Genomic DNA, 144,179 nt, shown 5'->3' on the forward strand with positions numbered 1-144,179 from the left:
CATTCTCCAAAATCCACGAACTCTTTTCTCATTCATACTCCAGCCCCTGCAAAACTATATCTTTTCAGCACATGTTTTCAAATGCTAACACACTGTTTCCAAAACTGTTAAACACATTCAAAACAGAATGATTGCAAATGTCGTGCATTTCTGCAGTAATCGGATTGATACATATAGAAAATCTCAGCAGAATATTTAATCATTCCACAGCTGATTGCAATTTCAGCTGAAAGCCTAACCAAGTGTATAGTGTTTTTAGTCTCGTTACCAAACAGACAAAAAAGGACGGCTTCGGAATGATTTAGTTTGGAAACATGGATCAAGGAAGACGGGTTGGTGGGGAAAGAAGAGTGGCAGGGAGAGGGAGAATGCGTGGAGGACAAAGGAGAGGAAGACCAAGAGCGGTGGTCTCTGATGAGATAAGGGCCACAATTATTGACCATGTTGTAAACCATGGTCTCTCTTTGAGAGAGGACGGTTTAAGGGTGCAACCAAATCTGGAGCGTTCAACAGTTGCATCAATAGTACAAATTTTCTGTCAAAACAACAGGTGAGATGTGCATGCTTCAATGATAATTGAATTGCATATTACTGTACAATACCATATGTTCACATTTCTACATGTACTGACATTTAGAAATATATTGATTGTTTTGTGTTTTTCAGTAGGATCCAAAGGTTGCCTCCCACAGGAGGGGGAGGCAGAATATTATCAGATGCACAGGAAAATGCTATTGTTGACAACAATGCAATAAAACTGCGGGAAATTTGGGACAGAGTGCTGGCAGACAATATCACTTTTGGGAATGTGAAAACGGTCAGCACAACGACAATGGCCAGAGTCCTAGAGGAACATAAAATAAGGATGAAGCAGTTGTACCCTTTGAGAGAAACGGTGAATGTGTGAAAGAACTCCCGTATCAATATGTCCAGGTAAGATGTCTGTTCAATAATCAAACAGAGTACATACACATAATGTAAATTACTGTAAAACTGTGTATTTATTGTATTTTAGAGTAATGGAGATGGAAGTGCAAACTGCACATACATTCATCTTTGTGGATGAAGCTGGATTCAACCTGGCAAAAACACACCGCAGGGTAAGAAATGTGATTGGACAGAGAGCAACCGTGGATGTCCCAGGCCAGAGAGGAGGTAACATCACAATGTGTGCAGCACTGTCCAACGATGGTTTGCTGTTACACAAACCACTCATTGGCCCCTACAATACAGAGGCTTATTTATTTTCTGCTTGACTTGCATAATCGACTTGTGCCAGCGGAGGAGAGAGGGGCAAGAAACTCCCCTACCTTCGTTGTGTGAGATAATGTGGCATTCCACCACTCTGCTGCAGTCACAGACTGGTTTACTACACATCCCAGGATGTCAGTACTATTCCTGCCTCCATACTCCCCCTTCCTAAACCCCATAGAGGAGTTTTTCTCTGCGTGGAGGTGGAAGGTTTATGACCACCATCCACATGACCAGATGTCCGTACTGGATGCCATGAATGCGGGGTGTGGAGACACTTCTCCTGAAGACTGCCAGGGTGTGGAGACACTTCTCCTGAAGACTGCCAGGGTGTGGAGACACTTCTCCTGAAGACTGCCAGGGTTGGATTAGACATTCAGGATGATACTTTCCAAGATGCATCGCCAGAGAAGACATAAGATGTGATGTTGATGAGAACTTGTGGCCAAATGCAGAAGAGAGGGAGAACTAGAACCCTCATAGTACTGTACAGTATGAGTGATTATACTATACATTTTGATGAGAACTAGAACCCTCACAGTACTGTCCAGTATGAGTGATTATACTATACATGTTGATGAGAACTAGAACCCTCACAGTACTGTACAGTATGAGTGATTATACTATACATGTTGATGAGAACTAGAACCCTCACAGTACTGTAGAGTATGAGTAATTATACTACATGTTGATGAGAACTAGAAGCCTCACAGTACTGTACAGTATGAGTGATTATACTATACATGTTGATGAGAACTAGAACCCTCACAGTACTGTACAGTATGAGTGATTATACTATACATGTTGATGAGAACTAGAACCGTCACAGTACTGTACAGTATGAGTGATTATACTCTACATGTTGATGTTTTTTTCATTTATTATTATTGCAGCCCTGGAATTTCAGGAATTTGTATTTTCTTTAAACTTTTTTTTTTTCACAAGTAAATTACTATATGCAAAGATATAGAAAAAATTATGGGTATTGAAGCAAATTGCTGCATTTCTGATTCATTCACGTAACATATACTTTAGTACAGTCAATAAAGTGAAAAGGTGTTATTCTTATTGTATAATGAAATACTGATTTATGTGAAAAATCATTCAAACTTCAAAGAGAAAAGTTCATCATTCATGTAATGCTCCCTGTTGTTAGTGTTTTGTAGGTCAGTGTGTTATGAGTGACAATGTATGCTTTCTGAGTGAGAATTGTTGCCAGTGTTCTGGTCGAACGATCTTATTTTGAGACATGTATGAAGTGTTTGTGGTTTGAGTGAGTTTTGGTGGTGAGATTAACTGTTTGGCCAAGATGCATGTTGGTAATGCAGACTCTGTAAAGCGTTTTGAAAAAGTGGCTTCCGTATTGACCGATGATTGTTAGCAATTGAAAAAAACTGTAAGATGCTCATCAAATACCATTTACCTGGTGTTTCACTCCTGAGGGTTCACGGATTTCAGGAACTCTTATGCTTCAATACCAAAATACATAATTATACTATTATTATGTTATCTGCGATTATATTTAGCTGAAACACAATTATTGGGAAAACAAGTAAGAGCATTGATGTACAACCTGTTAGTGTACTTGATATACAACATGGACAATTAGACATATTATAGTGTACACTATTATTGAAGTGATCTGATCTTTATGATTAGGAACATATATCACTGAAGCAGGGCCGGTCCTTGCCGGTCTGCTGCCCTAGGCTAGACCAAAAAATACTGCCCCCACAAAACTAGAATAGTCCCAGTAAGCAAAATTACGTATTTTCCCGACGTTGAAGTTAGGTTCAATTTAGGTTCTCAATGAAAGGTGAAAATATATTTTCTGTATGTTTAAAAATACATATTTTCCAGTACGTTGAAAAGGCATCTTGAGAAATACGTATTTTCCGGACGCTGAAATCAGGTTCATTTTCGGTTCTGAATGAAAGTTTAAAATATTTATTTTCCTGATGTTGAAAATATGTATTTTCCAAATGTTGAAATCAGGCTCATTTTAGGTTCTGAATGAAAGTTGAAAATAAGTCATTTATAGTCATCTATGTTTGGGCCAAATCAAGGCTGGTCCAGACCAATATCCGTGGATGTGGAAATTAGGTCCGAAACTGTACCAAAAAAGATGTCCAAAAGCGTCGGTGTCGGTCCGTGCTTACTGAGGTGTAGCCTATAGTGTTGTCTGAAATTACATTTTATGAATGACATCTATGTGGTAGGCTTTTTTTTTTTTAAAGACATCCGGACAGGACCAAATAAAAAAAGTCCAAAATACGTTGTTGGCTAGTGCTTACCGGGGTGTAGCTCACCATGTCGGCCCTTAATGGAATTTGATGAATGCCCATCCATGTGCTAGGCCCAACGTTTGTAAAACAGGCTGTTGCATTGGCTTTATTAGTCCTGATTCCTGTGACTAATCAATTTGGCTATTTAAGCTTTGAATATCAGCTACCCAACTTTAACAGGAGTTATCGCGAGCCTATTTGCAATGTGTTTACACAGCGGGAGATGCACAAATATTTTATTTTTCACTATGATCAGCTTGTCAAAGATTGACAAATACAAACTTGAAACCACTGATCATCACAATGGTGTGAAACTCCTGGACAACAGTTGTGATTGTCCATTCCATATTATCCATTTAACTTTGACCTGACCTGTTTTTAGGATGTGTTGTTTGCAAACTTGACAGCTCATTTATTTGATTGAGCGTCATTTAAGTTAGGCTATTTGATCGGAGAAACCTGCAGCATGATGTAAAAAGTGTTGTCTCATTACATTGTCATCCATTTTATCTCCAGTCTGTAGGCTACAGAAAATGGCACATACTATTTCTACCATATCCTATATCCGCGACATGTTTTATGTTAGATGATCTTATTAACTGAACGTTGGTGGAGCGCAGCAGAGATGCATCTCTCCAACTTCACCCTGGAGAGGCGCGCTGGGAACGGACAAGGTAAATATTTTGCGCCAATGCCTTAGACAAAGTGGGCACTGCTTATCAAAGGCAGGCGTCAGCGCTCACCTAAAAAGCCCATATGCCACTGGTTGAGAGAAATTGTCAAGTATGTGAGGTTTTATGTGTTGTTGTTGGAGGTGTGTCTTGGTCAGTTTAGCTCAGAAAGTGCCTACTCCTGCTTGATGTGCACTGAAGGCATCTCTAAATGGAACATTATTAAATCTCTTGAGTATAAACACCTCACATTGTTGTACAATTTAGCCAGGATGACTTACAATAGTGAGTGCATACATTTTCTTTTTTCAAACTGGTTCCTCGTGGGAATCGAACCTACAACCCTGGCCTTGCAAGCACCAAGCTCTACCGACTGAGCTACACGGGACCGCCACCGCAGCCTGAAGCTGGAGCATAACATCAAACTAACATCAAACTTTATTAGTAGCTCAGACCAGCTTTATGGAGTAAGACGTGGGATAGGAATAGGAGACTATTATAAAATGTCTCAACCCTGCATGTCTGAGCACCACAGGGGCTAGCATAGTCAACAGACCTACCACTTGGTGTTTTCCTATGGTAACACAGATTTAACGCTCTCTAGCTCAGGGACGTCAACTTAGTCAGGTGATGTGTTACACAGTACAGTTCCATTGAGGTTGATGTGTTAAACAGTACAGTCCCATTGAGGTTAATGTGTTACACAGTAACTTCCCATTGAGGTTGATTGTGGGTGAAGAGAGGAACTGCAATGCATTACCCCTGTGGAATGAATGAATGAACAAATTAACGAAAGAACGAATGAATGAATTGTCTCTGGAAGCATGCTTTGTGATTTGAATTTCACCTGGTGATGAATGATGAACGAACATCAAGTAATGTTTATGGAACCACGTGACCTACTATGACCTTTTATGAGCTGTTCTGGATGGAACCACGTGACCTACTATAACCCTTTATGAGCTGTTCTGGATGGAACCACGTGACCTACTATAACCCTTTATGAGCTGTTCTGGATGGAACCACATGACCTACTATAACCCTTTATGAGCTGTTCTGGATGGAACCACGTGACCTACTATGAACCTTTATGAGGTATTCTGGATGGAACCACATGACCTACTATGAACCTTTATGAGTTATTCTGGATGTCTGGGATCTCTTTCTCAGTTTCTCTCTCTCCCTACCCCTCTCCATCTCTTTGCCTCTCTCGCCCTACCTCTGTCAATTCAATTGAATTCAAGGGGCTTTATTGGCATGGGAAACATATGTTAACATTGCCAAAGCAAGTAGATAATATGCAAAAGTGAAATAAACAATAAACATGAACAGTAAACATTACACTCACAGAAGTTCCAAAAGAATAAAGACATTACAAATGTCATATTATGTATATATACAGTGTTGTAACAATGTACAAATGGTTAAAGTACAAAAGGGAAAATAAATAAGCATATATATGGGTAGTCTTTACAATGGTGTTTGTTCTTCACTGGTTGACCTTTTCTTGTGGCAAAAGGTCACAAATCTTGCTGCTGTGATGGCATACTGTGGTATTTCAGCCAGTAGATATTGGAGTTTATCAAAATCGGGTTTGTTTTCGAATTCTTTGTGGATCTGTGTAATCTGAGGGAAATATGTGTCTCTAATATGGTCATACATTGGGCAGGACGTTAGCAAGTGCAGCTCAGTTTCCACCTCATTTTGTGGGCAGTGTGCACATAGCCTGTCTTCTCTTGAGAGCCAGGTCTGCCTACGGCGGCCTTTCTCAATAGCAAGGCTATGCTCACTGAGTCTGTACATAGTTAAAGCTTTCCTTAAGTTTGTGTCAGTCACAGTGGTCAGGTATTCTGCCACTGTGTACTCTGTTTAGGGCAAAATAGCATTCTTGTGTGCTCTATTATTTAGTTAATTCTTTCCAATGTGTCAAGTAATTATCTTTTTGTTTTCTCATGATTTGGTTCGGTGTAATTGTGTTGCTGTCCTGGGGCTCTGTGGGGTATGTTTGTGTTTGTGAACAGAGCCCCAGGACCAGCTTGCTTAGGGGACTCTTCTCCAGGTTAATCTCTCTGTAGGTGATGGCTTTGTTATGGAATGTTTGGGAATCGCTTCCTTTTCAATGTTTGTAGAATTTAACGGCTCTTTTCTGGATTTTGATAATTAGCGGGTATCGGCCTAATTCTGCTCCGCATGCATTATTTGGTGTTCTACGTTGTACATAGAGGATATTTTTGCGGAATTCTGCATGCAGTCTCAATTTGGTGTTTGTCCCATTTTGTGAATTCTTGGTTGGTGTGCGGACCCCAGACCTCACAACCATAAAGGGCAATGGGTTCTATAACTGATTCAAGTATTTTTAGCCAGATCCTAATTGGTATGTCGAATTTTATGTTCCTTTTGATGGCATAGAATGCCGTTCTGAGAGACAAGGCAAGAAGGTGTACAGCTTTGTGGAAGTTACCTGTGGTGCTGATGTTTAGGCCAAGGTATGTATCGTTTTTTTGTGTGCTCTAGGGCAACGGTGTCTAGATGGGATTTGTATTGTCGTCCTGGCAACTGGAACTCTTTTGGAACACCATTATTTTGGCCTGTCTCTATCTCCCTCTCTTCCCCTCTCCCTGTCTCCCTCTCCTCCCCCCTTATCCTCCCCTCCCCAACCCTTCTCCTCCTCTCTCTCCCCCCCTCTCTCTCTTTCTCTCTCTCTCGCTCTCTCTGTCCATACTGTGATTTATCCCCAGGTCATGTCATCAAATGCAGCTATCTATCAGATGTTTTCATCAGACATGGGTTAAGCATTCTGTTCTGAGTCATTAAGGCTATTATTTAAAACAAATAAAAGCCATGCCAAAGCGGCAGTGCCTCTGAAGTTGAATTTACTGGCATGAAATGAACCCTCCTCTCTTATGCCCTCTCCCTGCTTAGGAGCAACGCAACAATGTCTGTTATATTAATTAGGTAAGGCTGATAATGGACTTTGAAGGTGGTTAGTAGAAGTGTAAAGGATATGATTATAATGTCTGTCCACAGACTCCACTTAAAGGATACAGGATATGATTACATTGTTGATGATTGGACAGCAGTTCACTACAGTTTTGATCACAAGAACTTGGATTTTGAATCTAAAAAGGTACATCCTGATTGTTGTTATAGTGCAGATACAGTATGTCTTGCTGACAGAGGGATGAGCAATCAATATATCAATCACATATCTTGTCTAGTTTAGATCCTCATGAACCACCTTTTAAAGCCATCAGAGCAGTTTCCCCCCTAGCTCTCTCAGTGACCCTCTACCACTGTCCTATTCTGTCTTCATGGATCAGTCTCATCAGTCAGTGTTTGAGGACAGACAGCTCTGAGTCAGTTACACCATTACCATCCCCTGACCTTGGTTGCTGCTGGAGGTTGTTTCTCTAGACTATCTAAGCAAGATATTGGACGAGTCAGTGATCTTTCTGTCCTGCTAGCAAGGCCAAACCCTCCACCAGGGAGGGCTGTAGGGATTCTTGTAGCCTGGTCCCAGATCAGTTTGTATTTTTTTGCCAACTTCTATGGTCATTGTCATGCAATAGCAGTACAAACTTGTGGCAAGACAGCACAGACTTGTGGCAAGACAGCACAAACTGATCTGGAACCAGGCTAGGATTCTTAGGCCCAACAGGCTTTAGTTCTCGAAGTCACCATGGGGTAGATAGATGAAGAGGACATGAACAGGGCTGTGTTGCTAACCCACTAGAGAAAACACTTCTGTTCCCTTCCCTCTTGGGCCTAATGTGAGCAGACAGTAATTGTTGGATCTGACAGGATAAAGCCAATTTGTTTGGCCAATCTCTGGGTGAATGAAGACCATGCTGATCAAGCAGTGAAGGCTGCTGAGGGGAGGACGGCTCATAATAATGGGTGGAACAGAGCAAATGAAATGCCATCAAACACATGGAAACCATGTGTTTGATGTATTCTCTACCATTCCACCTATTCCGCTCCAGTCGTTACCACAAGCCCGTCCTCCCCAATTAATGTGCCACCAACAACTCTTGTTTGATCAGACCCATATGCAGACTTGACAACAAATGTCCCCATAGCAACTGGGGGCAGACCCCAGTGTTGTCTCTGGGCAATTGGGCATCATTGGCAAAAGTGAGCATTAAGTAATACAGTCGTGACAAACTCACCAAAATTATCCTATTTACACTTTGGAGTAAATGTATGTTTCTGATGTTTAAAACCAGAGCAGTTGGTTCTAAGAGGCTGTTGACCTTTAAAGGGTGACTGAACTTCCTGATTTGGCCTTGTTTTTTATTTGGTTAATTAAGAAATGCTAGCGGCATGACTGAATTCAAATTTGAGACTGACTTTCCCATATGAAAAAATACAGTAACACTTGATTTGAATAGTCTGTCTAGCATCTACAGATGGACTATCTACAGACTGTCAGTAACATTTCAACTAACTATATGCTAACCCTAACCTTTGTCATAACCCTAAACTTAACCCTTACCCTAACCCTTATGCTAAATCTAACGCTAAGCGTAACATTAGCAAGCAGTTGCTTATCAACAGATAGTCATACTATCTGTAGAGCATCTTCAGATGGAAAATCTGGACTATCCAAATAAAGTGTGACCAAAAATACTACAGTTTACTATAGAATAATACAGTACTGGGGGCCTCCCGAGTGGCACAGCAGTCTAAGGCACTGCATCGCAGTGTTATAGGTGTCACTACAGACCCGGGTTCGATCTCGGGCTGTATTACAACCGGCAGTGATAGGGAGTCCCATAGGGCGGCGCACAATTGGCCCAGCGTTTGGCCGGGGGGGCATTACTTGGCTCATCGCACTCTAGCGACTCCTTGTGGCGGGCCGGGCGCCTGTAGGCTGACCTCAGTTGTCAGTTGAACAATGTTTCCTCCGACACATTGGTGCGGCTGGCTTCAGTGTTAAGCGGGTAGATGTTAATAATTGCGGTTTGGCGGGTCATGTTTCGGAGGACGCATGACTCGAACTTCACCTCCCGAGCCCGTTGGGGAGTTGCAGCGATGAGACAATATCAAAATTGTGGAGAAAAAAATATATAGTGCACAAAATAACTTACTGTATAATTCTGTAGGAACTGTAGTATACTGTATAGTACCATACTACACACTGTAGTAACCCTTGATCATATGTAATACTTACTTTATAATGTTGTAGTATACTGTGGAATATCAAATCAAATCAAGTTTATTTTATATAGCCCTTCGTACATCAGCTAATATCTCGAAGTGCTGTACAGAAACCCAGCCTAAAACCCCAAACAGCAAGCAATGCAGGTGTAGAAGCACGGTGGCTAGGAAAAACTCCCTAGAAAGGCCAAAACCTAGGAAGAAACCTAGAGAGGAACCAGGCTATGAGGGGTGGCCAGTCCTCTTCTGGCTGTGCCGGGTGGAGATTATAACAGAACTATGCCAAGATGTTCAAAATATTCATAAGTGACAAGCATGGTCAAATAATAATCATGAATAATTTTCAGTTGGCTTTTCATAGCCGATCATTAAGAGTTGAAAATAGCAGGTCTGGGACAGGTGGCGGTTCCATAACCGCAGGCAGAACAGCTGAAACTGGAATAGCAGCAAGGCCAGGCGGACTGGGGACAGCAAGGAGTCATCATGCCCGGTAGTCCTGACGTATGGTCCTAGGGCTCAGGTCCTCCGAGAGAGAGAAAGAAAGAGAGAATTAGAGAAAGCCAAGATTTTCAAAATGTTCATAAATGACAAGCATGGTCAAATAATAATCAGGAATAAATATCAGTTGGCTTTTCATAGCCGATCATTAAGAGTTGAAAACAGCAGGTCTGGGACAGGTAGGGGTTCCATAACCGCAGGCAGAACAGCTGAAACTGGAATAGCAGCAAGGCCAGGCGGACTGGGGACAGCAAGGAGTCATCATGCCCGGTTTGCCGTGACGTATGGTCCTAGGGCTCAGGTTCTCCGAGAGAGAGAAAGAAAGAGAGAACGAGAGAATTAGAGAGAGCATACTTAAATTCACACAGGACACTGGATAAGATAGGAGAAGTACTCCAGGTATAACCAACTGACCCTAGCCCCCCGACACATAAACTACTGCAGCATAAATACTGGAGGCTGAGACAGGAGGGGTCAGGAGACACTGTGGCCCCATCAGAAGAAACCCCCGGACAGGGCCAAACAGGAAGGATATAACCCCACCCACTTTGCCAAAGCACAGCCCCCACACCACTAGAGGGATATCTTCAACCACCAACTACAGTAACCAACTACAACTATAGTAAATACTACAGTATTATCCACAAAAAAACACTGTAGTAAATACAACAGTAATGTCCGCAAAAACACTACGCTTTTTTAACTATAGTAAATAATACAGTATTTAATTTGCATATACCCTGCCCATTCCCCTCCCCATATCGCAATCTGTGCCACCCATAAGTGAGAAACCTACAGTACAAGTATAGACCATATATTGTGTTCCCTACAGGTTATAGTTTTGGGATTTGAGTGGTATTTTGGGTGGAAGGGATGAGGTTTGTATTGAATTCTTTATTTTGTTAGAAATTCAGGGTTAGTTAAGAGAATATAGTAGTATAGGTAGGCTGTGACTAGCCTCACACTCCAGTACAGTACGTGGCGGTGTATGCACCTTTCAGTTGGTTACAAATCTGCCAATAAAAACTTGAAGAAGATACAGGATATAGAAGAGAGCAGAAGCTCTAAAACTATCCATTCAGACCCCAGTCCTACCTACCTACAGGTTATGGAAAATTTGCGCTATTAGTATTTCTCCAGTAGGTTTACTCAAGAAGAAAGCCTATGTCAAAGATAATAAAACAAAAACCCTATAGTAAATACTGCAGTATTTTAGTATTTACTGCAGTAATATCCGCAAAAACACTACAGTAAATAATACAGTATATTACAATCCGCAAAAACACGACATTAATAGTATATACTACAGTTTTCTATTACTCCAGTTTTATATTATAGTTAACTGTCAATACTATAGTATAATACAGTAAATACTACCATAAAGTCCACAAAAATACTACACTGGGTTATGACCAGAATGATCCTATTTACACTTTGTAGTCGATTTTGAATTAGAAGTTGGTTTTTAGGGGCAGTTGTTCTTTAATCTGTGCCTACAACACCGGCCCCTTATGTTGAAAATATAGGCTAGACATATCTTAATCAACTTGTCATAGTTCAAACCAGTCATTTCAAAACATTCTCTATCACATATTTACCAAGGGACAATTCATTCAGTGGATAATAACTCAGAGAGTATAGGTAGACTGTTAACAGTGTATTGGTATGTCGTTCAGGTACACCTCACTCCCTGTGGTATACTCACACGCAATTCAATTTATTCAAAAAGGTTGCCAAAGTTGGGAAATTGTCAGATCTCAAGCAAAGCTTTATCAGATGCAAATCACTAAACAGCTCCAGTATGACTAGCTCTAAATATGCCTCTCTTTATTGGCCTTCTACTGTACATACACACACACACACACACACACACACACACACACACACACAGTAGCAACATGCAGCACAGGGTGACACATAAACGAGGAACCATTTTTCACAGAGGTCACAGTCAGCGCCTTCTTTTCGTGCGTTCAGTTCAAATGTAAATTAAATGCTTCCCTTTCATACAGTGAACAGCAGAGCAGCATCACCTCTCCCTCCATTTGATCTCCAAGCCCTGAGGAATAGTCTGATAAAACCAACCGTCATATTCTGTATTACACCATTTATTTTACTTCGCAGGGCTCACCTCCAGTGGACTTGTAGTCTAATGACACACACACACACAAGAATTTACACAGACGCATGCTTGCATGTGCACACGCACACAGGCAGACACACACACACACACATTTGTTTTACTATTCTTGTGGGGACCAAAACATTTATTCCTATTCAAAATACTATTTTCCCTATGCCCTAACTCATAACCCCTAATTATAACCCTAACCCTAATTGTAACCCTAACCCTTGCCCTTATGCATATAAATATCCTTTTGCCAGTGGGGACCGGTGAAATATCCCCGCTTGTCCGAATTTTCCTTGATTTACTATCCTTGTGAGGACTTCTGTGTAACCACAAGGATAGTAAAACGAAACAACACACACACACACACACATTGGTGTGTATCCAATATGTATCCCTATTCCCTAATAGTGCACTACTTTTGACCTGCGCCCTACTCAAAAGTAGTGCACTATATAGAGTTGAAGTCGGAAGTTTTCATACACTCAGTCATTAAAAAACTAATTTTTCAACCACTCCACACATTTCTTGTTAACAAACTATAGTTTTGGCAAGTCGGTTAGGACATCTACTTTGTGCATGACACAAGTAATTTTTCCAGCGAATTGTTTACAGACAGATTATTTCACTTATAATTCACTGTATCACAGTTCCAGTGGGTCAGAAGTTAACATACACTAAATTGACTGTGCCTTTAAAAAGCTTGGAAAATTCCAGAAAATGATGTCATGGCTTTAGAAGCTTCCGATAGTCTAATTGAGATAATTTGAGTCAATTGGGGGTGTACCTGGTGATGTACTTCAAGGCCTACCTTCAAACTCAGTGCCTCTTTGCGTGACATCATGTGAAAATCAAAAGAAATCAGCCAAGACCTCAGAAAACCTTTTTGTAGAACTCCACAGTCTGGTTCATCCTTGGGAACAATTTCCAGATGCCTGAAGGTACCACGTTCATCTGTACAAACAATAGTACTTAAGTATAAACACCATGGGATCACGCAGCCATCATACCGCTCAGGAAGGAGATGCATTCTGTCTCCTAGAGATGAACGTACTTTGGTACGAAAAGTGCAAATCAATCCCAGAACAACAGCAAAGGACCTTGTGAAGATGCTGGAGGAAACAGGTACAAAAGTATCTATATCCACAGTAAAACGAGTCCTATATCGACATAACCTGAAAGGCCGCTCAACAAGGAAGAAGCCACTGCTCCAAAACCCGCCATAAAAAAGCCAGACTACGGTTTGCAACTGCACATAGGGACAAAGATCATACTTTTTGGAGAAATGTCCTCTGGTTTGATGAAACAAAAATAGAACTGTTTGGCCATAATGACCATCGTTATGTTTGGAGGAAAAATAGAGGGATGCTTGCAAGCCGAAGAACACCATCCCAACCGTGAAGCACGGGGGTGGCAGCATCATGTCGTGGGGGTGCTTTGCTGCAAGAGGGACTGGTGCACTTCACAAAATAGATGGCTTCATGAGGCAGGAAAATTATGTGGATATATTGAAGCAACATCTCAAGACATCAGTCAGGTAGTTAAAGCTTGGTCGCAAATGGGTCTTGCAAATGGACAATGACTCCAAGCATACTTCCAAAGTTGTGGCAAAATGGCTTAAGGACAACAAAGTCAAGGTATTGGAGTGGCCATCACAAAGCCCTGACCTCAATCCCATAGAAAATTTGTGGGCAGAACTGAAAAAGCGTGTCTGAGCAAGGAGGCCTACAAACCTGACTCGGGAACACCAGCTCTGTCAGGAGGAATGGGCCAAAATTCACCCAACGTATTGTGGGAAGCTTGTGGAAGGCTACCCGGAATGTTTGACCCAAGTTAAACAATTTAAAGGCAATGCTACCAAATACGAATTGAGTGTATGTAAACTTCTGACTCACTGGGAATGTGATGAAAGATATTAAAGCTGAAATAAATCATTCTCTCTACTATTATTCTGACATTTCACATTCTTAAAATAAAGTGGTGATCCTAACTGCCCTAAGACAGGGAATTTTTACTAGGAATAAATGTCAGGAATTGTGAAAAACTGAGTTTAAATGTATTTGGCTGAGGTGTATGTAAACTTCCGACTTCATTGCCATCTGGGACAAAGGCAGCAGCGGTACAGCCGTGGAATAAACATGTTGGATCATTAAAGCCGTTATATCCTGCCCTCTTATACTGGTAATATAACATCTAATCCACATATAAAGAGAGAGAATAATGTATGTGGGGCTCAGACCAGTGGCAGCTAAAACTTACTAGCCATATTTAATGGATGTGGGAGAGAGATTAAAACAGTCCAGAAGAGGCGTTTATTCATACCTACATAGTGCTAAGATCATATAGGCCGCTATTATTTTCTATTCTACTGTAACAGGTGTTGGTTTGATCTATCCTTTTTTAATGTCACATAAAAGCAACACTATCCTGTTGCGTCTAAATTTCATGAAATGTGAAATGTATTACCAAATGACAGGATCAAAATCAGATGTTTTAATTGAGGAAGAAGGATGGAATGAGGCAAAACTTTAAGCACAGTAATTGATGAAATAACCATTGGACCAGAGCACAGTGCCTTCTTTTAGGTTTGTCGCTGGGCTAATTCTGATCAGGCTGATTTGTCCTATCATGTCTCCTGCTCTACCATGGGATGGGAAATATAAAGATAAGTAGAGATTAAAAAAAACACAGTTTTACCTTTGCTCTATGAATGTTAAAATGTGAGAGAGAGAGAGAGAGAGAGAGAGAGAAGAGAGAGAGAGAGACAAAGAGAGAAAGGATGGACAGATAGAGAGGCAGAGTCAGAGACAGAGACCCACACAGTGCCTAAACATTGTATGATTTCTAGATAGGTTTTCTGATGCCCCCATCCACACTCAGCTACAGTAAATCAATTGGCTGGAACGGTGCTATTCATTACTTCCATGACCTTTCAGCTTCTGACTCCTCAACCAGAGACCAAGGAGGAATTGTCCTGCTGCTGCTCACAAGTGTGTGTGTGTGTGTGTGTGTGTGTGTGTGTGTGTGTGTGTGTGTGTGACCGTGTGTGACCCTGTGTGTCTGTGTGACCCTGTGTGTCCGTGTGTGTAGCTATGTGTGGGGGTAACCTGATCCACATACGATCATGAGCCAGAGGTTTATTTTGGTATTCACCCTCACGTGCACTGCCTGGCTCACTCAAGCCTACCGGTTCTTAGCTACTAATATTCGCTTCAGGAAATTATATCTCCTTTATATTAATAAAGTAAAGCTAAAGAGACACTGTATTTGCTTGATAGACAGTAGTACACTATAGATGAGTCTCTTATGGTTGATACGAGTATGCAATCCATTGTCTGGTGGTCTCTTTAATACACAGAACATCCATTTTTCCTTTTCTCCACTGTGCATCAATGGTAAATATTGACAGAAGTAGATTATTAAATACATTGTGATGAAGCCATCAGATTCAGTCTTAAAGCACACAGTGCGTTGTCTGAATAAGATAAAATGCTAAATATGATTAGTCTTGATTTATGGCACAGAGATAATGTCCGTGTGTTTCACTATGACCAGTAGATGACAGTGTTGTATCTTTAAATGGCGCATGTCATGGTTGCAGCTCAATTACAAAAAGAAAATTATAGATTGGCTAATTAATAGTGAAGTCTATTACTATGCATTACATTTTGCCACTGGAAAAAACATTCCCTTCACATCCATCATACCAATCTTTGTGTTGAGACATAAATAGTATAAAATAGAGAAGGATATATTCTCTAGGCATCTCCTCTTTTGGGTTATACTATAAAAATCTGTCTTGCTTATAATGAATCATCAAGAGATGCTTATGGTTTAAAATGTTTCTTGATCATCATGGCACATTTATTGTGTTCTAATAAATGTTTTTCATGGCTTAATATTGACAATAAAACATGTCAACACTGCTCCCTCTATGTATTATCTGTGGAATGCTCAGCCACTGAATGTGGAGGACAGCTTGGTTCGCCCTAAACTGCAATATATGTTTCATATCCCTTGACATTAACACTATTGACACTAACTGCCTTGTGGAAAAAGTCAAGGGAGAGAATAACAATAACACCAATGTAACACAGGTTCCTTCACAATGATCTGTTTACGGAGCAAAGTGCCAGGGAGGAGAGAAAGGCAGCCTTGGAGGCATTGCTCTTTCACTCCAGCCAGAGAAAATGCCAAAGACGTCCATGAGCTAACAGACACAGCATTCCTTCCCAAAAGAGCTATATTATGGAGGCCATTCACTGCTCCAGAGTTGCAGAGTGTAAAACAAAATATTTTATATCAAGTCAAGTTATATTTGTCACATGCGTCGTAAACAACAGGCATAGACTAACAGTGAAATGGTTACTTATGGATAATTTTCAACAATGCAGAGTTAAAGATAAAAAATGTAATAGAAAAATAGAAATAGTGACATGAGGAATAAATACACAGTGAATAACGAATAACAATATCAAGTAAAAATAACAAGGCTATATACAGGGAGTACCAGTACCGAGTCAATGTGCAGGAGTACGAAGTAATTGAGGGAGCTATGTACATATGCACAGTAGGTAGGGATAAAGTGACTAGGCAACAGGATAGATGATAGGCAGGAACAGCAGCGTACGGTGTGTGTGTGTGTTGTCAGTATGCATGCATGTGTGTGAATGTAGTGTGTGTGTGTGTGTATATATGTATGTATGTATGTATGTATGTATGTATGTATGTATGTATGTATGTGTGCATGTATGTGTGTGTTGGGGTGTCAGTGTAAGTATGTGGGTAGAGTCCAGTGTGTGTGCATAGTCAGTGCAAGGGTCAATGCAGGTAGTCTGGGTAGCCATTTGATTAGCTATTTAGCAGTCTTGTTTAGCGGTCTTATGGCTTGGGGATAGAAGCTGTTCAGGGTCCTGTTGGTTCCAGATTTGCCGTGCGATAGCAGAGAGAACAGTCTATGACACTCAAACTCATCTCTGAACCTCGAAGTCAGTTCCACAGCGTTTTTCATAGTTCCCATCTAATCAACGACTGATTTATACCTGGGACACCAGGTGGGTGAAATTAATTATCACGTTGAACAGAAAACCAGAAGGCTCCAGACCTCGTAGGGTAAGAGTTGAATATCCCTGGTCTGTGGCTTGGGTGGCTGGAGTCTTTGACAATTTGTTATGTCCTTCTTCTGACACCACCTGGTATAGAGTTCCTGGATGGCAGGGAGCTCGGCCCCAGTGATGTACTTGGCCGTACTCACCACCCTCTGTAGCGCCTTGCGGTCGGGTGCCTTGCAGTTGCCGTACCAAGCGGTAATGCAGCCAGTAAAGATGCCCTCAATGGTTGATCTGTAGACTATTTTGAGGATCTGAGGGCCCATGCCAAATCTTTTCAGTCTACTGAGGGAGAAGAGGTGCTGTGGTGCCTTCTTCACAACTGTGTGGGTGTATGGACCATGTCAATTCCGTAGTGGTGTAGACACTGCGGAACTTGAAGTTCTCGAACCTCCCCAAAACAGCCCCATTGATGTGGATGGGGGTGAACTCAGCCTTCCGTTTCCTGTAGTCCCTGTACTAAATACAGTGTACTAGATGTTAGTTTAACCTATTGTATATAAAACAACAGCAAAATAATAGAATAGACTAGGCTGGAATAGAAAATGCCCTTTACTTTTATAACCCACAGAGCTTTGGTTGATAGCTGAATCCTGGTGTGCCCTTAGGGCATTTGTCTTTGAGTGCCTGGATGGATGAGAGGATACTGAGGTTGTGATGCGTGTCTATTCACATTTTCAAGATAAAGCCATGAAACAAATGTATTTATTTGATGAGAAATCCAGGATCCTCAATTTTAGTATTCCTAGCTGTGTTTGTTTTGGTGAAGCCAGTGACCCAAACAAACTCTAACCCAGTCTGTGTGATGATAAGCCTTTGCCTGGTGGCATTCATTCACATTACAGAGTGCTTAAGGCTAGGGGAGGGAAGCACAGTGACATGTCCTAGCTGCCACTGCCAGGCTGGCTGGGTAATTGAATTAGACCATAGTGTCTGCGTTTCATTGAGGTCACAGCAGGACTTGAGCTGTCTGTCTGGCCACAGGAACCTCAGTAGACCTCGAATGCATCCCAAATGGCTCCCTATATATTACCCTACTTATGGGCCTATAGGGACTACTGCAATTCTTACGGACCTAGGGGCCCTGGTCAAAAGTAGTACACCATATAAGGAATAGAGTGCTGTCTAGGACACAAACGTCAGGTTTGCAAGCAGACTTTGACAGTGAAAGGACAGGAGGATGGCAGCGTATAGTAAGTCATTGATATATCTTGGAACCAGGGCAATGATATGATGGTATGTGGCCCATGCTAGATTTTGTATAAATCTTGTGTGGACACAACTACTGAGTAGATGGGGTCAGATTTTCAAATTCATAGTGGAGGATATTTAAAGATACATCATTTGAGCATGCCCATGGCCATAGTGTAGTCCTAAAATCAAACCCCAGGTTCTAGGCCCATTTTAGCTCTGGTCCACTGTCTAGCTAGGCCCATTTATAATGTTCAAAGCAATAAACATTTGCATTTTGTCAACCTTAAATAAACAATCACTGATACAGAAACTAACATACCTTATGAGCATATTCAACCACACACCCCCCAAACAATTGGCAAGACAGGGTGGTTCTCAAATGTCTGCCAACGGCGCAGCAATGACACCGCAAAGCAATGACACCACCAAAGCTCTCATCCAGGGCCGTAGCCAGAAATGTTAAGAAAGTTGAAGCTCCTTTATGGCATTTCTATAAAATTCAAAAACTCTAAAATGCTATTTGAAAAAAAAGAAGTAAAAACAAGCAAAAATGACCCCAGTCGTTATCACATTGGTTGCAGTAACTTCATTCACCTCAGTCGACCTACCTTTTTGGGCTACCCGACCAAATTCACATAGAAATGTAAGTTATATATCTGTGACTCTCATTGAAAGCAAGTCTAAGAAGCAGTAGATCTGTTCTATGTGCAGTATTTCTATGCTTCCCATTCTGAAGTTTTGTTTTACTTTCTGTTTTGTACACCAGATTCAAACAGCAGAAAACAATATTTTTGCTTATTGAAAATACTGTATATTTCACAGAGGTATAGATGGTAAAATTATTAGCTTCTTTTTGTCACATAAACAGAAATTTGGAGGACTATTATAATTTTAGCAACCAGGAAATGGGGAGCGATTTCTGCATAATGCACTTTTAATGTGTTATCTGTGTCAGGGTGACAAACAAAATCAATGTCGGCCCCCTGTAGGTCAGGTGCCCTGGGCACGTGCCCTGCAGATAGCTGGCTAGACTAACTAGACTAATTTACAAGTTAACATCTAAAAAATGTTAACTCACATGGGCTAATTGAGCGACTGTCAGTGAGTGACATATAACAAGTGACAAAACTGCTAATGCACAACCAAGTTTCGAAATTGCTCCTTGTAATCTACTATTCTAATTCTCAGTTGAGGTCCTGATATTTTTTATTGTGATTTATCAGGGTGTGCTGCAGCTTTAAGTTGCATAAGTGAGAGCTCTTGCTCTGTCCACCATTTTATGGTCAGTATACAGTTTATTATGCCGAGTGATGGTCATGTGTCCTTGCGGGCCACTTTATAGGTTACCAGCATACTAGAACTAGTGTGTAGCAGTGTATAGACTACAGCTGTATTCTGCTATTGTAATTCATGCTCTCTTATACTGTATTAACCTTTAGATCAGGGTTCTTCAACTAGGTTTGGTCTTCAGCCAAAATGTTTCTGTGCTAATATTTAGCGGGACAGAACTTAATTATCATAATAGCACAATTAATAGGCCTGCACTACAAAATAATTTCGATCTGATTACACTCATAAAATCCCCAATGTCTCTATTCAATTATTATTTTTGTCTATTTCTCTATTTCTCTGCTAGCAAGAGAAAATGTAATTCTCAAAAAGTATCAAAAGAAAGTTGAAATCAAAATCAAAATTTTCAGAAACAATTTTTCTCCATTGCAAGACCAATGTGTGTCTTATTTGCAATGAAAATGTTGCTGTTTGCAAAGAATTCATTATTAATCTAAGCATGGTACTTTCAACGTGGCCTTCCCGCCCCAGACACGCAGAAAAATAGAAGCCTTAACCACAAGCTACACAAACAGCATAATCCTCCTTAGTGGCTTGACCCCATGGCCGGATTAATGCAGGGGCTTATCGGGGTGGAAGCCCCTGAACCCAGGCCTGTGGGGGACTCAAGAGGCAACAAAAAAATGAATTACAAAAAAAATGAAAACACATATATACAGTGGGGAGAACAAGTATTTGATACACTGCCGATTTTGCAGGTTTTCCTACTTACAAAGCATGTAGAGGTCTGTCATTTTTATCATAGGTACACTTCAACTGTGAGAGACGGAATCTAAAACAAAAATCCAGAAAATCACATTGTATGATTTTTAAGTAATTAATTTGCATTTTATTGCAGAATTCCGGCTCTCACAGACCTATTAGTTTTTCTTTAAGAAGCCCTCCTGTTCTCCACTCATTACCTGTATTAACTGCACCTGTTTGAACTCGTTACCTGTATAAAAGACACCTGTCCACACACTCAATCAAACAGACTCCAACCTCTCCACAATGGCCAAGACCAGAGAGCTGTGTAAGGACAGGGATAAATCTATTTTAGCGCCTGGCCACGCAGACCTCGCTGACGCCCTCGAGCAGTGTGGGTGCAATGATTGAATAACATGTACATGTATGTGTACATTTATTTTGCAACTCTCGCGCATCAGCATATAAGGCTGTAACGTAACAAAATGCACTGTATAACTGGCCTCATAACTTGCTAACCAGCAAAGAATATCAACAAATGTGCACAGGTGAGGCTCTGATCTGAACTGATCTGAAAATCGCATTCATTTGTGGGTGATTGAAAGTCCACTCCTGAGCTACCCCAGCCAATAGAATTCTACTCCATTGTGCTCTGGGTCTGCCTAAAACAATATTACAGACTCAATCTTGCAAAGTTAGATTTGTTTTGGGTTTTTTGCATTGAAAATAGGCTGATATAATGTACACAAACGTTGATCGATATAGTGCAAACTAATGGGGCGAACTCAGTGAAGTTCAATCTTCTGCATCTGTGCGGCATGGCATTTCTTCTGCGTGGCAGTCCTGGAAGAGGCACGGGCGCAACTTTGAGGGAACATTGCTTGCAAGTTTTTCCTCTATGAATACAATCAAGACTCACGACAGGAACCAGTACAGACGCGGTTGCCGCTTTACATTTCAGCACCACAAAATGGTCCGCTGACTGCTTTATTAGTTAACTGTCAAGTCATCTATTTAACTAGGCAAGTCAGTTAAGAACAAATTCTTATTTACAATGACGGCATACCCCGGCCAAACCCTAACCCGGATGACGCTGGGCCAATTGTGCGCCGCTCTATGGGACTCTCAATCACGGCCAGTTGTAATATAGCCTGGAATTGAACCATGGTCTGTAGTGACGCCTCTAGCACAGATGCAGTGCCTTAGACCGCTGTGCCACTCGGGAGCCAATTAGTTAACTGTCTCTTGCATTCTCTCTCCTCATGAATGAAGTAAAATTTTACTTTTGCATTATTTAGGTAGCATAACTTCCTTCTTGGGACATTGCATTTGGAACTTTTTGCATCGCGGGTCTGAGATTTTAAAAATTATTATTGATATAAATAAAATAAAATACATAATAAATACATAATTAATTTGTGGGGCCAAATAATATTTGGCAGCTTTACATTTCAACACCACAAAATGGTCTGCTGCCTGCTTTATTAGTTAACTGTCTCCTGCATTCGCTCTCCTCATGAATGAAGTCAAAAATGTACTTGTGCATTATTTAGGTAGAGTAACTTCCTTCTTGGGACTTTGCATATCTCGGGTCTGAGATTTTTTTTATTATTATCTTGATATAATGTTTATAAAATTCTTAATTAATTTTGGGGGCTTTGGGGGGCCAATAATTTTGTTGGTGGGCCAGATTCAATATCCAACACAGCAACCTTGCTTAGCTATCAAAACACAGGTTTACACCTGCCCTATTTTACATGGTCCTTCAGAAGAGCCGGATATAGGAACCACCACAATCAAGAGGATGCACCAGCCTGACCCAACTATCATGCAGCCCCAGCGTGATTCTTGCCTCCCAGATAATGTGATAGATTCTGACCTGAGAGGTCCAGGTTATGTTAGGCGCTTCTCACCCCCCACCTTGCCACGCACTGCTAAGTCCAACCAAAGAGAAGAAGAGGACTTCTATGATCAGGCACTCTCCACCTCACCCAGCAGCAGTCCCCGTGAGTGGATTGTCAACTTCAGAGAGATGGAGCAAGAAATTAAGTACCTTGCAGCAAGGTTAGCCACCTGCACGAGTACAGGTTTACGTACCAAAACATAAAATGAAGAATGCAGCCCTCCTGTGCAAGGCAAGAGAACAATCACAAACAATAATAGAACTGACATGAGGCCACCAAGGATGACTATGAAACACTTCACTATGAGGTGCGAGAACTCAAGGCTCCAGATTCTACTCAGCTACAGACACCATGGCCAACCACATCTCAACACACCATTAAGCAACACCAAAGCCAGGAGACGCACGTCAGAGACAGACCAGCTCCTGCGCCTCACACAAGGAGCCAACCTCCAGACAAAGATGAGGATGTGTGTTCATCAGACCCCAACCTTGTGGCTGCGCTCAGAGAGCATATAAGACAGTCAGAGATGGCACAGGCCCCCTCCAGATCAGCAGCAGCTGTGTCACCTGACCGTGGTGAGTCACCAGACTTCTCTGTAGCCCCAAGCAGACGGCACCATCACACCGAAGACAGACATTGGCACCCTTCTCTGCGGGAACCCTGAAACCCCCCTTGCGACGTCAGGACTACTATGACAGATCAGATAGAGGACACTACTCGCCTGACTGCCACCGTTCTGCTTCCCGTCATCACAGTTCCCCATCGTGCACCCAAACCAGAAAAAAAACATACAGGGGGCCCCTTCCTACCATACCAGACTTTGTCCATCCTGGCCCGAGAGAGTTTGCACGTATGAAAATAGCCCCAGAGAACATCTGTCAGCAGATAAGACCGAAAGGTTCAAGTTCCAGATCCTCACCAATCACCTGAGACTGGAAGAGGCCCTGTTGATCGCAGATTCATACAGTAACTCCAGGTACCCATATTCAGACACCATATACTCTCTCACTAAGCAGTTTGGACAACCACATCAGCTGGCCCTGCATCGCTGAGCTTATGGATGGCCCTGAAATTCGCAGTGGAGATGATAAGGCTTTCCGTATGTTGGCACTCAATCTGTTCCCTAGTGTCCAAGTTGGAGCAGCTGGGAAGGAAAGGTGACATGGAGCGGGTCCAACGTTTCCCAGCTGTCAGGAAAGCTCCCACATGACCTAAGGTCCAACTTCAAGAGGTTTGTCCACCAGCTAAAAATTCACATTCACACACTACTCGACTTCGCTGACTCATTGGAATACAAATCAAATCAAATGTATTTATATAGCCCTTCTTACATCAGCTGACATCTCAAAGTGCTGTACAGAAACCCAGCCTAAAACCCCAAACAGCAAGCAATGCAGGTGTAGAAGCACGGTGGCTAGGAAAAACTCCCTAGAGAGGAACCAGGCTATGAGGGGTGGCCAGTCCTCTTCTGGCTGTGCCGGGTGGAGATTATAACAGAACATGGCCAAGATGTTCAAATGTTCATAAATGACCAGCATGGTCAAATAATAATAATCACAATAGTTGTCGAGGGTGCAACAAGTCAGCACCTCAGGAGTAAATGTCAGTTGGCTTTTCATAGCCGATCATTAAGAGTATCTCTACCGCTCCTGCAGTCTCTAGAGAGTTGAAAACAGCAGGTCTGGGACAAGTAGAACATCCGGTGAACAGGTCAGGGTTCCATAGCCGCAGGCAGAACAGTTGAAACTGGAGCAGCAGCAAGGCCAGGTGGACTGGGGACAGCAAGGAGTCATTATAACAGTTAGTCCTGAGGCATGGTCCTAGGGCTCAGGTCCCCCGAGAGAGAGAAAGAAAGAAATAAAGACAGAAAGAGAGAAAGAGAGAATTAGAGAGAGCATACTCAAATTCACACAGGACACCGGATAACACAGGAGAAGTACTCCAGATATAACAGACTGACCCTAGCCCCCCGACACAAACTACTGCAGCATAAATACTGGAGGCTGAGATAGAAGGGGTCGGGAGACACTGTGGCCCCATCCAATGATACCCTCGGACAGGGCCAAACAGGCAGGATATAACCCCACCCACTTTGCCAAAGCACAGCCTCCACACCACTAGAGGGATATCTTCAACCACCAACTTGCCATCATGAGACAAGGCCGAGTATAGCCCACAAAGATCTCCGCCACGGCACAACCCAAGGGGGGGCGCCAACCCAGACATGAAGATCACGTCAGTGACTCAACCCTTGAGTGACGCACCCCTCCTAGGGACGGCATGGAAGAGCACCAGTAAGCCAGTGACTCAGCCCCTGCAATAGGGTTAGAGGCAGAGAATCCCAGTGGAGAGAGGGGAACCGGCCAGGCAGAGACAGCAAGGGCGGTTCGTTGCTCCAGAGCCTTTCCGTTCACCTTCACACTCCTGGGCCAGACTACACTCAATCATAGGACCTACTGAAGAGATGAGTCTTCAGTAAAGACTTAAAGGTTGAGACCGAGTCTGCGTCTCTCACATGGGTAGGCAGACCATTCCATTAAAATGGAGCTATATAGGAGAAAGCCCTCCCTCCAGCTGTTTGCTTAGAAATTCTAGGGACAATTAGCAGGCCTGCGTCTTGTGACCGTAGCGTACGTGTAGGTATGTACGGCAGGACCAAATCGGAAAGATAGGTAGGAGCAAGCCCGTGTAATGCTTTGTAGGTTAGCAGTAAAACCTTGAAATCAGCCCTTGCCTTAACAGGAAGCCAGTGTAGGGAGGCTAGCACTGGAGTAATATGATCAAATTTCTTGGTTCTAGTCAGGATTCTAGCAGCCGTATTTAGCACTAACTGAAGTTTATTTAGTGCTTTATCCGGGTAGCCGGAAAGTAGAGCATTGCAGTAGTCTAACCTAGAAGTAACAAATGCATGGATTAATTTTTCTGCATCATTTTTGGACAGAAAATGTCTGATTTTTGCAATGTTACGTAGATGGAAAAAAGCTGTCCTTGAAACAGTCTTGATATGTTGATTCAGTCTTGATACTCAGGGTCCAGAGTAACGCCGAGGTCCTTCACAGTTTTATTTGAGACGACTGTACAACCATCAAGATTAATTGTCAGATTCAACAGAAGATCTCTTTGTTTCTTGGGACCTAGAACAAGCATCTCTGTTTTGTCCGAGTTTAAAAGTAGAAAGATTGCAGCCATCCACTTCCTTAGGTCTGAAACACAGGCTTCTAGCGAGGGCAATTTTGGGGCTTCACCATGTTTCATTGAAATGTACAGCTGTGTCATCAGCATAGCAGTGAAAGTTAACATTATGTTTTCGAATGACATCCCCAAGAGGTCAAATATATAGTGAAAACAATAGTGGTCCTAAAACGGAACCTTGAGGAACACCGAAATGTACAGTTGATTTGTCAGAGGACAAACCATTCACAGAGACAAACTAATATCTTTCCGACAGATAAGATCTAAACCAGGCCAGAACTTGTCCGTGTAGACCAATTTGGGTTTCCAATCTCTCCAAAAGAATGTGGTGATCGATGGTATCAAAAGCGGCACTAAGGTCTAGGAGCACGAGGACAGATGCAGAGCCTCGGTCTGACGCCATTAAAAGGTCATTTACCACCTTCACAAGTGCAGTCTCAGTGCTATGATGGGGTCTAAAACCAGACTGAAGCATTTCGTATACATTGTTTGTCTTCAGGAAGGCAGCGAGTTGCTGCGCAACAGCTTTTTCTAAAATGTTTGAGAGGAATGGAAGATATGATATAGGCCGATCGTTTTTTTATATTTTCTGGGTCAAGGTTTGGCTTTTTCAAGAGAGGCTTTATTACTGCCACTTTTAGTGAGTTTGGTACACATCCGGTGGATAGAGAGCTGTTTATTATGTTCAACATAGGAGGGCCAAGCACAGGAAGCAGCTCTTTCAGTAGTTTAGTTGGAATAGGGTCAAGTATGCAGCTTGAAGGTTTAGAGGCCATGATTATTTTCATCATTGTGTCAAGAGATATAGTACTAAAACACTTAAGTGTCTCTTGATCCTAGGTCCTGGCAGAGTTGTGCAGACTCAGGACAACTGAGCTTTGGAGGAATTCGCAGATTTAAAGAGGAGTCCGTAATTTGCTTTCTAATGATCATGATCTTTTCCTCAAAGAAGTTCATGAATTTATTACTGCTGAAGTGAAAGCCATCCTCTCTTGGGGACTGCTGCTTTTTAGTTAGCTTTGCGACAGCATCAAAAATAAATTTCGGATTGTTCTTATTTTCCTCAATTAAGTTGGAAAAATAGGATGATCGAGCAGCAGTGAGGGCTCATCGATACTGCACGGTACTGTCTTTCCAAGCTAGTCGGAAGACTTCCAGTTTGGTGTGACGAAATCCTTATCCAGGAAGATGGGTCTGTGTTCACCAGTAGCTGTGGGAAGGATTAGCGCAGAAAACACAAACCCCCTCTCAGAAAAACCACCATTCTCCTCTACACTGACGAAATCGCCAGACTCTGCCTCTCCTGCTCCAGAAACAACCCCCGATCCAGCTGCCGCCAAGACACAGGAACAGTATGTCCCTACTGTGAAAACACCAAGCACTTTCTCAATGATTGTGCTAACTTCAAGCAGCTCACAAAAGAACAGACAATCAGCTGGATAAAGAGCAACCACATTTGCTGCTGTTGGGGCCGAGGCCATCAGTCAACCAAGTGTACACTGAAAGCATCATGCAAGGTCTACAACAGAAAGCACCTCACAGTCCTTCATGATGTGAATGAGAGAGCTAATGAGAGAGTCAGCAACAACACGCCAAATGAGAGCACCTGTCTAGAGAGAGGCTCTTCTACATCAACGCCCAGACTGCAGCAACAAAGTGATGTTAAACGTCAATAAAGTTCTGCTGCGGAATGGCGAGTGGTTTACACCTGCCCTATTTACACTTTTAATAAAAACTTTAATTGAATACAACCACCAGCTATTGCTCATTTGTGTTGCTCATACAGTTGAAGTCAGAAGTATACATACACCTTAGCCAAATACATTTAAACTGAGTTTTTCACAATTCCTGACATTTAATACTAGTAAAAATTCCCCGTCTTAGGTCAGTTAGGATCACCACTTTATTTTAAGAATGTGAAATGTCAGAATAATAGTAGAAAGAATAATTTAATTCAGCTTTTATTTCTTTCATCACATTCCCAGTGAGTCAGAAGTTTACATACACTCAATTAGTATTTGGTAGCATTGCCTTCAAATTGTTTAACTTGGGTCAAACATTCCGGGTAGCCTTCCACAAGCTTCCCACAATACGTTGGGTGAATTTTGGCCCATTCCTCCTGACAGAGCTGGTGTTCCCGAGTCAGGTTTGTAGGCCTCCTTGCTCAGACACGCTTTTTCAGTTCTGCCCACAAATTTTCTATGGGATTGAGGTCAGGGCTTTGTGATGGCCACTCCAATACCTTGACTTTGTTGTCCTTAAGCCATTTTGCCACAACTTTGGAAGTATGCTTGGAGTCATTGTCCATTTGCAAGACCCATTTGCGACCAAGCTTTAACTTCCTGACTGATGTCTTGAGATGTTGCTTCAATATATCCACATAATTTTCCTGCCTCATGATGCCATCTATTTTGTGAAGTGCACCAGTCCCTCCTGCAGCAAAGCACCCCCACGACATGATGCTGCCACCCCCGTGCTTCATGGTTGGGATGGTGTTCTTCGGCTTGCAAGCATCCCTCTTTTTCCTCCAAACATAACGATGGTCATTATGGCCAAACAGTTCTATTTTTGTTTCATCAAACCAGAGGACATTTCTCCAAAAAGTATGATCTTTGTCCCTATGTGCAGTTGCAAACCGTAGTCTGGCTTTTTTATGGCGGGTTTGGAGCAGTGGCTTCTTCCTTGTTGAGCGGCCTTTCAGGTTATGTCGATATAGGACTCGTTTTACTGTGGATATAGATACTTTTGTACCTGTTTCCTCCAGCATCTTCACAAGGGCCTTTGCTGTTGTCCTGGGATAGATTTGCACTTTTTGCACCAAAGTACGTTCATCTCTAGGAGACAGAATGCATCTCCTTCCTGAGCGGTATGATGGCTGCGTGGTCCCATGGTGTTTATACTTAAGTACTATTGTTTGTACCTTCAGGCATCTGGAAATTGCTCCCAAGGATGAACCAGACTTGTGGAGGTCTACAATTTGTTTTCTGAGGTCTTGGCTGATTTCTTTTGATTTTCCCATGATGTCAAGCAAAGAGACATTGAGTTTGAAGGTAGGCCTTGAAATACATCCACAGGTACACCTCCAATTGACTCAAATGATGTCAATTAGCCTATCAGAAGCATCTAAAACCCATTACATAATTTTCTGGAATTTTCCAAGCTGTATAAAAAGGCACAGTCAACTTAGTGTATGTAATCTTCTGACCCACTTGAATTGTGATACAGTGAGTTATAAATTAAATAATCTGTCTGTGAACAATTGTTGGAAAAATTACTTGTGTCATGCACAAAGTAGATGTCCTAACCGACTTGCCAAAACTATAGTTTGTTAATTAACAAGAAATTTGTGGAGTGGATGAAAAACACGTTTTAATGACTCCAACAGTATGTAAACTTCCGACTTCAACTGTACGTAAGCTGAGATTCAATTGGCACATGCACATTCGTGCTGAGTTGAGCAACACAAATTAGGAAAAAGTCAGTGATTGTATTCGATAAACATTTTTCTGAAAAGTATGAATTTCTGCACCCCGTGGAAGGACCGCAGTTAATTAGCTTATCTAGTATATGATAATAAAGTTTTTGTCCTATGCATAAGTAGGCTAACTCCATGAATTCATATTTTTGGGTCAAATTAGTTTACTTCCCAGCTAGCATTGAGGAAGCGGCCCAGAAGCGGCCCTCTTCCGGGGGGGTCGGAACTGATTGAATCAGCCCGGAATCGGGTGTCGGACTCGGCCCTGAATCAAAATGAATGACTGCCCAGAATAGGCCCAAGTACATCCGGCCGTTTCCGTCTACCGGAATTCAGCCGACTCTTCTGGCATCTTACCAGAATCTCTCCAGAAGCGGCCCGGTGCAAATTTAAATAAATGTGTAAAAAATTACCCGATTTAGTAATTTTAAACATTACTATTATATATACAAATTTTACCCATCCACAAAAAACATTTTGTGTTGGAGGAAACACCATACACCTGTCAGCGTGCATGCGCCTGGCCCGCCACAGGAGTCCCTACAGTGCGATGGGACAAGGACATCCTGGGCGCAGCCAGCACGGGTCTTGAACCAGCATCTGTAGCAACACAGTTTGCACTGCAATGCAGTGTCTTAGACCGCTGAGCTATTTGGGAGTCCCCATCCGACAATTTTTTTAATGTTTATCAATTGCCTTGCACAAAGTATCAAAATGCTAAAATACTACACAGGACTCTTAAAGAATTTCATTTAAATGTTAATTTAATTTTTTGATTACAGAAACAATGAGAAAATATGGAAAAATAAAGAATGAAATACAGCAGCCCATGTAATCATCTGCCAGAGAGTAGCCCCAATCTGCCTGAGCCCCAAGTAATACATTTGGGCCAGATAACTCACACTGGAATCAGCCTGAGCTCAATCCCCACATCCTGGCCATAAGTAATAATGCCGAAGGCGGCCCAGACTCAGGCCACTTGACGTCAGTCGAATCTGACTCTCAGCCGAGTGCCTCGACTCTCAGCCGGAATCGGCCCAGATCCACTGTGCTAGCTGGGTTGAAGGCAAAAAAGGGATGTGACTATTGGGTTTCAAAGCCTTTGACTAACCACTGTGCCACAGAGTTATAATAAACAATGTGGAAGAAACTTTTATATGAGCGAACACCAGAAGCTGCTATTTATTGCTGACCAGCAGATGTCACCAATGTGCATTGTGTTAAAAGCTCTGAGTAATGAACCGTTTTTCAACACAATTTGGTGAAAGCAACACAAGTCTGGTTCATCCTTGGGAGCAATTTCCACAATTTGACATTCCCATCACTAGTTCCTACCCTCACAAACATAATGACTCCAACTAAGATCCAGTAATATATAATCTAGCGTCCTTTTACTCTAAGTTAATATCTAGCTAGTATCTTCAGGCATCCTCATTAGTGGTGCTTGGGTTAGCTGTTTGTTCACCCATACCCGCCCGCAATTGCTAATAACCCATCCTCAACCGCCCAACTATATGTGATAAAGTGAAAATCTGAGGCCCGCATCGGACCCAACCCGCCAATTTAGAAAATGCGCTGTAGGCTACAATTGGAGTAGGCAGAACGATTTTTTGACAGGGGTGTAATTTTTTTGGTTGCCTGATTGAGATGTTTCTGACTATAATTTCTTACCTTTTGGTAGGCTATTTGTTAGTCAACTTGTCTATAATTAGATATATGCAGCTTCTCTTCTGTCATTATACGTTGCCCTAGAAGACTAAATAAACCCTTGATCATTAGAATGTCATAAATCGATAGAATGAACGCTTCAATCTAGTTGGCAACGGTCAAGTTTTCTGCTTCTTTCACAGAGCAAAGACGTTTAGGGACCGGGGAGAAAATGCAATAACTAAAAGAAAAAGGGAATACATCAGTTTGAGTGTTGTAAGGAAATAGAAAACTGTGAACATGTCCCAATATGTTTCTGATAAGATTTCAGTTCGGCTTGGATGCATATTTTATGGGGTTGAAATACTATCAGCTTTTATGATGCTGATAAAGATAGCACCTCTACAGATTCACATTCTTTCAAGATGCTAAAAGAAAAATCATATTTCTCCACTTCTGTTCCTGACTAAAAATGTTCCGCTCCAGCCATTACCAAGAGACCGTCATCCCCAATTAAGGTGCCACCAACCTCCTGTGCTACAGTCAGATTTCAGTTTCCATTTAACCCATCTGAACAGTAGGCAGTTCCCTTCTTCTTCTTCTTCGGGATTTGGTTGGAGGATCGCATCCAACTTTTTGGTGCGTACACCGCCACCTACTGTACTGAAGTGTGAGGCCAGTCACGGCCTACATACATTCAATTCTCTTCATTAGTCCTGTTCCTCTAAGAAAATGAATATAGCCCTAGACACCACCACCTACACTCATTAAAAACCCACTACCCCATTCCACTACTTTGACCCTATGGACCATGCCATAGGGTGTTGAGGGGTGTTGATGGGACACCACCCCTCAACACACCCTGTAACTTTTCTGAAGTCAAATCTCGTATACCCAAATACATCTCTGCAGCTGTCAACACAACATATATTTTATGTGATTTACATTCCATTTCTGTGGTACAGTTGAAAACCATTGCTACAGTACGAACATTAAGAAGCAAACCTTACTGAATCATAAACACTTGTTGTCCTGTCCCTCTGTCATGGCACAAATATGACTCACTGGAATCCTCTCAGGATCCCCATACCCCTCTACTTTCTTCACTGCCTCAGCATATGACACCTTCTGCACTACTCTGACTCTAGCCACTTCAGCCTGCCTCTCGCACTGGACACTTCTGATCATCAGCAACATGGGCACCCCTACAGTTAATGCACACAACTTTATCCACCAAAACTACACAGTCCTCTGTCCCATACCCTTCTGCACACTTCCCACATCTTGGAATCTCCTTCCTACACACTGCTGTGACATGGCCATAAACGTTACACCTGAAACAACGCAGCGGATTCGGCACAAACTTTGTCAGGTAAAGACTGACTCAAAACTCAAAAAGGACTGACAGTGAATCCTCTGTTTTACCACGCTCCCCACCGGGTCTGCGACGCACCAAGCGTCACAAACACCAGGAATCTTCAACTTCAATTGCTCCATCGCCACACTTAATGCTACCCCAGAAATCATTCCTTTCAATGGTGCCCTGTTCCTAAGAGGAAAGTAAGAAACAAATCTTGACCCAAGTTGCATGAGAAGGAGCACCCCCCCCCCTCTGATCAGAAGAGAAACAAACAAATGTCACAAGTCCACTACAGGTTACCTTCACTGATTCAACTGAACCCAACTCCTTTCTCACCCAGCTTTTCTCTCATTGAATTAAACTCCCACATTGTCCCTTTTGCCTCTGTGGATGACATTAACTTTTTCTGCCCGTTCCCTAAAGTATTTGCCGATTGGCATGTAGGCTATTTGGTGCGAGTACAGTTAGGCCCTAAAGCCTAAGCACTAATGCCAGATAGCCTAAAATAATGAAGAAAAACATCAATGTAGCCTATAGATATAAATTGCACAAGAATTATACATTGATGGATTTTGTTAAGATATTGTTCTCTCTTTATTCAACCCGCCCGCCCTTCATCCAACAAACTATTTAAAGGGATACTTCTGGATTTCGTATCTACTTCGCCAGAGTAGATACTTATGTCTATGTGTCCAGTGTGAAGGAAGTTAGAGGAAGTTTTGCGAGGCAATTCTAACTAGCATTAGCGTAATGACTTAGTCTATGGGTATCTACTAGCATGGTAGCAGATACCCATAGTCAGTGCCTAACGCTAATTAGCATAGAGCCCCACTGTGGAGGTGTCATAAAACCTAGCTGTCAAACAGGGAAATGGTTCCCATCATAAACATTTTTCCATACAGGATTTTATAAACACCTAAAATAAGGGATGTGTTTCGTTTAGGCTTACCATGGTGTGATGTTTTTAGAACCATGTAAATCTCTCTCGGACAAGGTGACTTTTATCAATATATTTGGATCTATTTACTCTCCGATTCAAAAATTATAATTAGCATCAAAGGAGACATCGTGCAAAACTAGAAATCCCTGCAAGCTACTGCCGTGATCTCAAGCTGACACTTTTGCTAAAAGGTATTGTGTCAATTTAAAACTTGCACAAGACCGTTCTCAGAATTGTCAATTGAAAGAAATTTTGCCAATTTATTGTTACATTTAGCTAAAATTAGAGTTAATCCAGAGATTCTTACCTTTGCCTCGATTTGTCAGTCTGGCCCAGAGCATCATGGCATTTGTAGTTCTTTCTGATAGCCACATTAGCAGCTAATTAGCATTTCATTTTTGGGGGGTAAATACAGGTGAATATATTGATAAAAGTCACCTTCTCCTAGAGAGATTTACACGGTTATCAAAACGACACACCAGGGTATGCCTACATGAAACACGGCCCTTATCTTAAGTGTTTCTAAAATCCCCTATGGGAAAAATGTATGGTGGAAAAACGATTGGAACCATTTCCCTGTTTGACTGCTAAGTTTTATGGGTATTATGACCCTAAACCCCCCTACAGGGTTGAGTAAATCAGCGCCTCACTAATCCTCATATCTGAGATCATCATACATACATCATACTTGTTACATCGTAATATGCGATGTACAGCAACATAGTTCATTTACTTTGCTGTTTGATTTGTTCGCTTGCTAATGACATTAGAACAGTAGGCCTCATTGATTTCGCGTTTACGTGCGTTGTGTTTGGCCCTTACTGCTATCCGTAGCAACACTTGCGGAAGAGGACAGGAGGGAAATGGCTACGAAGACAAACGATTTAGCAGTGGAGTTGAGCTCTACTTCTAAAGAAGAGGTAAGAAGTTTACACTCATATATCCACGAAAGATCATATATGAATACGGAAGTATTAGTTATTCTAAGTTGTGTTTTAGCCAGGCTAGCAAAGTTCTCTATCGCGCTTCTCAAATGCAAGAAGTGGCACACATGGAGGAGAACGCATTTGTAGCTAATCACTAGCCATGTAGCAAGGGGTTAGTTGCCGTTTCGCCTCGACGTAACTAGCTAGTTACTGGGTAGTTAGTTAGATTGCTAGATAGTCCGTTGGTCAGTAAAATGTTAATATTTTATTGTTGGGTAAAAATAAAATCGCTAGCAGCAGCTAATTAACGTTAGTTTCATATCGATGTTAGCTAACTTAGCTAGCTACGCCACATAAAAACATGATAACAGAAACATAGAACAATGGTGTACATTTCAGTCCAAACCTCTTGTTCAACGTGATCAGTGTTGAGTGTCAGTGTGTCGCCCGCTAATAGGGGTTTGTTAGCTAGCTATGTTTGTGTACACATTGATTGACAGAACATGGCATTGTCTAACGTTAGCTATCTGCAGACGGGTGTCTCCCTTATGTACAAATGTTCATAGTTAGATTCCCAGCAGCTTGGCAGTTTGTCATTGAATGTTAGAGGCAAAGTCTAATTTAATGACGCATTTCATTTATGCAGTGGAAAACATCTAGCAGCAAAGCGTAGCCGTGGGTTGTTGCTATTAGTTGCATTTTTCTTTCCTACCCAGCTCCCTATCCATCTCCATCAGGGACTGGTTCAACCCAGTGAGACTCGCCTCAGCAACACACGAGGGATGAGCTCAGACAGGCGTAGGCCTGCCAGCCCTGCTGATAGAGCACATTGCATTTGGATTGAAGCTGAGCTAGAGGCAGCATGGTTGGAAAGTGGCAACCTTTATGAAATGTTTGTGAAGGAAAAATGACCACTTCCTTTGATGTCTGGTGCATATAGCTGGTACATATAGGCTACTTGTTGTTTATGTGCCTCCATCTAATCAACAAACACCTATGACCTCATATCTAACAGCTGCAGGCATAATTTAGCTTCCTTCAGGTTTATTATAACCTGTGTTTATTTCAGTTTCCTTCCAGCAGTGGCAGCCAGAGCTCATTGGCCCAGTGGCCTACAACATGATCTCAGTAATGATATTAATTTGCCTGCTGTTTTGCATTTTAATGTCTCTGCTCAAGGAGGGGTTTGTTGTTCTGTGAGCAGCTTGCATTACCATTTGTTTCCAGGCCCTTTGCTTTCATAAAACAACATCAAGCTTCAGTTCAGATATCCATGTAGTCTAAACCAGCTGTGTCCTCTGTACGTCCTCCAGCATTCCAGGTCTAGTGGCATGGGTCAGCCCCGCAGGAGCCCATCAGAGGAAGGAGAGAGGGAAACCGATGTGGCACAGCAGAGGAGCAGCAGTGAGTGGAAATTACTTTTTCCTCAGATAAACAAAGGTTTTGTTACCTGAAGATAAATTGTAATCTATGTAATAGGCCTAGATAAACATCTAAAAAGCTACCTTTTGTTTTAAATGGTGTGATGAAATCTTATCACTTACAAAATAAACCCTCGACTGGTGGTATAAAATGAACAACTAGGCTATCAACGATCAGTTTCTGTTTAGAAGAACCCCTATATTTTTTGCGCCGGCCTTGTTGAACCTTGGATCATGCTATCTCCCATCTGTTGTTTATCTGATCAAACACTCCAGGTCTCCGTGGTTTCTCAACCTCATCACTGACAGACAGTTATAGCCTAGTTTTAGCCTCTCTTATTGTCCAGATAATGCTTTCAATCATCCCTTCTGTTAGGCTGTTGCAAATCTTTCCTCTGCTCAGAGAGAGGAGAGTGAGGGATGAGAGAGAGGGCAGAGCAGCACAAGCCGCCCTCAACCCAAGGGCATTTGAAAATTGTCAGAGCACCGAATGTGCTGTCAGCTGCTGATAGTCTCTTAACTAGTTCCTCTGTAACACCCAGGGGTTTTGTATTCCAAATGCCACCCTATTCACTATTCAGTGCACTAATTATGACCAGGGCTCATGGGCTCTGGGCAAAAGTAGGGTTAGAGAATAGGGTTAGAGCTGTTGCATTTCCCCCCACAGCAGTCCAGTAGGGAATTGTGCTATTTGTGTTCTTGCACAAAGGGAAAGAGGAACGTTCTTACTCTCTTTTGGTTGCAAATGGCTTCATCAATAAGTTCATCGATGACGTCGTCCCTACAGTGACCATACATACGTACTAGAGGTCGACCGATTAATCGGAATGGCCGATTAATTAGGGCCGATTTCAAGTTTTCGTGACAATCGGTAACCGCTATTTTTGAACACTGATTTGCCGAATTTATAATTATTTTTTACACCTTTATTTAACCAGGCAAGTCATTTAAGAACACATTCTTATTTTCAATGACGGCCTAGGAACGGTGGGTTAACTGCCTTGTTCAGTGGCAGAACGACATATTTTTTACTTTGTCAGCTCGGGGATTCGTTTTTGCAACCTTACTAGTCCAACGCTCTAACCACCTGCCTTACATTGCGCTCCACGAGGAGCTTGCGTGGCAGGCTGACTACCTGTTACGCGAGGGCAGCAAGAAGCCAAGGTAAGTTGCTAGCTAGCATTAAACTTATAAAAAACAATCAATCTTAACATAATCACTAGTTAACTACACATGGTTGATGATATTACTAGTTTATCAAGCGTGTCCTACGTTGCATATAATCGATGCGGTGCCTGTTAATTTCTCATTGAATCACAGCCTACTTCGACAAACGGGTGATGATTTAACAAGCGCATTTGCGAAAAAAGCCCTGTCGTTGCACCAATATACCTAACCATAAACAGCAATGTCTTTCTTTAAAATCAATACACAAGTATATATTTTTAAACCTGCATATTTAGTTAATATTGCCTGCTAACATGAATTTCTTATAACTAGGGAAATTGTGTCACTTCTCTTGCGTTCCGTGCAAGCAGTCAGGGTATATGCAGCAGTTTGGGCCGCCCGGCTCATTGCGGACTGTGTCCAGTCCGTTTATTCCTAACAAAGGCCGTTATTAATTTGCCAGAATTGTACATAATTATGACATACCATTGAAGGTTGTACAATGTAACAGCAATATTTAGACTTAGGGATGCCATCCGTTAGATAAAATACGGAACGGTTCCGTATTTCACTGAAAGAATAAACGTTTTGTTTTCGAAATTATAGTTTCTGGATTCGACCATTTTAATTACCAAAGGCTCGTATTTCTGTGTGTTATTATGTTATAATTAAGTCTATGATTTGATAGAGCAGTCTGACTGAGCGATGGTAGGCACCAGCAGGCTTGTAAGCATTCATTCAAACAGCACTTTCGTGCGTTTGCCAGCAGCTCTGTTTATGACTTCAAGCCTATCAACTCCCAAGATTAGGCTGGTGTAACCGATGTGAAATGGCTAGCTAGTTAGCGGGGTGCGCGCTAATAGCATTTCAAATGTCACTCGCTCTGAGACTTGGAGTAGTTGTTCCCCTTGCTCTGCATGGGTAACGCTGCTTCGTGGGTGGCTGTTGTCGATGTGTTCCTGGTTCGAGCCCAGGTAGGAGCGAGGAGAGGGACGGAAGCTATACTGTTACACTGGCAATACTAAAGTGCCTATAAGAACATCCAATAGTCATAGGTATATGAAATACAAATCGTATAGAGAGAAATAGTCCTATAATTCCTATAATAACTACAACCTAAAACTTCTTACCTGGGAATATTGAAGACTCATGTTAAAAGGAACCACCAGCTTTCATATGTTCTCATGTTCTGAGCAAGGAACTTAAACGTTAGCTTTTTTACATGGCACACACTGCACTTTTACTTTCTTCTCCAACACTGTTTTTTTTGCATTATTTAAACCAAATTGAACATGTTTCATTATTTATTTGAGACTAAACTGATTTTATTTATATATTATATTAAGTTAAAATAAGTGTTCATTCAGTGTTGTTGTAATTGTCATTGTGTAAGAATGTGTATATATAAATAAAATCGTTATCGGCTTTTTTTGGTCCTCCAATAATCGGTATCGGCGTTGAAAAATCATAATCGGTCGACCTCTAGTCCCCACCCCCCATTTTTACGCTGCTGCTACTCTGTTTATTATCCATGAATAGTCACTTTAACTCTACCTACATGTACGTATTACCTCAATTACCTCGACTAACTGGTGCCCCTCACATTGACTCTGGACCGGTACCCCATGTATATAGCCTCGCTACTGTTATTTTATTGTTGCTCTTTAATTATTATTATTTATTTTTTTACTTCAGTTTATTTAAGTAAATACTTTCTTAAGATAAAAAGTGTTAACTGCATTGTTGGTTAAGGGCTTGTAAGTAAGCATTTCACTAAGGTCTACACCTGTTGTATTCGGCTCATGTGACACAACATTTTATTCCTCAGTGTCAACATTGAACAATAGAATTGGTATTATGCAAATCACACAGTGCCAATTCTCAACAATGCATTGCAGAGTCGTCTCTATGTGTGTGTGTAACAGAGCCGAGTGCTGTGGTAGCATCTAGAAATTGATATTGCTGTCGGAGACCTTTTGGCTCACCTTTTAACTCTGATGGCAGTTGCCTGCAAGACACTCCGCACTGCTTTGTGATTCCAGCTATGAGATTAGTAGACCACTATTATTCTCAAGTGATTTTGTAATTGTCTCACTGTATGCATAGACAGTGCTTGAAGTAATTCTCACAATATTCAACTTTCATGTTTCATTGTTTCTTGAAAAGGTTTGCTGTAATAACTGCATGATGTGCTAAGTTAACGTTGTCAGAGTCTACTTAGAAATCAGCCAACGGGCATGAAGGAATGAGGTGAGGACTGGGCAGGAGATGAGTCACTGGTCCAACTAGGGATCTATCTCAGCAGGCCACTACAGTGCACTTCATCAATTATTTAATACAGCCTTCCTGTTCTTAAGCCTTCAGCACAGTCAGTTCTCTTATATAGAGCATTAACTGAATGTCAGTTGAAGTTCACTCTCGCTCCTTTTCATTCTTGTTTGCTTGTCGATTGCTTTTGGTCTGAATGTAGATTGTCTACATATTGTAAGACTCTCAAGACACATTTCCATATCCCACTTTGATTAACAACACATTCAACATGTTCAACAATAGGCAAGCATAATATAATAATACTCTTAGCAAAAATGTTTATTTTACAATCTGTAGAAACTATGAGAATAGAAAGGTTCAGAACTTTGGTGAAACAGCACAGTTGAAAGAAATATATGTAAAATATAAATCAAAACAGAGAGAGATCAGAGGTTGAGGGGAGCTGAAGGGTGGGACTAAAAATAACAAAAAACAAGCTCACTCGTGTTAAAATATACTGTGTCTGTAGATTGTATGTAGGTTTAGACATTTTTTTAAACGGCACACCTGAAAATATATGTAAAATCTTTACTGGATGGTGTTCAGAGATGGATGGGAGGGGTTGAGGGGAGCTGAAGGATGGGATTAAAAACAAACAATAGATAACTAATGTAAATAAGGCATCTGTTTTTATTTTGTATACATTTGCAAACATTTCTGAAAACCTCTTTTCGCTTTGTCATTATGGGGTTGTAGATTGTTGAAGATTTTAAAATATTTTAGAATAAGTTAGAAAATGTGGAAAAAGAGAAGGGGTCTGAATACTTTACGAATGCACTGTATGTCTTAGCTTCATTGTGCTTGCCTATTTCTTTTATTTAACGGGGTGGATCAGCTTTAACATTGCAAATAGATTGTGGCTTCCATCAATGTAATTGCCTGCATCATTTCCAATCCCCCATATATATATTTTCTTTATAAATATATTACTTTAAACATATTTTAAATATATTTTCCATTATCTTCCCCCAACTAACCCTCCCCTAATGGACAACGGCACTTAGGCTTCTACTCACAGCTTATACATACTATATACATTTAATGGACACATATTTTACATAAGTATTCAGACTCTTTGCTATGAGACTCAAAATGTATCTCTGGTGCATCCTGTTTCCATTGATCATACTTGAGATGTTTCTACAACTTGATAGGAGTCCACCTGTGGTAAATTCAATTGAATGGACATGATTTGGAAAGGCACACACCTGTCAATATAAGGTCCCATAGTTGACAATGTATGTCAGACCAAAAATCCAGCCATGGGATGGCCGTCCGGCCAAACTGAGCAATCAGGAGAAGGGCCCAGGGAGGTGACCAAGAACCCGATGGTCACTCTGACAGGGCTCCAGAGTTCCTCTGTGGAGATAGGGGAACCTTCCAGAAGGACAACCATCTCTGCAGCACTCAACCAATCAGGCCTTTATGGTAGAGTGGCCAGACAGAAGCCACTCCTCAGTAAAAGGCACCTAAAGGATTCTCAGAACCATTAGAAACAAGATTCTCTGGTTTGATAAAACCAAGATTGAACTCTTTGGCCTGAATGCCAACTGTCACTTCTGGAGGAAACCTGGCACCATCCCTACAGTGAAGCATGGTGGTGGCAGCATTATGCTGTCGCGATGTTTTTCAGCGGCAGGGACTGGGAGACTAGTCAGGATCGAGGGAAAGATGAACGGAGCAAAGTACAGAGAGATCCTTGATTAAAAACCTGTTCCAGACTGGGGTGAAAGTTCACCTTCCAACAGGACAATGATCCTAAACAACACAGCAGTGGCTTCAGGACAAATCTCAATGTCCTTGAGTGGCCCAGCCAGAGCCCGGACTTGAACCCGATCGAACATCTCTGGAGAGACCTGAAAATAGCTGTGCAGCGATGCTCCCCATCCAACCTGACAGAGCTAGAGAGGATCTGCAGAGAAGAATGGGAGAAAATCCACAAATACAGTTGTGTAAAGATTGTAGAGTCATAACCAAGAAGACTCGAGGCTGTTATCGCTGCCAACGGTGCTTCAGCAAAGTACTGAGTAAAGGGTCTGAATACTTATGTGATATTCCAGGTTTTTATTTGTAATTTGCAACAGTTTCTAAACCTGTTTTGCTTCGTCATTAGGGGCAAATTGTATGTAGATTGATGAAGGGGGAAAAAACAATTTAATACATTTTAGAATAAGGCTGTAATGTAATAAAATGTGTAAAAATGTTAGTGTCTGAGTACTTTCAGAATGCACTGTATGACTTTGTCTCTCATTTTGTACTTAGAGACAACATTCCACCTTGTCCTACAATATCACGTAGGACTGCGTAGTAAAAGCCACTTATTAACCAAACTGTTTTTTCTGCAGTGGAAGCTACAGAGGGGGCAGATAGCCCTGCAGCCAGTCCTGGACCCGAAGGTCCCAGAGCAGCCAGTCCCAGCTCAGAGGCCCCCATAGTTCTCGGCTGTCCTGGAGTGGCCAGTCCAGGAGTAGCCAGCTCCAGAGCCACCAGGGGTAGTAGGGCCCCATCCAGTGCCAGCCAGGAGGAAGATGAGTCCAGCGGCTCTGACGATGGGAGCAGTGATGAGGCAGTAGGCTGCAGGATGAAGAGCAGCGTGGCACAGATCATGGTGAGTGACTGACACAGCCACATTCGTGGCCCGTTTGCCAGACACAGTTTGGAAAGTAATCCTGCACCCCAAAAATACTTTCAGTTAGGGCTGGGCGTTATGGCCAAAATATTGTATCACTGTATAAAAAAACAACTTATGTTTTTGAAAATTAAACTTCTAAATTTGCTTTATGAGTAGTGTCTTACCCTGGTGTGGCAACACATACATTCTAAGTGGTTTCTTTCTCTATTCTGATTGTTATGCTTTCAACCCAAAATTATTTTAATACATTTCTGCATTTCCTGTGCTCATTTGAGATCATTTCCACACTGCCACTTTGTTAACCCATATCGTACAGCCCAATCTAGGCCTTATTTTTTGCCAAATGTTGCAATTGTGATTTGACTTGCGATTTAGAACCAACCACTTAAGTTAACTTTTGGAATCATGGAAATAGAATGATTATTCTAATTCTATAGTTAGAATATAACAGTGGGCACTTTGAATACAGTGTTTAACATGACAACGAATGAAAATGCCAGGCAGGAGTTATTGTGACGGGGTAGGAACCAAAGTGTTAAGTGTGTCCTAGGGGACCGTATAATCCGTATAAAATATGCTCCTTGAGTGACGGGGCAGGTTCTAGGTCTGTGTGGAACGCGAGAGAGATGACTGAAGTATCAAAGTAAACTATAAAAATGGATGTCACACATGGGGTCGGCATATCACATTTAACAAACCAGACATTCAAATACCATTATAGAAGTAAAAGTAAAAACCCAAAGTTAAACCCAAGTAAAAGCCAAAACCGGTCCGTGCGTCACTACCGGTGTATCGTGAAATATGGTATACTGCCCAGCCCTACTGTCAGTGGAGATTCTTTATTGACCATGCTTTTTAGTTGAGGACTAGGTTTCATCTGTGTCCAACTGTCCGAGAAACAAACCCTCCGAACTGATATTCGTACATACTATTAACGTTATGCGATTACAAAAGTTTGCGGCGGTGGTAATGTTGGTCGACATTGACCAGATGGGGGATTTTGACGTTTTGTGTTCCAGCGTGGTCCAGATGACCAGAGAGCGAACAGAGGCAGGAGCCCCACCCCAGATGACAGGTGAGTGACTATCTCTGAGCTATAGGTCATCCCTTACTCTCCAGGGCTTCCCTCCTGATTCCGGGAGTCCTTCAACTGCTATTTATGAAGAATGTTGGGAAAGTCTCTGTAATTTTGCAACCCTACAGCTGTTTCTCATTGTTCCAGGGATGGTGATCGCCGCAGTTCCTGCTCTAGGTCCCGCTCCAGAAGTCAGGAGAGGGACCGGCGCTACGGTGGAGGAGATTATGGCAGGTACGGGGAAAAAACACGGCACAGTCTGCCAGCTTCCACTTGAGGTTTCCTTCTGTGGAGGTATTTCCTTGCCACTTCTGCTTGTTCTTTGGGCCTACGTTACTGTAAAGCACTTAGTGATGAATGTGAAAGGGCTTTCTAAATATGATTGATCTGTATCATGTTTACAGCTAATTTAGGTTAGACCGCATTTAGACTAGTCCTAGCTCCTTTCTTAAAAAGATCACTACAGTATTGATATATTGACCTGCCCTTCCCTCAACCACAGGTCAAGGGAGGATGATCGTAACAGGGACCGATACTACGACCGCCAGTCGAGTCGTGACAGAGCGGCTGAGTTCAGGAGGAGAGGCCGGTCGCCCTCCCCAGCCAAGAAAGACCCTGCTGCAGAGGAACCACCAGTGAAGAAGAAGAAGGAGGAACTGGACCCTATCCTGACCAGGACTGGTGGAGCTTACATCCCCCCGGCCAAACTGCGCATGATGCAGGCCCAGATCACTGACAAGAGCAGGTGAGTTCAGCTGTTGTCTGAAAACATAGAAATAGAATTATTAGAATGGACATTCCCATTTAGATTGCTGTGGTCTGAGGGGCTTTGTCCATTCTATGGATTCTATATCTGCCTGTCATTACAGAACAAATACTCATGGATGGTGAAGTCAAACTCAAGACTACAATCAAAGAATGAAACATTATCATATTTCTAATATAAAAGAATGCTATAAATGAAGTTCTTCTAAGATGCTGTCTAGTAAGTTGATGGCAACACAATAGATAATCATTTTTGGTCTGGCGGGAGCTAGGTGTTGAAGCTAGAGGCTAAAATGAACAGCTGACTCTCTGAGAGCGGCGTGAATATCTATGTTTGTGTCCGAAATGGCACCCTAATCCCTACGTAGTGCTATATAGGGAATCCCTGCATTGTACTATATATGGACTTAGATGCTATTTCGGACATAGACTAACTGTAGCTCAAGGTGTTTTCACAGTCACCTTCCTGTCATTTCTTGGAATAGCATTTTGGTGCCTTGAGTCTGAGTACCCTGAGACGAGGTGTTGCGTCCCAAATAGCACTCAACTCCCTATGTAGTGCACTACTTTTCATCAGAGTGCCTTGGGCCCTGGTCAGAAGTAGTGCACTATATTGGGAATAGGGTGCTATTTGGGACGCAGCGATGCTGGCGAAGATAATGAAGTAGTGATTGGTTCAATGAGATCTTCTGGCGCAGAGCAATGAAGGAGTTAGCCTGGCCTGCTATCCTTCTTTCCTCACAGCCTTCAAGCATATACATACACACAGCACGTGCACAGACGCACGCACAGCACGCCCACAGACGCACATACATACACACAGGTACACTATGAGCCTACTCTAGGGTCCCTGAATAAAGCATCACCATCTATATATATATATATATATATATCACACACAGTTGAAGTCAGAAGTTTACTTACACTTCGGTTGGAGTCATTAAAACTCGTCTTTCAACCACTCCACAAATGTCTTGTTAACAAACTATGGTTTTGGCAAGTCGTTTAGGACATCTACTTTGTGCATGACACAAGTAATTTTTCCAACAATTGTTTACAGTTTATTTCACTTGTAATTCATTGTTTACAGTTTATTTCACTTATAATTCACTATCACAATACCAGTGGGTCAGAAGTTTACATACACTAAGTTGACTGCCTTTAAACAGCTTGGAAAATTCCAGAAAATGATGTCATCTCTTTAGAAGCTTCTGATTGACATGATTTGAGTCAATTGGAGGTCTACCTGTGGATGTATTTCAAGGTCAACCTTCAAACTCAGTTCCTCTTTGCTTGACATCATGGGAAAATCTAAAGAAACCAAGATCTCAGAAAAAACATTGTAGACCTCCACAAGTCTGGTTCATCCTTGGGAGCAATTACAAAACGCTTGAAGGTACCACGTTCATCTGTACAAGCAATAGTACACAAGTATAAACACCATGGGACCACGCAGCCGTCATACCGGTCAGGAAGGAGACGTGTTCTGTCTCCTAGAGATGAACGTACTTTGGTGCGAAAACTGCAAATCAATCCCAGAAAACAGCGAAGGACCTTGTGAAGATGCTGGAGGAAACAGGTACAAAAGTATCTATATCCACAGTAAAACAAGTCCTATATCGACATAACCTGAAAGGCCGCTCAGCAAGGAAGAAGCAACTGCTCCAAAACCGCCATAAAAAAGCCAGACTACGGTTTTCAACTGCACATGGGGACAAAGATCGTACTTTTTGGAGAAATGTCCTCTGGTCTGATGAAACAAGAATAGAACTGTTTGGCCATAATGACCACCATTATGTTTGGAGGTAAAAGGGGGAGGCTCGCTAGCATGAAGAACACCATCCCAAACGTGAAGCACGGGGGTGGCAGCATCATGTTGTGGGGGTGCATTGCTGCAGGAGGGACTGGTGCACGTCACAAAATAGATGGCATTATGAGGAAGAAAATGATGTGCATATATTGAAGCAACTTCTCAAGACATCAGTCAGGAAGTTAAAGCTTGGTTGCAAATGGGTCTTCCAAATGGACAATGACCCCAAGCATACTTCCAAAGTTGTGGCAAATGGCTTAAGGATTATAAAGTCAAGGTATTGGAGTGGCCATGGCAAAGCGCTGACCTCAATCCTATAGAAAAGTTGTGGGCAGAACTGAAAAAGTGTGTGTGAGCATGGAGGCCTACAAACCTGACTCAGTTACACCAACTATGTCAGGAGGAATGGGCCAAAATTCACCCAACTTATTGTGGGAAGCTTGTGGAAGGCTACCCGAAACGTTTGACCCAAGTTAACCAATTTTAATGCAATGCTACCAAATACTAATTGAGTGTATGTAAACTTCTGACCCACTGGGAATGTGATGAAAGAAATCAAAGCTGAAATAAGTCATTCTCGCTACTATTATTCTGACATTTCACATTCTTAAAATGAAGTGGTGATCCTAACTAACCTAAGACAGGGAATTCTTAAAGGATTAAATGTCAGTAATTGTGAAACTGTGTTTAAATGTATTTGGCTAAGGTGTATGTAAACTTCCGACTTCAACTGTATATATTTATTTATCGGTGGAACTGGGAAAAGCAGATATGTCTATTAACCAGGCTGAAATTGTTATGAATTAGATCATTATTTTTGCTGTAATCTTGTGTATGTACTGACAATTTAGGAAGTATTGCTTTGCAAAGGAATTAGAAATATGTTCTGCTTCGTGGAAAGTGTGTTGTAGAAATGCACTGTTAGCATGTACTGTTATTACTTGGTTGCACACATCCTTGCTGCAATCACCATTCTGAAATGAGCTGAGTCGACTCAGCATGCAGCTGTATGGCTGCGTTACAGTATAACCACTTTTTGACTGCTGATGTAAAAATGGCTTCATGAATACATTTGATTGATAAGGATGATTTTTCTCCTGTTTCCAGTCTGGCGTACCAGCGTATGAGCTGGGAGGCTCTGAAGAAGTCCATCAACGGTCTGATCAACAAGGTGAATGTGTCCAACATCGCCATGATCATTCAGGAACTGCTGCAGGAGAACATTGTTAGGGGCAGGTAATGACTCCAGCTTGATTTATCAATCAAATGTATTACTTTTTAGCTTTGAGACATGGATTATTTGGGTAAAGTAATTTTTAAGTGCAGATCACTAATGTGTGTATGTCTGTCTCATATCCATGTCTGTCGTTCCGTGTCTCTGTCTGCGCCGCCTGTGTGTGTCCGTGTCCATTCTCCAGAGGTCTCCTGGCCAGGTCCACCCTGCAGGCCCAGAGTGCTTCGGCCACCTTCACCCACGTCTATGCTGCTGTGGTAGCCATCATCAACTCCAAGTTCCCTCAGATAGGAGAGCTCATCCTCAAGAGACTCATCCTTAACTTCCGCAAGGGCTACCGGAGGAACGACAAGGTGACTAGCTGCCGCCTCGTTTAGTTTTGACATAACGATGTGATGGGAAGACACGGTGACTGCTTCAGCTACTTCAGTCACTCCTGCCTCATTTATACATATAACTTTGATACATATTATGGAGAAGTTCAGAGCTCAGCTGTTTAACTCTTTCTAATACATTTTGTATTCTTGTTTTTCAGGCACAATGTCTCACAGCATCAAAGTTTGTTGCTCACCTCGTCAATCAGAATGTGGCCCATGAGGTCTTGTGTCTGGAGATGTTGACTCTGCTCCTGGAGAGACCTACTGACGACAGCGTGGAGGTGTCCATCAGCTTCCTCAAGGAGTGTGGCCTCAAACTCACGGAGGTTTCCCCTAGGGGCATCAATGGTACATAGCTATACACTGAGGTCTCCCCTAGGGGCATCAATGGTACATAGCTATACACTGAGGTCTCCCCTAGGGGCATTAATGGTACATGGCTATACACTGAGGTCTCCCCTAGGGGCATTAATGGTCCATGGCTATACACTGCGGTCTCCCCTAGGGGCATTAATGGTACATGGCTATACACTGCGGTCTCCCCTAGGGGCATTAATGGTCCATGGCTATACACTGAGGTCTCCCCTAGGGGCATTAATGGTCCATGGCTATACACTGAGGTCTCCCCTAGGGGCATTAATGGTCCATGGCTATACACTGAGGTCTCCCCTAGGGGCATTAATGGTCCATGGCTATACAGAACACGTCTGCTCTTACAGTTTGAACAGGCTTGAGAGAAGGAAGCATTAGTTCCATCACAGCTACAGAATCCTTTTAGCACTCCATCACAGTTCATTCAGAGAAATCAAGGGATTTCTTTATTTATTTCTCTGGTGTTCTTACATCCCATTTCGCTTATCTAATTCAAACACTGTCTCTTCTGTTTTCAGCCATTTTCGAGCGGCTGCGCAACATCCTTCACGAGTCAGAGATTGACAAGCGGGTGCAGTACATGATCGAAGTGATGTTTGCCATCAGGAAGGATGGGTTTAAGGACCACCCTATCGTCCCAGAGGGGCTGGACCTGGTGGAGGAAGAAGATCAGTTCACACACATGCTGCCCCTAGAGGACGACTACAACCAAGAAGATATACTCAGTAAGATGCTACAGATTATGTTTATTAGGTACACCCATCTAGTACCGGGTCGGACCCCCTTTGCCACCAGAACAGCCTAAATTCTTTCAGAGCATAGATTCTACAAGGTGTGGCGTTCAAACGTTGCTTAATTGATATCAAGGGACCTATTGTGTGCCAGTAAAACCTTCCACACACCATCGCCACCAGCCTATACCATTGACACCAGGCATGATGGGGCCATGGACTCATGCTGCTTACTCCAAATCCTTACTCTGCCATCAGCATGATGCAACAGGAACCGGGATTTGTCTGACTAGGCAATGTTTATCTACTTCTCAATTATCCAGTGTTGGTGATAGCGTGCCAACTGGAGCCTCTTCTTGTTTTTAGCCGATAGGAGTAGAACCCGGTGTGGTCGTCTGCTACAATAGCCTATCTGTGACAAGGACTGACGAGTTGTGCGTTCCAAGATGCCATTCTGCACACATTTGTTGTACTGCGCCGTTATTTGCCTGTTTGTGGCCCGCCTGTTACCTTGCATTATTCTTGCCATTCTCCTTCGACATCTCTCATCAACAAGTTGTTTTTGGCCACAGGACTGCTGCTGGCTGGATGTTTTTTTGTTTCTCACCATTCTCGGTAAACCTTAGACACTGTTGTGCGTGAAAAGCCCAGGAGGCCGGACGTTTCTGAGATACTAGAACCGGTGTGCCTGGCACCGACGATCATACCATGTCGCTTAGGTCACTTGTTTTTAATCGAGCAGTAACTGAATGCCTGTCTGCCTGCTTTATATAGCAGGCCACGTGAGAGAGAACCATTTTTATGAACGGGGGGTGGTGTAAACTGGCCACTGAGTGGCCCTGTGTATAGAATATATATTTATTTTTTATTTATTTAACCTTCATTTAACTAGGCAAGTCAGTTAAGAATGACGGCCTATACAGGCCAAACCCGGATGACGCTGGGCCAATTGTGGGCTGCCCTATGGGACTCGCAATCACGGCCAGTTGTGATAGAGCCTGGATTCGAACCAGGGTGTCTGTAGTGACACCTCTAGCACTGAGATGCATTGCCTTAGGCTGCTGCGCCACTCCGGAGCCTCTACTAGGGAGTCCCTAGTAGGTTCAGTTCACACCCATACTGCCCCTAGAGGATGACTACAACCATGAAGATATCCTGAGTAAGGTAGTCCCAGGCTTTCACATACTGTAGGCCTAACCAGCCAAGACTTTATAAAAAAAACTAAGTGTCCTCACCTAGGGCTGTGGCGGTCACAAAATGTCTTCAGCCGGTGATTGTCAAGCAAATAACTGTCGTCCTCACGTTAATTAATATAAACACATTTAGAATCTGCTGGCTTCCACACACAGCCTACAAGACAAAAAGTCACCTTCACAATAAATCCATTATTTATTTTACACAGGTCTAAAGAAGCATGATATGAGGAAAATGTAGTCTATTCCAGAAGAACAGAATAGCATACTATGAGTTGTCCTGATGTGGCTATGCCAAATGGCTGTGGGCTACACTAGTTCATTTAGCAGACAAGATTAGCTTAGAATTCCGTGGAATTATTTTATAGTCTGAAGAATACAATTGAACAAAGCTGAATAAAATATAAATATTTTGTCAATGATTTGAGGGAGTGCGCACACGTGACTATTCTGTGTTGAGCGGTTAACAAAGAAATAGGTACTCCTATATGCTTCATTTAGAGTTATTAATGTAACTTTAGTTGTGCTACCAATGTTGGGCTATACGTTTAGATGTTTAATACATTGTAATGCTGCATGATGAGACTAATGATGATTTGAAATACGTTGCTTGAAAGGCATGAGCTCTGCTTTGTTTTTTGGGCAGGCTGTGCACACTCCAGTAGTCTCTCATTCACAATTTGACAAGCACTTGATAATGCCTTGAATTTCACGGTGGCTTCCCTTTTGTGGCTGTAATTCACCCTAAAAAAATCCATGCCTTTTGTGGCCCAGAGTGCTGCATTGTGCCCTTCTCCCTGAGTGTGCTGTGCAATCCAAAGCATCTCTCACTCACATGGCTCTCCGTCACGTGATCTGGTCTTTCTCACAGGCTACAAACTTGAAACTCATGCGCTGCTTGTGTATGCCAGTTAGGCTTTACACCCCTTGTAAAGCTGATTAATGTGCTTCATTTTATGAAGTTATTTGGACACTTTAGTTGTGATACAAACCTTAATAAAACATATAGGCCAGGCTATTCAAAAAAAGTGTTGCGATTGTCCAAAAAAGGCATTGTTTCTTACCTTATGCTGGGCATCATTCACAAGTGATAATATATAATTCACAAGTGATAGGCTAATATTGTCACCCATCAGACTATTCTTGATTTAATCTTGTCTTTATATATACCAAATCATATGTCTGATATTTAATTTAGAATGGACCATTATCATACACCTGTCTCAAAATACGGGCAGCGGGAAAAAATAAATGTCATCTATGCACTTAAATACCAAATGGAGGAAACTTTTCCCCATGGTTTATTTTCACGTAGGCTTTACTCCTGTTGGAAATATAAGCAATGTACTTAATATTAGGAAAGTTGAGAAATAAATATAGTAGGCCTAGCCTATAGAAAGCTGATGGAATCCTCTTTTTATTAGCGGCTGTCACTCTGTTTTCTCCCACAATTGCATAACCTATAGAATGTTGCGCTACATGAGCTCATGGGTTCTCATGAAGTGTTTGATTAGATTTTCTAATACATTTGCATTGATGTCAGAGTGATTAGAGGAACAATAGAGTGCTGAGTACCAGGCAGTTAGCAAGTTTGGAAGGCTACTAATGACCAGCAGCCGCATCAGAGCTTGGAGAAGCCAAATTATCGTGACTAAACGTGTGTGATATGGCGCCGCCAGCGATGGTCGCCTCGCTTTCCTTTCTTAGGAAACTATGCAGTATTTTGTTTTTTTAAATGTATTATTTCATACAATGTTACCACAGGAAATCTTAAGTCTTATTACATATAGCCGGAAAGAACTATTGGATATAAGAGCAACGTCAACTTACCAACATTACGACCAGGTATACGACTTTCCCGAAGCGAATCCTCTGTTTGGACCACCACCCAGGACAATGGATCGGATCCCAATACGTGACCCAAAACAACAGCGCCGCAGATGGAGCGGTCTTCTGGTCAGGCTTCGAAGACGGGCTCACCGCTCCCGAGTATACTACTCGCCAATGTCCGGTCTCTTGACAACAAGGTAGACGAAATTCGAGCAAGGGTTGCCTTCCAGAGACATCAGAGATTGTAACATTCTCTGTTTCACGGAAACATGGCTCACTCGGGATGCGTTATCAGAGTCGGTACAGCCACCCGGGTTCTTCACGCATCGTGCCGACAGAAACAAATCTCTCTGGTAAGAAGGGCGGGGGTGTATGCTGTATGATTAACGAGTCGTGGTCGGATCATAACATACAGGAACTCAAGTCCTTTTGTTCACCTGATCTAGAATTTCTTACAGTCAAATGCCGACCGCATTATCTACCAATAGAATTCTCTTCGATTATAATCACAGCCGTGTATACCCCCCCAAGCAGACACCTCGACGGCCCTGAAAGAACTTAATTGGACTCTGTGTAAACTGGAAACCACATATCCTGAGGCTGCATTTATTGTAGCTGGGGATTTTAACAAAGCTAATCTGAAAACAAGGCTCCCTAAATTTTATCAGCATATTGAATGCGCGTCCCGGGCTGGCAAAATTCTGGATCATTGCTACTCTAACTTCCGCGACGCATACAAAGCCTTCCCTCGCCCTTTCAACAAATCTGACCACAACTCCATTTTGTTGCTCCCAGCCTATAGACAGAAACTGAAAAAGGAATTCCCCGTGCTCAGGTCTGTTCAACGCTGGTCCGACCAATCTGATTCCACGCTTCAAGATTGCTTCGATCACGTGGACTGGTATATGTTCCGGATAGTCTCAGACAACAACATTGATGTATACGCTGATTCGGTGTGCAAGTTTATTAGCAAGTGCATCGGTGATGTTGTACCCACGGTAACTATTAAAATCTTCCCCAACCAGAAACCGTGGATTGATGGCAGCATTCACGCAAAACTCAAAGCGCAAACCAATGCTTTTAATCATGGCAAGGCGACCGGAAACATGACCAAATACAAACAGTGTAGCTATTCCCTCCAAGGCAATCAAACAAGCTAAGCGTCAGTATAGAGACAAAGTAGAGTCACAGTTCAACGGCTCAGACACGAGACGTATGTGGCAGGGTCTACAGTCAATCACGGACTACAAAAAGAAAACCAGCCCCGTCGCGGACACTTGCGTCTTGCTCCCAGACAAACTAAACACCTTTGCTCACTTTGAGGACAATACAGTGCCACTGACACGGCCCGCTATCAAAACCTGTGGGCTCTCCTTCACCGCAGCCAACGTGAGTAAAACATTTAAACGTGTTAACCCTCGCAAGGCTCCCTAGCCGTGTACTCAGAGCATGCGCAGACCAGCTGGCTGGTGTGTTTACGGACATAATCAATCCCTATCACAGTCTGCTGTTCCCACATGCTTCAAGAGGGCCATCATTGTTCCTGTTCCCAAGATAGCTTAGCTAACTGATCTAAACGACTAGCACTCACTTCTGTCATCATGAAGTGCTTTGAGAGACTAGTCAAGGATCATATCACCTATACCTTACCTGACACCCTAGACCCACTTACCGCCCCAATTGGTCCACAGACGATGCAATCACACTGCACACTGCCCTAACCCATCTGGACAAGAGGAATACCTATGTAAGAATGCTGTTCATCAACTACAGCTCAGCATTTAACACCATAGTACCCCCAAACTCGTCATTAAGCTCGAGACCCTGGGTCTCAACACCGCCCTGTGCAACTGGGTTCTGGACTTTCTGACGGGCTGCCCCCAGGTGGTGAGGGTAGGAAACAACATCTCCACCCCGCTGATCCTCAACACTGGTGCCCCACAAGGGTGCGTTCTCAGCCCTCTCACGTTCCCTGTTCACCCATGACTGCGTGGCCATGCACGCCTCCAACTCAATCATCAAGTTTGCAGACGACACTACAGTGGTAGGCTTGATTACCAACAACGACAAGGAGGTGAGGGCCCTCGAAGTGTGGTGTCAGGAAAATAACCTCACACTCAACGTCAACAAAACAAAAGAGATGATCGTGGACTTCAGGAAACAGCAGAGGGAGCACCCCCCTATCCACATCGACGAGAAGGTGTAAAGTTTTAAGTTCCTCGGCATACACATCACGGACAAACTGAAATGGTCCACCCACACAGACAGCGTGGTGAAGAAGGCGCAACAGCGCCTCTTCAACCTCAGGAGGCTGAAGAAATTTGGCTTGTCACCAAAAAAACTCAACTTTTCAGATGCACAACCGAGAGCATCCTGTCGGGCTGTATCACCGCCTGGTATGGCAACTGCTCTGCCCACAACCGTAAGGCTCTCCAGAGGGTAGTGAGGCCTGCACAAAGCATCACCGGGGGCAAACTACCTGCTCTCCAGGACACATACATCACCCGATATCACAGGATGGCCAAAAAGATCAAGAACAACAACCATCCGAGCCACTGCCTGTTCGCCCCGCTACCATCCAGAAGGCGAGGTCAGTACAGGTGCATCAAAGCTGGGACCGAGAGACTGAAAAACAGCTTCTATCTCAAGGCCATCAGACTGTTAAACAGCCATCACTAATATTGAATGGCTGCTGCCAACATACTGACTCAAATCTCTAGCCACTTTAATAATAAAAAATTGGATGTAATAAATGTGTCACTTTAAACAATGCCACTTTATATAATGTTTACATACCCTACATTACTCATCTCATATGTATATACTGTACTGTATACCCTCTACTGCATATTGCCTATGCCGTTCGGCCATCGCTCATCCATATATTTATATGTACGTATTCTTATTCATTCCTTTACACTTGTGTGTATAAGGTAGTTGTTGTGAAATTGTTAGATTACTTGTTAGATATTCCTGCACGGTTGGAACTAGAAGCACAAGCATTTTGCTACACTTGCATTAACATCTGCTAACCATGTGTATGTGACCAATACAATTTGTTGTGGAATTTGACTGATTCGTGACTGCCGGTGTGGAAGTAATATGGTCACCACAACAGTCCTATACTCACCCTACTTAATTGCGCTGTTCTGAAATAACTGACAATGTGAAAGCCAGCCAATGGTTAGCTTCCACCATGTGGTTTTCAACTATCAAGTCTATTCGAATCTGTGTAAATGAAGGGGAGGAGACAAGGTGAGAACATGTTTTTAAGAAAATCCGATTGAGCCGTATCTGTGATGGCTTAGTTTTCAGCATGTTCATTGCCAGGGGAGAGAGCGAATACCCTGTCCCATTATTCAGTCAATTCACCTGCTGTCCTTTAGGTCCCTAAGGATTCTGAGCTAATTATACTGGTATAGCTGGGGGTTTCCTCTATCAGTCTCTCTAGATGTCCCAGTGTGGAATGATGTTCCCTGGTAGGAGAGAAATCACAGCGTTCGCCTCTGCTCTCTCTCACTCCCTCGCTCTCTCTCTCTCGTAAAAGAGGGTTATATTTTCAGACTGACATTAAGATTCCGCTTCTATTTATTTATGTTTGTTCAATTCAACAGATGATGAACATATTTTCTGTAGCTTCAGCACATACACACTTGTCCTAATTGGAAAATCTATACAAGCGTCCTTCAGGGTGCAAGAGAAGAAAAGAAAGCCATTATCACTTTAAGCCCTGATATGAAATGCATCCTAATACACAATGAGTGTTTTTATGGGTAATTACTTCTCATTGTGGCTCATTTGCAATGATTTTAATTGCTCTGGAATGGAGTAATTGCAAACAAATGGTTGCTATTAAAAACAATAATGTTCTGTATCTTGCAGATGTCTTTAAGATGGATACAGACTTCTTGGAGAACGAGGAGAAGTACAAAGCAATTAAAAAGGGTGAGTTGCTAGATGGATGGATCACAATGCCAATTATTGCCTTAAAGCAAAGCAAAACATTTGACTTTGAACTGAATATGGTTTAATGTGTAATAGGTTATCGTTGTCTGGCAGCTACCTAGCTAATGTTGCAGCTACTACAGTGTATAAAGTCTGTATGATCAACTGAATTCCACCATACTGTGCCATAATTTCAGATAGTTATTGTGGAAGATGGTGTTCTCCATGACATACCTGGTTAAATAAATACAAATTTTGGAGAAAGTAATGTGTTTTAGTGTACAGTATGTCATATGACCATCTCTTTTCTCAGAGATCCTGGATGAGGGCAGCAGCGACTCTGGAGAGGATGCCAATGGAAGTGATGATGAAGATGATGATAATGATGGAGAAAAGGAGGGGGAAGAGGGTGGAGATGGTATGCATGCAACATCTTTTTGATTTGAGATATCACAAAGATTAACACAGAAGGACACTGACATTCAACAATTACAAAGAGTATGGTTCAAAACCCTAAACATGTGACAAGAGGAAGGATACTGTTATGTTAACAGTGCTCAGTTCAGTGACGTGTTCTGTACTGCGGTAACTTGGGGACAGTGGTGGTTATAGTGGTGGCCTTGGCTGTCCTTGATGGTCCCAGAGGTAATCTGCCCCAGAAATCTCATCATCCCCAGTGGCTCAGTACTGCAAAGGAAATGCACTGCATACCAAGACCATTAGGTAGGAAGGAGACCTCTGAATCTCTGTGTGCATCCCAAATGGTGCCCTATTCCCTATATAATGCACTATAATGGGTTCTGGTCAAAAGTAGTCCTTTATATAGGGAATTGGGTCCCATTTGTGGATGCACATGGTCATGTCTCAGTGTCTCCATACTATCCCATGGCAAGCAAGAGATCAGTCACTGCTTTTACGTTTCACTGACTGCTCTCTCCTAGATGGTCTGTCAGAACACTTCGGCACTCTATTTATTAAACTTTGTATCAACTTGAATGACCTTAGTTTTATTATTATAATACATGCCACTTGGACACTTTTATCCACAGCGGCTTCAGTAAGTGCATTCATCTTTAGTATCTTGCGGGAATCAAACACACGACTTTGGCATTGGCAACGCCATGCTTGAGAAATGGAAATAAATCCCAAAAGAATGAGTGAGACAAACAGATTGACCTCTGTGTGGAGACCGATAGCATGACAATACCTGACAGTGTAACAATCAATACAGCCCTCCTTCATCCTTATAACTATGTACTGTTTTCCTTTAATAGAAGCAGAGAAAGTCACCATCTTTGACCAGACGGAAGTCAACCTAGTCGCATTTCGCCGTACCATCTATCTCGCCATCCAGTCAAGGTGGGTAGTTGTGCTGTGCGTGTGTGTGTTAGGGGCTGCACGATATGTGCCAAAAATCTATTTGTTTACAAAGACTGCAATTATCAATATTTATTGTAATTTAGATCAAAACACTTTGATCCCCGGGACAACCCATACGGAAAATATGTATGAACGCATGACTGTAAGTCACTTTGAATAAAAGCATCTGCTAAATGGCATATATGCCTTAAAGTATTCATACCCCTTGACTTATTCCACATTTTGTTGTTTCAGCCTGAATTCAAAATGGATTACATTTATTTTTTTACTCTCACCCTAGCACATTTACTGAAAATAGAATTATTTTGTTTACTTAAGTATTCACACCCCTTTGCTATGACACTCTAAATTGAGCACAGGTGCATCCAATTTCTTTTGATCATCCTTGATGTCACTAGAACTTGGAGCCCACCAGTGGCCAATTCAACACACCTGTCTCTGTAAGGTCCCACAGCTGACGGTGCATGTCAGAGCAGACACTATACCACGAAGTCCAAGGAACTGTCCATAGATCTCCTAGAATTGTGATGAGGAATACAGTACCAGTCAAAAGTTTGGACACTTACTCATTCCACGGTTTTTCTTTATTTTTACTGTTTTCTAAGTTGTAGAATAATAGTGAAGACATCAAAACTATGAAATAACACATATGGAATCATGTAGTAACCAAAAAAGTGTTAAACAAATCAAAATACATTTTAGATTCTTCAAAGTAGCCACCCTTTGCCTTGACGACAGCTTTGCACACTTGGCATTCTCTCAACCAGCTTCATGAGGTCCCCTGGAATGCATTTCAATTAACAGGTATGCCGTGTTAAAAGTTAATTTGTGGAATTTATTTATTTTAATGTGTTTGAGCCAATCACTTGTGTTGTGACAAGGTAGGGGTGGTATACAGAAGATGGCCCTATTTGGTAAAAGACCAAATCCATATTATGGCAAGAACAGTTCAAATAAGCAAAGAGAAAGGACAGTCCATCATTACTTTAAGACATGAAGGTCAGTCAATCTGGAACATTTTTGCAGCGTGCCTACCTGGTTAAATAAAGGTTACATATATATATTTTATTTTTTTCAAGAACTTTGAACGTTTCTTCAAGTGCAGTCGCAAAACCTATCAAACGCTATGATGAAACTGGCTCTCATGAGGATCGCCACAGGAACGGAATACTCAGAGTTCTCTGCTGCAGAGGATAAGTTCATTAGTTACCAGCCTCAGAAATTGCAGCCCAAATAAATGCTTCAGTGTTTCAAGTAACAGAGGAGACTGCGTGAATCAGGCCTTCATGGTCAAATTGCTGCAAAGAAACCACTACTAAAGGACACCAATAAGAAGACTTGCTTGGGCCAAGAAACACGAGCAATGGACATTAGACTGGTATGATGAGTCCAAATTTGCGATGTCTGTGGTCCAAGGAGTTGGACCGCAGAGTGAAGGAAAAGCAGCCAACAAATGCTCAGCATATGTGGGAACTCCTTCAAGAATGTTGGAAAAAACATTCCAAGTGAAGGTGGTTGAGAATGCCAAGAGTGTGCAAAGCTGTCTTCAAGGCAAAAGGTGGCTACGTTGAAGAATCTCAAATTTAAAATATATTTTGATTTGTTTAACACTTTCTTGGTTACTACATGATTCCATATGTTTTTTCGTAATTTTGATGTCTTCATTATTATTCTACAATGTAGAAAATAGTAAAAATAAAGAAAAACCCTTGAATGAGTAGGTGTGTCCAAACTTTTTACTGGTACTATATATCTGGGGAAGGGTATAAAACATTCTTGAGTGTTAAAAGTTGGGAAATAGAAGAATTATGGATTTTCCCAGCCTAGACCTAACAAACTGGGGAACTGGGCAAGAAGGCCCTTGGTCAGGGAGGTGATCAATAAACCTATGACCACTCTGACATAACTACATAGTTCTTTGGCTGAGATGGGAGAACCTGCCAGAAGGACAATACTCTACCATAAAGCTCAGATTGGTGAAGTGCTGTAGAGTGGCCAGACGGAAGCCACTCCTGAGATAAGGCACATGACAGCACACCTGGAGTTTGCAAAAAGGCACGTGATAGAGTCTGAGAGTGTAAGACAAAAGATTCTGGAGTCTGAGACAAAAATGTAACTCTGGCCTGAATGCAAAGCGTTATGTCTGGAGAACCAGGCACAGTTCATCACCCGTCTAACACCATCCCTACCATGAAGCATGGTGGTGGCAGCTTCAGAGTGCAAATGACCTTAGACTGGGGCGAAGGTTTACGTTCTAACAGGACAATGCATACAGCCTAAGCAAAGCTGGAATGGCTTCAGAACAAGAATGTAAAGTACTTGAGTGGCCCAGCCAAAGCGCAGACTTGAATCCCATTGAAAATCCATGGAATGACTTGAGGATTGCTGGTCACTGCAGCTCCCCATCTCACTTAACAGAGCTTGAGAAAATCTGCAGGGAAGAATGGGAGAAAATCCCCAAATCCAGATGTGCAAAACTGATGCAGACTTACCCAAGATGACTCCTAGCTGTTATGGCTGGAGTTTGGCATGACAACAAATAAAAAAGACCAAATAGTAGAAGTTGTCACAGGGTAGAAACCAAAGCTGTAATCGTCGCCAAAGGTGCTTCTACATAGTATTGACTCGGGTGTGAATACTTGTGAATTAGATTTCTGTATTTCATTTTCAATATATTTGTTATTATTTCTAAAAACATATTTTTAATTTGTCATTATGGGGTATTGTGTGTAGATGGGTGAGAGAAAAAACAGATTGAATTCCGGCTGTAACAACAAAATGTGGAATAAGCTGAGGGGTATGAATACTTATTGAAGGCAGTTTGTGTGTGATGTGTACCATTGGAATCATAGAAATAGAATGAGTAGGCTATTCTAATTATATGGCTGGTGTTCGGCATGACAACTAATAAAAAAGACCATATAGAAGGAGTTGTGACAGGGTAGAATCCAAAGTGTTGGTCAGTGTTTCCCAGGAGACCCGAAATACATTTTGAATAGAGATGTTATATTCAGACAAGATTTTAGAATACGCTTCACATGTTCTTCTCTGACCCAGAACATGTCGTTGCACAAACAACATGTGTCCTCAGTCACTGGCAGCAGCCTGTATTAGAGAAATGAACATAAGAAGCTAACACGTTTTTGGGGAGGCACGTGGTGTGGAGCTTTAACTAACTAGCTGTTTGCAGAGATAAAGATACAAAAACAAATAGTCTAATACAGAAAACATGTGGATTGACACGAAGAAGCAAACAGAAGCATGCCGACTCAAGCTGAGTGAGTGACTCTAACAGCCAGCTGTGCCTGCTTGAGTGACAAGGGGTGGGACTTGGGTTGTGTCGGAAGCAAGCAGCTGCATGAAAGCGAGGGTGACTGGATAGAGACGACAAACATATTGCGATTTGCATATTGCACATGTCAACGTCGCAGTTTCTATTAAAATTAAATGACTTGTGCAGCCCACTTACTGCAGCCCATCCTCTGTTTCTTATCAAGTATCAGGATCTGGTTAGCATGGTGTGTGTTTCCAATAACCTCAGTCTCGTGTGTGTGTGTGTGTGTTAAAAAGATTCGACGTGCTGTAATGTTTCCCAGCTGTCACTGAGCCCTCCCAAGCCAGGTGAAGTGGTGAAATGATCACGTTTTGAAATTCAAATGAACCCTCAATTTGCCTCTCTCGCTCCAAGTTTCAGCATCATTCTGCTAGCTTGGCTGACTTGCCGTTTTTACACTACTTACATTGCATACCCCATACAAATTATTCTGCACATAACTTACTGCCTACTTTGGCCAAAAAACCCTTTTTGATGCATTTTAATTTTGGTAAATGCTGATTTTCAACCTTTCCCACTCTTTCACAGGTTTTATAGGGTGAATGCAGAGTGCATCCGCAAGTTAGCTATAATTTGTGCAATGATTCACTGATATGACTCAATAACTCTTATTGAAATCCATCTTATTTTTTGTGTGTGTCCGTGTGTGGTTTTTTCTGTTAAGAAAAGTAAACTAGATCTGCCAAACCCAACAGAATGGGAAAGGGTCCAGATCCAGGGATGTTTTTAGCAGAAATGGGGCAGTAGACTTTTCTTCTGTGCCAAACCTAGATGGCTGAAAATCACTGCATGTCCACGGCAGATAGACAAGTCTCGAAGAATGCAGTTTATTTAAAGCTGTATTTGCAGAATGTTGTTTTTCTCTTAATTGAATGAACATTTTTGTTTTGCACGCATTCATAATTAATTGGCATAAAACGTTTTATAGGTTTAAGTTCTTAGTGGCACAGACTTCTGCAGAGCAGAAATTAATAGCATTGTGTTAAGGGATGTTGGGGTAAATTTGAAGAAGAACAGACTTGTCTATGTCCAGAGAGACGGCGTTTTAAACCATGTTTTAGTGACTAGCTAAAACATTGCTGTTAGGGAGACTGCCGCAGGAGGTGATGAAGTAGGCTATTCATTCATACGCAGCAGCCCTGCTGAAGTCTAAGATCAGAATGCACCATGCTCTAGTTTCATCTTCTTGGGAAGTTTTCTCTCTCTTTGCGCTGGGTCTTTTTCATTAAAGCACACCATAACAATACATTTGTCCAGGTAATCCAATCAGTTTCTTCCATTTTCTGCCCAATGAGTAAACCCTGGCCATAGAGGTCAAAGAGAATGGCAACCATTGTTTGCTATTTTTCTTAGATTTTGCTTCTCTAAATCTGAGCTGGTCTTTTTCCAGCTGATATAGGGTGTAGGAAGGAGAGAACAGAGCAGACTTACTCTCAAGACGATGTAGGTGGAAGGATGACACTGCAGAGCAATCCACTTACTATCAGACACACCGCATTGTTTGGAAGAGCAGAGTGCATAGCCATCAACTGTCTCAGACATACTACCGCAGGGCCAGTCAGTGACCAGTCATATGTTGATGATGCTGAAAGCTCCTCTCCTCTTAAGCACTTTCAGATAAGAGGTTATACGTGTGTGCAGTCTATTTTAACCTGGTTTCTGAATGAACGTCTTCGGGCCACTAATAGACAGGCTGAGTATTTGTATGTGCGGTGTAGGCCTCCCACATATTTGTATTACATGTGTTTGCATACTGCAATGCACGTTTTTATAGCATGGGGACATAGACATTTGGCATATTTGTGGCCTTCCAGTAAAGGTAAGTAGTTTGTCATAGCCTAGTTTGTCACATTTTCAATAATTCTTCCATAATTTCTGTGATATAATCAAATCAGTTTCCGTTGACCGGCCTGCTTGTCTGTCTCAGTGTGATAAATAGCCACACTTTTCTCAATCTGAAAGAGGTAGTTCTGTGGTCCTTGTTCTCTCTTAGCCTTTTCACATTGTGCCGACCTGAATCGAACTGGGCTGGCTTGGCTATTTTTGGCTCACATTGGCCCAGTTCAACTCCACTTGGCCTATCTGGGTTTGGCTCTGTAGTGTGAGAAGGTTATCTGTTCCAGCTGGTAGACAGGCAGTAGCATCAACGTGGAGAGAGGACTGAACTTTAGGAACCCTGATAAGTGATTACATAGGAAATTAGATGAGTCCTTGCTCTCTACCGTTTTACCTCTACGGATGCATGAATATAGCCGGTTTGATGCATAACCTGCGGAGTTCCACGCAGATCAGTGTCTCTTTCAAAAGGAGCTTATACAAATTGTCCTTTATGAATGTGATGTCACATGTATTGAAGAAGGCTATATAACCGTCACTGGGATTATCCAACCTCTGTGTTTTAACAGCGTCCCATCAGAATTCCCCTGTCTAGTCATGGTAAATGAAATGGTCAGGACAGTTTTCTAGAGTGTTGTGTGGTTTTGGAACGCGTGGATCGGCACGTTGGCTCAGCAGTGTGTTTGTCTGGGTTTGTCAGCAGTTAGAGAAGAGATGCAGAATGATGGTGGAAATGTATGAATGAAATGAGAGGTCCATGGTGTTTACTACAGTTTTACACCATGTCTGCAGAATGCAGTCTTGCCTGCTTCTTAAATGCAGTTGGGTTGGATGGAATTTTCCAAAGTGATCAAACAACAAAATAAGACATTATCTTCCCCATGTTTGTTAATGGATATATAAAGTCTAAATGCGTACTGAATGTACTTCTAAAATAAACATGAGGGCAGAAAGTTTATTTTTTCTGTGTGATATGATTTTTTTAGGCCAGAGTTACATTTTTGTCTCATTAGACTGTCCTAGTCCATATGGCATGATAAAGCTGTTTGGAATATGATAATGCAAACTTATGCACTTATTGGCTAATTATTATTGTCTTATTAAGTCATGAATAGGAAATTCAAGTTTCTCTTCTTTCAACAGTTTGGACTTTGAGGAGTGTGCCCACAAATTGATCAAGATGGACTTTCCTGACAGCCAAACGGTAGGTTACAGTACTTCTCCTCCCAGTACCCTTCCACCAGTATACTTTTCCCCTAGCTGCCAGACTGCCATATCAAGGCCATCTAATCTAAAGAGCTTCCAGAGCTGTTTATCCAAACTTTTAGCTTCATCTAAATAGTTTCTGGTCTGCTGGGTTGTTGGATTCTTCAGTCACTCGGGAAGCATTTGTCATCTTAATTTCCTTGTTTTGCGTCTTCGCCAGGCCAAAGAAAGCCCTCATTTAGGAACTGGTTGTTCCCCACTATGATTTAGCCGATCAAGTAGTTTGTTTCCCCGAAGTGTCCCATTTTTAACTGTCATAGTTGTGGACATTGTAATAACAAGCTTCAATATCTTGTAGTCTTTACAGTAGAACCCCAGTAGAGAGGAGAGGTTTAGAGACATCCTACACACCGTTAATGCACCTACACGTTTTATGTAATGCAACTCAGTGATTTACTGCCTGTGATTTATGTTACCTTAAAATAGCTGTGCGATAGGTCATGTTTTCTCGTGGCCAGCCTACAGTACACATGTTTGTGGGTGGAAATAATATTATGTGATCACTCTCATGTACCTGTACTATATTTGGTCTTTTATGCAATTGTAAGTTGGCTACTTCCATAAGAAATAAGTGTTGAAAATAAAGCTGTGATGTGTAAGAAAATATACCCAGGTGTCTTTGATACATCTGTCTTTTCCCTGCTTTATAAAGGAATCACTGAGGTGTATATCATGGGTACACTGTGCTATATAGCCACAGGGCCAGCAGTTGTATAACATATCAAATGGCTGCTTTTGTGAGCTTACTGCTAGGTCACTTTTAACATCCAAATAATTAATCAGTTTGTGCCCATCTAGTTATTTTGTGTAGGAATAGAGTTGTGCATGACCAAGTTTACAGCTGTATTCATATAGTACTATAGCTATACTGTTTTTCTTAAGCTTGTATTTTTCTTTTTTTGCTCATGAATTAATGAAATACTAGACTACTTGGTTCATGTTTTTGTAACGTGGTATTTTAATGAGCATGTTCTCTGAACCGATGACTGTTTTGATCAACGCTTCTACATCAACATGATCTTTTATAATAGAGTCTAGAACATATGCTGCTGTGTTCCAAAACATCATTGTGAGATGAAGACAATCAGGATTCTGCCACAGTTCTATTTTCTCATGGCTGTCATCCAGACCTTGATTGTAATTGTTTACTGGTCACTTGGTCCAGCTCAGACTGTTGAGCATCAATCATCACCTGGGTAATAGAGATTTAGGCTTGACTACGATAACTTTTGGAAGTAGGGCCTAGTTTACTCTGCCACTTCCTGCCCCACTCCTCCTCCTTATAAACTCAGAAAAAAAATAAACGTCCTCTCGCTGTCAACTGCGTTTATTTTCAGCAAACTTAACGTGTAAATATTTGTGTGAACATAACAAGATTCAACAACAGACATAAACTGAACAAGTTCCACAGACATGTGACTAACAGAAATTGAATAATGTGTCACTGAACAAAGGGAGGGTGGGTCAAAATCAAAAGTAACAGTCAGTATCTGGTGTGGCCAGCAGCTGCATTAAGTACTGCAGTGCATCACTTCCTCATGGACTGCACCAGATTGGCCAGTTCTTGCTGTGAGATGTTACCCCACTCTTCCACCAAGTCACCTGCAAGTTCCCGGACATTTCTGGATGGAATGGTCCTAGCCCTCACCCTCCAATCCAACAGGTCCCAGACGTGCTCAATGGGATTTAGATCCGGGCTCTTTGCTGGCCATGGCAGAACACTGACATTCCTGTCTTGCAGGAAATCACGCACAGAACGAGCAGTATGGCTGGTGGCATTGTCATGTCAGGATTAGCCTGCAGGAAGGGTACCACATGAGGGAGAAGGATGTCTTCCCTGTAACGCACAGCATTGAGATTGCCTGCAATGACAACAAGCTCAGTCCGATGATGCTGTGACACACCGCTCCAGACCATGACGGACCCTCCACCTCCAAATCGATCCCACTCCAGAGTACAGGCCTCGGTTTAACGCTCATTCCTTCAACGAAAAATGCGAATCCGACCATCACCCCTGGTGTGACAAAACCGCGACTCGTCAGTGAAGAGCACTTTTTGCCAGTCCTGTCTGGTCCAGCGACGGTGGGTTTGTGCCCATAAGCGACGTTGTTGCTGGTGATCTCTGGTGAGGACCTGCCTTACAACTGGCCTACAAGCCCTCAGTCCAGCCTCTCTCAGTCTATTGTGGACAGTCTGAGCACTGATGAAGGGATTGTGCGTTCCTGGTGTAACTCGGGCAGTTGTTGTTGCCATCCTGTACCTGTCCCGCAGGTGTGATGATCGACTGTACCGATCCTGTGCTAGGTTTACAAGTGGTCTGCCACTGCGAGGACGATCAGCTGTTCGTCCTGTCTCCCTGTAGCGCTGTCCTAGGCGTATCACAGTATGGACATTGCAATTTATTGCCCTGGCCACATCTGCGTCCTAATGCCTCCTTGCAGCATGCCTAAGGCACGTTCACGCACATGAGCAGGGACCCTGAGCATCTTTTTTTTTGTATTTTTTTTGAGTCAGTAGAAAGGCTTCTTTAGTGTCCTAAGTTTTCATAACTGACTTGAAATGCCTACCGTTTGTAAGCTGTTAGTGTCTTAACGACCGTTCCACAGGTGCATGTTCATTCATTGTTTATGGTTCGTTGAACAAGCATGGAAGACAATGTTTAAACCCTTTACAATGATGATCTGTGAAGTTATTTGGATTTTTACAAATTGTCTTTGAAAGCCAGGGTTCTAAAAAAGGGACGTTTCTTTTTAGTTTACATTTGTCTTGCTCAGTCTTTTTAGGTGTTTCTTTCTCCCCTTCTCTCTCACTCTTGCCTACTATCCTTTCCCCTATCTCTGTTACCATAGCAGTCACAGATAATTAGAGATAGAAGAAGATGGAGAAAGGTCTTTGTATTAAATGCGTAGACGAAGGTCTTTAAGTGAGGTGTGACTCTAGTGACTGAGTGCTGATGGGCTGTTCACACGGTGCTGTCATTTAGGGACAAGACACTTAAACCCGATTTAAACAGGTTGACTTACAAATTCGGCAGATCCTGTCTGACTGAAATGCAAGGTCATTAGACTGGGGGGGAAAACAGGAATTGTGGTTGCTCTATATCCTCTCTTGATGATGTAATTACATTTACATTTTAGTAGGGCTGACCCCATTTCGTCGATAGGCTGTTGGTTGCCCAAGATTTATTTTGTCATGGTGCTCAAGACACCTGTCTCAGTGGACTAATACATTGTGGATGGCACTTTCTATCACCCTAAGACAGGGCTCTCTAACCCTGTTCATGGAGAACTACTGTCCTGGAGGTTTTTGCTCCAACCCCACACCTGATTCTAATAATTACCTGGTTGATAAGCTGAATCATGTTAGTTACAACTGGAGTTGGAGTGAACCTACAGGAGGGTAGCTCTCTAGGAACCAGGTTGGAGAGCCCTACCCTAAGACATGTGATACTGCAATTGTATATGGTTATATTATGTAAAAATAATGAAGCAACACTAATAAATCTAATACTATTTTATAACACATGCTTTCTCCTGCATTGGATACGTTCACTGTTTCAGAACCGCGGACGATCTTCAGTGCGCAGTAGAATTGGCAACTTTCCCTATGTTGCTATGTGCATAATAGCAAAGTTAACCAGCATATTGGGATTGAGGACAATGCGGCAGAGTCAGCAGCAGCAGAGACGGGGAAACAGCCCTTGCCTTAGTCTAATTGTCTAAGAAAGTTGAGGAGAGAGGAAACCCCAACTTAATTAGGTCTATAATTAATAGCTTAACTGTTAAATGTGCCTGGCTTTATAAATCATCCATATATATATCTACAGAAATAAGACATATTTCTTCTGTTCTCTTTTTGAGTGTGTGTTTTAATAGCTTACTGATTCGATGAGCACCAAGCCTCGTGCAACGGCAAAATGTTGGATAAAGCAATTTCACAGATTCGTCTGTTTTTTATCTTTGCTATTCTATAATAAAGGCTTTACAATTGTTTTCGCTAGAACAGACTGGTTTTACTTATAATGTACCAGACTCTGGTACACTTATTTATTTATGATATTGTAATCGAAGAGCAACTGTTTGGCACACAATACCCACGCAACGCTTGCTCCTATACCCTCCTTTATCTTGATCTCTACTAGTTTCCACAAATAAGTGACTTCCCCTTTCCCTCCTGAACAACCAGTAAACATTCGCCAGTTTCATGTTTCTTTTTCACGTCCTCCGCATCCATTTTGCTGTCACTTATTACTGTGTTCTGAATTTATGACCAATTTATTTGTGATTTATGATAGGCTATAGGTCAGGCCCTATTGGTCACATGCATGAGATGCGTACATGTTTCACATAAAGAGAGCAAGGGTTGAGGGAAGGTTTTCCCAAACAAATTGAGGATTTCAGTGACAGAACTTGTCAGTCAGAAACAAGTAAGAAACTAAATCGTTGAAATGTTGCAGCTTCAGCACGGACAGCGCAATAAACACTTGCTGTTGTGCCTTTTTGCTGCAGTAGGGAGGAGACAACGTGCGCCAGTCACACATTCACTCGTAATTTTTTAAGTCTGACCATCGGGGCTCTTTTTTGAGTCATTTGTTTCTTAATTATTTAATTAAACAGTGTGCTTAAAAGCATCAGACAAGCTCAGTGCATATGTTGTTGAAGTTATTCAAACACATAGGGTGTGTGTCCAATATATGGAAAAATAAGGTTAAACATTTCAAATTGATTGGTCGAAAAAACAGGATGACTCTCGGTCGACCAAGATTATTATTTATTTGAGTTGGACAGCCCTACATTTTATCCAGAGCGACTTGCAGGACCAAGGGCACATTAGGTAACAAAAAAATATCTGCTAGGCTGCTCGGGGAATCTAACCAGCGACTTTTTGGTTACTGGCCACACGCTCTTAACCGCTAGTCTACCTGCCACCCACGTTGAAGGCCAATTTCTAGGATTCCGGTTAAGCCTACTCCAGGGCTCCTAAGAAAGAACTTTAAATGGTGATTTTCCACTGACCATGCTGTTTAGTCCAGGACTAGGTTTAGGCTAATCTGGATCAGATAAACTGACCCTCAATGACTTTCAGTCCTCTGTGTCAATGTATAGTACAATGTCATAACTGGGATGAGCCTTTAAGCATCGTACCATCACCAGACCTATATTGCTAGATAGGCCTATATGACAGTCGCACAGCTTATTAGTCATTCATTTCTATGAGGTGTGAACTGTGAAGCAAACTTAATAAAGGAGATGAGCTGTGTATGGATGACTATCAGTTCTATCACCTCTTTCTGTCTACTAGTCTGGCACCATGTAGCTGACTTCACGGCAGGCCTAATTATTGCCCTTATTATTATCAGCAGTGAGAGAGCGAACACGTAATTTTAAGGGGAGTGAATGAAGAATGAATGAATTAATCTGTGTCAGTCAGTCGTTTCTACAGCTAGGTCTCTCGTTGTTCACAGCACCCCTGCCTGCCTCTCGATGCTTCACCATGAAGGTTTAGTCTGCTAGAAAAACTAAGATTGATAAAGTGGGACCGACAATCTCAATCAGAATCTGTGCTCTTAAATATTTTAAATGTTTATATGGAGATTTACACGTTTTACATGCATTTTACTTGCTCATACCGGAATGACATGCTTCCATAAAAGTACGCTTGCTGTGAAATATATTGCAAAAATGTAAATTTCAGTTAGGATTTTTTTCGCCTTGTGGAACACACAAAAAAAGCACACCAATGTTGTCAGTTTAGTCTTTCAGCTGATCTGTCTCCGATTGTCTAGGGTTGGTATAGAAATTATATGCTGTTGTATTTAAGAGTTTGTAGGATTTGTTTCATCTTCAGCCTCCTAAGATGCTGCAGCATGGAGTGAGACCCTTTTGGCCTTTATCAACAGTGCCTTCGGAAAGTATTCAGGCCCCTTGACCTTTCCCACATTTTTAGGTCACAGACTTATTCTAAAATATATTAAATTGTATTTTTTTCCTCTTCAATCTACACACAATACCCCATAATGACAAAGGGAAAAAAACTTTTATTTTTATTTGGCTAATTTATTACAATAAAAACACGGAAATATGACATTTTACATAAGTATTCAGACCCTTTACTCAGTACTTTGTTGAATCTCCTTTGGCAGCGACTACAGGCTCTTAGGTATGACGCTACAAGCTTGGCACACCTGTATTTGGGGAGTTTCTCCCATTCTTCTCTGCAGATCCTCTCAAGCTCTGTCAGGTTGGATGGGGAGCGTCGCTGCACAGCTATTTTATGGTCTCTCCAGAGATGTTTGATCGGGTTCAAGTCTGGGCTCTGGCCGCTCGAGGACATTGAGACTTGTCCCAAAGCCACTCCTGCATTGTCTTAGCTGTGTGCTTAGGGTCATTGACATGTTGGAAGGTGAACCTTCACCCCAGTCTGATATCCTGAGCACTCTGGAGCAGGTTTTCATCAAGGATCTCTGTACTTTGCTCCATTCATCTTTCCCTCGTTACTGACTAGTCTCCCAGTCCCTGCCGCTGAAAAACATCCCCAACGTGTGATGCTGCCACCACCATGCTTCACCGTAGGGATGGTGCCAGGTTTCCTCCAGACGTGACGCTTGGCATTCAGGCCAAAGAGTTCAATCTTGGTTTCATCAGACCAGAGAATCTTGTTTCTCATGGTCTGAGAGTCTTTAGGTGCCATTTGGCAAACTCCAAGCCAACTGTCATGTGCATTTCACTGAGGAGTGGCTTCCGTCTGTCCACTGTACCGTAAAGGCTTGATTGGTGGAGTGCTGTAGAGATGGTTGTTTTTCTGGAAGGTTCTCCAATCTCCACAGAGGAGCTTAGCCAGCTCTAGGAAGAGTTTTGGTGGTTCTAAACTTCCTCCATTTTAGAATAATGGAGGCTGCTGTGTTCTTGGGGACCTTGAATGCTGCAGAAATTTGTTGGTACCCTTACCCAGATCTGTGCCTCGACACAACCCTGTCTGAGCTCTACGGACAATTCCTTCGACCTCATGGCTTGTTTTTTTCTCTGACATGCACTATCAACTGTGGGACCTTATATAGACAGGTGTGTGCCTTTCCAAATCATGTCCAATCAGTTGAATTTACCACAGGTGGACTCCAAGTTGTAGAAACATCTCAAGGAGGCTGAATACTTTCTTTGCAGCCCAGAGAAATACCATAGTAAGCTGCAGGGATGATCAGAGCTGCATTGGTTTTTGGTAAGAAATTGCTCAGTAAATGAACCCAAAGCATGACTGCTGTCTTTCCATGTCCACAAACTGCTTTCATGGTAATGAACCAAATATGTTATTTAAAGTGAACTATCTCTTTAATGCTGCTGGGAAGCATGCGCACATAGAACCATATAGAAATAGTTCTCTATGTCTCTGCATATATAATCCTCACACTTCCTATAGAGCCTACCTTAGCGAGTAATACCCACCCAGCTGCAAGGACTCAGGGAGTGTCAGTGATGGGGGTTTCTGCCCTCACAATCAGGTGGACAAGGACACACACACATTCTATAATTCACATATTCTAGGCTATGGGTACACATGCATTTAGAGAATTCCTTGGACCGACAGCCAAGTGGATAGGATAAGAACAGAGACCTTGAGCTTATGGACTGCTCAATATCTTAGCTGTGATTGTATAGACACATTAGAAAAGCTAATGACTGAAGCAGTGATTGTCAACCAATTCACAAGCACAGCAGAGTATAGCCCGTTTCTCTTCTCACGGCTCACTGGACACACACAGAAACGCTGCCTGTCTGCCTCTGTTTTTAAAGGAGAACAGATACGGTTGAAGTTTAAACACTTAGGTTGGAGTCATTAAAACATTTTTCAACCACTCCACACATTTCTTGTTAACAACATTTTTGGCAAGTTGGTTAGGACATCTACTTTGTGCAATACACAAGTAATTTTTCCAACAATTGTTTAGACAGATTATTTAACTTGTAATTCACTATCACAATTCCAGTGGGTCAGAAGTTTACATACGCGAAGTTGACTGTGCCTTTAAACAGCTTGGACAATTCCAGAAAATTATGTCATGGCTTTAGTAGCTTCTGATAGGCTAATTGACATCATTTGAGTCAATTGGAGGTGTACTTGTGGATGTATTTCAAGGCCTACCTTCAAACTCAGTGCCTCTTTGCTTGACATCAAGGGGAAATCAAAAGAAATCAGGCAAGACCTCAGAATAAAAATTGTAGTCCTCCACAATTCTAGTTCATCCTGGGAGCAATTTCCAAACGTCTGAAGGTACCACGTTCATCTGTACAAGCAATAGTACTTAAGTATAAACAGCATGGGACCACGCAGCCGTAATACCGCTCAGGAAGGAGACGCGTTCTGTCTCCTAGAGATTAACGTACTTTGGTGCAAAAAGTGCAAATCAATCCCAGAACAACAGCAAAGAACCTTGTGAAGATGCTGGAGGAAACGGTTACAAAAGTATCTATATCCACAGTTGGAGTCCTATATTTACATAATGTGAAAGGCCGTTCAACAAGCAAGAAGCCACTGCTCCAAAACCGCCATAAAAAAGCCAGACTACGGGTTGCAACTGCACATTGGGACAAAGATTGTACTTTTGGGGGAAATGTCCTCTGGTCTGATGAAACAAAAATAGAACTGTTTGGCCATAATGACCATCATTGTGTTTGGAGGAAAAGGGGGGAGGCTTGCAAGCCACAGAACACCATCCCAACTGTGAAGCACGGGGGTGGCAGCATCATGGTGTGGGGGTGCTTTGCTGCAGGAGGGACTGGTGTACTTCACAAAATAGATGGCATCATGAAGAGGAATATTATGGAGATATATTGAAGCAACATCTCAAGACATCAGTCAGGAAGTTAAAGCTTGGTTGCAAATGGGTCTTCCAAATGGACAATGACCCCAAGCATACTTCCAAAGTTGTAGCAAAATGGATTAAGGACAACAAAGTCAAGGTATTGGAGTGGCCATCACAAAGCCCTGACCTCAATCCCATAGCAAATTTGTGGTCAGCACTGAAAAGGCGTGTAAGCAAGGAGGCTTTCAAACCTGTCTCCGTTACACCAGCTCTGTCAGGAGGAATGGGCCAAAATTCACCCAACTTATTGTAGGAAGCTTGTGGAAGGCTACCCAAAATGTTTGATGGCAATGCTACCAAATACTAATTGAGTGTATGTAAACTTCTGACCCACTGGGAATGTGATGAAAGAAATCAAAGCTGAAATGAATGATTTTCTCTCCTATTATTCTGACATTTCACATTCTTAAAATAGAATGGTGATCCGAACTGGCCTAAGACAGAATTTTTACTAGGATTAAATGTCAGGAATTGTGAAAATATTAGTTAATTTATTTGGCTAAGGTGTATGTAAACTTCTGTCTTCAACTGTAGATTAGAAAGGGTTATTGGGTTAAAAACATGAAGGGAAATCCTTATTTTCAGTCAGCTGCCTGTCTCTGTCTCAAATCTATCCTCTTGGACTTAACCTGAACTGGAATTTACCTCTACCACTAGTTTTAAAAGTGCTGGTAGAGTTGTATTGCTGCGGTGTTCAATGATGTCTAGCAGATGACTTTCCACGAGCATAACTTATTTAATCTAGACTAATAAACTGCATGCTTTCCCGAGTCATACTGGGAGTACCATACAATATCAATGTGTGACTCAAGTTTTCCACTGCCATTTCTCTCGCATTAATTTTACAGACACAAAACGATCCCACCTTGTCTAGTGTATTCTGTTTTGTTGACATTTGGAAAGTTTACCATCAAATTAGCTGTTTCCATCAGGCTTGTTGACATGTACACTGCATGGCCAAAGGTATGTGGACCCCTGCTCGTTGAACATCTCATTCCAAAATCATGGGCATTAATATGGATTTGGTTCCCCCCTTTTGCTGCTATAACAGCCTCCACTCTTCTGGGATGTTGGAACATTGCTGCGGGGACATCAAATCAAACTTTATTTGTCACATGCGCTGAATACAAGTGTAGACCTTACTGTGAAATACTTACTTACAAGCCCTTTACCAACAGTGCAGTTGAAGAGTTTTAAGCAAATATTTACCAAATGAACTAAAGCAAAAAGTAACACAATAACGCTGAGTTGCATTTTACAGCTGAGCTGTATAGTCCAATTCAGCCATGAGCATTAGTGAGGTCGGGCACTGATGTTAGGCCTGTCTCGCAGTCGGCGTTCCAATTCATCCCAAAAGTATGCGATGGGGTTGAGGTCAGGGCTCTGTAGGTCAATCAAGTTCTTCCACACCAATCTCTACAAACCATTTCTTTATGGACCTTGCTTTGTCAGGGATGTGAACTAGTCACCTTTTGGTGAAATCGCCATTTTGAATCCAAAATAGGTGACCTACGTGATTCGTGTATATCCGATTAGAAAAGTGGTGGGCATTGGATCACTACTGGCTGTAAGCGAACAAGTGATTTGCGTTTCGAGCAACACTGTATCCAACGCTCAGACAATCGTTCACATAACAGAATGCAGCGCAGCACACGACTGAAGAAATAGACAACCAACTTACTAGTTACAGCATCAGTAGCATTGTGCACTTGATCGATGTCTGCTATACTAGCCACTATAATAGAGAGAAAATAGATGGCCTGTTTGTTTCATTATATTTCTACTTTAAGACGTTTTTTCCCCTAAGTGCAATATTTAGATGTGTGTGATCACAAGCATTCTATTATATAGGCTGTCAAGGCTTAACTGCACCAATAGTTTATATTGTTTTTTCTCAAGACTTGAGTGTCACTTTCAGTAAAGTCTAGGCAACAAATAACATTGGTTTGCTTTCTTAATTTTTTTTAGGTGTGAGTTAGGTTCACATTAACCACTTGATCATGTAGATCATATTCTTTGTTGTTTAATTAGTTAACCTGCATTTCCCCCTAGCAGGGAAAGTGTCACCTTTTTGGGCCCTCAGCAGTTTGCAACCCTGTTTGTGTATTGTAATGCTGAAACAGGCATGATCCTTACACAAATTTGTTTCCACAAAGTTGGAAGCACAGAATTATCTAGAACGTCATTGTATGCTGCAGCGTTAAGGTTTCCCTTCACTTGAACTAAGGGGCCTAGCCCGAACCATGAAAAACAGCCCCAGACCATTTTTCCGCCTCCACCAAATTTTACAGTTGGCACTATTCATTCGGGCAGGTAGCGTTCTCCTGGCGTCTGCCAAACCCAGATTAGTCCGTCGGACTGCCAGATGGTAAAGCGGGATTTATCACTCCATAGAACGCGTTTCCACTGGCTGTGAGCTTTACACCACTCCAGCCGACATTTGGGTTTGTGCGTGGTGATTTTAGGCTTGTGTACAGCTGCTAAGCCATGGAAACACATTCCGTGAAGCCCCCCGACTAACAGTTATTGTGCTGACATTGCTTCAAGAGGCAGTTTGGAACTCTGTAGTGAGTGTTCCAACCGAGGACAGACCATTTTTGCGTGCTACGCATTTCAGCACTCGGCGGTCCCGTTATGTGTGCTTGTGTGGCCTACCACTTCGCACCACGTTGCTCCTTCCACTTCACAGTAACAGCGCTTACAGTTGACCAGGACAGCAATCTCTAGCATCCCCTCTCTGTGTCCATGTGCCTGAGATTAAAGCCATTTTTTTTATTCAACATGATTCTGGACTGCTGTGCCCAAAAGAGGACCTATGAGAAGTAACAGCAAAGGGGGGACAAACTACATTTAAATGCCCCTGATTTTGGAATTAAATGTTCGATGACCAGGTGTCCACATACTTTTCATCATGTAGTGTATCATATTAAAACTGCAAACATTTCTCTCCACGCTATGGCAAAATGTATAGAATTGCAGGAAATGAACTAATGTCCTGCAACAAAAGTTTGCTTAGGGACCCCAAAAGGTTAGGACCTGGGTATGGTTGTGGGTATGCAGACCCACAAACCACTGCATCCCCTCATGATGCGTTACGATTTCATGTGGCCCCCACCCCATCAGTTGCCCATCCCTAAACAAGGGAATAGGGTGCCATTTGGGAGGTACCCTCAATGTCCTCCGGGTGGGAAGCAGCTGAGATGAGATGGGGGACAGACAACAGTCTCATTGCATTCCCATCGTGTTGCCAGGCATGGACAGCGTGTGAATCAGGCCCGCTGTGTGAACATCACACTTTCAATCTCAGTATCACACAACAAAATAAGTCTCCTGATGCTGCTGCAAGGGCTTCCTCTGTGGCAGAGAGAGACAGTCGCCAGACAGAATGGCTTCTCAGTAACAACCTATACATACAGCGCCTAGCCTCATACCCATCATTATTATAATAACTGTGCTGAGAGAGACATTGAAGGAGGTGTTGTGTTATCTGAATGTGTTCATATTTTAGTCAAGCAAATACATTTTCCCATCTCCATATCGGAGTTCTATTATTAGCCCAAGATATTTACCTTCTCCTATCTCTCCTCACTACCAGTGTAATTTTGTCATGGCCTGTCCAGGACGTTAGTGTGAAGATTGATCATACCGCAGCCCATGGTCGCCCAAGGCTGGCTTCCTCATCGAAAATATAATGTTATGAAATCAATAACCTGCTTGGCTGGGATAATTGTTGGAGAATGAGAGAGGAAAGACAATGGCGCTGTCCAAAATGGCACCCTATTCCTACAGCGCACTACATTTGACCAAGCCCAAATGGCATTATGTAGAGAATAGGGTCCTATTTCAGAAGCAGCCTCTGGCTGGCTGCAGGAGGATGTAACAGATGGGTCTCCACTCCAGGCCAGTACAAGGTATTTTCTATCCCCCATAGGTGCAGCCCTGCCTGGCTCGGCCAGCATCCCCTCTCTATGTCCATGTGCCAGAGATTAAAGCTATTTTTGTGTGTCTTCTCTCAACAGAAAGAGCTGTGCAACATGATTCTGGACTGCTGTGCCCAACAGAGGACCTACGAGAAGTTCTTTGGTCTTCTAGCAGGGGTAAGTAGACCAAATAATATATTTTTACATGTATTATTATATGTAATATATTTTTACATGTTTTATTATATGAAATATAACAAAATATAACCACAATATATATTTAATAGTAGCGGTAGGTAGGCTAGCGGTTAAGAGCGTTGGGCCAGTAACCGAAAGGTCGCTGGTTCGAATCCCCAAGCCGATTAGGTGAAATTAAACATCTGTCACGGCATTTAATCCTAATTGCTCGTGTAAATCACTCTGAATTAGAGCGTCTGCTAAATTACTAAAATGTAATACTTTTTTATGCCTGAGACATTCTTTTATTTAGTTGAAGTCTGTTTAAGTTGCATGGGGAAAATAGGAATTTCATCACCCTTGAAATTACATTTGTTGGTAAGCTTTAGGGTACAGTAGTACAGTTCACTAATGTGGCCTTTAACATTCTCCTTCAAGGGCACTAAGTTTAAAAACAACTTTATTCTATGATCAACAAACATTTTTAACCGTGACTGTTATTTTCTCAGAGGTTTTGTCTGCTGAAGAAGGACTACATGGAGAGTTTTGAGGCCATCTTCATGGAGCAGTATGAAACCATCCATCGCCTAGAGACCAATAAACTGAGGAACGTTGCTAGAATGTTCGCCCATCTCTTGTACACAGACTCAGTCCCGTGGAGTGTACGTATTGTAGCTCTCTACGGCGCCCTATTCCCTATATGGTGCATTTATGTACCAGTCAAAAGTTTGGACACACCAACTCATTCCAGGGTTTTTCTTTATTTTGACTATTTTCTACATTGTAGAATCATACTGACGACGTCAAGACTATGAAATGACACATGGAATCATGTAGTAACCAAAAAAGTGTTAAACAAATCCAAATATATTTTAGATTCTTCAAAGTAGCCACCCTTTGCCTTGATGACAGCTTTGCACACTCTTGGCATTTTCTCAACCAGCTTCATGAGGTAGTCACCTGGAATGCATTTCAATTATCAGATGTGATTGTTGAAAGTTAATGTGTAATTTATGTGCTTCTTAATGTATTTGAGCCAATCAGTTGTGTTGTAACACGGTATGGGTGTTATACAGAAGATATCCCTATTTGGTAAAAGACCAAGTCCATATTATAGCAAGAACAGCTCAAATAAGCAAAGAGAAACGACAGTCCATTAAGACATAAGGTCAGTCGCATCAACCATCTAGTGCTATGATGAAACTGGCTCTCATGAGGACCACCACAGGAAAGGAAGACCCAGAGTTAACTCTGCTGCAGAGGATAAGTTCGTTAGAGTTTCCAGCCTCAGAAATTGCAGCCCAAATAAATGCTTCAGAGTTCAAGTAACAGACACATCTCATCATCTACTGTTCAGAGGAGACTGCGTTAATCACTCCTTCATGGTCGAATTGCTGCAAAGAAAATATTACTAAAGGACACCAATGAGAATAGGAGACACATTTGCGATTTTTGGTTCCAACCGCTGTGTCTTTGTGAGACGCAGAGTAAGTGAACAGATGATCTCCGCATGTGTGGTTCCCACTGTGAAGCGTAGAGGAGGTGTGATGGTGTGGGGGTACTTTGCTGGTGACACTGTCAGTGATTTATTTAGAGTTCAAGGCACACTGAACCAGCATGGCTACCACAGCATTCTGCAGCGATACGCCATCCCATCTGGTTTGCGCTTAGTGGGACTATCAATTGTTTTTCAACAGGACAATGACCCAAAGCACACCTCCAGGCTGTGTAAGGGCTATTTGACCAAGAAGGAGAGTGATGGAGTGCTGCATCAGATGACCTGGCCTCCACAATCACCCGACCTCAACCCAATTGAGATGATTTGGGATGAGTTGGACTGCAGGGAAAGCAGCATATGTGGCAAGTCCTTCAAGACTGTTAGAAAAGCATTCCTCATGAAGCTGGTTGAGAGAATGCCAAGAGTGCTAAGCTGTCAAGGCAAAGGGTGGCTACTTTTAATATTTTTAAATATATTTGGATTTGTTTAACACTTTTTTGGGTTACTACATGATTCCGTATGTTTTATTTCCTAATTTTGATGTCTTCACTATTATTCTACATAGTAGAAAATAGTCAAAATAAATAAGAACCCTTGAATGGGTAGGTTTCCAAACTTTTGACTGGTACTGTATATTTATTTTATGGCACACGAGACACCGCACAATGCAAGTCTCTATCCAATGCGCTCTCCTGCCAATTTGTGCACATTCATTGTTTCATAACTTAATTGTGTGAATTGTTTTCCTTGATTTAGTGTCTATTCCACTATATATCACCACTAGTAGCCTACATTTACCATTAATTCCTGTAATTTCTAATCTGCAATGTTTGTTTGGTTATGGTAATTTCTGTTAATGCATTCAGTATATTATTCCAGTCTTTTACCGTTCTCATGGTCAGAGTAGACATGTTGTTTGCAGAGCGCACAACCTATGCTACACTTGTGAGAAAGCGCTACTGTTAATGTTGAGTAAGGACGGGCACCTGATTACGCATAAAAGTAGGCTACCTGGCCTGCATGCAAATGTAGGCATATAAATGTGCTCATTTGGGGATCTGATAGTATTTCTGATTGTCTTAATGCACTACCACTAATGAGCTGTGGAGTCTGTTTTTTAAACATCCATTGAGAATGACAATAGTTACTCAATGTATTTTGAAGGTCTTTCCAGCTCTCTGCCTTTCGATAATCACTCAGCGTGAAAGGGGAAAATGTCATGCTCTGATCCAGTGGAAACTTTTTGTTGTTGTAAATAGGTCTACCTGATGACCTCTTATCCCTTATGGAAAATAGCCTATAGCTGTGTCTGTCCCGAGCTCACTGGCAAGGCTGGACCCAAGTTGATAGTTGATACAATGTTTCAAGTTCGTTGCAGACAGGCCATGTGTAGCCAGTGGGATTTATAGGATGTTTTTATCAGAATATTTTTGTTCTACCTGCAGGCTGCAATATTTATATTTGTTGGCTTTATGTAGGATATTTTTTTTACATAGTTGGCAATAGATGCTACTTTTTAGGTTTATCATTTTCTTTTAGATTTGGATACATTTTAATTAACCACATGACAATGATTTTGAGATACGAAGACGTTATTATAAATGTAATTGTTAGATGAAAATGTGCATATGAAAACCATAACTGGCACGTTGATTGGTAGAAATGTTCAGATAAATTGTTATGCCACATGACAAAGGTTGCCGACTCCTCGTGTAGCCTGTTACCGGCAACTTCAGGAGAGTAGTGGCAGAATCTGCGAAAGCCAGCAGGAGCGGGGGGGAGGATGGTCGGGTTAAGGGTTTTCTCTTCTGGTTATCTTGATCTCTGACTCTTGAGTCATTTCTGTCTTATTTCATCAAACCGAATCAGACAAGCATATAGTTGAATTTAGTAAAATACAAGGGTGTGTCTATATGGAATAATACATGTTTAAACATTTCAACCAATCGATAGGTCGAAAGAACAGACGACTTTCGGTTAGCCAAGATTTTTTTGGGTTGGTGATTTGATTTTAAACAGCTACTAATCTAGTTACACCGTCTGGGTTTTTCTCTCTCAGGTGCTGGAATGTATTAAAGTCAGTGAGGACACCACCACCTCATCCAGTCGTATCTTCGTCAAGATCTTGTTTCAGGAGCTCTGTGCCTATATGGGACTTCCCAGGCTCAATGAACGACTCAAGGATATGTAAGTCAATCTAGTCTTTTCCTCTTCCACTGTAAACTAATATATCACCTGAGGATGTTGATATTTGTAGACTGGCTCTGTTTTTCTTTATTGCCCCTGAAAGGAAAAATAAAGTTGAATTAATTTAACTGAATGGCAAATTAGTGATTTTTTATTTTTTCCTGCATCTGGTCTTTTCTGTATCTTCCAGGACGCTGCAGCCCTTCTTTGAGGGTCTTTTTCCTCGTGACAACCCCAGGAACACCAGATTCGCCATTAATTTCTTCACCTCCATCGGCCTGGGTGGACTTACGTAAGTGCCTCCATCCTAATAATATGATAGTACGTGCCACCTAGCAGATGCTTTCACCCAAAGCGACAGCTCAATGTGTGCATAGATTTGATGCATGTTTGTGATCTACAGGAGGATGCTGAGGGGAGGACGGCTCATAATAATGGCCGGAACGGAGTGAATAGAATTGCATCAAACTAATGGAAACCATGTGTTAGATGTATTTGATACCGTTCGACTCATTCCGCTCCGGCCATTACTAGGGCACTATAAAATCTGATACGGAGAACGCAGACTGAATCACGACAATAAAAACGGAATTCAAACAATATCCCAAAATGTATTGAACTTAATTAGTAGGGCATCAAATAAATGTATTTAAAAAATAAACTGATTTTTATAGGGTAGTCCTCCCCAATTAAGGTGCCACCAACCTCCTGTGGCATCTATAACAGGCTGGTGTATTGCGTCACCAGCCTCCTGTGATCTCTTGCCAGTGTCATAATTTCCACTCGCTCCTTCTCTCTTTCATTCACTCTCTCTCCTGCTCTATCTCTCCTCTTCATTACCACAGGGATGAGCTCCGTGAGCATCTAAAGAACGCCCCCAAGATTATCATGACCCAGAACCAGGAAGTGGAGTCGTCTGACACCGACTCGTCCTCTGACTCGTCGTCCTCAGACAGTGACAGCAGCGACAGTGACAGCTCTGACTCCTCCAGTGACTCCTCCTCCTCCTCCAGCAGCAGCTCAGGTACAGTAATTTTACCAGCCTTACAGTAGCCTGGTCCCAGAGCTGTTTCTTATACTGTATCGACTTTGGTCATTGTCAGCACAAACAGCAGTTTAAACAGATCTGGGACCAGGCTACCCTAACTAGGCTTTTTATTGAAACACTTAGGTAGTTGCAATCAATTTACAACCCAGCCCTCTTCTAACAGCAATATCTGAATTATTTCTGAGGAATTCAAAGTGCTTGTCCTTTAATTCGTCCTTTAATAGTTTAGTATTTATTAACTGTCTGCCCTCCACATTCACCTCTACCTAATTATAATGCCTGTGTTGTGTCGGGGAGGTCCTGGTCCCTAATGTGAGGGTGGCACAGCCTGTTGCCCGTGTGTGTGTGTGTGTGCGCGCCTGGGTCATGGGTCATCGCTTGCCTCACCTTGAAGAATGTTACTGTGTTGTACTCAGCCCCTCTCACTCGGCATGCTAATTTAATTTTCTAATTTAACTATTTTAATTGACCAGCTCTATTAAAATGAAACTTGGATGTTTGAAGGACTTCACTGTTTCCCTGGAAAATGCTTCATTTCACATAATATAAAAATTCCATTTAGCAAAGGTTTTTATCCAAAGACTGGTTTAGGCAACCTCTTGTTTGATTGTGGGACATTAAGATGGCTTTTCGTGTCAGTCCCTTGCTGATGACATGCAACCACAGCCAACCGAGGACCAGTCTGTATTCACTTATTCAATTAAAGAAAAATGTCTGTCAGAGCAGAACTTGAAATGTCCTATTTGAGAAGAGAGCAGCAATTGTCCTGGAGATAGATGTTCTCTACACAATCCCTGCTTTCACATCAAATCAATAGTTCTGAAATGACATCCTTGCACTAAAATGTCCAATAGCACTGAAATGTCTGTCCAACAGCACAAAACATTTCCTTGATAGCTTCTGTTGGTTCTCAATTGTCCTGAACATGATATCAAGCCTGTTTGCGATACTGGAGGTGTTTCCTGCTGTGATGTTGATGTGGCTATTTACCATTCATCCTGTGTTTGTATGCAAATATCTATGAAAACCATGCACGCAAAGACAGTCAGTCAGTCCCTGCAGTGGCCACACACACTCACACAAATACACCCTCCCTGCAGTCAGTGCTCTGGCAGTCTGGTGACTGTTTGACTGGTGTGGTGTTGGGTGTCCCTGGCCGGCTCTCTGTAGGGTAGAGTGACATGTTAACATGGCAGAGTAGGGCACTCCAGGCACCTGCTAAAAGCACAGTCTGTCATCGCCACACATTATCTGCACACACAGGTTGTGTCTGAAATGGCACCCTATTTCCTATTTAGTGCACTGTTTTTTAACAGGGCCTACAGGGCCTAGAAGTGCACTATATATGGAATATGGTGCCATTTGGGGGACAACCTGTGTGTGCAGATGTTGGGCGATGACGGACTGTCATTGGGGGATTTTTCTTGTCTTTCGATATTTATTTTTTACAGCATATATAATGTCTCGCTCTATGGGATTGCAATGTGGTGTGCTGTTTGCATGCTTCTGGATTTATTTAGGTTCTTTGCTTATGTTTAACATATTTCGGTTCAAAGTCTGGAATTATCTCGTGTTTCTAAGACGTACTTACTGTTTTACAGATTCTGATTCAAGGCGTAAGAAGAGCAAGGGCCAGAGCAAAAATAAGAAGAGTGACAAAGACAAGAAGAAAGACAAGATGACCAAGTCCAAGGCTTCTTCCAAAAATACCTCCTCAAATCAGAAGTCACCTCTGGAGGAACGGCCCAATAAGAGTCTGAGAAACGACAACCGTCGCCGTGATGACAGCAGTAGCGATAAGGAGGCGGCGAAGCGCGGTGGGAGGAGACCAGAGCCAGAGGACCACCACAAATCCTCTCGCCACCGGGGTCGAGAAGAAGACGCGCCGCAACCCTCGTACGAGAGACCCCACCGTGACCGTGGGGGGCACCAAGATGAGGAGCAGCCTCGTGGCAGGCCTGACAGAGGCAGAGACTACGAGGACAGCGACAGACAGCCAGAGTCCCGCAGGCACAACCGGGACGATGGGGGGAAATATGATGGGAAACGCCAAGCCCCCCAGGTTGACCAGACTGACCATGACAGAGTCAGACACCGCAGCCCTGAGAAAGAGAAGGAACCAGCCAGGTACAGAAACAGAGAGAGGTCAAAGTCACGAGAGAAGAGCAGCCACAAGGAGAAAGAGAAGGAACCAGCCAGGTACAGAAACAGAGAGAGGTCAAAGTCACGAGAGAAGAGCAGCCACAAGGAGAAAGACATGGATTCTTCCAGGAACGGGGTGGAGCAGCAAGCAGAGCGGGCGGACAAGGAGAACAGGGAGAACCGCCATCACTCTGACAGATACAGAGAACCCAAGAGAAACGAGGAACGGAGCAGGGATAGCTCCCCACGTAGACGGAGATAGCCGGACGGACTTTACTCAAAAAGGAAATGTAGTAGTCTTACATTCCAATGTCCATGCTAGCATACTACTTCAAGTACATGTCCAGTACTTCATTCTAAGTAGTGTGCTAGTGTGAATGTTGAAACAGAGCCTACGTTGTAGTCATGCTGTTCATAAGCCAGTTGTAAATTGGACTCATCCATCTCATCCTCTGCCATAGTCTGTACCTCTCAATGTATACATTTTATGCATAGCCTTTAAAATGTATGTTTTATATCGCGCAATGAAATGTCTTTCTTAGAAATGGTTCAGCGGTTGTATTGGAACAATAACAGTACAGAGCTCTGCTTGCAGAAGTAGTGTATATATGAAGGTTTCTTTCTGTGGGTTCTATCAATGTAAGACTGGTAATGTCAAGAAAATGTGTGAAGTTTGTATTTAGTGCAACCTATTTTTGGGGGGCGGTTTAAAAAGAATGAGACAACATATTAAAAACCTTGCAACTGTTCAATTCTACTTGATTTATTACTAAATATTATACAGTATACTGAACATGTTTGCACTATATTGACACAGGTTAGAGGGGAAATACACCAGAGCAATGCAGTGTCCTTATAATTTAGCATATGCTTTTATCCAAAGCAACTTAGTCATGCGTGCATACATTTTACATATGACTGGCCCCAGCTGGAATCCAATCCATGACCCTTGGAGTTTCAAGCTCCATGCTCTACCGACTGAGCCACACATTGTCCACTTAAAAGCATCGCGTGCCGTCTAACCTGAACACCTGTGATTAAAGAACATCAGCCAGTTCATAAAATGTTTGAATCGCTGCCATTTTTTGACACCCAGCAGGTGATTGTTAACACACAGATCAATCCAAGGATCCGTTCTTGTCAAATCTGACATTCATGTTGAACATACTTGCAAGAATGAATTCAAGACCCTGTCATTATCACCCACAGTATACAATATGCATGAATACATGCCTCTTACACAATTGACATACGTCTTCACGCTGATCTCCAGATAGACCCTACCTTATTTGACCTTCAGCATTCTCCCTAAGGGTGTACTGTATGTATCAAAACACCACAGGGTTCCACGAGAACTGGGTCATCTTTTATTTGTGTTTTGGCCAGTAGAATGGAAGATTGCTTCCGTTGGGATGGAATACGGAACTCTGTGAAATCACTGGAATGAACTGATGTCTGTCAGTAGAATCCTGCCTAGTGGAGAAGGGGATAGGGGGCAGATTCAAGCTTTGCTTTAAGATGTAACTGAAAAGTAGAAGCACAATAGAAAGGATAAAATCAGCATAGACTACATATTCTGTTAAATAGGACTAGCACTGTTAATATTTTGACTCATTTGGTTGGATCTGTGCTAGGAAGGAAGACCATGATGCCAGTATTTTGGTTTTGTTATGCTGTTACATTCTTTAACTACCAGTGTCCCTCAATTTAGTTTTTCCTGCGCTATGTATTCCTTTTCAAATATTGGATTCCAAGAGAAGAATAGGGTTCATTTCAACTGTCTTATGATTAATACAAACGGTTAAGAATTCATGGGGAACAATAGACACGTTTCCCATACTGCAGATTATAGTGCCTGGTAGAGTCTCAGTGGGTTGTCTTGTAGGAATATGTGACTCTCAGTTAATCTTTCCTTGAATCCTTGCATGATCATCCTCAGAATGCATTGCATAAGAAGGTCTGATAGGAGGGACCTTAGAACTCCAATAAGGTTGAAAAAGAAGCAAGGAGATAGGATGCGAGGAATGATAGAAAACTAATTGAGATAGAACCATGCTTTTCCGTTATCAGTTACACTGGGTTAAGACTGCTCAACTCCCGAGACACAGAACAGTCTCTTTGGGGGGAATTCCGACCGGAGTTAAACGCCGGTAAATGGAATTGAACGTAATTCCCGTTTGGGATGGTGTGTCTACAGATACACTGTATTCTGGTTTTGACTTAATTTCTTCATAATTCCACCACCTTTACGCTTGATGAAACGAATAAGGTCGAGCAACATCGGTTCCAAGTGGAACAACATTTACTTTATTTTTTTTAATAGTAATCTGGTTGGAACCGAAATTATTTTCCAATCATTTTGTTCTGAACTGAACCATTATTTTTGTTCCGTTCCATTGTTCTGACCAGCAAAATAATCATTCTGAACCGGTTCAAACACCCAACAAGTATTGGTTAATATCGTTTTTTTCTGTACCTTTTTAAATCTCTGAAATCGAAATTGTTTTTACATTTAGCTCGACATTAAATTACTTCACCAATCAGTGCGGCTAGAGCAGCGTGCTATGGAGAGCGTGCTATGGAGAGGGTAAACTATTTCATCTGTATAGGAAAGTCTTAGCATTAACAGCATGGTTTAATCATAATGAAAGACAATCACACGCACTGTGCTGCCAGTAGAGGTACATGGGTAAAATCACTGGGGAAGCCAATCACGCTTGTAACGTAGGCTATGGTAACCTATGCTTTCAGAGGGTAGGGGCAGATAAGCCTACACACTATGGTTGAATATTTTCCTGGTATTTTACAAATGTTCCATCCCAAGAAAAAATTGCTTTTTAGCTATTTCCCGCCAAAACCAGAAGTGTAATTCAAAAGCATATTAAGCATATAAATAGGCCTATGTCTAAATTTGATTGGAAATTTGATCAAAAATCAAGCCTGATGCTAACGGAGCCTGATGAGATATACATGAAATACATTTTATAAGCCCTCCATTAAATACATTTTATGAACACAAGCCCAAAAAAGCCTAAATGAGTGTGCTGTTATCCAATACATTTGTGCATTTGGTAAGTATTAAGACCCCTTGATTCTTTCCAGAACTTCGTTACGTTACAGCCTTATTCTAAAAATGATTATTTTTATTTAAATCCCTCGTCAAATTACACACAATACCCCATAATAACAAAGCAACAAAAAGGTTTTAAGAAATTTTTGGCAAGTCGGTTAGGACATCTACTTTGTGCATGACACAAGTAATTTTTCCAAAAATTGTTTACAGACAGATTGTTTCACTTATAATTCACTGTATCACAATTCCAGTGGGTCAGAAGTTTACATACACTAATTTGACTGTCCCTTTAAACAGCGTGGAAAATTCCAGAAAATGATGTCATGGCTTTAGAAGCTTCTGATAGGCTAATTGACATCATTTGAGTCAATTGGAGGTGTACCTGTGGATGTATTTCAAGGCATACCTTCAAACTCAATGCCTCTTTGCTTGACATCATGGGAAAATCAAAAGAAATCAGCGAATACCTCAGAATTTTTTTTTTAGACCTCCACAATTCTAGTTCATCCTTGGGAGCAATTTCCAAACGCCTGTGCATCTGTACAAACAATAGTACGCATGTATAAACAGCATGGGACCACGCAGCCGTCATACCGCTCAGGAAGGAGACGCGTTCTGTCTCCTAGAGAGGAACGTACTTTGGTGTGAAAAGTGCAAATCAATCCCAGAACAACAGCAAAGGACCTTGTGAAGATGCTGGAGGAAACAAGTACAAAAGTATCTATATCCACAGTAAAACAAGTCCTATATCGACATAACCTGAAAGGCCGCTCAGCAAGGAAGAAGCCACTGCTATTAAACCGCCATAAAAAGCCAGACAACGGTTTGCAACTGCACATGGGGACAAAGATCGTACTTTTTGGAAAAATGTCCTCTGGTCTAATGAAACAAAAATAGAACTGTTTGGCCATAATGACCATCGTTATGTTTGGAGGAAATAGGGGGAGGCTTGCTAGCCCGAAGAACACCATCCCAACCGTTAAGCACGGGGGTGGCAGCATCATGTTGTGGGGGTGCTTTGTTGCAGGAGGGACTGGTGCACGTCACAAAATAGATGGGATCGTGAGGCAGGAAAATGATGTGCATAAGACTGCTGAACAACTAATCAAATGGCCACCCAGACTATTTACACTGCTGCTGCTCGCTGTTTATTATCTATGCATAGTCACTTTACAAATTACCTCTACTAACCTGTATCCCCACACATTGACTCGGTACCGGTACCCCCTGTATATAGTTATTGTTATGTAAATGTATTGTGTTACTTTTTGATTGATTTGAAATTTTTACTTTAGTTTAACTTTTCTTAACTCTATTTCTTGAACTGCATTGTTGGTTAAGGGCTTGTAAGTAAGCATTTCACGGTAAGATCTACACCTGTTGTATTCGGCGGATGTGACAAATAAAATTTGATTTGATATAAATAATTTGTTATAATTTACCAGTTTCTCACAGTTGTTTATCCTGGGAAAAGGGAGTGGTTTTGGTCGGTAAATCTCTGTAAATCTCGGTAACCGGGTTCCTGCCATTCAACCCTACTACACACACCCACACCCACTGGAAAAGATTTCCAGCTGGCAGGCAGACTCTGCAATAAGTTTCTGAGTGACAGAGTGAGGGCTTTGCATAGGCAATTTTTGTGGGAGTGGAAATAAAATGCTTGGAATGTTCCAGAACAGTATAGATCACTTTCATTTCTGGTTCGGATTCTTTTCCTCAAATAATTTAGTTGTTTTCTGGTTTTCTGTTCTGTTCCCTGAAACGGTTCCATCCCTTGATAGAAATATCACTATTCTCCATGCACTCTCATTTACTAGTTGATAAGAGGCTGAACTATTAATAAGGGATTGTAAATATAAATTACAATTGTTTAAGATCTATTTTACGTTATGATCGCTAGTGACAAATGTGAAACCAGTAATATGGCAGCAAACTAAAGCATATCAACATATCACGTTTATGAAATGCTGGCCTTATAACCTGCAGGGATGAAATTTGGAGACCCAAGCTATAGGCTTCTGTAGCCATGTGCAAATGACAGTTGAGTGCCAAACCTACCGAGTTGATTTATGATTTCTACAATGTTTTAATAATATGCCTAGACTTCTCACTGTGTTCTTCACAATTTGTATAGTGTTAAATATTAGTACTATCGGTAGCCACCGTCAATTAAACCCACATACATTTATAACTGTCACTTTAGTGTTAGTTTCCTTACATTTTACATCATTCCATGACATTGTTAGTTTACCTTGTTTTTCTCTCTCACGTTCGTGTGATTGTTCCTGAGGATTGCTAGCAATAGTGGATCATATTACGAGAATTACAAGTTGAAAAATAATTTGGGACATTTGAATCATTATGTAATGCAGACCATAGGTAGCAGTTTAAATCTGGAGCCTGGCGCACAGTTATCAATGACTGGACCATTGTCATCACAGTTCTGTGATTAGTGAGGTTTATTAGGTTAGATTTATAGGACTGCTGTTAACCACTATTGAACACTTTCTCACATTCCAATATTTCATGGATTGAGCAATTGAATATGGCAAGTTTCAGGATGAATCAAACCAATTTATTTTTGATTCACCGATATATTTTTGGGGTAAAGCCTATCCAAACCTGTTTTTTTATTATTCATAAATACTTTCCTAACCCTAAATAATATATAAGATCAGAATATTTTTTAATCTACCAATTGGTGCTGAAAAGGAGACAAATATGCATGTAAACTCAGTAAAAAAAAGACACATCCCTTTTTCAGGACTCTGTCTTTCAAAGATAATTCGTAAAAATTCAAACAACTTCACAGATCTTCATTGTAAAGGGTTTAAACACTGTTTCCCATGCTTGTTCAATGAACCATAAACAATTAATGAACATGCACATGTGGAACGGTCGTTAAGACACTAACAGTTTACAGACGATAGGCAATTCAGGTCACAGTTATGAAAACTTAGGACACTAAAGAGGCCTTTCTACTGACTGAAAAACACCAAAAGAAAGATGCCCAGGCTCTCTGCTCATCTGCGTGAATGTGCCTTAGGCATGCTGCAAGGAGGCATGAGGACTGCAGATGTGGCCAGGGCAATACATTGCAATGTCTGTACTGTGAGACGCCTAAGACCGCGCTACAGGGAGACAGGACGGACAGCTAATCATCCTCGCAGTGGCAGACCACTTGTAACAACACCTGCACAGGATCGGTACATACGAACTTCACACCTGCGGGACAGGTACAGGATGGCAACAACAACTGCCCGAGTTACACCAGGAATGCACAATCCCTTCATCAGTGCTCAGACTGTCCGCAATAGGCTGAGAGAGGCTGGACTGAGGGCTTGTAGGCTTGTTGTAAGGCAGGCCCTCACCAGACATCACCAGCAACAAACCCACCGTCGCTGGACCAGACAGGACTGGCAAAAAGTGCTCTTCACAGACGAGTTGCGGTTTTGTCTCACCAGGGGTGATGGTTGGATTCGCATTTATTACGGTGCCACGTTGAAAGTCACTGAGCTATTGAGTACGGCCATTCTGCTGCCAGTGTTTATATATGGAGATTGCTGTGTGCTCGATTTTATACACCTGTCAGCAACGGGTGTGGCTGAAAAAGCCGAATCCACTAATTTAAAAGGTGTCCACATACGTTTATATATATAGTGTAAATAGTGCTACTTCCAAAGAATTTCAGTCCCTCATACCCCCTTTGTTGTGTCCAAATGGCATCTTATTCCCTATATATGGCCCATAGGGCTCTGCTCAAAAGTAGTGCACTACATAGGAAATACTGTGCCATTTAGGACACATCCCTTGACTCGTGGGACTGTTCCCTTCTCTATGGAGCTCCACAGGCCACCCTTCCACTACAGCCAGAACTAGGCAGCAAGGTAGTAGCTAGCCAGGTAGAAGGCTGCCAGGTAGCCTATACACTAATACTGATACTATACCTCAAGCACGCCATCAGTGTGATGATTTCCCCTGGGCCATACACAGGATGAGTTTACAATACATTCCCTGCCTCTACTATGCTGAAGAAGTGTCTCACTGAAGAATGCCTCTACAGTAGGCTAGGTACAACTAGGGATGTGTGGATGGATGTAGACTAATTGACTATTTTACTGGAGCAGTGTGCAATTTCATGTACATTTACTGGTGTCCCACTGAAGAATGTTTCTCTCTGTACCGTAGGTAGGGAAGGGATGCATTTGAAGGATGGATGCATGTAACTATAGTACCGGTCCGGAACAATTACTAAGTGTGCAAGTTTTATTCTAGATTAGGATTTTTTTTTTTACCCAAAATATGCTGAATAGGTGGTGTTCTATTAAAGAATTTAAATGTTATATTATAGATAGCCTACTACTAGAGATGCATTTGTGGATGTACAGTACCAGTCAAAAGTTTGGACACACCTACTCATTCAAGTGTTTTTCTTTATTTTTACTATTTTCTACATTATAGAATAATAGTGAAGACATCAAAACTATGCAATAACACATATGGAATCATGTAGTAACCAAAAAAGTGTTAAACAAATGAAAATATATTTTAAGTTTGAGATTCTTCAAAGTAGCCACCCTTTGTCTTGATGACAGCTTTGCACACTCTTGGCATTCTCTCAACCAGCTTCGCGAGGAATGCTTTTCTAACTGTCTTGAAGGAGTTCCCACATATGCTGAGCAATTGTTGGCTGCTTTTCCTTCACTCTGCGGTACAACTCATCCCAAACCATCTCAATTGGGTTGAGGTTGAGTGATTGTGGATGCCAGGTCATCTGATGAAGCACTCAATCACTCTCCTTGGTCAAATAGCCCTTACACAGCCTTGAGGTGTGTTTTGGGTCATTGTCCTGTTGAAAAACAATTGATAGTCCCACTAAGTGCAAACCAGATGGGATTGCGTGTCGCTGCGGAATGCTGTGGTAGCCATGCTGGTTAAGTGTGCCTTGAACTCTAAATATATCACTGACAGAGTTACCAGTCTCCTCTGAACAGTTGATGTTGAAATGTGTCTGTTACTTGAACTCTGTGAAGCATTTATTTGGGCTGCAATTTCTGAGGCTGGTAACTCTAATGAACGTATCCTCTGCAGCAGAGGTAACTCTGGGACTTCCTTTCCTGTGGCGGTCCTCATGAGAGCCAGTTAATCATATCACTTGACGGTTTTTGTGACTGCACTTGAAGAAACGTTCAAAGTTCTTGAAATGTTCCCCATTAACTGACCTTCATGTCTTAAAGTAATGATGGACTGTTGTTTATCTTTGCTTATTTGAGCTGTTTTTGCCATAATATGGACTTGGAAAGAAATTCCAAAAATAAACTTTTAACAAGGCACACCTGTTAATTGAAATACATTCCAGGTGACTTCCTCATTAAGCTGGTTGAGAGAATGCCAAGAGTGTGTAGAGCTTTCATCAAGGCAAAGGGTGGCTACCTTGAAGAATCTCAAATGTAGAATATATTTAGATTTGTTTAACACTTTCTTGGTTACTACATGATTCCATTATGTGTTATTTCATAGTTTTGATGTCTTAACTATTATTCTACTATGTAGAAAATTGTAAAAATAGAGACAAATCCTGGAATGAGTAGGTGTGTCCAAACTTTTGACTGGTACTGTATGTATTCTAACTATTTTACTAGAACTGTTACTAAGTGTGTGGATTTTCAAGTGGCTTTACTCATGAATACATTTTAATCCAGAGAAGGAGAGGGTGTCGAACCACCTAACTAACTCGACCACAGGAAGTTTATGAGAGGAGAGGTTGTGTACTGAACCCTGCATTTAACTTCTAAAGTAGTAGGTTTACATGATGACCAACACTATAGCATACAATTAAGTCTCATCTCCCAATAGATTGTTAATGTTGATTTTATTATTTTGAATACTTAACTATAGTTTACAACTGTGCGCATTTACGCATGTTTATTATAGTAATGTCAAACTATTTTTATTTTTGAAATAAAGCTGAGACAAATAAAACACTTTTTTTCAGAGCAGGAAGACTCAAGGAAGACAGAGTACTGGTAGCCTAATGTAGGCCATAGTCTACTGCGCGGGCTCAGGTAGTTCTGCTACTGCTGCCTCGGCCCCGGGATGAGCATGCGTGAAGGATTTTTGGTCAAAGCAGAGCAAGCGCATGCAGCTCATCGCAGTCAAACATTCTGAGCTCGAGTCAGTGGAGAAGGCGTTTGGAACTACCGGCAAGAACAAAACGGAGACGGTTTTACTTTCCTGACATCCAAGGGTGTCTACAGGTAATGCAATACACTGCAAGACGTGAGTTATTATCAAATGGATTTGAGCGGATTTCCTCATCATTTCACACCGAACCATTTGCAAGGTAAATAGATGGAGTCAACTGGACGTTCCCACTTTAACGAACTCCTTACATTTTTTCACTGAAATATTATTCATGTGGCATTATTCTTTCATTTTACGCGAAGTTTAGTCTGTTTTTGGAAGTAATTTTCTTAGTTGAAAGTTATTTGAAAGTTGAATTGCAATAAAAGTGTTATTCTGTGTCTTCAAAATTTGAAAGCGAGCTTGACTGCGCTGTGATGCGAGAATGTTATGTCAACTGAGCATCGTCGTGCGTAGTTTGTTCTCCTATTTTGCGGACCAGTAATGCACGTGTTATTAATTTGTCTTGGCTCTTGCACACATGCCACCTGTTAGGAAATAAATCCATAGCTTCGTGTCAAGTAATGTCATATAATTTCCATGGTGGCTAAACAGGGCATGCATTTAATCCAAAAAAGAAAGAAAGAAAATAAATCTCTTCATATAATTATTAGGTTTTAAGTTCGATTTCTGAGTCCGATTCAGTGATCGTTTTTAGGCTGGTCAGTCCACCTTGATTGTAGGCAATGAGTAAGATTGAAGAAATTAATAAATAAATCCAGGGGAAAAGACTGATAGTGGGCTAACGGTTTCGCTTTGTGCAGCCTAGTGATAATGCTGTCAATGGGCTACACGCTTTGTTGTCATGAGATAATCCTTTACAAATCCATTATTCCGACGTAAAGTCTTGTCTTTTGTTGTCTGTTAGGTATATGTGTTTTGTTTAAAATGAAGAGCTGATCTGCCTACAGTGCCCAGAATGCTGCTTGATAATTTTAGAATAAGTGGATGATAAGTCAGTTAAGAACAAATTATTATTTACAATGACGGCCTACAGTGGGTTAAGTGTCTTTTTCAGCGGCAGAACAACAGCTTTTTACCCGGTCAGCTCGGGGATTCGATCCAGCAACTTTTCGGTTACTGGCCCAACACCAGTCGCCCCAATGACTATATTTATCCACTTTTTGGATCTTGTCTGACATTGACAGATTCTTTTTTATACACATTTTACTGCAGGGCAGAGTTAAGTGACAACCATTTTTTCGCATGTTTCTGTCTATTAGTAGACTATACAGCTCTTAAAGCAGAATGCTTATCTTTAATGACATAAGTTTTATGAAGTATCACAATTTTTTATTTTTTTTATTTCACCTTTATTTAACCAGGTAGGCTAGTTGAGAACAAGTTCTCATTTGCAACTGCGACCTGGCCAAGATAAAGCATAGCAGTGTGAACAGACAACACAGAGTTACACATGGAGTAAACAATAAACAAGTCAATAACATGGTAGAAAAAAAGAGAATCTATATACAATGTGTGCAAAAGGCATGAGGTAGGCAATAAATCGAATAATTACAATTTAGCAGATTAACACTAGAGTGATAAATCATCAGATGATCATGTGCAAGAAGAGATATTGGTACTGGTGTGCAAAAGAGCAGAAAAGTAAATAAATAAAAGCAGTATGGGGGGTGAGGTAGGTAAATTGGGTGGGTAGTTTACAGATGGACTATGTACAGCTGCAGCGATCGGTTAGCTGCTCAGATAGCAGATTTTTAAAGTTGTTGAGGGAGATAAAAGTCTCCAACTTCAGAGATTTTTGCAATTCGTTCCAGTCGCAGGCAGCAGAGAACTGGAAGGAAAGGCGTCCAAATGAGGTTTTAGCTTTAGGGATGATCAGTGAGATACACCTGCTGGAGCGCGTGCTGCGGGTGGGTGTAGCCATCGTGACCAGTGAACTGAGATAAGGCGGCACTTTACCTAGCATAGCCTTGTAGATGACCTGGAGCCAGTGGGTCTTCTATTTAGATGTGCTTACTGTATTTGCATATTTAGCCTTTATTTATTATTATTATTATTTTATTTTTTATTTTATTTAACTAGCCAGTCAGTTAAGAACACAGTCAGTTAAGAACACATTCTTACTTACAATGATGGCCTACCAAAAGGCAAAAGGCCTCCTGCGAGGACGGGGCTGGGATTCAAAATCAAAATCAATTAAATAAAAATATAGGACAAAACACACATCATGACAAGAGAGACAACACAATACTACATAAAGAGAGACAACAACATAGCATGGCAGCAACACATGACAACACAGTATAGTAGCAACACAACATGGCAGCAGCACAACATGGTAGCAGCACAAAACAGGGTAATAACATCATTGGCCACAGACAACAGCACAAAGGGCAAGAAGGTAGAGACAACAATACATCACGCAAAGCAGCCACAACTGTCAGTAGGAGTGTCCATGACTGAGTCTTTGAATGAAGAGATTGAGATAAAACTGTCCAGTTTGAGTGTTTGTTGCAGCTCGTTCCAGTCGCTAGCTGCAGCGAACTGAAAAGACGAGCGATCCAGGAATGTACAGGGACTCATGCTGAGACCAAGGTCTCTTTCACAGATGAGCACTGTATACACATCAATACACATCTAACACATCAATTTCCACTGAGTGTACAAAACATTAAGAACCTTGACACAAACCGGTGCGCCTGGCACCTACCATACCCCGTTCAGAGGCACTTCAATCGTTTGTCGTGCCAATTCACTCTCTAAATGGCACACATACACAATCCATGTCTCAAGGCTTACAAATCCTTCTTTAACATGTCTCCTCCCCATCATCTACACTGATTGAAGGGGATTTAACAAGTGACATCAATAAGGGATCATACTGTAGTTTTCACCTGGATTCCCCTGGTTAGTCTGTCGTGGAAAGAGCAGGTATTCTTAATGTTTTGTACACTTAGTGTACACTATACATATCAATATACACATTAACATTCACATAAATTGCCCTAGAGGCACCAATTAATCCATCTTTAGTTTATCTTGAAAAGGGCAAAGCCAACAAATTAGCATCAACATCCTCTTCGATAACACTTGTTGCAGACGCTACACACTTTTAACTAGCCTACAACAAAAGCTAGCTAGCTACTAGCTAGACCTTGGGAAACCTACTGTTCACTATTGCAGTGCCCTGTCTGCCTTTCCATAATTTTTTTTTACAAGTCAAAGTGTGATTAGTTGAGACAACTGTCGCTCCAAAATTCTGCACTAATACAGTTGAGTGAGGTGATTCGATTATCTTGCACCGGGTGAAAAGTGATTGGAATTAGTTTTGGAACAGGTCTGTCTCTGGGCGTGAGCCAGGTTCAAAGTCCACAGTGAAGTTGGCACAAAACAAAAGTGACGTAGTCTAGGCTAGATTAAGCATGTAGAGTAATGAGTAGGATTCTGTGTTTTCACATGCAAAAGTGATTGCTTTTGATAAAGACGATTTATCTGCTTCCCAATGAAAACTAGTTTGACTGAGTGGCGCAGATTACGGTTCGATTTGAGAATGGTGCTCCTCCCTTACCTCTTTTTCCCGTTCACGTCATGGTCCATAGACCGATGCACCATTTTTCAGGTTAATAGAACTCCCTCAATGGCAGATGCCTTCTATCTAGCTTCTGAGGGCTTAGCCAATGGCTGACTTAGCTAGCTAGGTTTATCTACCCAGAGACTACCAAAGAAAAATCCTGATTGGATCTTTTTTCTCTTCACTGTTAACCCTTTCCTTTCCAACACAAGATTGAATCAGAATATCATTGAAAATATTAATATAATTACAATACCATTGAAATATTCTTGAAAAGATTAAATAGAAATTCAAACAACATTTTATATTTAAAACTACAACAATTATTTTATAAATCCTTAGGGCTTCTCTGAAGGCGCAGGAGGCACTCACGGTTCCCCACTGTGTATAGTTGATTTAATAATAAGCTATTTTGATTGTAAAGAAATGGACTTGCTTTATTCAGTCACAAATTATCTTGCCAATCTCATGGACTGACACCCATTGTATCTATAACGCTACGTATGATCCCCAGCCCCATTCCTCAATTCCAAATCAAGTGGTGCCGGGTTGTTGTTAGGCTGAAATGAACTCAGGGTTGATTAATCGCCATCTACTATAAAGTAATAAGCTATTATCACTGCAAACTTTGCTCTTGTGCAAACACTTAGGATAGGCCTATATGGTCCCTGTCCCTGTGACTGCTATTGTGTAGTGAGATGAGATAGCTTTTTAGGTGACTGGCAGACCTGGGTTAAAAATATATTTGAAATCTTTAAAATACGTTTTAGCATTTGCTTTAAGTGAATTATATAGGGAATAGGGTGCCATTTGGGGTGCAGAATGTAATTACTCCCATTCTGTCTGGTATGATTTATAGAGCCTCCATCTCAGTGTGAAGGTGATCTATGGGATGCTTAAGCACTGTGTTTGTCCCAAATGTCACCCTATTCCCTTTATAGTGCACTCATTTTTGACCAGAGCCCTATGGGCACTATATGGAGTAGGGTGCCATTTGGGACAAAGTGACTGTATCTCCTCCTCAGCCCTCCACCTGTCCTGTCCTGTAGCTATGGTTCTAATCATTCTCAGTTTATTGGAAGATAATTGTCTCCCATGTGATGGGGAAACAATGACATTGACACTGTTGACAGTGATATGATGAGCCTTGTCTAGCAGCACAACACTACTGTTTCACACCCAGAGGGAGAACCTGATATCACTGACACTATCTAGCTATGATATGAATAAGTGATGCTGACTGTAACCAACTTCTTTGGCATTTATGGATTATATCAGTCAATGCATTTGGCATATTATAAACAGTACATTACTTGCATTAACTAACTGCAAGATGTTTTCTGGTCAAAGGTTACATAATTATATAAACTGTTTACAAAGTAGAATTAGCTGAATTAATTAATTGTTATATATATGAAATATGCCAATACACACCTCTCTCTCTTTCTCTCTATGTCTCTATCTCTCTCTCTTTCTTTCTGTGAATACAGCAAATATATTCACATTCCACATGTAGGCCTATTTCTACTTTTGGTGGAACTGAGCCCAGGGGCTGCCTCTCCTAAAGTGGGCAGGAATGGGGCAGAAAGTAATACATTTCCTCCACATCTCTACAGCGCAAATGATAACTGACCGCACCGTGCCCAGGAGACTGGGTCTGTGTCCCAAATAGCCACCTATTCCCTTCCTAATATATCCCTATATAATGAATATGGTGCCGTTTGGGATGCAGCCTATGGTGGAGGGATGAAGAGATGGAGGGAAGGTCAGCTAGTTTCAGTAATTAGCAGGATGGAAGGTAGCGGAGAGGAAGGGGAGGAAGACTCTGATTTCTTTCTAAAGGGGTAATGAATCATATTGTGTTGTTCCTGACAGGACTAGGACGTTAGGTTATATATCAGGAGAAGAATAAAGAGAAAGAGAACACTGTCTGTCAGAGAACAACCAATAGAGATTTTATGTGCAAAATCCATGCTGCAAACTTTTTTATACCATTTAGCTGACTTGCAACTTACAGTTCCGTGAGTGCATATATTCTTATATATACTGTATGTGACACAAGCTGGAATTGAACCCACAACTCTGGTGTTGCTAGGACTATGCTATTATTAGCTGAACCACACATGACTATTCATTCTTTTTTTTGTTGCCTTTATTACACTAGGCAAGTCAGTTAAGAACAAATTCTTATTTCCAATGACGGCCTGAGAACAGTTGTTTGTTCAGGAGCAGAACGACAGATTTGTACCTTGTCAGCTCGGGGATTCGATATTGCAACCTTCCGGTTACTAGTCCAACGCTCTAACCACAAGGCTTCCTGCCACCTTCTTGTGTGTTTGTCTTAGTTACTTCTTCCCAGTGATATATACGAGTCGCTAAACCTTTAGTCCAAGTTGAGTCCCAAGTCCCCAGTGCTCGAGTCCAAGTCCAGGTCACCAATGGTCGAGTCACGAGTCAAGTCACGAGTCCATAAGCCAATTTTTAAAATTAATAAATAATAATAATTTAAAAAATACTTAGCGCCGGTAATATGGGTCATAACTTTTGAACAGTTAGGGATAGAAAAAAATCTGTTTTCTCTGTAGAAAAGAGAGAGGCTTGTCAGAACCTGGCTATGGAATGCAATTGGGAAAGTGGGAGGGTTGAGCAAGACAGCCTACTTTTCTATACTCAAGGGGGAGAAAGACAATCAAAGCTAGACTATTGTTTTACTGTTAAACAATACTATTGTTTTTAACTTCGTAAAGCAGCTTGTGTTCCTTAACCAGGCAAACCGGTAGCTAACTACTATGGAAGGCTGGAAGGCTGGCAAAAGTAGAGTCTGCCTGCGTGTTTTTCATTTCCAAACACTCTTATCCTGAGCGACTTACATTAGTAAGTGCATACATTTTCATCCTGTCCCCCATGGGAATTGAACCCACAACCCTGGTGTTGCGAGTGCTATACTCTACCAAGTGAGACACATCACTGCGGCTTCCATTTCACCTCTGATTAAAACAGCTTATTGCAGCCAATATTTCTTTCCTTCAGGTGGACTTTTAATTCCTCCCCTGCATCGGATCTTGTCAGTTTGTCTAGTTGGCCACAGTGCTGTGTGGCTCACTGGCATGACACCCTCTAACTAAGCTCTCTTTATGCATGTGTTATTTCTCTGTTTGTTTGTCTCTTAATCAAAATGCTAATCACATGGCACAGCAGGCACACTGCCACGGGTTGCCAGGAAAAATGCTAATTTGGCCATTTTCTTCTTGTCAGGAGCTAAAGTTCATATTCCAACGTTTGTAATCTAAAATATTAAGATATACACTCATTGGAAAAGGCAATATACTGATGATCAGGGGATGGAACTGCATTTCAGTACTTTATGTATTATGTAATACAATAGTGTATCATCAGTTTATCATGACTCAACACTATTATGGAACGATATGCAATATCTCAAACATGGACATGCCACCAGTAAAAACAGAACAGCAGGTATTGGCACAGGTCAGGGCCGGTATTCACAAAGCGTCTCAGAGTAGGAATGCTGATTTAGGATTAGGTCCCCACTCGTATTCATTATGATTTAAGAGACAACACTGATCCTAGATCAGCACACTATACTCTTAGACTCTTTAGCTGACTACCATGAAAAATGTCTGGGTGGCCATTTGATTAATTGTTCAGCAGTCTTATGGCTTGGGGGTAGAAGCTGTTTTTGGTCCTAGACTTGGCACTCCAATACCGCTTGCCGTGCGGAAGCATAGAGAACAGTCTATGACTTGGGTGACTGGAGTCTTTGACCATTTTTTTGGGCCTTCCCCTGACACTGCCTAGTTAACTACTCATTCAAGGGTTTTTCTTTATTTTTACTATTTTCTACATTGTAGAATAATAGTGAAGACATCAAAACTATGAAATAACACATATGGAATCATGTAGTAACAAAAAACGTGTTAACAAATCAAATATATTTTTGATTTTAGATTCCTCAAAATAGCCACCCTTTGCCTTGATGACAGCTTTGCACACTCTTGGCATTCTCTCAACCAGCTTCACCTGGAATGCTTTTCCAACAGTTCCCAAATATGCTGAGCACTTGTTGGCTGCTTCTCCTTCACTCTGCGGTCCTCATCACTCCTTCACTCTGCAACTCATCCCAAACCATCTCAATTGGGTTGAGGTTGGGTGATTGTGGATGCCAGGTCTGATGCAGCACTCCATCACTTTCCTTCTTGGTCAAATAGCCCTTACATAGCCTGGAGATGGGTTGGGTCATTGTCCTGTGGAAAAACAAATGATAGTCCCACTAAATGCAAACCAGATGGGATGGTGTATCGCTGCAGAATGCTGTGGTAGCCATGCTGGTTAAGTCTGCCTTGAATTCTAAATAAATCATTGACAGTGTCACCAGCAAAGCACCCCCACAACATCAAACCTCCTCCTCCATGCTTTACGGTGGGTACCACACATGTGGAGATCATCCGTTCACCTACTCTGCGTCTCACAAAGACACAGTGGTTGGAATCAAAAATCTCACATTTGGACACATCAGACCAAAGGACAGATTTCCACCGGTCTTATGTCCATTGCTTGTGTTTCTTGGCCCAAGCAAGTCTCTTCTTCTTATTGGTGTCCTTATTGGTGTCCTTTAATTCCACAAATTAACTTTTAACAAGGCACACCTGTTAATTGAAATGCTTTGCAGGTGACTACCTCATGAAGTTGGTTGAGAGAATGCCAAGAGTGTGCAACGCTGTCATCAAGGCAAAGGGTGGCTACTTTGAAGAATATATTTTTGTTTAACACTTTTTTGGTTACAACATGATTCTATATGTGTTATTTCAGAGTTTTGATGTCTTCTCTATTATTCTAATATTCTATTAATATTAGAATAATATTATATTATTCTTATTATTAAAATAGTAGAAATAATGAAAACCCTGAAATGAGTAGGTGTGTCCACACTTTTGACTGGTACTGTAGGTCCTGGATGTCAGGAAGCTTGGCCCCAGTGAGGTACTGGGCCGTACGCACTACCCTCTGTTGTGCTTTACGATCATATGCCGAGCAGTTACCATACCAGTCGGTGATGCAACCAGTCAAGATGCTCACGAGGGTGCAGCTGTAGAACTTTATGAGGATCTGGGGACCCATGCCAAATCTTTTCCGTCTCCTGACGGGGAAAAGGTGTGGTTGTGCCCTCTTCACAACTGTCTTGATGTGTTTGGACCATGATAGTTCATTGGTGATGTGGATACCAAGGAACTTGAAACTCTCGACCCTCTCCACTTCAGCCCTGTTGATGTTAATGGGGGGCTGTTCGGCCCTCCTTTTCCTATAGTCCATGATCAGCTCCTTTATCTTGCTCACATTGAGGGAGAGGTTGTTGTCCTGGCACCACACTGCCAGGTCTCTGACCTCCTCCCTATAGATTGTCTCATCGTTGTCGGTGATCAGGCCTACCACTGTTGTGTCGTCAGCAAACTTATTGATGGAGTTGGAGTCATGCTTGGCCACGCAGTCGTGGGTGAACAGGGAGTACAGGAGACTAAGCACACAACCCTGACGGACCCCAGTGTTGAGGATCAGCGTGTTGTTGCCTACCCATACCACCTGGAGGCGGCCTGTCAGGAAGTCCAGGATCCAGTTGCAGAGTGAGGTGTTTAGTCCTAGCTTAATGATGAGCATTGTTGGTATTATGGTGTTGAACGCTGAGCTGTTGTCAATGAACAGCATTTTCACATTGGTGTTCCTTTTGTCTGGGAGGGAAAGGGCAGTGTGGAGTGCGATTGAGATTGTGTCATTTATGGATCTGTTGGGGCGGTATGCAAATTGGAGTGGGTCTAGGGTTTCTGGCATGATGGTGTTGATGTGAGCCATGACCAGCCTTTCGAAGCACTTCATGGCTAGCGACGTGAGTGCTACGGGGCAGTAATCATTTAGGCAGGTTACCTTCGGCTTTCTTGGGCGCAGGTTAAGAAAAATGTCGTTTTTCCCAAACCACTAACCTTTACCCCAAACCCATAAACCTTACCCTAACTCCAAACCAAAACCTAATCCCTTACCCATAACCCTAATTCTAACCCTGACCCTAAACCTAACCCCTAAGCGTGAAATAGCTTTTTTCCTTGTGGGGACCGGCGAAATCCCCACAAGGATAGTAAAACCAAAACACACACACACAAACACACTGATGTAGGAGTGAGTTTAACTGTACTGATGCAACGTCAGGTTATCTGCTTCTACATTTATTTATTTATTTAAGGAATATATGCTTTGTATGTTTTATTTAATCTATCTGTAACCTTGGTTGAACCTTTCAGTTGGTCTGTCTTCTTCTAGGCCCTTACTGATATCTTGTTATGAGCCCTGATATCGTCCTCTGGACCCATTACTCTCTTTGAGGTCAATGTTGTTTAAAAGGAAAAACAGCTCTTCTGGTGGGGTTAGAGTGGAGTGAAACCTTTAGTGTTTTAGCGTACTCATGCAGAGGTGACCCTGGTTAAATATATATGTGATAAATTATTTTGGGATTTCTAGAAGTAAGAGTTTCAGTGAGATGATCGGTTGAATGTTAGTTACCACTGACAATGAAGCTGTTGTCTTTTTTTAACATTAGATTTTAGAATTTCAAAATGTACTTAATCATGTTTCACTTCAGTTGAAATTGCCAAAGGCTACAACTGCACTGTCACACTCTGATTCAAAGCAGACTTCCTGACTGACAGCGACTGGGTAAAAAAATGCCTCATACATACAGTAGGCTGTTTTTCTCACATTTGATTTTAAAATTTCAGTGAGTCCTTAATCATTTTCCACTCAATTAAGATTACCCTAGTTGTAGCAGCAGCCGCTTCCTTTTGTATGGATTTCAGTAAGAGTGATTGAGTCATCATATCAGTTACAAAAGTGCGAATCATTGCAAAAATCACAGAAAGCTTGTGGATGCACTGTGTGCTAACAGAACAGGGCTGCAGGCAGCTGAGCAGAAATGGAGGAAAATTCATTAATCGTTCCACTCCCTCCTCTATACCTTCTCTTCCTCTATCTGCTGCTAAGGTCAATTTCTATCACTCCAAATTTCAAGCTTTTGTTTCCAACCCTGGGAAACTCTTCTCCGCGTTCTCCTCCCTCCTTAATCCTCCACCTGCTCCTTCCTCCCTCTCTGCGGATGACTTTGTCAACCACTTTGAAAAAAAGCTTGACGACATCCGCTCCTCATTCACCTGTAGCCTACTGAGCCCACTGATTCCACTCACACAGAACTACCCTACGCCTTGACCTCTTTCTCCCCTCTCTCTCCAGATGAAATATTATGACTAGTGATGTTCACCCAACAACCTGCCCACTTGACCCCATCCCCTCCTCCCTTCTCCAGACCATCTCTGGAGACTACCTCCCATTACTCACTTCCCTCATCAACTTATCCCTGACCGCTGTCTGCGTTCCTTCTGACGTCAAGATGGCCAGAGTCACTCCCCTCCTCAAGAAACCAACACTCGGCCCCTCTGATGTCAAAAACTACAGACCTGCACATTGGTCCTCCTCTTCTTCCAACCACGACAAGCGTTACATGAAGGAGGATCGACTTTGCTATAAAATGCTGTGGCTCAAACCAGCTCGTTGAGTTCTCAGTGATCACCTCCAGGGGTGATTACCGACCAGATCCATTACTGCAGTAATTAAATAATAAAGTTAGATTGTTTTGAACAAATCTAAAAGTCTCTCCTTTTGATTACAATAATTCCACCTCACCCTAACCAGTCAGGCTTCAAGGCAGCTCACTCAACTGAGACCGCTCTCCTCTGTGTTACAGAGGCTCTCCGCTATGTGAAAGTTGACTCTCTGTTCTCATCCTTCTAGAGCAGTAGTTCCCAAACTTTTTACAGTCCCGTACCCTTTCAAACATTCATACCCCCTCTAGCACCAGGGTCAGCGCACTCTCAAATGTTGTTTTTTGCTCTTATAGGACCAGGGCACAAATCATAATATAATCATAATCAATAATTTTGCTCTTTATTTAGCCATCTTATATATAGAACCTTATTTGTTCATCAAAAACTGTGAATAACTCACCATGGGTTAATGAGAAGGGTGTGCTTGGAAGGGTGCACATACAGTTGAAGTCAGAAGTTTACATACACTTAGGTTGGAGTCATTAAAACTCGTTTTTCAACCACTCCACACATTTCTTGTTAACAAACTATAGTTTTGGCAAGTCGGTTAGGACATTTACTTTGTGCATGACACAAGTAATTTTTCCAACAATTGTTTACAGACAGATTATTCCACTTATAATTCACTGTATCACAATTCCAGTGGGTCAGAAGTTTACATACGCTAAGTTGACTGTGCCTTTAAACAGCTTGGAAAATTCCAGAAAATGATGTCATGGCTTTAGAAGCTTCTGATAGGCTATCATTTGAGTCAATTGGAGGTGTACCTGTGGATGTATTTCAAGGCCTACCTTCAAACTCAGTGCCTCTTTGCTTGATATCATGGGAAAATCAAAATAAATCATCCAAGACCTCAGAAAACAAATTGTAGACCTCCACAAGTCTGGTTCATCCTGGGGAGATATTTCCAAATGCCTGTAGGTACCAGGTCCATCTGTACAAACGATAGTATGCAAGTATAAACACCATGAGACCACGCAGCCGTAATACCGCTCAGGAAGGAGACGCGTTCTGTCTCCTAGAGATTAATGTACTTTGGTGCGAGAAGTGCAAATCAATCCCAGAACAACAGCAAAGGACCTTGTGAAGATGCTGGAGGAAACAGGTATAAAAGTATTTATATCCACAGTAAAATGAGTCCTATATCGACATAACCTGAAAGGCCGCTCAGCGAGGAAGAAGCCACTGCTCCAAAACCGCTATAAAAAGCCAGACTACGGTTTGCAACTGCACATGTGGACAAAGATCGTACTTTTTGGAGAAATGTCCTCTGGTCTGATGAAACAAAGATAGAACTGTTTGGCCGTAATGACCATCGTTATGCCACCATAATGTTTGGAGGAAAAAGGGGGAGGCTTGCAAGCCGAAGAACACCATCCCAACCGTGAAGCACGGGGTGGCAACATCATGTTGTGGGGGTGCTTTGCTGCAGGAGGGACTGGTGCACTTCACAAAATAGATGGCATCATGAGGCAGGAAAAGTATGTGGATATATTGAAGCAACATCTCAAGACATCAGTCAGGAAGTTAAAACTTGGTTACAAATGGGTCTTCCAAATGGACAATGACCCCAAGCATTCTTCCAAAGTTGTGGCAAAATGGCTTAAGATGAACAAAGTCAAGGTATTGGAGTGGCCATCACAAAGCCCTGACCTCAATCCTATAGAAAATTTGTGTGCCGAACTGAAAAAGTGTGTGCGAGCAAGGAGGCCTACAAACCTGACTCAGTTACACCAATTCTGTCAGAAGGAATGGGCCAACATTCACCCAACTTATTGTGGAAAGCTTGTGGAAGGATACCTGAAATGTTTGACCCAAGTTAAACAATTTAAAGGCAATGCTACCAAATACTAATTGAGTGTATGTAAACTTCTGACCCACTGGGAATGGGATGAAAGAAATCAAAGCTGGAATAAATCATTCTCTCTACTATTATTCTGACATTTCACATTATTAAAATTAAGTGGTGATCGTAACTGACCTAAGACAGGGAATTTGTACTAGGGTTAAATGTCAGGAATTGTGAAAAACTGAGTTTAAATCTATTTGGCTAAGGTGTATATAAACTTCCGACTTCAACTGTAACTCTGCAATGTTAGGTTGTATTGGAGAGAGTCTCAGTCTTAAATCATTTTCCACACACAGTCTTTGCCTATATTTCGTTTTCATGCTAGTGAGGGCAGAGAATCCACTCCCACATACGTACGTGGTTGCAAAGGGCATCAGTGTCTTAACAGTGAGATTTGCCAAGGCAAGAAACTCTAAGCGCAGCCCTAACCAGAAATCTTGCAGTTGCTTCTGATTCAATTCAATTTTCACAGAACCGCTTGTTTTAATTTCGATGAGGCTCTCTTGTTCAGATATCGATAAGTGGACTGGAGGCAGGTCATGAAAGGGATAACGAATCCAGTTGTTTGTGTAATCCGTTTTGGGAAAGTACCCGCGTAATTGCACACCCAGCTCACTCAGGTGCTTCGCTATATCACATTTGACATTGAGGTAATTTGCACACAAAAAATCATAAAATGATGGAAAGACCTGTGTGTTGTCCTTGTTAATGCAGACAGAGAAGAGCTCCAACTTCTTAATCATAGCCTCAATTTTGTCCTGCACATTGAATATAGTTGCGGAGAGTCCCTGTAATCCTAGATTCAGATAATTCAGGCGAGAATAAACATCACCCAGATAGGCCAGTTGTGTGAGAAACTCATCATCATGTCATCGGTCAGACAATGGAAAATTATGGTCAGTAAAGAAAACTTTAAGCTCATCTCTCAATTCAAAAAAACGTGTCAATACTTTGCCCCAGCGCACTTCTGTATGTTGTAAAAGCGTTACATGGTCGCTGCCCATATCATTGCATAATGAAAAATACACGAGAGTTCAGGGGCCTTGCTTTAACAAAGTTAACCATTTTCACTGTAGTGTCCAAAATGTTTTTCAAGCTGTCAGGCATTCCCTTGGCAGCAAGAGCCTCTCGGTGGATGCTGCAGTGTACCCAAGTGGCGTCGGGAGCAACGGCTTGCACGCGCGTTACCACTCCACTATGTCTCCCTGTCATGGCTTTTGCGGCATCAGTACAGATACCAACACATCTTGACCACCAAAATCCATTTGATGTCACAGAGCTGTCCAGTACTTTAAACATATCCTCTCATGTTGTCCTGGTTTCCAGTGGTTTGCAGAAGAGGATGTCTTCCTTAATTGACCCCTCATAAACATAACGGACATATACCAGGAGCTGTGCCAGGCCCGCCACGTCTGTTGACTCATCCAGCTGTAACGCATATAATTCACTGGCTTGTATGCGAAGCAGTAATTGTTTCGAAACCTCTCTTGCCATGTCACTGATGTGTTGTTTGATGAAGGCATTGTCTGTATAGTTTTTTTGGCCTTTTCCCCCAGCATTGTCCCAGCCATATGTATTTGACATTGTGTTGTTATTTCACTGAACACTAGATGGTTTAGTTTTATTTTTGGCTGTGAAACGAGGCTACTCAGGTGAGAAAAAACCTCACCCAAATGTATAGCCCCATTGGAAAATATAAATGTACTGTTTGAAAATGTGAAGAAATATTTTATAAAAAAAAAAAGAAAATGTGAATCACATTTTTATTTGGCGTACCCCCGACAGGCATTGCGCGTACCCCAGTTTGAGAATACCTGTTCTAGAGCAATCCACTGCCTTAACACTGTGAACCTATCAGATCTTCCTCTCCACCCTCTCAGGGCTGGGCGTCTCAGATTCTGCACACTCCTGTATTGTATCCAACCTGGCAGGTCGGATCCTACCAGGTGGCGTGGAGAGGATCTGTGTCTGCACCACGTGTCTCTCCCTAATGGTGTCCCCAGGGCTCGGTTCTAGGCCCTCTAATATTTTTTCTCTTAACACCAAGTCACTCGGCTCTTTCATATCCTCATGTGGTATCTTCTAACATTGCTATGCGTGTGACACTCAACTACTCTTCTCCTTCCCCCCTTCTGACATCCAGCTGGCGACACGCAACTCTGTGTGCCTGGCAGGGTCATGCTCTACAACATCCGTAGAGTACGACATTTCCTCACTCAGGAGGCTATGCTTAAACCATACACCCCAACCTGAGCACTCCATTCAGCCACCTCTGGTCTCTTGTCCCTCCCACCCCTACAGGAGGGCAGTTGCCGCTCAGTCCAGTCAAAGTTCTCCTCTGTCCTGGCATCCCAATGGTGGAAAGTTTCCCCATAAAGTCAGGACAGCAGAGTCCCTGCTCATCTTCCGAAAACATCTGAAATCCTACCTCTTTGAAGAGTGTCTTAAATTACTTTGCTGTTAAATACTTTGTTGAGGGGAAATTTGCTTGATACGATTGGGATGTGTTGCTTTCTCACCCAGTTATCTTAAGATGAATGCCCTAATTGTAAGTCGCTATGGATAAGAGTGTCTGCTAAGTGACTAGCATGTAAATGTAAATATAACGGATTCACTCTGTAAAACCTGTGCAAGAGAGAGAAGGAGTGAAAATCAGCAAGGCTCAAAGTTAAAATGCATTAAAGAGGGGGGTTTCTGCTAAAGCAGGCATTAAGTTACATGTTGAATAATTTGTATGGAGTATGTAATGTAAGGCAGCAAAGCTTGAATAATGAGAGAGAGAGAGAGAGAGAGAGAGAGAGAGAGAGAGAGAGAGAGAGAGAGAGAGAGAGAGAGAGAGAGAGAATTGAGGGTTCATTTGAATATTGAATCTAAATGTGATAATTTTACCGCTTCATCAAACTTGGGAGAGAGAGGGTGTTGACTCAGTTACAGCTGGGAAACATTACAGCACCTCTAATCCTTTTAACACTGACACCACAGAGCCATGCAGGGCAGGACACACACACACGATTGAGGTTATAGGAAACACACCACATTAACCAGATCCTGATATGGGCCGAGAAACTGAGTGAGGGTCAGTGGGCCACACACACACATACACACACACACACATGGTCTGCTTCTGTCCCACAGTCCCTAACATCTGCACTGGGTCAATAGAAAAGGCCTTTTTATAGAAACATTAAATAGAGTGTACATTAAACATACTCCCTTATGGCAAGTGTACCACAGAGGGTTTTAAATAGAGTTTAACATACTGTAGGCTGTGTCCCAAATGACACCCTATTCCCTATATAGTGCCGAGGGCCCTGGTCAAAGTAGTGCTCTATAAAGGGAATAGGGAGGCATCGATTGTCCTGTATGGCTAGTCGGCCACAGAGCGTAGCATAATGGTATCATTCTAATTCCCCTAGCTTGCCCTCCTTCTCTACCCTCAGCCTCACGTAGGTGTTTCTGTCTGGGAGTAATATTACAGGGATCATGAAGACGTCCATTAGCCGAAGTGCGTTGCTGTTTAATTTTTTATGTTTCGCACTGCACCTCCTTCCTCTTTGCAAATGTTGTCATTATCCTCTCTGGGCCTGACAGAAATCACACATTCACACAGAAATCACGTCTGAAATCACTGCAGCCAGAATAGTCTTTATTTCTGTTGTATCTGACTAGCCGGAGATATTCTGTTAAATTTTTTACTCTCAATGTTGTGGTTTAATATTGTATGAGCCATTATTTTCCCTTTTTCAGTCTATTTGTCTACTTTGAATCAAAGTGCAGTGCAAAGTGTGGCAACAGGGCAGTCACAAATGTAGTGGCTAGAAGTCTATAGCTACAGCAGGGTTTCCCAAACTCAGTTCTGGGGTCCCCCTGGGCGCACGTCAAATAACCAAGTCATCATCAAGCTTTGATTATTTGAATCTGCTGTGTAGTGCTAGGGCGAAAACCTACCTCATCCCCCAACTGACCTCGCACTTACATCACAACCAGCTCTGTATACACACCTCTCTGCCATACAATACTACACAGATCTCACTGACCAACACTTGTAACCTGTCTGGTTCTTAGGGATAATCTATCCAGTGAGTGAGGATGCAAGTCAGTTATATTAGATGTAATCTGATTGCAGGGATGTTTAAATTCTAGCACAAAGGGCCCAGCTTGTAGGTTAACAACCAGGCTTGGTAAAGGCTGTGAGTTGATTGGTCCAGGGTAGATTAGGATTACTAACCCAGAGATAATTGTGAGGTTAAATAATCATATTTCTGAATGTGTAACAGCTGTTCGGCTCAACATTTCTAAAGCACGGCAGGACTCAGGACAAGGCAGCACTTGAATAGTGTCCTTAACCTTTTGTTATTTTGCTGCTATCCTGGCTGTGTTGTCATCTTTTTTTAAAGCCATTGTAGTTCTCAGTAAATTGGCTTCCGTACACCTGCATTGTTGGTGGAAGCCGGCCAGTTCATTATAAAAGGTCAACCCAAGCTTATAATGTTTTGCCAAAACATGCACAGCACATGGCACACTCTCCTAGTGGCTTGTTCTTGGCCTGTCCCTGATTCAGTAGCTCTGACGCATGCTTCTCTAGGCACCTGCTGAGAGCTGGTCTGTTACCATCTGAGAGCTGCTCTGTTCCCTGAGCAGTAGTCTGTTCTCTAATCTATAGTAATATCAGTAGTGGTAGGGTTAGTTGTATTCACTGTATTGTCCTAGATGGGTAACTGGTTTGCAGCATACTGTGCACTGGTCTGTTCCTTTGTTCCATGTGCCTTTGTGTTTGGAGCACAACTGACTGACCAATTTTTTCCATAGAAATATGGTTTCCACCCCCACCCCCACCTTGCCACCACCACCACCATGCCACCACCACCCCCCACACTGCCACCACCACCCTACCACTACCACCACAACCCTGCCACCACCATCACTCCCACCACGCTGCTTCCCACCACCACCATGTCACCACCCCACGCTGCCACCACCACCAACACCCTTCCAACACCACCCCCACCCCCACCACTATGAGACCACCACCACCTCCACCCTCACCACCACCCGGCCACCACCACCCTGTCACCACCCCCACCAGCACCACCACCCTGCCACCACCACCACAACCCTGCCACTACCAGCACAACCCCCAGCATAACCCTGCAACCACCACCATGCCACCACCAACCCCACCATCCCTCCCACCACCACCCTGCCACCACCACTACCACCCTGCCACCACCACCACTACCCTACCACCCTGCCACCACCACCACTACCCTACCACCACCACCAACACCCTGCCACCACCACCACCCTGCCACCACCACCATGCTGTCACCACCCCTGCTACCACCACCCCACCACACTGCCACCAACCTGCCACCTCCACCACCCCACCACCCTACCACCACAACCTTGGCACCACCACAACCCCCATCACCACCTTCACCATAACCCTGCCACCACCACCAACATGCCACCACCACCAACCTGCCACCAGGAGGAATGTGTCCCATGTGAGACATGCAGTGTGATCAGAGCATGTTATGGGACACAGCCATCCATGATGTTAACTTGGATCGCCTGACTTGGTCCTTGTCGTCCTCTAGAATGCTACTCTGACAGACTTGTCTCTCTAGAATGCTACTCTGACAGACAGGCAGGCAGGGCTGCCCAGGCAATTACTGGGCCTACTGGGCACTATGACTTTCAGGTGTTCTCAGGGGGAGGAAAATAATTCAGAGAAACAAGTCTGATTTCCAACCTGTCAGAAAGCAAATGGAAATGCTTTGCCCTCTTGGTTAGGTTAGTCAGCTGCTTGGGCGAACAGCCTGAAGTTGTCAGGAATGAAGAGAAAAGTTTGAACAGGACCGTAGAGTCACTTTCTCTACGATTAATGAAAGTGCTTTCTCTTTCTTAGGCCAAACAACCTATCTTAATGTTGTTCCTCTTTTCGGTTCTTAGTAATAGTGTCACATTCCACTCCTGTCTGTGGTGGGTTATGGTTATGTGCCTCTCATGTTAATAAGCTGCCCCTTAACCTCTGTGGCTTTATTGCCTAGCACCAAGCCATATGGTCGTCACAGCTTACAGGCAGGCCTCTCACTTTCTCTCTCTCCCTCCATTTCTCTCTCTCTTTCTCTTACTCACTCTCAACTTTTATGTCACTGTGACTAGTACACCGAACTTGGAAACAAAGTGTGGCGTCATCGCTCTAGACAACCAGTAAATAGCTCATAGTACCATTATATATTGATACTTATTCACAGGATGGATGACATGGTTCAAGGTGAATGTCTGTCTGACTATGAAATGGTAACGACATATGTCGGTACACGCTGTGGCAAGCCCAGTGCCTCTGGGTGCTATAGAGGAACCCACAGCGGGCCAGTATAAATAAAGCAAAAAAACACTGTGGGAGACAGAGTTTGATATTCTAGCTAAAACATTGGAATCATCCCGTATGGCTCCAAATGTGGTTACATAAAACATCTGTTCCATTAGAATTCATGTGAAACCTTTGACATGTAATCTGTCTCTGTGGGATATTTATCCATTGTGTTAATGTCAGACTAGCTCAGACTAGACCAGACTACACATCCACCACAGGTCATTGAGCTCTGTTCACATTGTATTAACCTCTGATTCTAGACCAAACAGCCTTTAACAGCTTGTAATCTGTGATCAAATGCCTTCCTACACTAAACCTGAGTCCTGATGGAAATCTGAACAGGGGTTTAGAAAGCCTGACTCTGCCATGCATAGATGAGAGGATAACTTTGTCTGAAACAATGCACTGTACGACCAAACACAGGTTGATGTTCAATGCCTAGTGATCTCATGCATTTTACTGATTATATAAGATTATATTAGGCAGAAACAAGCTTAGTGCGTAAATCATTATGTCATAAGCAGTGATGTAACTGTGGACTCAATCCAGGCTGTACCAGCCTAGCCAGTGGATGGACTTCCTCTCTTCAAATAATTTAATGAAGGGAGGGGAGGAGAGAGTATTTCTACCTTCCTCAAATTCAGAATAGTGACGGGTTTCAGTCAGTGTGATGCAACTTGCCACTGGGAAGTTTCTGTGATTTTTATAGCCTACTTTTTGACACTTGGCAGCATACAATACATACCATGCAATCCATGGCAAAGTCTAACGGCAAAATGTTCTCATGTTTCCACAGAACTTGAACATCACTTTTTAGAACATCGGTTTTAGTTGTACTATTTCCATCTAGGCCTACATGAATCCTCAACAACCTTGCCCACGCAAACCTGAAAAAGGTGGGAGTCAGTGAGTTGGTGTCTGCTCTGCTGTTGACGTGCACTGAGGCTAATGGGCATGCTTTTCCATTAAGCCTACCCACATTGAAATCATCACTCAAATACATGTACTGCTGTTTTCATAAAACACGCCAAGGTAAAGCTCGGGAGGAACTGACATAATTGTGTAGTTTAGGAAGTCATGTAACTTTTCAGACAGTTAATGTATTCCATAATTAAAAAATGTTGGTCCGATGCTCATAGGTGGAAACACGAAAGCCTAAATCTTTGAGACCAAACACCGGAAGGAAGTCTCATATTGGATTTGAGGCATGCATTACATGGGATGTGTAAGAGAGGGATGTTTATCTCCAGGCCATCAGTCTGTTAATCAGTCATCAGTAGCCGACCTCCAGCTAGTACCCTGCCCTGCACCTTAGAAACTGCTTTGCCCTACATACAGTACATACAGTCATTGAACACTGGTCACTTTAATAATGTTTACATACTGTTTTACCCACTTAATACAGTTGAAGTCGGAAGTTTACATACACTTAGGTTGGAGTCATTAAAACTCATTTTTCAACCACTCCACAAATTTCTTGTTAACAAACGATAGTTTTGGCAAGTCGGTTAGGACATCTACTTTGTGCATGACACAAGTAATTTTTCCAACAATTGTTTACAGACAGATTATTTAACGTATAATTCACTATACCACAATTCCAGTGGGTCAGAAGTTTACTAAGTTTACTAAGTTGACTGTGCCTTTAAACAGCTTGGAAAATTCCAGAAAATTATGTCATGGCTTTAGAAGCCTCTGATAGGCTAATTGACACAATTTGAGTCAATTGGAGGTGTACCTGTTGATGTATTTCAAGGCCTACCTTCAAACTCAGTGCTTCTTTGCTTGACATCATAGGAAAATCAAAAGAAATCAGCGAAGACCTCAGAAAACAAATTGTAGACCTCCACAAGTCTGGTTCATCCTTGGGAGTAATTTCCAAATGGCTGAAGGTACCACGTTCATCTGTACAAACAATAGTATGCAAGTATAAACACCATGGGACCACGCAGCCGTCATACCGCTCAGGAAGAAGACGCGTTCTGTCTCCTAGAGATGAAAGCACTTTGGTGCGAAAAGTGCAAATCAATCCCATAATAACAGCAAAGGACCTTGTGAAGATGCTGGAGGAAACAGGTACAACAGTATCTATATCCACAGTAAAACGAGTCCTATATCAACATAAACTGAAAGGCTGCTCAGCGAGGAAGAAACCACTGCTCCAAAACCGCCATAAAAAGCCAGACTACGGTTTGCAACTGCACATGGGGACAAAGATCGTATTTTTTAAAGAAATGTCCTCTGGTCTGATGAAACAAAGATAGAACTGTTTGGCCATAATGACCATCATTATGCCACCATAAGGTTTGGAGGAAAAAGGGGGAGGCTTTCAAGCCACAGAACACCATCCCAACCGTGAAGCACGGGGTGGCAGCATCATGTTGTGGGGGTGCTTCTGCTGCAGGAGGGACTGGTGCACTTCACAAAATAGATGGCATCATGAGGCAGGAAAATTATGTGGATATATTGAAGCAACATCTCAAGACATCAGTCAGGAAGTTAAAGCTTGGTCGCATATGGGTCTTCCAAATGGACAATGACCCCAAGCATACTTCCAAAGTTGTGGCAAAATGGCTTAAGGACAACAAAGTCAAGGTATTGGAGTGGCCATCACAAAGCCCTGACCTCAATCTCATAGAAAGTTTGTGGGCAAAACTGAAAAAGCGTGTGCGAGCAAGGAGGCCTACAAACCTGACTCAGTTACACCAGCTCTGTCAGGAGGAATGGGACAAAAAATTACCCAATTTATTGTGGGAAGCTTGTAGAAGGCTACCCGAAACGTTTGACCCAAGTTAAACAATTCAAGGCAATGCTACCAAATACTAATTGAGTGTATGTTAAATTGTGACCCACTGGGAATGTGATGAATGAAATAAAAGCTGAAATAAGTCATTCTCTCTACTATTATTCTGACATTTCACATTCTTAAATGAAGTGGTGATCCTAACTGACCTAAGATTTTTACTAGGATTAAATGTAAGGAATTGTGGAAACTGAGTTTAAATGTATTTGGCTAAGGTATATGTAAACTTCCGACTTCAACTGTATGTATATACTGTATTCAAGTCATGGCTCATCATATATAACTACTACAGGGACTCTACAAGGTGTAAAAGCCTCTCGCTAGACATTATAATGGGATAGGAAACCCCCTCACTAGACATGATAATGGGAAACCCCTCGCTAGGCTTTATAATGAAATAGGAAACCCCCTCACTAGACATTATAATGGGATAGGAAACCCCCTCGCTAGACATTACAATGGGATAGGTAACCCCCTCGCTAGACATTACAATGGGATATGAACCCTCTTTCTAGGAATTACAATGGGATAGGAAACACACTTGCTAGGCATTACAATGGGATAGGAAACCCATTCGCTAGACATTAAAATGGGATAGGAAACACACTCGCTAGGCATTACAATGGGATAGGAACCCCCTCCCTTGGCATTATAATGGGAAAGTAAACCCCTCGCTAGACATTACAATGGGATAGGAAACCCCCTCGCTAGGAATTATAATGGGATAGGAAACCCCCTCACTGGGAATTATAATGGGATAGGAAACCCACTCGCTAGGAATTATAATGGGATAGGAAACCCCCTCACTAGACATTATAATGGGACAGGAAACCCACTCGCTAGGAATTATAATGGGATAGGTAACCCCCTCGCTAGACATTACATTGGGATGTGAACCCTCTCGCTAGGAATTATAATGGGATAGCAAACCCCCTCGCTAGACATTACAATGGGATAGGAAACCCCCTCGCTAAACATTACACTGGGATAGATAGCAAACCCCCTCGCTAGACATTACAATGGGATAGGAAACCCCCTCGCTAGGCATTACAATGGGATAGGAAACACACTCGCTAGGCATTACAATGGGATCGGAAACCCATTCGCTAGACATTAAAATGGGATAGGAAACACACTCGCTAGGCATTACAATGGGATAGGAACCCCCTCCCTTGGCATTATAATGGGAAAGTAAACCCCTCGCTAGACATTACAATGGGATAGGAAACCCCCTCGCTAGGAATTATAATGGGATAGGAAACCCCCTCACTGGGAATTATAATGGGATAGGAAACCCACTCGCTAGGAATTATAATGGGATAGGAAACCCCCTCACTAGACATTATAATGGGACAGGAAACCCACTCGCTAGGAATTATAATGGGATAGGTAACCCCCTCGCTAGACATTACATTGGGATATGAACCCTCTCGCTAGGAATTATAATGGGATAGCAAACCCCCTCGCTAGACATTACAATGGGATAGGAAACCCCCTCGCTAAACATTACACTGGGATAGATAGCAAACCCCCTCGCTAGACATTACAATGGGATAGGAAACCCCCTCGCTAGGCATTACAATGGGATAGGAAACACACTCGCTAGGCATTACAATGGGATCGGAAACACACTCGCTAGACATTATAATGGGATAGGAAACACACTCGCTAGGCATTACAATGGGATTGGAAACACACTCGCTCGGCATTACAATGGGATCAGAAACCCACTCGCTAGACATTATAATGGGATAGGAAACACACTCGCTAGGCATTACAATGGGATTGGAAACACACTCGCTAGGCATTACAATGGGATAGGAACCCCCTCCCTTGGCATTATAATGGGAAAGTAACCCCCTCGCTAGACATTACAATGGGATATGAACCCTCTTTCTAGGAATTACAATGGGATAGGAAACACACTTGCTAGGCATTACAATGGGATAGGAAACCCATTCGCTAGACATTAAAATGGGATAGGAAACACACTCGCTAGGCATTACAATGGGATAGGAACCCCCTCCCTTGGCATTATAATGGGAAAGTAAACCCCTCGCTAGACATTACAATGGGATAGGAAACCCCCTCACTGGGAATTATAATGGGATAGGGAACCCACTCGCTAGGAATTGTAATGGGATAGGAAACCCCCTCACTAGGAATTATAATGGGATAGGAAACCCCCTCACTGGGAATTATAATGGGATAGGAAACCCACTCGCTAGGAATTGTAATGGGATAGGAAACCCCCTCACTAGACATTATAATGGGACAGGAAACCCACTCGCTAGGAATTATAATGGGATAGGTAACCCCCTCGCTAGACATTACATTGGGATATGAACCCTCTCGCTAGGAATTATAATGGGATAGCAAACCCCCTCGCTAGACATTACAATGGGATAGGAAACCCCCTCGCTAAACATTACACTGGGATAGATAGCAAACCCCCTCGCTAGACATTACAATGGGATAGGAAACCCCCTCGCTAGGCATTACAATGGGATAGGAAACCCCCTCGCTAGGCATTACAATGGGATCGGAAACCCACTCGCTAGACATTATAATGGGATAGGAAACCCACTCGCTAGACATTACAATAGGATAGGAAACCCCTCGCTAGACATTACAATGGGATAGGAAACCCCCTCGCTAGGCATTACAATGGGAATAGGAAACCCCCTCGCTAGGCATTACAATGGGATAGGAAACCCCCTCGCTAGGCATTACAATGGGATAGGAACCCCTCTCGCTAGCTATTGCAATGGGATAGGAAACCCCCTCGCTGGGCATTATAATGGGATAGGAAACCCCCTCGCTAGACATTATAATGGGATAGGAACCCCATCGCTAGCTAAAACAATGGGATCGTAAACCCCCTCGCTAGACATTACGATGGGATAGTAAACCCCCTCCCTTGTCATTGTAATGGGATATGAAACCCCCTCGCTAGACATTATAATCAGATAGGAAACCCCCTTTCTAGACATTACAATGTGATAGGAACCCCATCGCTAGGAATTACAATGGGATAGGAAACCCCCTCGCTAGGAATTATAATGGGATAGGAACCCCTCTCGCTAGGCATTACAATGGGATAGGAAACCCCCTCGCTTGACTTTATAGAGGGATTGTAAACCCCCTCGCTTGGCATTGTAATGGGATAGGAAACCCCCTCACTAGGCATTACAATGGGATCGGAAACATGCTCGCTAGGCATTATAATGGGATAGGAAATCACTTTACTAGACATTATAATGGGATAGGAAACCCCCTCGCTAGGCATTATAATGGGATAGGAAACCCCCTCGCTAGGAGTTATAATGGGATAGGAAACCCCCTCGCTAGGCATTATAATGGGATAGGAAATCCCCTCGCTAGGCATTATAATGGGATAGGAAACCCCCTCCTTAGACTTAGTAATGGAGTAGGAAACCCCCTCGCTAGGCATTATAATGGGATAGGAAACCCCCTCCTTAGACTTAGTAATGGAGTAGGAAACCCCCTCGCTAGGCATTATAATGGGATAGGAAACCCCCTCGCTAGGAATTACAATGGGATAGGTAACCCACTCGCTAGACATTATAATGGGATAGGAAACCCACTCGCTAGACATTACAATGGGATAGGTAACCCACTCGCTCGGCATTATAATGGGATCGGAAACCCACTCGCTAGGCATTATAATGGGATAGGAAACACACTCGCTAGACATTACATTGGGATATGAACCCTCTCGCTAGGAATTATAATGGGATAGCAAACCCCCTCGCTAGACATTACAATGGGATAGGAAACCCCCTCGCTAAACATTACACTGGGATAGATAGCAAACCCCCTCGCTAGACATTACAATGGGATAGGAAACCCCCTCGCTAGGCATTACAATGGGATAGGAAACCCCCTCGCTAGGCATTACAATGGGATCGGAAACCCACTCGCTAGACATTATAATGGGATAGGAAACCCACTCGCTAGACATTACAATAGGATAGGAAACCCCTCGCTAGACATTACAATGGGATAGGAAACCCCCTCGCTAGGCATTACAATGGGAATAGGAAACCCCCTCGCTAGGCATTACAATGGGATAGGAAACCCCCTCGCTAGGCATTACAATGGGATAGGAACCCCTCTCGCTAGCTATTGCAATGGGATAGGAAACCCCCTCGCTGGGCATTATAATGGGATAGGAAACCCCCTCGCTAGACATTATAATGGGATAGGAACCCCATCGCTAGCTAAAACAATGGGATCGTAAACCCCCTCGCTAGACATTACGATGGGATAGTAAACCCCCTCCCTTGTCATTGTAATGGGATATGAAACCCCCTCGCTAGACATTATAATCAGATAGGAAACCCCCTTTCTAGACATTACAATGTGATAGGAACCCCATCGCTAGGAATTACAATGGGATAGGAAACCCCCTCGCTAGGAATTATAATGGGATAGGAACCCCTCTCGCTAGGCATTACAATGGGATAGGAAACCCCCTCGCTTGACTTTATAGAGGGATTGTAAACCCCCTCGCTTGGCATTGTAATGGGATAGGAAACCCCCTCACTAGGCATTACAATGGGATCGGAAACATGCTCGCTAGGCATTATAATGGGATAGGAAATCACTTTACTAGACATTATAATGGGATAGGAAACCCCCTCGCTAGGCATTATAATGGGATAGGAAACCCCCTCGCTAGGAGTTATAATGGGATAGGAAACCCCCTCGCTAGGCATTATAATGGGATAGGAAATCCCCTCGCTAGGCATTATAATGGGATAGGAAACCCCCTCCTTAGACTTAGTAATGGAGTAGGAAACCCCCTCGCTAGGCATTATAATGGGATAGGAAACCCCCTCCTTAGACTTAGTAATGGAGTAGGAAACCCACTCGCTAGGCATTATAATGGGATAGGAAACCCCCTCGCTAGGAATTACAATGGGATAGGTAACCCACTCGCTGGACATTATAATGGGATAGGAAACCCACTCGCTAGACATTACAATGGGATAGGTAACCCACTCGCTCGGCATTATAATGGGATCGGAAACCCACTCGCTAGGCATTATAATGGGATAGGAAACACACTCGCTAGACATTATAATGGGATTGGAAACACACTCGCTTGGCATTACAATGGGATCGGAAACACACTCGCTCGGCATTACAATGGGATCGGAAACACACTCGCTAGACATTATAATGGGATAGGAAACACACTCGCTAGGCATTATAATGGGATAGGAAACACACTCGCTAGGCATTACAATGGGATTGGAAACACACTTGCTCGGCATTACAATGGGATCGGAAACACACTCGCTAGGCATTATAATGGCATAGGAAACCCCCTCGCTAGACATTATAATGGGATTGGAAACCCCTTCGCTAGACATTATAATGGGATTGGAAACACACTCGCTAGGCATTACAATGGGATTGGAAACACACTCGCTCGGCATTACAATCGGATCGGAAACACACTCGCTAGACATTATAATGGGATAGGAAACACACTCGCTAGACATTACAATGGGATCGGAAACACACTCGCTAGGCATTACAATGGGATCGGAAACACACTCGCTCGGCATTACAATGGGATCGGAAACACACTCGCTAGGCGTTACAATGGGATTGGAAACACACTCGCTTGGCATTACAATGGGATCGGAAACACACTCGCTAGGCATTACAATGGGATAGGAAATCCCCTCTCTAGGCATTACAATGGGATATGAAATCCCCTCGCTAGGCATTATAATGGGATAGGAAATCCCCTCGCTAGGCATTACAATGGGATAGGAAATCCCCTCGCTAGGCATTATAGTGGGATAGGAAATCTCCTCGCTAGACATTACAATGGGATAGGAAATCCCCTCGCTAGGCATTATAATGGGATAGGAAACCCACTCGCTTGGCATTGCAATGGGATTGGAATGTCCCTCGCTAGGCATTATAATGGGATAGGAAATCCCCTCGCTAGGCATTATAATGGGATAGGAAACCCCCGCCCTAGACATTATAATGGGATAGGAAACCCACTCGCTAGACATTATAATGGGATAGGAAACCCACTCGCTAGACATTATAATGGGATAGGAAACCCACTCGCTAGACATTATAATGGGATAGGAAACCCACTCGCTAGACATTATAATGGGATAGGAAACCCCCTCTCTAGACTTTACAATGGGAATAGGAAACCCCCTTTAGGAACCATTCTAGATTGTATTGGAAAGCAGCCATCAAGGTAAATGAATGACAGATAGATTGCTTGGAAATCCTCTCTTTATCTGTCGTGCTGTGTTTTGTTTTGGGGCTTTGCACCTGCTTTGTTCTCTAAGCTGACAGGATGTCCTTGTAAGACCTGCTATGTTTGTGTTTGTGTGTGTTTGTGTGTGTGTGTGTGTGTGTGTGTGTTTTTGTGTGTGTGTGTGTGTGTGTGTAGTGGCTCTCTAAGAACCTGCCATGTGTCTACATCTCGGATCTCTTATTGAAGAGGACATCTGGCACCAGCTGTGACTCAGAGACTAGAGAGTCTCTCTGAGGGCTTCTGGGGGATCTCCGGGGTGAAGAGGAAAACAAACAGTCAGGATTGAAGTTGATCTAAGTTATTGATACTTTCCCGAATGTGTGTGTTCTGGGTTCTCTTCTCCACCTCTTTCAGAACACATAAACACCCTGTGTCATCTGCCACACACCCTCAGATGAACATTGAGATAGAGATAGAGAGAGAGAGAGATTCTGTCAAATAGTGTATTTCTAGGAACTAGCTTCAGAGTGGCATGATGTACTGTAACTCGGCATAACATCTACATTTTTCCCCTGTTGTTATTATCCTTCTTTGAAAGAGAATCCACCCCCATTTCATGTCAGTGGTATGTCAAAGAGACTTATAAATTCCATTCAAACAGATCAGTATAGTGTTATGTTGTTGGTGTGTGTAGTGGAGGCCAGATCAGTATAGTGTTATGTTGTTGGTGTGTGTAGTGGAGGCCAGATCAGTATAGTGTTATGTTGTTGGTGTGTTCACTGTGGAGGCCAGATCAGTATAGTGTTATGTTGTTGGTGTGTTCACTGTGGAGGCCAGATCAGTATAGTGTTATGTTGTTGGTGTGTGTAGTGGAGGTCAGATCAGTATAGTGTTATGTTGTTGGTGTGTTCACTGTGGAGGCCAGATCAGTATAGTGTTATGTTGTTGGTGTGTGTAGTGGAGGCCAGATCAGTATAGTGTTATTTTGTTGGTGTGTTCACTGTGAAGGCCAGATCAGTATAGTGTTATGTTGTTGGTGTGTTCACTGTGGAGGCCAGATCAGTATAGTGTTATGTTGTTGGTATGTGTAGTGGAGGCCAGATCAGTATAGTGTTATGTTGTTGGTGTGTTCACTGTGGAGGCCAGATCAGTATAGTGTTATGTTGTTGGTGTGTGTAGTGGAGGCCAGATCAGTATAGTGTTATGTTGTTGGTGTGTGTAGTGGAGGCCAGATCAGTATAGTGTTATGTTGTTGGTGTGTTCACTGTGGAGGCCAGATCAGTATAGTGTTATTTTGTTGGTGTGTTCACTGTGGAGGCCAGATCAGTATAGTGTTATGTTGTTGGTGTGTTCACTGTGGAGGCTAGATCAGTATAGTGTTATGTTGTTGGTATGTGTAGTGGAGGCCAGATCAGTATAGTGTTATGTTGTTGGTGTGTTCACTGTGGAGGCCAGATCAGTATAGTGTTATGTTGTTGGTGTGTTCACTGTGGAGGCCAGATCAGTATAGTGTTATGTTGTTGGTGTGTTCACTGTGGAGGCCAGATCAGTATAGTGTTATGTTGTTGGTGGGTTCACTTTGGAGGCCAGATCAGTATAGTGTTATGTTGTTGGTGTGTTCACTGTGGAGGCCAGATCAGTATAGTGTTATGATGTTGGTGTGTGTAGTGGAGGCCAGATCAGTATAGTGTTATGTTGTTGGTGGGTTCACTGTGGAGGCCAGATCAGTATAGTGTTATGATGTTGGTGTGTGTAGTGGAGGCTAGATCAGTATAGTGTTATGTTGTTGGTGGGTTCACTTTGGAGGCCAGATCAGTATAGTGTTATGATGTTGGTGGTGCACTGTGGAGGCAGGACCTCCACCACTGGCTGGGCCTGGAAACGTCCAGGATTACCCACTTGCCTGTTTCCATTTCCATTTGTATTAGGCCTACAGTGCTTTTGGCCATAGTGATGGCTTTCCCTCTGTATTGTGTATTGTGTACTGTAGGACCTTCAGAGCTTCAGGGGAGAGTAAGAGCAGAGCACTCTATCTGCCATGGAGCTCTAGAAATGAAGCCTGGACAAAAGAGTGTGGGGAGAGTGGGGAAGGAATACAACACTGATAGTACAGTAGGCCTCCCTTAATGCTACAGACAGGTCATATCCCAAATTACACCCTATTCCCTACGTAGTGCACTGATTTTGACGAAGGCCCATATGTCCCTGATCAAAAGTACTGCACTATGTAAGGAATAGGGTACAATTTGTGACGCAGCGACAGTGTTGGGTTGATTGATGATTGACTCCACCTCAGATACATCTCTTGTGTACTACATTATTTGTAGCCTGCTGAATTAGGACTTTTGACAAACGGACATGCTCTTACATGATGTATTTTTTTTCTGAACTCCCTTAGGATTTTAAACAGATGCATTATCAGGCTGAACATCTTTACTTGGTTCAAAGAGGAAGTAGAAAGATTATGACATGGTAGTTGATGTCGTAAGGATTGTTATAATACCAATGCAATGCCATACCAATAACTCAAAATACTCAGGGAGTGGAGTACCATTTGAAGTTGTAGTAGGCCCATTTCCTAGTTGCTGTTTGTGATGTCGTCAGGTAGCCTAGTGGTTAGAGCGTTGGGCCAGTAACAGAAAGGTCCCCTAGCTGGGCCAGTAACCCTCCGTAACCCCCTAGCTGCGTCTGGCCCCCTGTCCCCCTTTAGCTCCCCCAGCTCCCTGTCTTCCTGGCCCTCCTTGGTCCCCTAACTCCGTGGCCCCCTGTCTCTCTGTCTGATGGAATGACCATGTAGGACCTCGCACTCAGTCAGATCTGTCTCTTTCCTCGACCCTGCAGCAACGAACGCTGCTCTCTCTGGTAATCTCATCTGTTATCTCCTGGAAGGAGAAGGAGGAGGGAACACACACACACACACACGATATCTTTCCACAGAGTCAGCCCCAACAAAGCACTTCAGCATCCCTTCCTTCTCAGTGTGTTCTCCTTACTTCATCTAACTAGGCCAAGCCACTGAATACACCAACTTTGCTTTTACAGAGAAAGTTGGGGATATTTACACAACCTATTGAATGGTGATCATTTTCGCTGTGCTTGCCTTGCTTACTTGACTGTGGTGTAAAATGAAAAGTGTGCTAAGGGAAGGGGTTGGTAATAAATTAAGCTGAATGGCCACAGCGCTGAGCTCTGAGGAAGTTTGTGAAGGAAGTTTATCTGTCGGTATTAGAGGCCTGCAGCTGCCCATAGAGATTACCCAGTCTGTGTCAGAGGGATTGTGTGTGTGTGTGTGTGTGTGTGTGTGTGTGTGTGTGTGTGTGTGTGTGTGTGTGTGTGTGTGTGTGTGTGTGTGTGTGTGTGTGTGTGTGTGTGTGTGTGTGTGTGAGTGTGTGCATGAGTGTGTGCGTGCATGTGTGTAAGACGGATTATCTTACTGTCCAGTGAGAGGGACACGTAACATGGCCACACTGCACGAATACTTCACCCTCATAATACAGCCTCCCTATTCATTACAGCCTCACAGACACAGGCTGTGTCCCAAATGGCACCCTATATCCAATATAGTGCATTACTTTTGACCAATAGGGAATAGGGTGCTAATTTGGACGCACCCATACAGTATCATACACAGGAAGCTACTGCAAGGGGAAGTTCCGGTCAATCAGAAGCTTCTGCTGCTTTTCCTTTTCATCCAGACATCATATCCATGGATACAGATTACCCTTGTGCCTGGCCAGATACCATACAAGAAGTATAGTATGTTTAGATTTGCAAGCATTTGCAAAGATTTGCTGCTGAAAATGCAGTATTAATGTGAACGTAAATTATTTTCTTTGCGCTTACAAAGGGATATTTTGTGGGTTTTAGGTATACAGTAATTCCCAGTTCAATACAGCAAGACATTTTTCATCCTCTCGTTGCCTATGTCAGCACTCCGGATCTGTAGTACCGTTGCGATGTCCAGAGTTGCAACTCATTAATCAACCATGACAAATGTAATACTATATGGGGATAAAATTCACTTCACCTAGTTGAAATATTTCAGCTTTGAATGCTGATAGAAGTAAATGTAAGCTGTGTGTTGCTGTGTCTGGGTTGGATGGGGATATATACAGAATTCACCATTTGACATATTTAGCTTCAAATGTGTATCTAAGCTGATGGGTTGTTTTGTCGTGTCTGGGGATTGAGAGACTGCCCGCTCTGTCGTATGTTCCGTCCCGTGTCTGTGCTGCAATTGAGGGTTGTGTAACACCCATGGGCAGTGGACATGTGAATTGGGCTCTATCCCCCTCTGCTTCCTCTGCGAGGGCACACACACACACACACACACACACACACACACACACACGGCGCGAGGGAAACAGATGGGCACAGGAGGTCACTTACCAGCAAAGCTGTATTCACATAGTATTCTAAATCTCTCAAATACTTTCAGCGTTTCTTTGAGCCTGCCCTGGAGTGCCAGATAGGCAGGGATTGCAGTCTGTAGACTATTCCATTGGTTCCATCGTGTCAGTCAAGTTCAATCAAGTGCAGATAAAATATTTGAATGATTTCTTATACTATTTGAACCCAGGTCTGGACAGCAGCCTCGCCCCGGCCCCATCCCGGCTCCACAGGTAGAGAGGCTGGATGATGCTGTGGCACCAGACTGTCAGACAGTATAGCTACACTATCAGAGGTGGAGCTGAGTTCTAGCTCTACAACAGGAAAGAATAGAGATTCAGAATCAGACACCCGCTTAGTGTCCACTGCTCCTCTAACACAGTCACAGTTGTCTGTTGCTTCCACAGGAGAGGGAGACCCTGATTCAGCACTGTATTTTACAATCTGTAGAATGTAGCCTAAACATCAATTTATTTATGTTTAATTGGAGAGTGATGTTTCAAGGAGGATGTGAGTATTTGCCATGTCTGTGTATGTGTGTTTTGTACGTGAGTGTGTGTGTCCGTCCGTCTGTCCATGTGTGTGCGGGCACGTTCAAGTGTGCGTGCCTGCACTATGCTTGCTTTCCAGTAGCAAAGTCTGTCATTCTAATCCACTGTTGTCATTGTTTTCTGCAGGTATGAAGACACCGCTGAGTCCGGCCCACTTCATAGAGCATGGCCGGATGGCCTTTCCGTTCGGAGGCTGTCTGGAGCTGAATCAGCTCACAGGGATGGAGCCTACCACCAACGGCCAGGGTCAGATAAACATGGATCTACAGCTACAGCAGCAGGAGAAGAAGAAGCTGTTCTACTCGATGTGTGAGGTGTGTAACATCCAGCTGAACTCCCAGGCTCAGGCCCAGGTGCACTACAACGGGAGGTCCCACCTGAAGAGGGTCAAACAGATGAACAATGGGGAGGCTCCGGCACCAGCTACTGGGTCTCTACCCACCTCTACACTGAGCCTCAGTAGAAGCACCACCAGCAGCAGTACAGGTAGGCCTGCAGTGAATTTCTGTCAATATTTTAAAAATATTTGTTTGGTTACATTTCTCGAGCCCAATCCCTCAGCTGTTTACCAACACAATTGACACCTGTAACCAGGGAGTCCCATTAAGGTCAGACGAGAGACCCCCTCGAAGGGAGACCTGACTAAGAGGTCTGTAGTGACTAGCCCTGGCTCACCCAGGGAGAGGGAGCACTCTCCTACACCCACAGATAACTGTAGAAATAACAAGGCCTGGACGGTAGTACTCTCTCTTCTAGAGGCATAAACAGACTAGAGGTGATGGTGATGCATGCTGAGTTAGTTTGCAGCATTTGACTCATAGCCATGACTGTATCCCAAATGGCACCCTATTCCCTATATAGTGCCTATGGCCCCTGGTTAGTAGTGCACTAAATACATAGTAGGGTGCCGTTTGGGATGTACCCATGGCTTTGTCATCCCTCTCAGCCATTTTGTTGTTTTCTTTCACTGCTCGGTTTAACAAACTTTGCTCAGAGGTCCTTTTATATTATTAGTTGGGAAAATGAATATTAATGTTAACCTTTCTATGTCTACAGTGGCTGGCGATAGAGAGAAATAAATCAGTCCGTTTGCTGGGAGTTTGAGGTGTCTATTATGAAATACTTTAGTCCTTTGTGTTGTTTTCAGTAGCACTGCTCTGTTTACTAATGCTGTAATCTTTGCCTCCACACTCTCACCAGTAGGGGCCTAAGGATTTTCATATCCTTTTGATTTGACATATTATTTGACTGAGGGACAAATTCTCTGTGTTGACCTATGGGTGACGTTCGCTTTTGCATAAGTTGTTGGTAGTTGTTAAAACAGAGGATTTCATATAAGAAATTCATTTGTCATTCATTTTCATTTCATGAAACAGTGCTTAGTGATTAGTGATTAGTGCTTAGAGCTTAGTGATTAGTGATTAGTGATTAGTGATTAGTTATTAGTGATTATTGATTAGAGCTTAGTGATTAGTGATTAGAGCTTAGTGCTAAGTGATTAGTGCGATGCCCAGGTTTTTTACTCTTTGTTTAAATACACTCATCTTGACTGTTTAGTGCCTGGCTGTAGAAATGTTCTGTTGACTTGATTCTGTTCTGTTCAGACTGGAGCAAAACAAATGCTCCGTAGGCAGAGGATAAAGATAGTCTTTCCAGACTGGCTTAAAGAATGTGTGTAACTTAAATTGCATTGCAATTTAAAAATCAAGACTTGAACAGACAAAGCAAATTCATTGGTAAATAACAACTACGTTGTTTTAAATGCCTGAGTTGTAATATAGTGACAGTGACATTTTATCTGAAGTTTGGTTAATAATCCAAGTTTATGCAATATGGCCATGAAAAACATGTTGACAGCTGGTGTTCAGACATTTAACACACTGTAGTTGAATGGTTTACAATGCAGTGAGTCTGATTCTTGAATGATGTACATGCCTTGAGGTTGAATTTGGATTGATTTATAGTTGTATAGATGGAGTCAAACACGTTATCTCCTCTATATCCTCCCAGGCTGACAGGACAGAGTGATGGAGTGGGTCACAGTGTCAGTGATAGTGACAGTGGTGCTTAGAGTAGTAGAAGAAGGGTTGAGTGTGTACTTTCCCTACCAGAGGAGCTTATCTGTGCTTCCATCATAGTGGTGTGTGTGTGTGTGTGTGTGTGTGTGTGTGTGTGTGTGTGTGTGTGTGTGTGTGTGTGTGTGTGTGTGTGTGTGTGTGTGTGTGTGTGTGTGTGTGTGTGTGTGTGTGTGTGTGTGTGTGTGTGTGAGACAAGGTCTGTGGACTGTCCCAGCCATGACAGCTGGTGCCCCTGGGAGATCGAGGGGGGGAGGGGTGCCTGGGACCTTCCTGCTGTAACCCCCCCCCCACACACACACACACAGGCACGCATGCACACGCACCCATACACACCCCACAGCAGCAGCAACATCAACCCTCTGTGCTGGTGCCCCACATACTCTCAATAAATAGCTATTAGAGTGAAAAGTGCTGCAGGCCTCACAGGCAGCTCATGCGAGAAAGCTTTTCATGCTACAGTACAGTAGCCAGTTAATGTAGTGAATACCGGTCACAATAACATCTGTGTGTGTAGGGGGGGTTTAATGTAGTGAATACCGGTCACAATAACATCTGTGTGTGTAGGGGGGGTTTAATGTAGTGAATACCGGTCACAATAACATCTGTGTGTATAGGGGGGGTTTAATGTAGTGAATACAGGTCACAATAACATCTGTGTGTATAGGGGGGGTTTAATGTAGTGAATACCGGTCACAATAACATCTGTGTGTGTAGGGGGGGTTTAATGTAGTGAATACCGGTCACAATAACATCTGTGTGTGTAGTGGGGGTTTAATGTAGTGAATACCGGTCACAATAACATCTGTGTGTGTAGGGGGGGTTTAATGTAGTGAATACCGGTCACAATAACATCTGTGTGTATAGGGGGGGTTTAATGTAGTGAATACCGGTCACAATAACATATGTGTGTGTAGGGGGGGTTTAATGTAGTGAATACAGGTCACAATAACATCTGTGTGTGTAGGGGGGGTTTAATGTAGTGAATACCGGTCACAATAACATCTGTGTGTATAGGGGGGGTTTAATGTAGTGAATACCGGTCACAATAACATATGTGTGTGTAGGGGGGGTTTAATGTAGTGAATACAGGTCACAATAACATCTGTGTGTGTAGGGGGGGTTTAATGTAGTGAATACCGGTCACAATAACATCTGTGTGTGTAGGGGGGGTTTAATGTAGTGAATACCGGTCACAATAACATCTGTGTGTAGGGGGGGTTTAATGTAGTGAATACCGGTCACAATAACATCTGTGTGTAGGGGGGGTTTAATGTAGTGAATACCGGTCACTGTGTACTCTGTGTGTGTAGGGGGGGTTTAATGTAGTGAATACCGGTCACAATAACATCTGTGTGTAGGGGGGGTTTAATGTAGTGAATACCGGTCACAATAACATCTGTGTGTAGGGGGGGTTTAATGTAGTGAATACCGGTCACAATAACATCTGTGTGTAGGGGGGGTTTAATGTAGTGAATACCGGTCACAATAACATCTGTGTGTGTAGGGGGGGTTTAATGTAGTGAATACCGGTCACAATAACATCTGTGTGTGTAGGGGGGGTTTAATGTAGTGAATACCGGTCACAATAACATCTGTGTGTGTAGGGGGGGGTTTAATGTAGTGAATACCGGTCACAATAACATCTGTGTGTGTAGGGGGGGTTTAATGTAGTGAATACCGGTCACAATAACATCTGTGTGTGTAGGGGGGGTTTAATGTAGTGAATACAGGTCACAATAACATCTGTGTGTGTAGGGGGGGGTTTAATGTAGTGAATACCGGTCACTGTGTACTCTGTATGTGTAGGGGGGGTTTAATGTAGTGAATACCGGTCACAATAACATCTGTGTGTGTAGGGGGGTTTAATGTAGTGAATACCGGTCACAATAACATCTGTGTGTGTAGGGGGGGGTTTAATGTAGTGAATAACGGTCACTGTATACTCTGTGTGTGTAGGGGGGGTTTAATGTAGTGAATACCGGTCACTGTGTACTCTGTGTGTGTAGGGGGGGTTTAATGTACCGGTCACTGTGTGTGTGTGTGTGTGTGTGTGTGTGTGTGTGTGTGTGTGTGTGTGTGTGTGTGTGTGTGTGTGTGTGTGTGTGTGTGTGTGTGTGTGTAGCAAGGGATCATAGTGTAAAGTGTGTGGCAGGGGGGTTAATGAATGTGACATAATGGAATGTTATGTTGGGCCCTTGTTGTCAGTCGACACACAGCTGTTTTTTTTTAGTTAGATCAGAGTGGATGTCCTTTTATCGAGCTGGATGTGATGAGTGACGAGCTGGATGTGACGATCACACGGCAGTTAGGCGGCAGTTGAGCCTCAGCTACATTTTTAAACACATCAGGAGTGTCTGTTGTTTCACTGAAACTTTAAAGAGTCATGACATTATTTGGGTAGTCTGAGCCAGACGTATGTAATTACAGCTGGTGGACTAGAAACAGGCCTATGGTGTTGGTGTGGAGGGACTGATGATACACACACGCATACACACGCATGCATGCACACAGGCACACACGCACACATATACAGTCTCTGGTTTGGAGGGACTGATGATGGCCTCGCCTCTTCTACAGTTTCTCTGTGTATCACAGTGTCTCACAGTGTCAACTAACTGGGTCAACTCGGCAGCCTCCACAGCAAGGCTTCCTGGCTTCATGTAGATGGGTCTCTTCTCACTCATCATCACAACAGCCTTTTGATAACTTAATCACAGTATGTATGTACCCCTTTACCTTTCCCTTAGACATGGATTTGTTGTTCACTCATATTCAATTGCATAAACTGCAGAGGAGCTTTTATCCTAGTGCCCTCACTCCCCAAACCAACTGCTAGCCCCTACTGCCTAGGAACTTGTGTAGATTTGATGGGATCGCATAGGTGTAAACAATATAATGGTTGCCCCATCTTGCCCTCTGCTAGGCCAGATGGAATAGTTGGATGAGGGCTGGGGTTAATTTGGGATTCAGGGTCCGTGAAACAAACCTTAAACAAGCATTCCACTAGATGGCAGTATTCACATCTTCAAAAAATATTTGTCTCTCAAAATGTTGTTCATGCGATTACAGCAACTCCGGTCAAGTTCATTGTAGGTAACCAAACTCGATTAACTTCTCCGTGCAGTTATTCATATTCATTCAGGGTTGTTTTAGGCCAGAATATGTTTAGCATCATCTTTCTGGGGGAAGTTTGTTATTTACTCTGAGTGAGTAATGTTTTCTGTTTGAGCCAGGGGCCACATGACATCCTGTTATGTATTCATATTTGGCAGGTCGGTCTAAAATGATATTTGTTTGAATGAAGTCATCAGGGAGTTGTTGGCAAACCGTCCTCACAACATCACAGCCGTGGGTGATGTAGCTTCCTTTAGTTGTATTATGTATACATTGGCAGCTTAAAGCTGAATTGCAGTATACAACAAACAAGCACACCAACAAACATAACAGAAATCAGAGAGTCACAAAGTGAAGCAGAATGTTGCTGATGATGAGGGGACTGGAAAACCCATCACAATCACATTATTTAGATTAACTGGCTGTTTATTTAGTTTAACCATCCTGGAATTCATCTGTTAAAATGTCAATTCAGTGGGATAGTTTTTCAAAAGGTAAAGTGCTGTGTAATTGCTACAAAGTAAAATGCAGATTACACACCTGGAATTTTCAAAGCGACGCTTAAGTCTTCTAAATCAAAATGTAACGGCATCTGTTGAAAGTAGTAAATGATGAATAGCCAGACAGTCTCTGATTTATAAAGTGGTGGTGCCTCTTACCCTGACACCATTTTGCATATTTGACTGTGGCTGCCTGGGAGAACATACTTCCAGTGTGTGTGTGTGTGTGTGTGTGTATGTGTGTGTGTGTGTGTGTGTGTGTGTGTGTGTGTGTGTGTGTGTGTGTGTGTGTGTGTGTGTGTGTGTGTGTGTGTGTGTGTGTGTGTGTGTGTGTGTGTGTGTGTGTGTGTGTGTGTGTAGCACATGGGGATGTGTGAAACTTACTCCTCAGCCTTAAGTGTCCTGCTTGCGTCGCCTCATTAGCTAGCTTTTGAGGTGGTGCGCTCGGCTTTGACGGTTGAGGAGGATGGTCACGTGTGTTTGTGAGACAGAGAATTCGCGCCAGGTATGGGCCAAATCGGGAGGAAGTGGTACTCGCTAAGCAAGCAGCGTGACGTCCTTTACACGTGTACATATACATGTTTGTGTGTGTGTGTTCCGCACCATTACAACTTTCTCCAAACAGATGGTGATACCAACAACACCCCTCCTATTGTCCAATTATGTCCAGAAATGTTCTATTTAATTTTATCCCTCATAGAATCAACTCCTGTTTGTGCAATATAAATTATGCAAATAAGAGATCACATTTTCCATATGAGAGCAGCTCTGCACGGGAGATTTGGTATTTAAACAACATCAAACGTTGTGTGTCTGTCAACCAACCAGGCACCAGGTCGTTAAATTCCTCAGTGAGTTTTCTGATGAGCTGGCTAGGAATAGGACAACGTCAGTTAGTAGATACTAGACCAAACCTGTCAACCCAGCACCCTGCAATGCCACCGTTGTGGTTATATTCCTGCTGGGATGGGGCAACCTTCAGTGGATTTACTAAACTCTATGATCCCTGTGGCTCGGTTGGTAGGAATTGATTCCCTAAGCACTCACTGTACTGTAAGGTGGCTTTGGATAAAAGTGTGCTCTTAGTGGCATATCTGTCTTCTTCGTCTCTTCACCCAGCTCGCTGTCATGAGCCGGACTAGTAGAAGGACAACTTTCAGGGCCCTGTCTGTCTGTGGATACTAAACCCAAAACTCTGCTCTGTCCTGTTTTTCCACCCAGCTACTAGCACACTTTCATTACCCCAGGCCCTGATCACAGGTCACATCACCAGTCAGCCTATAACCAGATAAAACCAGATTATATTACCAAGTCATTTAGGTGAGTCATGCGGTCTGCTGGTAGTCTTGCTACACACTCTAAGGACATGACCAGGTCAGGTCAGGCATGTTACACTAGGGCAGCAGTTAACTCTAAGGTCAGAGTAGGATATCATAGGGCCAGGGCAATTAAGGCAGGTCAGAGTAGGGTATGATAGGGCTACGGCAATTAAGGCAGGTCAGAGTAGGATATGATAGGGCCAGGGAAATTAAGGCAGGTCAGAGTAGGGTACGATAGGGCCAGGGCAATTAAGGCTGGTCAGAGTAGAATATATTAGTACTACTAGGGTCAGAGCAGGGCAACCCTTCAGTTAAGGATCCACCTCTCTAAAGTGAAGTGTTGGTCGCATGTTTCATGAGCTGAAATAAAAGATCCCAGAAATGTGCGCACAATTTGTATACATCCCTGTTAGTGAGCATTTCTTCTTTGCCAAGATAATCCATCCACCTGACAGGTGTGGCATATCAAGAAGCTGATTAAACGGTATGATCATTACACAGTTGCTCCTTGTGCTGGGGACAATAAAAGGCCACTCTAAAATGTGCAGTTTTATCACACAACACAATGCCACAGATGTCTCAAGTTTTGAGGGAGGACGCAATTGGCATGCTGACTGCAGGAATGTCCTCCAGAGCTGTTGCGAGAGAATCTAATTTGAATTTCTCTACCATAATCCGCCTTCAACGTCGTCTTAGAGAATTTGGCAGTACGTCCAACTGGCCTCACAACCGCATGGCTTTGTGTGGGTGAGCGGTTTGCTGATGTCAGCGTTATGAACGGATTGCCCATGGTGGCTGTGGGGTTATGGTATGGGCAGCCATAAGCTACGGACAACGAACACAATTGCATTTTATCGATGGCCTTTTGAATGCGCAGAGATACCATGATGAGATGCTGAGGCCCATTGTCGTGCCATTCATTCAGCAGCCATCACCTCATGTTTCAGCATGACAATGCACAGCCCCGTCTCGCAAGGATCTGTACACAATTCCTGGAAGCTGAAAATGTCCCAATTCTTCCATGGCCTGCATACTCATCAGACATGTCACCCATTGAGCATGTTTAGGATGCTCTGGATTGACGTGTACCACAGCGTGTTCCAGTTCCCGCCAATATCCAGCAACTTTGCACAGCCATTGAAGAGGAGTGTGACAACATTCCACAGGCCACAATCAACAGCCTCTACGCGAATGAGATGTATTGCACAGCATGAGGCAAATGGTGGTCACACCAGATACTGACTCATTTTCTGACCCACGCCCCTTCCTTTTTTGTGACCAACAGATGAATATCTGTATTCCCAATCATGTGAAATTCATAGATTAGGGCCTAATGAATGTATTTCAATTGCTGATGTCCTTACATGAACTGTAACTCAATAAAATCTTTGAAATGGTTGCATGCTGCATGCTGCATTTATATTTTTGTTATTATTATAGGCTAATACACTACATCATCCCCCTTTTAGTCTGAGATTCAGTAACAAATGATCCCCACTAAATACTTATACTGTAAATAGGGTTGGACAGTTTCCAGATGTTCATATTGTCAAACCATCCTTCTCTCATCTCAGGATTTACGGTTCTACCGGCTTAGTACACAAGGGGGTGCAGAAAATATTATTGGGTGTCTGTTACCAGAATGCTAGAACAATTAGCACAAGTAATAGTGACTTTCCATGGGGCGACAGGTAGCCTAGTGGTTAGAGCATTGGATTAGTAACTGAAAGGTTGCAAGATCGAATCCCTGAGCTGACAAAGTAAAAATCTATTGTTCTACCCCTGAACGAGGCAGTTAACTGACTGTTCCTAGGCTGTCATTGAAAATAAGAATTTGTTCTTAACTGACTTGCCTATTTAAATAAAGATAAAATGGAGGCTGCTAGCTAATGAGTGCAAATAGGCAATCCAGCTCATAAAGTTAAACATATATAGGTAGGAGATACCGAATGTCATTTTTGGTGAGTTTGGACATTTACAAGCGAATGCCAACAAGAGACATTGTGTGAAGTGAAAAAAGTTTTGATGCATGCATGTCTGAAGGAAGAACAGTACTGGCTCTGAAGCAGCTGTGTCTGTGTGGAGTCTGGAGTTGCTAGGGCAACGGGCCTGCCTACTCTGCTCCGAGAAGATGGGGGAGGAGCAGACGGCCAAGAACAGAGAGGAGAAAAAACGTAAGGATATCAAAAGAAGGCAGTGGCAGCTGTACAGATAACTTATCCAAGGGCTTTGACTTCTCAAACACGGTAGAAAGCTTAAACAATATGATGCCCCGTCACATTATTAATTCAGTAACTTAATTAGATACCTAGACAGTTAAACTTATGGGTCGCGTTAACGCATAATAATATAAAACACATAAGGAATCTCTTTCTGCGTTTTGTAAAAGCAGATCTAATGTCAATTCTGCTCGGTATCAAACTCATTTTGTGCTTCTTTAGCACTTCTCCACTCAAATGAGTGAACGGGCATTCTGTCAGCAGACAGTGCTCTGACTGATGTTTAGCTACTTTTCTTGGTGTAGCCAACCTACTTTTCTCAGGTAAAATTCAAGACTAACTTTAAGCAAAACATTTGGAAATGTAGCTGTCTACATTATTTATATGATAAACATTAGAAATAAGAATGCCAAGCATCGTTTTTGCAAAAAAAGACCTTGCTTTTTCATTGTAAACTTATTTACTTGTGTGGCTGCCAGCCAAATGGCATTGCACTTCTGTTGTCATCTGATGAAAATTAAGCAATTTTCTGCCAAATGTGTTGGACTAATGTATTTTCTGTGAAGGAAAACTATAGTTGCAAGTCCCTGATCACTCTATTGAAGCAAAAAAACACTGTTGACTTTCAATATAAAACGCAACGCTGTCAATACGCAGCTGGACTCACTGCTCCCACTTTCTCCCGTTGTGCTATTTACAAGGAAACAAGTGACTGGCTGAACCGTTCTGGGGAAATATGGTAAGCTTCATAATGTAAAATAATGTGACAGGTGAAATGAAGAACGAAATCTGCTTCATCTCCTAACGTATTGTACAAGTTGACTGCAGATATTTTCTTAAAAAGTAGCTACAAATATTTGTTGGGTTGTTGAAAAAATTGAATAAATTGTTTTAATTGTACTGAAAAACTATCCTGTGGCTATTTCCAAATACCCCGGTATACGGTATACCGCCCAAGTCTAAATCTAAACAACTAAAAGAGAATTGATCTTTTAAACCTGGAAACATTTCAATGTGTCATATAAAGAATGTGTAGCGATCGGTTCCGGCTTCACTGGTCTCAGGTAAGGGAAAGTGTGATAAAACATCAGCGTTGCTGTGGTGTCCTGATTTGCGATAAGCAATTCGGTAGTCATACACTGACAAGATGATGGCCCACCATTGGATGCGTGCAACAGCCATCGTAGGGAGGCTCTTGTGCTCCCGAAACAAGGTAGTAAGGGTTTGTGATCAGTCAATAGGTTAAACTGTCTCCCCCACAGATACTGATGGAACTTTTTTACTCCATAGGTTAGTCCCAAGGCTTAATTTTCAATCTGTGAGTATTTCTTCTCGGCTGGGGATAAAGTCCTGAATGCATACACAATGGGACATTCATCTCCGTTTGGCATAATGTGCTGTATGATGGCTCCAATAACGTACGCAGATGCATCACATGTCAAGATAATGGGTAGTTTTGAGTCATAGTCGACTGAAACCTGATCACTCGTTAACAGTTCTTTGCATTTGTTGAAGGCATCCTGTTCCTGTTGTTTCCAACACCAGGTCACTTGGTCTTTCAGCAACCTGTACAGTGGCGGTAGAACTGTGCTCCTGTGGCACTAAACGTCCATAGTAGTTAACAAGACCCAGAAAGGTATTCATCTCCCCTGGAGGGCTTTGGTTTTCTCTGTGGATGGGTGGATTCCTCCGTTTTCCAACACATGTCCTAGACACTCGATCCCTTTTTTCCCAAACTCACATTTTGACTTTTTCACTCAGAGTCCGTTCTCCTGAAGACGTTGCAGTACATTTTGAAGGTCCCTGCGGTGCCTCTTTTTGTTCTGGCCTGTGATTAAAAGATCATCCAAGTAGACAACCACATCAAGACCCTTCAGCGGCAGAGCTTACTCCGTAACCTATTGTACATAAATAAGCCCTTATTTGTGTTGATGGTAGAGTATTTCTTTGAGTCATCATCCAACAACACCTGTAGGTAAGCGGTAGCCAGGTCGATTTTTTGAAAGACCTTTCCTCCACAAGGAAACATTTCAATGTTTGTTGCTTGGTTCACTGTATCTTTATAATCTCCACACAAGTGGAATGACTTGTCCCGTTTCACTACAGGAACTACTGGTGCGGCCAAGTCACTGTGTTTCACTGGTGTGAGTATGTCAGCCTTCTCTAGTCTCTCTAGCTCTTTATCAAATGAAAAGGTACGGTTCTTATAGAACTTAGGAGGCACATCAGGTTTAACTAGTATAGTCGCTGTACCTAGCTCGTCCTTGAATACTTCCACGTGCATTTCTAACACTTCCTGAATAGATTGAGCATTTTCAAGCATTTCTGTTATACTCACATGCTTGATTTGTTTCCAGTTAAGGTTCAGCTTTTGTAACCAGTTCCTTCCACATAAAGCTGGTCCAGCTCAGTTAACAACTATGACTGGTAGATCCTCACTTTGAGCCTAATAGCTCACTTTTGCGGTAAACTGTCCCGTTACAGCAATGTTCTGTCCTGTATAAGTCTTTAGTTTGATTTGTGCACCCTCTAATGGCAAATGTGGGAATGCACTCTCATACAGGTTTTGTGAAATGATGCTCACTGCCAATCTGGCTGACACCAGCTCCCGAAGTCACAGCGAGCTGTGTAGTCACGTGGGTCATGTGTCCACCAGGCTAGCTCACTGCAGCTCCAGTGTCAAATCCATATTCAGATTTCTCTTATCCACAGTAAGAGTTTCTCTGAATGACAACTTGTCATTTACTGTCTTTGACAGTAATTTGTTCTTAACTGACTTGCCTAGTTAAATAAACACACCTGTCACGCAGGGAATCTTCCAGTGTTGCCCTGAACTCACAATATACTGCACACTGTTTCAACTGAGTAGCTGTTTTTTTTAAACAAAACCTTTCAGCAATGAGAAATGGCTCAACGTGTCCCTTTAGAATGTCATTAATCTCATCAAAAGTTTCATAGTTAGGTTTCTGTGGTTGAAATAGATTCCATAGTACTCCATTGTCGTGTCTTTGCTATCATTAAATTGAAGACTTATAGTTTATATCAAAGATTCCTGTAATTAGGGATTACGCGATCAACTGATTAATAACGTAACTAATTAACTATGAATTTTGGGGCACGAAGGAAAAATATTCAGATTACAAAGTTATCATTTCCTAAAATAACTTTTCAGATATTTTATCTGATCAATTAGTCTTCGAATTAATTATTTACTTTACCTCACGTTAGTCTCATTCCAAACGTCATAAATTGTTGGTTATCTGCACGAACCCAGTCTTCACTATGAGTCATCCATACATCAATTGTCTTAAATCATTTATTTATTACTAACTAAGTAATTCACAGAAATGCATAAACAAACAAACAAACTTAAAATGGTTACATGAAATAATGGGAGAAATATGCCCTAGTGGGCTGAACCGGCATGGCGGCTTGTTAGACAAAGGGAAAATTAGGGGTCGACTCAGAAGTCACTACAGAGTTCATAATTATAACAATTGACATGCTAATCCTTTACACATGAACGCTCACTCATTCGGGAACAATTGCAATCAATATATATATATTTACGCTCAGTGTGTCGTCTTGATCGCTGGAGAAAAGTTAGTTTCTGTTGGAGAGATTCGTCCGTCTCTGTCTTGGTTATTGTGGATAGTTCAGAGTGACATTCGTTATAGAATGGGTGTTTCGGCGGTTGTTGTTCTTCGCGTTCAATGTTACCGAATTCCTAGCTGCAGACTAGTAGTCAATATCAAAGACTTGTTCTTATTCTGTCGGTATAGTCTTTGAGTTTAACCACGTGGTGTGGTTAAACGATTCAGCAATGGTACACAACCTTCGTTCTCCTCCTATGGAGACAAACATGGTCTACTGATAATTTCTCAGAGTTGGGTTTTTATTCGGATTGCAGAGAGGGGCTGTCCCAGGATGTCTGACCCAACTGGCTCAGGGGCGGGTCCTCGGATTTAGTTCAAATCAAAAGGGATTTGTATTTTTCTTCATTAAACAGTCCAAAATCCTATTACACAATTATACAAACAGTATCATACTCACTCATTCATTTTATACAACACTCAGATGTAAACCTCATATCTGAGGTTATTATACAAACAGTGGTATGGTAATGTAGCCACACAGTCTCCCATGAGTTTCCCACATTGTGACAAACGGACATGTTAATAGCTGGAATCTTCACCGATCTTTTATACTTTTTCCGGAACATGAAATCTGTTCTTACCTCAAGTTCTGTGAGGTGGAAGAAACCCCTTTGTCCTGAAAGTTTACCCTCTCTCTAATACTGTTTGGCCATGAGGAGATTCTCAGGAATTTACGACGTCTCTCTGTGACCACAGCATGGGTTGAATGAGGAAAGGGGGAGGCAGGGAGTGGCAGGGAGAGGGGGATGGGCTTTATGTACCTAAACAGGCAACGTCATGACACCATACATTTGTGAACGCATCACACTTAGCAATGTATTGTTCCATGCATTCAATATACGCTGACCACAACTCAACTTTCTTTTTAAATTCATCCCATTCGTCGAAACTGGGCCATTGTATTCACTGTACCAACAACATTTGTGTCTTTTCTCCCAAGTTTAGTACATTTTTGTAGCTCGTCACCAATATTTACTGTGGTATATTAACGAGGCAAGACGCTGCCATGCTGTTTAGCGTCAAGATTAATACAGAATGAATTCACATGTGCGTTCCCATAATGTACTTTGACCTTGACTATGGTATGGCAACCTACGCATACTAATATTACTATTAATGTTATAATGTAATGCTGTAATTAACCATGTATTTATTATAGGCTAATACACGACAACATGCTAAAGAAAGGCAAGGGTAGGCAAACACACACCAAGGACAGGTCAGGGCAGGGTATTGCTTTCAGGGCAGGGCAACCCTCCAGTTACTGGACCACCTCTCTAACCTTGATGCTACAGAGACTGGCAACACATGCTAAGGACATGCCAGAGCAGGAAAGGACAGGGTATATATAGTATGACAGGGCAGTGACAGGCCGGGCCAGGATAGTACTGCTAGGATCAGGTCACTTGTCTACATATCGTGGGTGAACAACTCTGTCACGGTTGAAAGAGTAAGGACATCTCACTACTAGCGTGTTGGCAGGGTCGCTTTCTGCCAGACTATTTGTATTTAAGGCAGCCATCACACCTTACCATGGGTTGCCTCAGCAGACTGGTATTTCATACTGTTTAGAATGTAAGTCTTGGATTACTATGTAGACACACACTGACTAAAGTGTACTGAACTGGTAGAGGCTTTCTGGGAATTCAGTTGTATATTACATTTACATTTAAGTCATTTAGCAGACGCTCTTATCCAGAGCGACTTACAAATTGGTGCATTCACCTTATGACATCCAGTGGAACAGCCACTTTACAATAGTGCATCTAAATCTTTTAAGGGGGGGGGGGGTGAGAAGGATTACTTTATCCTATCCTAGGTATTCCTTAAAGAGGTGGGGTTTCAGGTGTCTCCGGAAGGTGGTGATTGACTCCGCTGTCCTGGCGTCGTGAGGGAGTTTGTTCCACCATTGGGGGGCCAGAGCAGCGAACAGTTTTGACTGGGCTGAGCGGGAACTGTACTTCCTCAGTGGTAGGGAGGCGAGCAGGCCAGAGGTGGATGAACGCAGTTCCCTTGTTTGGGTGTAGGGCCTGATCAGAGCCTGGAGGTACTGAGGTGCCGTTCCCCTCACAGCTCCGTAGGCAAGCACCATGGTCTTGTAGCGGATGCGAGCTTCAACTGGAAGCCAGTGGAGAGAGCGGAGGAGCGGGGTGACGTGAGAGAACTTGGGAAGGTTGAACACCAGACGGGCTGCGGCGTTCTGGATGAGTTGTAGGGGTTTAATGGCACAGGCAGGGAGCCCAGCCAACAGCGAGTTGCAGTAATCCAGACGGGAGATGACAAGTGCCTGGATTAGGACCTGCGCCGCTTCCTGTGTGAGGCAGGGTCGTACTCTGCGGATGTTGTAGAGCATGAACCTACAGGAACGGGCCACCGCCTTGATGTTAGTTGAGAACGACAGGGTGTTGTCCAGGATCACGCCAAGGTTCTTAGCGCTCTGGGAGGAGGACACAATGGAGTTGTCAACCGTGATGGCGAGATCATGGAACGGGCAGTCCTTCCCCGGGAGGAAGAGCAGCTCCGTCTTGCCGAGGTTCAGCTTGAGGTGGTGATCCGTCATCCACACTGATATGTCTGTCAGACATGCAGAGATGCGATTCGCCACCTGGTCATCAGAAGGGGGAAAGGAGAAGATTAGTTGTGTGTCGTCTGCATAGCAATGATAGGAGAGACCATGTGAGGTTATGACAGAGCCAAGTGACTTGGTGTATAGCGAGAATAGGAGAGAGCCTAGAACAGAGCCCTGGGGGACACCAGTGGTGAGAGCACGTGGTGAGGAGACAGATTCTCGCCACGTCACCTGGTAGGAGCGACCTGTCAGGTAGGACGCAATCCAAGCGTGGGCCGCGCCGGAGATGCCCAACTCGGAGAGGGTGGAGAGGAGCATCTGATGGTTCACAGTATCGAAGGCAGCCGATAGGTCTAGAAGGATGAGAGCAGAGGAGAGAGAGTTAGCTTTAGCAGTGCGGAGCGCCTCCGTGATACAGAGAAGAGCAGTCTCAGTTGAATGACTAGTCTTGAAACCTGACTGATTTGGATCAAGAAGGTCATTCTGAGAGAGATAGCGGGAGAGCTGGCCAAGGACGGCACGTTCAAGAGTTTTGGAGAGAAAAGAAAGAAGGGATACTGGTCTGTAGTTGTTGACATCGGAGGGATCGAGTGTAGGTTTTTTCAGAAGGGGTGCAACTCTCGCTCTCTTGAAGACGGAAGGGACGTAGCCAGCGGTCAGGGATGAGTTGATGAGCGAGGTGAGGTAAGGGAGAAGGTCTCCGGAAATGGTCTGGAGAAGAGAGGAGGGGATAGGGTCAAGCGGGCAGGTTGTTGGGCGGCCGGCCGTCACAAGACGCGAGATTTCATCTGGAGAGAGAGGGGAGAAAGAGGTCAGAGCACAGGGTAGGGCAGTGTGAGCAGAACCAGCGGTGTCGTTTGACTTAGCAAACGAGGATCGGATGTTGTCGACCTTCTTTTCAAAATGGTTGACGAAGTCATCTGCAGAGAGGGAGGAGGGGGGGAGGGGGAGGAGGATTCAGGAGGGAGGAGAAGGTGGCAAAGAGCTTCCTAGGGTTAGAGGCAGATGCTTGGAATTTAGAGTGGTAGAAAGTGGCTTTAGCAGCAGAGACAGAAGAGGAAAATGTAGAGAGGAGGGAGTGAAAGGATGCCAGGTCCGCAGGGAGGCGAGTTTTCCTCCATTTCCGCTCGGCTGCCCGGAGCCCTGTTCTGTGAGCTCGCAATGAGTCGTCGAGCCACGGAGCGGGAGGGGAGGACCGAGCCGGCCTGGAGGATAGGGGACAGAGAGAGTCAAAGGATGCAGAAAGGGAGGAGAGGAGGGTTGAGGAGGCAGAATCAGGAGATAGGTTGGAGAAGGTTTGAGCAGAGGGAAGAGATGATAGGATGGAAGAGGAGAGAGTAGCGGGGGAGAGAGAGCGAAGGTTGGGACGGCGCGATACCATCCGAGTAGGGGCAGTGTGGGAAGTGTTGGATGAGAGCGAGAGGGAAAAGGATACAAGGTAGTGGTCGGAGACTTGGAGGGGAGTTGCAATGAGGTTAGTGGAAGAACAGCATCTAGTAAAGATGAGGTCGAGCGTATTGCCTGCCTTGTGAGTAGGGGGGGAAGGTGAGAGGGTGAGGTCAAAAGAGGAGAGGAGTGGAAAGAAGGAGGCAGAGAGGAATGAGTCAAAGGTAGACGTGGGGAGGTTAAAGTCGCCCAGAACTGTGAGAGGTGAGCCGTCCTCAGGAAAGGAGCTTATCAAGGCATCAAGCTCATTGATGAACTCTCCGAGGGAACCTGGAGGGCGATAAATGATAAGGATGTTAAGCTTGAAAGGGCTGGTAACTGTGACAGCATGGAATTCAAAGGAGGCGATAGACAGATGGGTAAGGGGAGAAAGAGAGAATGACCACTTGGGAGAGATGAGGATCCCGGTGCCACCACCCCGCTGACCAGAAGCTCTCGGGGTGTGCGAGAACACGTGGGCGGACGAAGAGAGAGCAGTAGGAGTAGCAGTGTTATCTGTGGTGATCCATGTTTCCGTCAGTGCCAAGAAGTCGAGGGACTGGAGGGAGGCATAGGCTGAGATGAACTCTGCCTTGTTGGCCGCAGATCGGCAGTTCCAGAGGCTACCAGAGACCTGGAACTCCACGTGGGTCGTGCGCGCTGGGACCACCAGATTAGGGTGGCCGCGGCCACGCGGTGTGGAGCGTTTGTATGGTCTGTGCAGAGAGGAGAGAACAGGGATAGACAGACACATAGTTGACAGGCTACAGAAGAGGCTACGCTAATGCAAAGGAGATTGGAATGACAAGTGGACTACACGTCTCGAATGTTCAGAAAGTTAAGCTTACGTAGCAAGAATCTTATTGACTAAAATGATTAAAATGATACAGTACTGCTGAAGTAGGCTAGCTGGCAGTGGCTGCGTTGTTGACTTTGTAGGCTAGCTGGCAGTGGCTGCGTTGTTGACACTACACTAATCAAGTCGTTCCGTTGAGTGTAATAGTTTCTACAGTGCTGCTATTCGGGGGCTAGCTGGCTAGCTAGCAGTGTTGATTACGTTACGTTGCGTTAAAAGAACGACAATAGCTGGCTGGCTAACCTAGAAAATCGCTCTAGACTACACAATTATCTTTGATACAAAGACGGCTATGTAGCTAGCTATGTAGCTAGCTACGATCAAACAAATCAAACCGTTGTACTGAAATGAAAATTCATTACAGAAAAATTCATTACAGTACAACGGTTTGATTTGTTTAATCTTAGCTAGCTACTTAGCCGTCTTTGTATCAAAGATAATTGCGTAGCTAGCCAGCTATTCTTCGTTCTTTTAACGTAACTTTTAACGTAACGTAGTCAACACTGCTACCTAGCCAGCTAGCCACCGAACAGCAACACTGTAGTAACTATTACATTCAACGGAACGACTCGATTAGTGTAGTGTTAGCTAGCTACATAGTTGTCTTTGCTGTCTTTGTTTCTAAGATAACTGCGTAGTTTAGACTAATTCGGTTAGCTAGCCAGCTATTTTTCGTCCTTTTAACGTAACGTAACGTAGTCAACACTGCTCGCTAGCCAGCTAGCCACCGAATAGCAACACTGTAGAAACTATTACATTCAACGGATCAACGGAACGATTGATTAGTGTAGTGTTAGCTAGCTACATAGTTGTCTTTGCTGTCCTTGTATCTAAGACAATTGTGTAGTTTATACTAATTAACGAGCCAGTTACCGAGGTTACATAGCTAGCTACCGAGGTTACCTAGCCAGCGACACTCTCAAACAAAGTCAACAACGCAGCCACTGCTAGCTAGCCCACTTCCGCAGTACTGTATCATTTTAATAATTTTGGTCAAGAAGATTTCTGCAACGCAAGCTTAACTTTCTGAACATTCGAGACGTGTAGTTCAATTGTCATTCCAATCTCCTTTGCATTAGCGTAGCCTCTTCTGTAGCCTGTCAACTATGTGTCTGTCTATCCCTGTTCTCTCCTCTCTGCACAGACCATACAAACGCTTCACACCGCGTGGCCGCGGCCACCCTAACCTGGTGGTCCCAGCGCGCACCACCCACGTGGAGTCCCAGGTCTCCGGCAGCCTCTGGAACTGCCGATCTGCGGCCAACAAGGCAGAGTTCATCTCAGCCTATGCTTCCCTCCAGTCCCTCGACTTCTTGGCACTGACGGAAACATGGATCACCACAGATAACACTGCTACTCCTACTGCTCTCTCCTCGTCTGCCCACGTGTTCTCGCACACCCCGAGAGCTTCTGGTCAGCGGGGTGGCGGCACCGGGATCCTCATCTCTCCCAAGTGGTCTTTCTCCCTTTCTCCC

At 42.7% G+C, this 144,179-nt stretch overlaps 2 protein-coding genes across 6 annotated transcripts in view; both read left to right on the forward strand.

The window, feature by feature from the left end:
* The first annotated feature begins 33,619 nt into the window (after positions 1-33,619).
* LOC139546617 (pre-mRNA-splicing factor CWC22 homolog) lies at positions 33,620-83,031 on the forward strand. Of its 3 annotated transcripts, none has more exons than XM_071355206.1 (21): positions 33,620-33,770; positions 35,090-35,180; positions 41,020-41,282; positions 42,326-42,381; positions 42,529-42,615; positions 42,884-43,126; positions 46,064-46,192; positions 46,375-46,543; positions 46,726-46,915; positions 47,458-47,664; positions 54,576-54,638; positions 54,952-55,056; positions 55,913-55,997; positions 62,332-62,392; positions 75,331-75,408; positions 75,918-76,070; positions 78,966-79,093; positions 79,284-79,385; positions 79,939-80,117; positions 81,743-82,268; positions 82,341-83,031. In XM_071355206.1, exons 1-21 carry the CDS (start codon positions 33,714-33,716, stop codon positions 82,543-82,545), a joined length of 3,177 nt encoding a protein of 1,058 aa, XP_071211307.1. In that variant the 5' UTR covers positions 33,620-33,713; the 3' UTR covers positions 82,546-83,031. The 3 variants fall into 3 exon arrangements, with proteins under 3 accessions (XP_071211307.1, XP_071211306.1, XP_071211305.1); XM_071355205.1 differs by adding an exon at positions 46,936-46,957 and having other exon boundaries at positions 46,726-46,893; positions 81,743-83,031; XM_071355204.1 differs by having other exon boundaries at positions 81,743-83,031.
* An 8,467-nt stretch (positions 83,032-91,498) lies between these two features.
* LOC139546618 (zinc finger protein 385B-like) overlaps positions 91,499-144,179 on the forward strand; it is a 173,341-nt gene continuing 120,660 nt past the window's right edge. The window contains exons 1-2 of one of the 3 annotated variants that reach the window (XM_071355209.1): positions 91,499-91,613; positions 125,095-125,454. In XM_071355209.1, the coding sequence (XP_071211310.1) occupies positions 125,097-125,454 (358 nt within the window). In that variant the 5' untranslated portion in view covers positions 91,499-91,613; positions 125,095-125,096. Of the gene's footprint in view, positions 91,700-124,707; positions 124,928-125,094; positions 125,455-144,179 lie in introns of those variants that run through there. The other 2 variants (XM_071355207.1, XM_071355208.1) reach the window with 2 other exon arrangements.

The sequence above is a fragment of the Salvelinus alpinus genome, chromosome 20 (assembly GCF_045679555.1).
Source record: "Salvelinus alpinus chromosome 20, SLU_Salpinus.1, whole genome shotgun sequence".
NCBI classification, from domain to species: Eukaryota; Metazoa; Chordata; class Actinopteri; order Salmoniformes; family Salmonidae; genus Salvelinus; species Salvelinus alpinus.

Coding starts and splice junctions, on each gene's coding strand:
- LOC139546617 (XM_071355204.1), top strand. CDS start 33,714: ATGGCTACGAAGACAAACGATTTAGCAGTGGAGTTGAGCTCTACTTCT. Junction 42,382..42,528: donor AGCCCCACCCCAGATGACAG/GTGAGTGACTAT, acceptor TCATTGTTCCAG/GGATGGTGATCGCCGCAGTT. Junction 76,071..78,965: donor CAGACTCAGTCCCGTGGAGT/GTACGTATTGTA, acceptor TTTCTCTCTCAG/GTGCTGGAATGTATTAAAGT.